The sequence below is a fragment of the Macaca thibetana genome, chromosome 20, assembly GCF_024542745.1.
Source record: "Macaca thibetana thibetana isolate TM-01 chromosome 20, ASM2454274v1, whole genome shotgun sequence".
In the NCBI taxonomy this organism is placed as follows: Eukaryota; Metazoa; Chordata; class Mammalia; order Primates; family Cercopithecidae; genus Macaca; species Macaca thibetana.
In genome coordinates, this window is record NC_065597.1 from 41,385,953 (window position 1) to 41,530,131 (window position 144,179).

Here is a 144,179-nt window from a genome sequence, read left to right on the forward strand (position 1 = left end):
TGATTGGTTCTTTTTCAGGTTTCTCCAGGCTGTGGACAGACAAAATCCTTCTCTGCAGAGGATGTTGCTCCAGGGTCCCAACTCTGGTCATGGTCCCCTTTTCCCTCCAAGCTTCTGTACCCCAGCAGTTTTCTCCAAAATCCATCAGACCCCCAAACACGAGAAGGGACCTCTGATGAAAGCATCTGAGCCATCCAGCCCCAAAAGGAGACAAGCAGGGTCACATCTGGGTTCCAGAAGCATCCAGAGAAGCAAACCACTGATTTCTGCACACCAGAAAAGATACCTGAGAGTGTATATTTATAGAAAGATACATAGAAATGGACAGATGGCGTCTATCTATAGATACAGAAAGCGCTGTTAGAGAATTGTGTAGGTACGTATATATCTGCCACATCCTCCCCCACAACCAACAGCACACAATTGCCCGGATCTTGGAAAACGACACTTGTTTAAGTGGTTGGTTCCCTCCCTAGCAGTTTCCAAAATGAGAAGGATGGTCTCAGGGATAGTCCTTAAATATGTGTATGTATCGCTGTAAAGGAGAGAGAAGGAGGAGAAGGAAGAGAAGTGGATTTTCATGTTGTGCATGGCAGAAGAGATGGGACTGCTTTGGGGAAAAGGGCTTGATCCCACTGGAAAAGCATGAAAGACAACTCCAGAAAAGACAGCTAAGGTTTCTAGGTTGGGACATAAAAACACAACAGCAAGACGTTCGCACTCTGCAGTCCACTGAAATCCCTTGTAGCACATTACAATCAGTTAAGGGCAAAATAAAATCAGAATAATACTAAGAGGTAGCAGCTGTTTATCTTCTCGGAGATTTCGAGGGTCTCTGGAAGCTGGGCCAGGTAAGGGTGCTCTCCTGGAAGAGGCTGGGGTGGGGCAGAGTTGGGGCTGAGGGCTCCCCGGCTCTGGGAAGGGTGTGGGCTGATCCGCACAGATGCTGCAGCTCCTGAGCCTCCAGGGAGCCTCTGCCCATTACAGGCCACTCCAAACCAGAGTCATTTCCTGGGCTAGTTATGCAGTCCCCACAACATATAAATAAAAGTTTAGTTCTGTGTTTCCATAGATCTTCTACATGAAGGCTAGCTAAATATTAGTGGAGTAACAATAATTATTAATAACAATAATCGTCATAATAACAATAATTAATAGAATAATAATGCCTTGGGGTGTCGGGGGTGGGGTCCTTCATACGGCAGGGTGGGGCCCTGGGGAGGGGCTCTATGTCTGGTAGAAGTGGTGGTAATGGTGGTGATGTTCGTGGTGGTGGTGGTGCTCATGTCTCTGGACCGGCTGCCCGGCCTGGCTCTCATATACCACCACGGCGGGCAGCTCCCGCAGGTGCTCCCGCCCCAGGATGGGGCCGCCCGAGGCCAGCGGTGCCTGTAGGCCCCGGCAGCCCTGCTGGCTCTCCTTGGCTCGGTGCTTGTGCTTCTTGTGCCCGAGGGGGGCTAGGGAGGGGAGGAGGGCCGGGCTGGCGGCCAGGTGGGCGGAGGGGGACACCGCAGGGAAGGCGGGTCCCAGAGAGGGCTTGTTTCTTGCCCCTCTGGCCACGTGGCCCACACCCACGCTCTTGCCCTGGGCCTTGGGGGACCTCACAAAGTGCTTGCTCCCGTCCTGGGTGCCCCGGAGCCGTTGCTGGAGCTCTGAGACCTTGGCGATTGGGGTGTCAAGGAAGTGGAAGGAGCCCGGGTCCACGCCTTGGGGCTTTCGGTGTGGGACGTGGATGGCTTCCGGCTCATGGGAGCGAGACCGAGTGGGATTGGAGGTGCGGGGGGGCAGTTCTGACTTCTGGGCCACGGAAGGGGAGCCTAGGAACCAATTCAACAGACATTTAATGAGCACCTACTGTGTGCTGGGGCTTGTGCTGTACCCCAGACATCACCCCCACCCCCAGTTCTCCAAGACCAGAGCTACCTCCCAATGCCCGACTGCCCCTCACTGCCTTGCAGGAAAATTCTCTGAAATGGAACTTTCCCATCTGCTAAGTGGGAAGAACTGGTTCTTCGGTAGGTCTTAAAAAATACTCTCCGAGAGGGAGCCGAGAAAGAGAGATGGCAGCAGACACCCCAAAAACCATCTAAGGTCACTGGGGCAAGAAAGAACTCTAAGTATATTGCTAAAAACATACAGAAGTAACTCCTAGAGGAATTAAACATATGAAGAGAAAGGGGAGAAGGGAGTTGTGGGAGTGAAATTGAGCAAGAGGTCAACATAGGTCAAGGCTGATAAAGACACAGCAGCACTGTACCTAGGGAAACCGAGGTTCTCGCTGGAAGAAACAGCCAGGAGGGGTCAAAGTGGTTGCCCAGGGAACAGGGCTTGAATGGGCTGGGTTGGGGCACGGAACTGTTGTTTGTCATTGGGTGCTAAGTCCTTAGATACTATTTGATTTTGTTCAATTTCGTGCATGTATTACTTTAATTTTGAAACCGTTTTTAATGTCACTTTCTCCAAGAGTCTTTGATCTGTCCCATAATAGCTGTCTTCCTGAAGCCTGGGGTAGCAGTGAACACCACCCGCATGGCCCGCATGGCCCATCCAGCCACGCCCTGCCCTCATCGCCCATCGCATGGTGCTCGAGTCCCTTACCAGGCCCAAACTGGGACGTGTAGTTTTCTATCCCGGCGAGATCTAAGTAGTGGTTTCTCCTCTCGATGTTCTCATCTACGCAATGGTGGTAGCAGCCAGACTGCTCCAGGCGGCTGTCACCCTGGAACCTACGGCAGGGGAGGAAAGTGAGTGGGGTGACACCGACCACCAGGTAGGGGCAAGTGCACAGGCTACTGGGAAGCCCCCAGAACGAACTCTGGACCGTTCATTCATTTTCTTCTTGGCCTTTGGAGAGCGTGGGGAGGAACAGCCCTCTCTACAAGCTGGCCTCCATTTGCTTCCCTGCGGATGGAGAGACAGACCACAGACCACAGCCCACGGCCAGACCTCCCCACAGCTTCTGGGAGGAGTGGACGGGAGTTTGCTCTGAACAGGTTCAAAGCAAAAGTGAGAGATTATTGGCCAACTTCTAAGAATGCCCCAGTGCCAGGCTTCAAGCCGTATAAATGTGCCCACTGCAGGTAGGTAGCCTAACCCCTGGTCTGGTTCCCCAGGGGGTACGGGCAGCAGAAGTCCATTAAACTGTTGGAGTTGTGCCTGGCAGACCCCATGACCAGCCCTACGGCCCAGGATGGGCCTCACCAGTGTATGAGTGTGTGTATGCACACACACTTGTGACTAACACAGTGTGTATGGAGGGGTGGGGAGAAATGTTGCCAGAGGCTTTCTTTTTCCCCTGCAGGGCTCGGGGCTCCCTGGTCCTCTCCTCCAAAGACCTCTTTGATCTGCTCCCATCCTGGCTTCCTTCCCACACAACACAGTACCACCTTCCTCCAGGATCTCTAGCCAGCCTGGGTCCCTCTGATTCTCAGCCCTGTCCCCACACCTAGCTGTGACCCTGCTTGAACTGTTTTTTCTTTCCCCTAAGCGAGTACTAATCCAGCTCCGGTCATTCCCTTACCATTTACACTAGAGGTTAACACAGCCTCACGCCTGCCGTGTTACTGTTGTTTACTCAATCCCTTTCTTTAAACAATCTCTCTTTCCTTTCCTCCCTTCTTCCCTTGCAGCTGAAGAAATAACAGGAGAAAATTAACTACAGCCTCATAATTCCTTATCCACCATTCTGAAATCCAAAAAGTCTGAAAACCAAGATTTTTCATAACCCACATGGCAGCCAGGCCCACCCTAAAGGGATGGGAAGGTGTTTACGGTCTCTATCTCACTTAGTGTGAACATCCAATCATCTCCCAGTAGAAACAGCAATGCGTCAGAGCCTGATGCACTGCTGAGAGCACCTTTCCAAAGCCCCAAAAATGCTGGACTCCAGTTCTGTCTGCCCAAGATGTGTTCCATAAAAGGATGTGGACTACATGTAGTTATTTGTTAAGATTTTCATTTGATTTATGAGTCTGTGCATCAAAAGCGTTGGCTCCCTGAAGAGAACACAGACCAGAGCAAAACTTCTTGCTCTGAATCCTTCAGATGCAGGTACACAGCTGGTGTTCAACATATGCTTATGTGCACCATGCCCACATACCTGAGCGGGGCTCGCTGCTTCTTCTCCCAGCTCCGCAGCTCCTCAGTGGGCTTGGTCTCTGCTCGGGGCCTTGTGCTCTGCAGGTCTGAGTCCGGCCCGAGAAGCACAGGAGACACCAGGTAAGCCACCTGCTCCCACCCTCCTCAGGGCTGCCTGGCGTGCAGCTGCTTTGCAAGGTCACTGTGGGAGGGTTCCCCGAGCTGGGGCTAAGTAAAGGGGTCTCAAGGCTACCTGCCCTGGACACGTCCCCATCTAGCCTCACCTCCTCCCCCAGACTCCCCGTCCAGCCTCACCTCCTTCTAGCTGGCCTCAAGGCTTGCAGACGCCGTGCTGCCCACAACACCAGCCTTTATACCAGCAGCATGGCTCTGCCTATGTGAGGCCTCTCACCCAGAATCCCTTCCCTCCCCTTCCCACCCTTCCTCCTACCCCTTCAAGGACCCATTTGAACCCCACCTGTCCACAAAGCAGCTGCCCCAGAAAGCCCACAGGTTCCCTTCCAGCCCTCCCAGGAAGGCTCTGGTCCTTCCCAAGAGATAGGAGGACGCTGTTTCCCAGGCTCAGCCCTGCAGCCCTCACCGGCCTGATTGACAAGGATGCTCCTCTTGCTCTGGCTGCCCTCAGGGGCCACAGTGAGCTTTACCCGCAGCATCTTGCTGGATGTCGGGGAGTGGTTGACAGAGGAGTCCACCACCTCATAGATGGTGTGCAGCAAGCTGGTGATGTCCTGAATGGGAGGGAAGCAGAGACCCATGTGGGGTTTCAGTCACAGGGCCTTGAAAATAGAAACCAGAGGGCCCGGTGGATGCTGCAGGCCTGAACCCCTCTGGCTGCCCCAAAGCAGAGCCTAAGGCAGAAACCTGGATGTCTGAGGTTCATTTGGAAAGAGATCCTAGGAAGCAGAAGTGAGGGAGCAGGGAGAGAGAAGAGGAAGATCCCATAAGAGAAAAGGAAAAGAACAGGTTACAGCCAGGGGCAACTGGGGCTCAGTCATACTGGGGCCCTGGAGGGAGAGTGTGGAGGCCACCTTGGAACAGCCTCATCGAGATAGAGGGAGGGTTTAGAAATGGACTCTCATTCCTCACTGCCTGAGAGCTCCCCAAGGATGTTACATTCCCTGTACTTTGGATTTTTGTTTGTTTGTTTGAGATGGGGTCTCACTCTGTCACCCAGGCTGGAGTGCAGGGGTGTGATCATGGCTCACTGCAGCCTAGAACTCCCAGTCTCAAGCGATCCTCCGACCTCAGTCTCCCTAAGTGCTGGGATTACAGGTATGAGCCATGAGCCACTGTGCCCCACCCTCCCTTGTGCTTTTGGGTTTCCCTGCAAGGGCCAAGCCAGCTCCCTGTACCTGAGAAAGTTCTTACAGTGGGCACCGTCCACCATGGTAGCAGGTGAACTTCAAGGTGGGCCCAGGGGAAATGGGGTGGGAGCATCAAGAGCATCTGCTTCGGGTTTGAAATGAAAACTGGAAAGGGAGACGTGTCCCTGCTATGGACTGAATTGTGGCTCCCCACTCATTTGCAAATCCACAGGTTGAAGCCCTAACCCCCAATGTGATTGTATTTGGAGTAAGGAGATAACTAAGGTTAAACGAGGTCATGAAGGCAGGACCATGATAGGAGATCAGGGCCCTTAGAAGAAGAGGAGAGCTGGGATATGGCTCACACCTGGAATCCCAGCACTTTGGGAGGCCAAAGTGGGAGGATCACTTCAGCCCAGAAGTTCAAGACCAGCCTGGGCAACATAACATTCTCTACCAAAAATTTAAAAAAAAAAAAATAGCCATGTGTGGTGGTGCACACCTGTAGTCCCAGCTACTTGGGAGGCTGAGGTGGGAGGATCACTTGAGCCTAGGAGTTTGAGGCTATAGTGAGCCGTGAGCACACCATTGCACTCCAGCCTGAGCGACAGTGCAAGATCCCATCTCTTTTTAGGAAAAAAGGAAGAGACACCAGAAGAGGTCTCTCCACCAAGTGAGGACACAGTGAGAAGATGGCCGTCTGCAAGCCAGGAAGTGAGTCCTCACCAGGAACTGAAGTAGGTGGCACCTTGGTCTTGGACTTTCAGCCTCCAGAACTGTGAGGAATAAATTTCTGCTAAGCCACCCAGTCTGTGGTATTTTGTTTTGGCAGCTTGAGCTGGCTGAGACCGTCCCTAAAAGACAAACTAATCTGTGAGAACTTGACCAAATCTCATCTCTCTGAGCCTCAGGTATCCCTCAACCAGAATGGGGTGTCCACACAATGTTCCCTGGGTGTCTCAAAACCCTTCTGATTGGGGCTGGAGGGCACAGATTCCCCTCACTAGGCCTTTTCTGTCTGGGTATCTGCTGCGGTCACTTGTCTGGTGTTGGGGTGGGGGGCAACGTCCTGCTTTAATTGGCATTGGAAACCTCTGGAGAAGACATTTTTTCTCTATGAAGCAGACGCATCCATGGCCAGTTACCTGCCCAGCAATCCTTCACCTCCTGCCTGTTAAGTCCTGCAGGCTGAAGCAGCTGAGGCAACCCCAGCGCAACCCCAAACAGGCAGGCATGTAGGTGGGCGGCCCAGAGTAGTGGGGACCAACAGAGGCGCTGACCCTATCTGACCCTATCCTGGGAAGCGTGGCGGCTCAGCTCAGTTGACTTGTCCTCTGACAATGCAGGTGGGAGGGGGTCACACAGAAAAGCCAGAAATCCAGGATCTTCTGTTAAATCTTCAGAATCACTGATCTTGACAACTGATTTTTACCAAAACCCTTTGGGGGACCAGACCAGAACATCTGGGGGCCAGACTGAAATTGTGGGGGCCACAAGTTTGAGACCCAGGCTCCAGGCACTCCCTAGCTGGCTTGCTCAGTGACCCCACCTCTTCCGACGAGGCCCACAGAGGGCTCTCCTTGTTCCTCCTGTCCTTCCCTCTGGCTTCTTCATAAGGACCTGTTTGCTCACTCTCTCTATCTTGGGCAGCCCATGAAGGAGGCTTCATTATACAGATGAGGTGGCTGAGGGACACTCACTTCATCCCCCAGACTTCTGATACCTTAGAGGACCTGGGGCCCTGGTGTCTAATCAGGGTGGAGGTGGTCCCAGCAGACCGAGGGTCTCAGAGCCTATGTGCTCTGGCAATTCTAGCTTGAAAATCAACCTCACTGACTACACAGGGCCAGACACGCAGGAATCGGTGTGCTATTTCCTGCATGAACGAACGCCTGAAGGAGGAGCAGGTCTTCTTTCTGACTGGAAAGCTGGCCCACACCCCAGCTCTGGGCTGCAGATGCGGTGAGGTGGGAGCCCATCCGCCCTGGCACTCAGAAGGCGTGGAAGGGAATCGTATTTACAGCCAAATTTGAGGAGTGGCGTCAGGGCTAAAAATAGACCAGGGAAACACCAGACTCAAACACCTCCCTCCACTCAAAACCACTCCCTGGCTCCTCGGTGGGAGGAAGACATGACCCAGTGAACACTTTCTCCAGGGCCAGGCTGGGCCACCTTCCTTGGAAACTCTCTCCCTTCCTCTCATTACCAAGGCAGTGAAGGGCAATGCAGGTTGAAGCTGTCATCAATCATCTTGCTACTGCCAAGGGGAGGGTCTGCCTCACAAGAAGGGAAATAAAGCTGAGGAACAGAGGAAATAGACTGAGGAAACAGAGCAGTGATGAAAACCTTGTCCTGAAGCCACCGAGCCTCTGGGTCAAGCCATCCATGAAGTCAGACCCTGGACCAAATTTCAGTTACATGACCCAATGTATTGTATTCCTTTTTTTTTTTTTTTTTTTTTTTTTAATACAGCAGTTGGAGCGTGTATTCTGTCACTTACATGTCAAAGAGTCCTGGGTGCTTAAAAGTCACAACTTCCTCCTCCAACCTGTTGGAACAGCTCCTAAACCACAGCCTGAGAAGGAGGTGACCTTGTTAACCCAGAACTCACATCTGGCAGCATAAAGGTGAACTTCTCCTGCACTATCCACAGAGCTCCTGCGAGATCTGGAGGAGCATCCCAGAGCTGCTGGCAAGTGGGAAGAGAGGACACTGAGAGGCAGTGCCTGGGCTGAGAGCAGGGGAGCTGCCCTCCCTCCCTGTCCTCTTCCCACTTGCCAGCAGCTCTGGGATGCTCCTCTAGATCTCGCAGGAGCTCCCAGCAACTCCCCAGCTATTACAGCTTTCCCTGAGGGGCAGGACCGATGCAGGGGTGAGAAGTGGCAGTGGCAGGGTACTGTGCCCAGGCCCTGTGCCTGCGGGCATGATGCACAGCAAGAGGCCAGGCAGGTGCACTCACCTCTCGGGTGACCTTGCCGTTGTTGTCAAAGTCGTACAGGGTGAAGGTCCACTCCTGCCGGCTGTCCTCCTCCACAGACACATCGCACTGGAGCTCCTGGATGCAGAGAGATGGGTGGGGCTGGTCCCCTATCTGTGGCAACACTGACTGGGTGGTGGAAGCCTGGGCCTAGAGGCCAGGCCAAGGGGCGGCCACCTGTCCTCTGCCCTCCCCAGACCTTGAGTGGACAGGGAGCACCTTGGCCAAGACAGAACTGGCCCAGGAGGGTAGCCAGAGCCCAGGCAGGGGAGGTTTGGCCTAGGGAGGGATGCCTGCAGGGGTGCCTGGTGGTCTGTGGGTCTTGAAAGACAAAGGAAACACAGGGGGTCTGAGAAGAGGCGCTGTGGTATCAGAAAAGCTGAATTTGGACCAAGGGCAACAAGCAACTAGAAGGCAAGGGAGCATCAACTTGGGAGCCCCAGCAGCATGCCGGGGTAGGACAGCATGAGCATGAGGAGCTCGGGTGTCAGTCAGCCCCAGGCCCCAACCCCTGCAGGGCCCTCCACAGCTGTGTGACCCTGGGCATGTCACTGCCCTCTGCTGTGCCTTAGTTTCTCTTTGTATACATTATGGAAAATGGTAGCCTCTCTTCCACGAAGTTGCTGGGAAGATTAAATGCCCCACCCACATGCCCTCAGCCCAGCTGTTTCCCTGCACCTGTGGTGGGGACAGTTCCCAACCTCCCGCCTCATGTACGCTCTTCTGTCTCAGGGCAGCCCTGAAGAGCCCGGGAAGGAATGCGCAGAGGCGATGGAGCAAGGGAGGGACAGGAGGCAGTGGAAATGCCGGGCCTCCTCACCCCTCCCTGGGACAAATCTGAGCGCATGCTACATGGCTCCTAGGAGGCTCTCCAGCAGGCAGAGCCCACAGATGAACCCAGACTTCGCTGGCTTCCCTCCTTCCTCGCACCTGTGCTCCAGGATTGCCTCCCCTACACACTGCCTGCTCCCAGTGCCGTGTGGCCAGGTCTGCTTAGGGGAACTGGAAACAGGAAGTGGAGGGTAAATGCTGGTGTCGTTTACACCTGTGCTTGGAGCACTGTCTGGCACATGGAAAAGCTCAATCAATAGTAGTAGCTATTACTTTTGCTGTAATGATTAACATATTGTTTCATTGAAATAGTTATTTCAATCAATAATCAATGAAACAATCATTTCATTATTATCATTTTCAGCAACCTGAAGTGTCTGACCCTAGGGAATATGAGCCGCGAAGCGGTGAGCTGGTCACCGGAGGGCTGTGTGCAGAGGCTGGCTGAGTGTCAGACGAACAGTTCTAGGAAGCATGCTGTTCAGCAGGAAAGGGCTCCACAAACAGCCTTTCAGATCCATAAGATTCTATGGAAACAAGACCATTTTGTTCCATGGCATGCCAAACTCCACCTCTCCTTCCGCCATCAAGAAGGTGGCATCCGGCTGGCCTGGCAGGAGGAAGGCTCAGCTCCCCAGCGAGGGGAAGGCAGCTGTCTGCGAACACTAGGGGAGTGAGCCCCAGCACAGCGTCCTGGCCCTGGCTACTGCGGCTCTAAGCCATTTCCCTCCAGCAATTCTCAGGTGCCCACGCTGAGTTCAAAGCCAACCTTGCTTCAGCCATGCCCGTTTGACACCTGCCAAGGGCCCTCATTGCTGCCCAAGGCACTGTTTCATGTGGCATGACACACGTGCCTACATACACACCCCTACACACACACACACACACACACACACGCTTACCCCTAAACATGTACCTATACACACGCACACCTACACAGGTACACCCCATACGTGCACACCCTACACACACATACCTATGTACACACACACACACACACACACACACAATACCATTTACCTGTTTCCAAGACAGCTTGGGTCTGAGCTTCAGAAACATGAGTTCAGTAACTCTGGCCACTTGCCCCACCTGTCACATGTGTGTCTCCTAGGCCTCTCCCACACCCCATCTGGGCTTCTCAGGTGAGTCCTGCCTGTGGGCCACAGCTCAGTCCCAAGCCTGCCCCTCCAGAAGCAAGCACACTGGGGCTTCCAGGGAGGCAGGATGCCTGGGCCCGGTCTTCCTTCTGCCACTGAGTTTAGCCCTGGGCTTTGCCAAGCTCCCCAAAAGACCCTACAAGGACCCAGGTGGGCTTAGGGTGGGGCTGGGCTCCAGGAAGAAGCTGGCAGCCCTAATTCCTTCTAGACACTACCTGTCCTCCTCAGGCGAGCCTTCAAGCCTCTTGGAGGCTGGAGTGCTGGTGTGCTGTGTGGGGAGAGCAAGCTGTGTGGTGTGGCCTGTGCAGGATGGTGGGGCATGGCAGGGAGACGACACTGGAAAGGGGATAAGATCGGTCACCAGGGACCCTGCACACAGGGCGTCTCCCCCATGTCCCACCATCCAGCACAGGCCACATGACGCGGCTCATTCTCCCCACACAGCACGCTGGCACTTCAACCTCCAGGCCCTTGCTCCTGCAGCTCCCTCTGCCTGAAAGACCCTTCTCACCCCAAAGGCTCCCCTGTGCACCCCTCTTCCAACTCCTACCCCTATGCTCAGAGCCTCACCCACCTCCCCAGTCTCCACCGCCAGCTGCTGTTCCCTCCGCCGGGCACCGCACAGAGCCTGGAAATGCCAAGTGTCTGTTACCCCACACCCCTCGGCCTGACCCCCACCCCGGGCTCCCAGATCTCATCTCATCACTGACTGTGCAGCCACTGGGTCTGGGGCACTCAACTGTCCCCTGGTCACATTGTGCACTCCTTGACAGCAGGAACCACACCCAGTCAAAGCTGGGTCCCCTGGCAATTAGACAGTGCCAGTCAGCACTGGTTAGAAAGAGGGACACCCTCTTAAGCACTTTAGACCTTTAGGCGCATGAACTCATGATGCTGACAACAGCCCAATGCAACAGACATCACCACTGTCCCCACCTTACAGGCGAGGCATGTGAGGCCACTGAGACTTTAGGGAACTTGCCCCAAAGTCACACAGCCACTAAGTGTATGGCCAGGATTTGAACCCAGGCCTGCTGACTCTAGAGCTATGCCCTGGTGGTCTCAGGAAGGCAAACAGAGGGAAGGAAGGAGGGAGCAAGGAGGGCAGAGCAGTGGGGAAGCTCCATGCAGCAGGCCTGGGCCTGGCTCTCAGCACTGGGCACTGTGCTGGGTGCAGAGGGGCATGCTACACTATCAGGCAGTGGGGAACAGACCGTGCAGCCACTGGGTCTGGGGCACTCAAGTGTCCCCTTCTCACCCCAAAGGCCCTTCTCTTCCCAAAGGCTCTCCTGTGCACCCCTCTCCCAACTCCTACCCCTACGCTCAGAGCCTCACCAACCTCCGCCCACAGCCTCTGCTCCCTCCTCCAGGCACCGCACAGAGCCACAGAGAGGCACATCCCTGGTGTTGCCCACATGGGGAAACTGAGGCCCAGAGAGCGTCAGGGACCTGCCTGTGCCTCCTGCTCGTCCATTCCACCTGAGAGCCCCCGCAGGCACCCCCAGAACAGCCTCAAGAGTTGGAAGGGAAGGTTTCATCAAGCAAACTGAGGTCCAGAGAGGTGACAGCAGCAGCAGGGCCAGAGTCCTGCCTCCCTCGTCTACTCTCATGCCTTCTCCCAGGCTGCTGGGCACACCTCGCATGGAGGGGCTGGGACCAGGCTGAGCGGGTGGGCAGTGGTGAGTCCCTGGGGTCTGCCCTGAGCCAGGACAGCCCCAGATGTGGCAGGAAGAACCTCCCACAGAGGGTGCTATTCATGCAGAGGAAGGGCCTTCCTGTCTGGAAGGGCCTCAGCTTCCCTCCTCCCAAAGCACAAAGTTGAGAAAACCCATCTCATCTCCCTAGGACCCAGCACCAAAAGGAAACTTACTTCAAACTTCAGCTGCTTCTTGGAGCCTGGGCAGGGTTCGCTCACTCTCTCCATCTTCTTCTCATCTCCGCTGCCCAGCCCGTCGGTCTTCTCAGGAGGCAGGGCCACTGTCAGGGAGGGAGGCGAGGGAGCATGAGGACCAGGGTCCAGACGCAGGGCACTGCACTCACTGCACCTTCGTCTTCCAGGCCTGGCCTGGACATTCTCGCCAGTGGGCTGGGCCCACTCCTGCCCTGCCCATTTGCTGGGGTCAACATCACACTACTCTGGCACCTGGTACTGCCTGGGGAGACCCCCCCGCCAAGCATGGTACACCCATTTGCACTGTCGGGGGCCCCCTCAGGCCCCTACCAGCCTGTGACTTCTGCCCTGTGGAGGCACACAGCCGCCCAGAGCAGCGTCAGGCCAGAGGGTAGATGGATGAGAGTGGAGGGGTGCTTCTGGGCCTGGCGAGGGAGCTTAGGAACCATGGCCATTTTCTGCAGTCTCACTGCCTTGCGCGTGACATTTTGGCCTCCTCAAAGGTGCTACCACCTGGGCACAGCCTACGGCACCTTGGTGGATGGCCAGAAGGAGTGCCAGAAACAGAGTTCAACTGGGTTGGCACTCGTCCACATATACGTATGCACAAGCACACATGCACACACATACACACGTATGCACATGCACACACGCACATATATGTACACTCATGCATCACACCTGCTCGCACACATATGCACACTCACACATGCACACACACTCGCACATACATAAAAGGCATCTTCAGGGAGCACACTCATCCTGAACCTTGCATTTGGCCTCTGCTCACCCCAGGTTCCCCCTTCTCTGCCAAAGGTCACGGCCCTGTGTGTGGCCTGCCAGGAGCTGTGGAAGGGTGAGTGTGAAATCCCAGGACCTACTGACACTATTTTCCTGAGGAAGCCAGCTCAGGGTAGCACCATCCTCCTTGACTTAGGACCCAGACTACAAAGTGCCATCAATTCTTGGAATGTCCCATAAGCCTCCTTTAGTCCCTTCTGCCATTTTGTCTCTGTCTGATAGCGGGGCTGGGGTTTGCCGGAGCCATCTTTTCCAGGCCACACTCACAGCTCCTCTCCTCTGATTCCCTCTGTTGCCCTGGGGTAGTAAATGCGTTGTCCTGTTTTAAAGGTGAAGAAACAGCCTGGCTGCTACTCCGGGAAGGGAGCCTGGTCCTTCTACCCTGACCCAGATGTGGCCGGGGGGTTATGTGAGGAGCTGAGACTCCCCAGTCAGAGAGGAAGGCAAAGCAGGACTTTCTTGGGAAGTCAGCAGCCTGGAGAAATGAGGCCGCTGGGCCAGGCAACTAGATGGGGGCTTTGTGTCTCTCTGATCCCACACTCCTACCACACTCACACACCCCAGCTATGCAAGCAAGGACCTAAGCACAGTCCCTGGGCCAGGCACAGTGGGGATGCCCCCAGTGGGCCTGGGCCCCTGCTCTCCTGCTCTGCTCGGTCCTGCGGGCTGGGAGCTCTCTCCTCTGCAGTTAACGAAGGCACTTCCCTTTGGCGCCACTGTACGTAAAGATGAGGCAGCAATGACTAAGCACTTGCTGTTTACTAACTCCATCCTCACGAAGCCCTGTGAGGCAGTTATTATGATTAGCTCCATTTTCCACATGGGAAAACTGAAGCTTGGAGAGGATAAGTGCCTTGCTAGTAAACGACAGAGCTGGGATTTGAACCCAGGCAGCCTGAATCATGCTCACAGTCAGTCCACTAGGCTGCCCCTCCATGCCTTTCATGGCTCAATTCAGGAGACTCGGTGCTTCTCTCAGCCTGCCTCTCTCTGTCTAATGGAGGCCGGCCAGCCAGGGCAGTGGTCATCTCTACCTGGGTTCTGTTCTCTGGCACTGTGTGACCCTGGGTGGGTCACATACCTTCTTTAGACGTCTCAATTCCCCAGTTGTAAAATGAGGAAGCTACCAACCCCTTCCCCAGAGGATTCTTGTGTGGATGCAACAAGCCCTGATCACAACGGGCTAAGACCTCCAGCACACTAGGACTGGCCATGAGTAGTAACAGTCAGGGGACCGATGACCCCACCCCACTGACTCCTGGGAACAGGACAGTTAGCAGCTAAGTTTTCTCAAAACGGAGGCTTCAGGAATGCAAATGGACACAAAAGCATTATATCAAATACACACAGCCTGTGCAGGCAGCTTTGGACAAGGCCCTTGACTTTTCTGGACCTCAGTCCCCTCGTCTGTAAAATGGGAACATGACGGCCTCACCTTCACAGGGCTATTGGGAAAGGGCAATGAGGAAAGGGCTTACAGAGCACAGTGGCCGGCACTCAGTAGGTGCTCGATAAATGCTGGCTTTGCCAAGGATGTAGACGGGCTGTGGTCCCAGCTGACAGCCCAGATCTCAACGATCCCGCTTGACCCCAAACTGCCCCACTGGAGAAACCAGAGTAATATCACCGCCTGCAGCATCCTCTACTCACCCCTCCCAGGCAGGGGGAAAGCAGAGAAAGAAAAAGAAGAAAGAAAAACAAAGCCCAGATCCATCTTCAAAGCTGCTGCCTCTCTCTGCAGAGGTCCTGGCTGGAGATGCAAGCTGGCCAGGCTTGTCGAAACCAAACTTCCAGTTCAAAGGGAAGTTATCAGAAAACCACCTTCAGGTTCAATGTTGCCTTTCATGTTCCACTTGATAAAATCCAAAGAAAAGGAACCTCTGTCCCTGCTCTCTCCTCCTCTGGAGCACTCTTCCCCCGCCATGCACGGACAGCCTGTCTTCCCTCAGGACCTCCCCTCTTCCTTTCTCCTCACCTGAAGGGGCTGGAAAACATCCCCCTCAACCCCTCATATGTCTTCCCCAAAGACTACGGTGGTCCAGATTGTCCTCTCTTCACCAGTGGCTCCCTCATCCCATCCCAGCTCAGAAAGCCACCCAGACATCCACAGGTCAGCTGAACCCGCCAGGGGCCCCTCCCAGCATGGGGCCTGTGATCCATCCTGCCCTGGGACTGTGGGGGTCAGGAACAAGGATAGTCAGCACTCTATCTCCACCAAAGGTCATTCACCCTCCTATTGTCCCCTGCACAGTAGCCAGAAGAGGTGGCAGAGAACTGGCCATGCAGACCCCAATGCCAGGGGCAAGGGCCGGGCCTCATCCACATATGAGCCCTCTGAAACTAAACTAAGTCAAGCCACCAAGGCCCCCAGTCAGCCCCGTGCAGAAGAAACCACCCTCCACCCATCAGTGAGCGCAGGCTCATGGGAAGCAGGAGAGGGGGACTGGTGCTCGCTGCAGGCCGCCCAGGTCATGCCAAGGAGGATTGCAATGATGTATTTCTGTTGAGATCAGCTTTGGCACCAGAGTCTGAGTCCATTCTCTGCCTCTCATTCTGGTTTAGCCCAGCCATTTTTCCCCTTGGGAAATTATCTTTTGGGGGCCTAATATCAGGGAGTACTGATCATGCTGATCACTCTTCAACTGAAAGTCTGAGGAACTGCAGGAGACACTGCTCATTTGGAAGAAAAAAGGAAAGCAGAGGACCAGATGGGAAAAAAGGCCTTTCACTTGCCTAAGAAGCACTTCTGGGTGACTTAGAGCAGGAAGTGGCAAATTGCATTTGCTGAGCCAAACCTGGCCCACCTCCTGTTTCTGTAAATAAAGTTTTATTGGGACACGGCCATGCTTATTTGCATTGTCCATGGCTTCTTTCACTCTATGACAGCAGAGTTGAACTGTTGCAACAGAGCCCACAAAGTCTGAAATACATACTATCTGGCCCTTCAGGAAAAAGTCTGTAGATCGATTGCTGCTTTAGATGTGTGCTACCCTCCACTTCCAAGCACAGGATATGTGCTTGAGGAGCAGGGCACAGACAATTTCACCTGTAATTTGCCTGCTTGATTGGAAACCCTTGTGCAGTACACAACCTGCCCAACCATACAGTGGCCATGGAAGAAAGAAAATGTCAACTCTGCTTTCTTAAAGCCTATTGTCAGCTCATATGAATCTGGGGGAGTGGTACTGGTTTGAAGAGCTCCTTCTCTTTGGAAGCTGCTCCCTGTCCCTCCTCACACCATAGCCACGAGGAGTCGGCTTGCTGTGTTTACCAAATGACGGTTCTCTCCCCATTAGCTCCCAGCCTGGCAGCTCTCCACCCTCAGCAACTGCCAGATTAAATGCATTACTTGACCATCTTCACCCGGCTCCCTTTGATGTTCCCTTCTCAAGCTTCAAAATACCTTTTGGAGGGAGATCAGACAGCATTAAACAGAATTACTAATTAATTAAGCAAAGTTAAATTTTAAACACTGTTTGTTGTGTTAGCCAAAAGCCTGAACAGAACAGACTTTTTTCCTCCGCTGAGATCAAAGACAGTCTCTTCCCTCTCCCCTCCCTCAGTTTAAAAAAAAGGGAGGGGTGGAGAGGAAGAGAGAGCGAAAGAAGAGAGTGAGGAAATACCTGAATGGTGACAACTTTGATTGTGGGTCTAGACACCACCCCCGCCTCCCCATGGGCCCAGTGGGAGGCTCCTTGGGGCTCGCATGCTGTGACAGCCACAGTCACTCGGGACTGTTTACCCCGGCAAATGGCAGTGACCCAGGGAGCAGGATGGCACGGCCCACCCAGCCCAAGCTGCTGACAGCTGGCGCCACCCAAACAGCATGAGAAGAAGGCCTGTGAAATAAAACAGACCCACCCTCCTCAACAGTCTGGCAGGGTGAGCTCCTTGGGGCTCTTCCCCTTGGTCCGGGGTCACTTGGGGTCACTACGAGACCGGCTCCAAGAAGCAGGCTGTGCACTGTACATCCCCAGGTGGTGCCACTCACATGACCGATACCCTAGATATGTGTATTGCTTATGACATCCTTTGGACAGATGGCAGAAAGGTGTCTTGAGGAGGGGCAGCTTTTTTCTGATTTGCACGAATGCATCCGGAGCTGGTGGGGTGCTGTCTCCCGCCGTTCAGTCTAGCACTTTATTCTGTACACTCCTATCTGGGACCTTCTGATTGCCTCACAGGAGCCTCCATATCTGCACAGCCAGAAAGCAAGTTTCTTGAGATCTGGGGCCCTCTAGGCCTCTGCTCCCGGGTTGCCCAATGCCTAGCGCTTCCCATCTGTGCACAGGGCAAAGATTCTGCCAGGCCTGCTGAACTACAGCACATTCTACAGGTAGGCATAAGGAAGCTTGGCTACATAACAAATATGCCATACCTTCTGCCTTGATGGAGACTGGGAAGTGCCATGGGGAGGTGGGGAGTTGAAATTTAGGTAAAAATCCAAACCCGGGATGATACCAGTAAATGCCAGCTTATCTTAAACACAATACAGAAAGGCCTGGTGCATATGAAACTTGGAAAGAAGAGACAAATTTGAAACACAGTTATGACTAAATCGGCCCCACTAAAGACCAGAAATTACTAACACTTCAAATGCATGGCAGACCCCTCTCTTAGCCTAGTTACCTGGCAAGTTCTTCTCGGTGAATACAATGTAAGATTTAACACAAGCCAGAACTTCCTTGCTAGAGTCTGGATGCTCGCCCTGACATATCCACAGTCCTTTCTCAATTGTCCACGTACAGATTATCTGCTGCAAATATTTCAGTCTCAGGGTTGCTTGCCAAGATGTTTGAGTCCGCAACCTTCTGACAGCAGCTGTTCGAGGGAATGCAGATGAATTTTAATATTAGCCTCTGCCAAATATAATTAGGCGGGTAAATCTGCTGCCAGTAAAAAGAGAAAGATATCATATGTGCATTCCAGGCCAAATGGTTTCTTGCAGTATCTGTATCAGGCTCTCCACAGGCAATGAGGGTCCTAGTGATCCCACCTCTGTTTGTAAACACAGCCACACACACTTTGTTGGGCCGCACGGAGAGGCTGGTGAAGTTAGTAGTACCACACATTATTCCATTAAGTCCTCTTAACACTGAGTGTGCTACTGTTGGCATTGTGCAAAAGAGGAAACTAAGCCTAAAAACCAAAACTGATTACGACGTTTCCCTGCTTAAACCCCTCCGCTGGCCCCCTTTCCCCTAAGGAGGGGTCCAAAGGCTTCCACAACCCGGCTGCTGCTGCCTCTCAGCCCTGTCTCTCTGTGCAACTGCGTTCCCTTTTCTGAGCCTGCCATGCTCTCATCCCTGCCAAGAACACTCTTTCCAGCTCTGCAATTCCCGCTCATCCTTCAAGTCTTCAGTTTAAGCCTCCCTTCTTCTGAGCAGCACGCTCTCACACCCTCAGGGCTAGGTTAGGCTTCCCTGCTCAGTGAGCCTTATTACACCATTATTATATCACTCATTTAATCATCTGAATCTTCCGTCAGCCCAATATATATACCCTGAGATATATATGTCTATAGGGCAGTGTCTATCACACTATAGGTGCTGCATCATCATCAGCATCATCAGCTTCATCAAAAGGAAACAACAGTAAGTAGCAGAACCAGGATTTGAACCCAGAAGTTGTGGAACAAAGAGAACTAAACCCCAGTTTCCCAACTCCTCAACCACTGGCCTCTCCACTCTGTCAGACCACAATAGCTGACACCTGTTCCTGCCTGTCCAACAATCCTCCTTCTTCTGATAATAGCGTCTGGCTTTCCTCCGCAGAGCCACTCATCCCCCACTCTCAGTCTATGTAGTTTATGGAGACTGATCCCACTCCAGGGTCGCACTGCACTCAGTACCCCCACCTGATCCAGCTTGTTTCATCCTGAAGGCCATGTGGCTGGTCCTAGGTCAGTATGAAAGGAGAGTTTATGGAGAAGCTAATGAAGCTAGACTTCTGGGCCCTCTCACCTATATGGGCCCTTTCCAAGTCAGAATGGGTCTTTGAAGGTGTCTATGTGGTCATATGTGTTTGTATTTGTAACATTTTCCAAATTAGGCATTTTATCCTCAATCTATTAAGATTGTCATCTAACCATTCTGACATCCTGTGCCTGTGTGAGGTGATACTGGGGGAAATACAGGCATTTCTGGACATGAGCTAAGGAGAGACTGAGGTGGTGAGATATTTATTTTGGTTTAGCCCCTGAAAGCTTCAGGTCCCACAAAACCTAGATTTACCCTGGTCAAGTGACCAGTAAAGTGGTCAGTAAAGTGAGTCTGACATGTACAAGGACCACTGTGACCTGGGAACTTTCTTCCACCTGAGAGGGCTGTGCTCATAGGATGGGAGTGCCCAGAGCTGGGCACTGCCACCCTCGCCACCTGTGGGGGAGAAGCTACCAGGGGACAGAGGGAGAAATTATGGAGAGGGACACAGAGGGGCAGCGAGAGAGACACGTGTGTGAGTGTGTGAATATACGTGCGTGTGTGAGTGTGTGTGTGTGCGTGCATGTGTCCACGACACGGTTTTAGCTCCAGAATCCAAACAGGCCTTTTTAGGCAAGATCTACCCTAGGATTTTTCAATTTCATGAGCCAAAAGTTTAAGTGAGTGTCCAAAAGAACCGAAAAAATCCTGACTTAACATATCCATCTTTCTGAGATCCTGCTTTTTAGGAAAAACCACCAGTACCAGCACCACAGCAGTGATTCACTCACCCAGGGCAGTGCCCTCTAGGGCAATGTCCAGCTTTCTCACCAGTGGGGGTCTGCCCCTTCCTGAGACCAGAAATGCCACCAGGGCCTTCTTCTCCACCATCCTGCCTCCCAGCTGCATTTTACTGCCACAAGATTTTGCTTATGGACCAGTTGTAACTGAGGGGAAACAAAAAAGGGGGAAAGGGGGGTGGGGGAGGAAATTCTTCTCAACAAATAATATTCTGGCCTTTTTTTCCTCATCAGAGCATAAGGCTGGTGGCCACTCAGCTTTGAGATCTGAACAGGATTGAGACGAAACATCTGTTCAGGGAGGGAGGGGGAAGCCCCGGGAGAGAGAGAGGGGGAAAGGGGAGAAAAAGCCTTCTGTGGGCTAAAAATATCATGTCCCTTCCACTCTCCCCTCTCCGTCCCCACCCAAGTTAAAACATGTGATGAAATTCAGCTTTTACAATCTAACCCCGAGCTACTTGAAACTATTAAAGCCTCTCCGGTATCTGACACAAGTCAGAATTTCCACTGTTCCAGCTGAGCTTTTATGAGGAGCAGACTTGAGAGAAACTGCCAAGGTAACAAAGTCCGCTTGTTCTCTGTCACCGCTGCAACTCAGCTTCTGGGGGGACTGCAGGGGAGTGGAGAGTCAGGGCCGCTGACACCCCCCGACAGGATGGGCTCTGAACTGAGGGAGAGGAGCCGGCAGGGCATAGGCACCTGCCCCTCCATCTGGGGGTCCCTGCTGCCCTCCCGTGAACTCCCCTTCCTCCCAGCCTTCCTAGGAAGCCACCGCCAGCCCTGTGTATTAGGGAGCCTTGCCCGAGAGTCCCAGGCAATGTCCGTGGCTACTTCCCGAGAAGTCTTAACTCGCTCTCTCTCTGTTTCTTGCCCACCTGCTCCCTGAACCCCAAGCTCCAATCAGCAGGTATCCCACGGCCTCCTCGGTACCTCTCCTTGGATGTTAAATGGGCATCTTGAACCCAACAGGTCCAAAAACAGAAGACTTGATGGTCACCTGCCAAAACCTCCACCTCAGAAGTGACACTGCCAAATCCTTAGTTCCTGAAGCCAAAAGTCTAAGATGCATCCCTGATCTCTATTGTTCCCTCAACTCCCTTCTCACCAGCTCCAACCCCTAGCCTCATGGACTTCTCCCCAGCCCCAAGCTCCCAAACTAGGCCAGCACCATCTCCTCTCGCCTGCAACCCTGCAATCACCTCCTGGTTTCATTGCCCCCTTCCTCCCTGCCCCTGGGCAGTCCCTCCCAGAAGCCAGAATTCGCTTCTTAAAACAGGTCAGAATCCAGCAGTCACCCACCCAACCCTCTCCAACCCAAGTGCGTGGTCCCACACTTGACGACCGCCCCACTCTCATTCCTGATGCCACAACGGCCTCCTTTCTGTTCTTCCCCAAACACCAAGTTCCCTCTACCCTGGGGTTCTGCTCACTCCTCCTAGCTGCTCTCCCCCTACATTCTTCCATGGCTGGCTCCTTCCTGACATCTGCATCTCAGGTGAAACATCACCTTCTCAGAAAAGCCTCCTCACTCTACCTCTCCCTGGGTTTTACCTCTTAGCAGAGAACCACTACCAGAAACTTCCATGCTCCTTCGCAGATTTACATATTCATCCCTGCCTCCCTCCTGTGAATGTTGTGACCAATGGGCCTGCCTACCTTGCTCACTGTGAACCCAGGGCCCAGCAGAGCCCCAAGCTGCAGCAAATGCCCAGCACATACCGAATGGCGAGGAGTGAGGGGCCAGATTCTGTTCTCAGTCTGCTGTGTGACCTTGGACAGGTCACTTCCCCTCTCTGGGCTTTAGTTTTCCAACTACCAATGAAAGAGACTATAGGCCTCCCAAGTCCCTTTGCCCAACATCTGACCCCTGGGAGCCTGGACGGACTAGCCTAGGCCCCAACACAGGTACATAGGACCTGCCTGAGAGGCCGGAGGAAGGGGTCACCTGCTTTCAGTGAGGCAGAGGGAGGAGTCGCCTGCTTTCAGTGACTACACGGTGTTGACTTTCCTTCTTCAGTGAGTGTTTATTTATTGAGCACATACAGCATGCCAGACCCTACTCCAGGCACCGGGAGCACGGGGAGGCCTTTGGAGATTCTAATAGGATTAAAGAAGCTTTGCAAAGAGGCCGTCTTTGATCTGGGCTAGGTAAATGATTATAAACATGGGCTGGTGCCTCTTCAAGAAAAATGAACCCAGGAAACAAGAATCATGGCAGCTCAAGTGTGTTGGGCACTTACTCTGTACCAGGGCCACCCTTGGGACCTACATCCATCACCTCACTGTCTTCACGATAACCCTGGCGAAGAAGTGCCACAAGGAACCCAGTGAGGAAACTGAGCCACAGGGAAGTGACCCGCCCAAGGTCACATAGTGAGTGTGGGTAAGCCAGGCTAGAATGGGGTCTGAGCTGCAAATTCATAAAAAGTCAGAATGAAGGGACGAGAGATGAGGAAGGCAAAGTTAGGGACCATTGCAGAGCTGAACAGGACCTGAGTTCCCAGAGTGTTGCTAAGCCCCCACCAGGTCTCGGTCCTAGCACTGCTCCCTGCTGGGCAGAACGAGCAACTCCAGGCACATCCACCCTTGGGTTGAGGAAGCAGAGACCACCCCAAGGGCTGCCACGTCTGCACGTCAGGCCAGTGGGGAGGGGGCGGCAGGAGAAAAGCAAGGCCTGCCCTGGAAGCTGGGAGGCCCGGGCCTGGTCCTGAGGAGGAGGGGCTGCCTGACTTCAGTGGTTGTAGCATCTCCTTTAGGAAGCAGGGACCCTGCAGGCTGGACCATGCCCTGCAGAGGGGGCTTCCTAGAGAAAGATGCCGGGAAGTGGAGAGATAGGAACCAGGCACTTGAGGACCCAGAGGGAGAATGAGCAAAGGCCCAGAGGTGAGACACAGAGATAGCCAAGAAGCTGGGCGGGGGCAGGGTTCACCAGGTGAGAGGCAGGGGGTTCCTGGAGAGAGGGAGATGGGAGAGGGGGACAAAGCAGTGGCTGTAGCACCCTCAGACACAGTGACTCCTGGAGGCCATGCAGGAGAACGTGACCTGGCACCCATTCTCCCGGTGGGGCCCAAGCCACAGGCTGCGACTACCTGGAGTGCTGCCCAGCTGTGGGGCAGGGAGGCCGGGTGTGTGCTGAAGGTGAGCATGGGGTCACCCCTCCCTGGTCCTCAGACCCTAGCTGGGTCAGCTGAGGAGGGGCCCTCTCCCCTCCTCCCCACGAAAGCCTCACCTCACCAGCCCTGCCACGCCCAGCCAGCTCTCAGAGCTTGGGACTTTTGATGTTTACTTTGTTCTTTCCCCAGTTCAAAAGGAGCTCTGCAGCCCTGGCCCTCGCACCAAGCCCAGCCTTAATCTCCCATCCCTCCCGCTCCCAGCTGGCCAGTTAAGGCGGTTAAGACGCTGGATTAGGGCCGGCTTTACATAACAACGCGGGAGCTAAAGCCATCCTCTCCTGGGATGGCTAAAAGACTTCTTTTTATCTTCACGCCTCAGATGGCCTTTTTTCTCTCTTAAACAGCTCTCCAGCCCGCCAAGAGGCAATGAACTTGGCCAACAGGAAGACAAAGAAGAGATTCAGGACTCGGCTTTTTCTCCCTTGGCCAGTAGCACAGAGGGACCCCCCAGTCCCAGGTCCGGAGCAGACAGTTGGTTTTCTGTGGCCAGAACTCAGTAGCACCTGCTCTCACCAGACCTAGCCATGTGGTGGCCTGCCACCCACACCATATTGCCCACCCTGGGGTGGGCGGCCTCGGACCACAGGACCAAGGGTGCCAGAGGACCACAGATGGCCACTGGGTCCAGGGTCCCTCATGGGGTCTTAAGGGCCACACGGACAGGTCCAAATGCCCACCTGACTCAAACCAGAGTAGCTCTGCTCCTGCTGCCTTATTTACGGTTTTCACTTTTAAATACTGACATTAGTTTTTAAATTCATAAGGAATACATAATTATCTTTTTTGATTTTTTAAAAAAATATAATTTTAGAATTATTGATAATAGAGACAGGGTCTCGCTATGTTGCCCAGGCTGGTCTTGAACTTGTGAGCTCAAGCAATTCTCCAGCCTCAGCCTCCCAAAGTGCTGAGATTATAAGCATAAGTCAGCATGCCCAAATATGTTCTTCTTTTATAAAAGTTTAACCATGAAACGCAGATAACACAGACTTAAGTCTCCTCCCATGTTTGGAAAGAGCTATGGTTATCATCTGTCTAGGCCTCTATCCACACAGTCATATGCATATGTGGTACCCTAAGAAACTCCTGAGGATGGTCTGGTGCCTTCTTTTATGTAAGAGATATCAGACTGTATGCACACACAAAGCTTTCTGTTCACAGGACTCCTCCCCCTTGATCTGGGGCCTGCTTACATTTGAACAAAGTTTGCTAGATACCTGGCTCTCCAGCCTGCCTCCAACTTCTAGGCAACGGAGTGAGTATCTTCAAACAGTGCTTCTCCGAGTGTAGTGTGCATGCAAGTCACCTGGGGAGCTTATTAAAATGCAGATCGGATTCAGCAGGCCTGGGCTGGAGTGAAGATTCTATATTTATAACAGCTCTCAGGCCAGATGTGGCCACGGTCCTCAGGTCTGGCCCAGGCTCCCCTCTCTTGCGGCCCTTCGGACACCCACAGGCCTGGATCCCCCTCTGCAGACCCTTGCACCATGGCCCCCCAGCTCTCCAGCCAGCTGTCTGCCTGGTCTCAGCAGAGATGTCCTTCCTTACTCTCGTAAGGCAGCCCTCCATTTGGTGATTTCTTCCCGTTTCTGAATTTAAAATTTCCCATTCAGCAAACACTCTGCTTCACACTGTCATCCGTTCCTGGCACCAATTCTGGGAGCCAAGCAGAGCAAAGGCCCTTGTTCCCATTCTATAGATATGGAAACTGAGGCTCAGAAAGGTGGGGTGGCCTGCCCAAAGTCAAACCAGCACACCAGCAGCCAGCAGATCCTCTACTTGAGTATCCTGATTCTCTCTACAACACGGCGCTTCACCATGAAAAAGGCAGCGGTTAAGTGCAGTGGCTCATGCCTGTAACTCCAGCACTTTGGGAGGCTGAGGTGAGAGGGTTGCTTGAGGCCAGAAGTTCAAGACCAGTCTGGGCAACATAGTGAGACCCCGTCTCTACAGAAAAATTTAAAAATTAGCTTGGCATGGTGGGGTGCGACTGTAGTCCTAGCTACTTGAGAGGCTGAGGTGAGAGGATCACTTGAGCCCAGGAGGTCAAGGCTGCAGTGAGCAATGATTACCTACTGCACTCCAGCCTGGGTGACAGAGCAAGACCCCGTCTCAAGAAAGGAAGGAGGACGACACAGGAGAGAGGTGAGAGGCTGGCTCTGTGTGTGTGTGTGTGCGCGCGCACTCATGCGCCAAGGGAGTGACACGATGGAGGAAACGGAATAGGCACTGTGTGTAATGCTTACTCCATGCCTAACACTGCCTGATCACACTTCACACACCACTCTGAGCAGCCACTCTTATTATCCCCAGAGGAGCAGCAGAGTTTCAACAACCTGTCCGAGGTCCCCCAGCTAATCTGGTGCAGGGTCAGGACGTGGACCTAGGTGACCAGGCCCCCACTTGGGCTTGGACCTATGAAGTGCCACATCTGAGTCTTACTCCTCTCCTCCATCTCACCCTCTAGTCCACCCCCACCCAGAGTCACAAGGTCCCTGTTGTGCCCTCCGTCTGCAGATTTTCTGGAACATGCAGGGCACACGGCCAGCTGGACACCGGCTTCCCCCACTCGCTGCTGCTGAGAAGAGAGCAATGGACTCCGAGTACCTTCCAGCCGGAAGTCGTCCTCCTCTTCCTCGCTGAGCGTGTCTCTCAACACGTCACCCACGAGCTCCTAGAAGACAAAGCAGAGGCATTGAGCAGGGGTTAGGGGGAGTCCAGTGCTGAGACATTAAAAGTGGCGCCTTGAAGACCCTGGGCTGATTCTTCTGATGGGAATTCAGGTCAACTGAGGCAGATCCTATCGCACCTGAAAAGTTAAGCACCAAGGTGGGTCCCTCCTGCCCTTAACATAAACGCACACGTATCAGCACAACATTCAGGCCCCTGCAGGCTATGGCTCCACCTGGTCTTCCATCATGCCTCCCATATTTCACCAACACACATGCTTTCCGGAAACCAGCCTGATTCCTTGCACTCACCCTGCCTGTTCCCCACCAGTGAGTTAAGGATATCTGGGATCTCATCCCAACTAACCTGACCAGGAGGTGTCAAGTTAGCGAGGGGAGTGTTGCTGGTCCACAAGCTGGGAAATTTCTAGGATATCAACAAAGGCCCCATCTGTCTGACCCACCCTAGCAGGATAACTCCAAATATGGAAGAAGCTAGACCATACCTTGTCAAACTGTCTTCTGTATTTATTGGTATTCTGCCAGAAGACTTCCATGATCAAAGAAGGTTCTTTTAAACAAAGTTAAACAAGATCCCTTACAGCAGGACTTATCAGGACTTTTCCTATGGTTCTAAACACTGTGAATCTCCAAGTGCTGGCATATTTTGCATTCTCCAAACTTACTCAGACCATGGAGCTTCGTTTTTCAAAAGCATCACAAGATTCGTGTCCCAAGAAACCCGCTTTAGGAAATACTCCTGTTATGGGAGGACAGACAAGGGTTTGGGGGGATGATAATGCTATGGTAGTGCTTCTCAAAACACAAAATGACAAGCAATAAAAAAGCCCAAACTCAGCAGCTGTCACCAACTTCTCTTTGTAAAAATAAAAGAGAGAGAGAAAAAAAGAAAACCCAACCCTTTCCTTGGGAGAAAAAAAAAATTCTGCACCTCAGATGATGCTTAAAAAAAAGCCAGTCCTCATCTTGATGAACAAAAGAAAAACACGGCTTTGTATTGCTGATCTCATCAACTGGACACAGCTGGAGGTAAGCCTCTTGCTTTTTTTTTGTTTTTTGTTTTAAAGACAAACAGCTAACATTTTGTGGCTATTCTCTTTCTTCTTTCAAATCTTTCTAGGGCATTACACACTCTTTCTTAAAAGCTGTTAAAATGTGGCCATTCAGACTCTGGTGTCCCATTTACTTCAAAACCAGGCTACTTTATTCCTCGAGTCAGGATGGCTTCCCTCTCCTCCTCCGCCAATTATTATAATCATCGAACATTTCCTGGGCTTGTAAACTGGCTGTTTGTGTTAACAGAGCCTGAGTTGACAGGGGAGCTGGGAGACGATGACAGGAAAGGGATGCACACAGGTGGCATCATTAGACGCCCCAGCAGCCAATTAAAGCCCATCCTTCATGCAGGAGAAAGACGGGTGCCGCCGCCCCCTGAAAGGCTGGTAGGCAGAGCTTCCTCGAGGGAACAGGCAACGGTCTTCAAGAGCATCTGTGCACCTCTTCACGCTGAGGTCTTCTGCAGAGGGGGGCTCTGCGCCTGCCACCCTGACTGCACCGCAGCCGGGTGACAGCATCAATGAGACGTCTGAGTACTCGTGTCTTTTTACTGGCACACTTGGAAGAGTTTAAAGACTCCAGACATCGCCACCAACAAGGCAACCGTGTGGGACCCTATAACGATGACCACGTGTGCTCAAGGCACCCCAGTCATCACCGATGACAGCTTCAGCACTCCCTTTTCAGAGGACCAAGCTCTCTGACACACCCAGAAAGCAGAGTTCTGGCAAGTTCCGGGATAGGCCTCTCACCACTCAACAGCACCTTGCTCCGAAGAACACTGGAAAGCTCCCTGGAGCCATGGTCCATGGACGCACTGTGCTGTGCCAATGCTCAACTTTGCAAAAATTCTCTCTCCCCGGCCGGGCGCAGTGGCTCCCGTCTGTAATCCCAGCACTTTGGGAGGCCGAGGCAGGTGGATCACGAGGTCAGGCAACCTGGCCAACATGGTGAAACCCCGTCTCTACTAAAAATACAAAAAATTAGGCGGGCGTGGTGGCAGGCGCCTGTAATCCAACTACTTGGGAGGCTGAGGCAGAAGAATCATCTGAACCTGGGAGGTAGAGGCTGCAGTAAGCTGAGATTGCGCCACTGCACTCCAGCCTGGGTGACAGTGTGAGACTCCGTCTCAAAAAAAAAAAAAAAAAAAAAAAAAAGGGCATCCCCTCCGCTGAGCCACACAGCCAGGGTCTGCGGTGTGCAGTGTGCATGCTCCTAGAGCTTTGAGTCTCTAGGCCAGAAGCCATGTGGGATGTGGAGCCAAACACAGGATCACATCCTGGCTGTACCGCCTGCCTCGCCTTTGACCTCAGTCTACATATTTGTAAAATGGGCACAGTCATCAACCACAATAATAACCAAACAGCTGACACTTACTGTGCATTTTCCATGTGTCAGGCACCATGCTAGACACTTTATATATACAGTCATTCCTCGGTACCTGCGGGCAACTGGTTCCAAAACTCCCTGAGGCTACCAAAATCTGTAGATGCTCAAGTCCCATATATAAATGGTGTAGTATTTGCATATAACCTACAAACATTCTCCCCTATACTTTAAATAACCTCTAGATTACTTACAATACCTAACAGAGTGTAAATGCTATGGAAATTGTTGTTATACTGTATTGCTTAGGGAATAAGGACAAGAAAAGTCTGTATGTGTTCAGTACGGATGCTTTTTTGTTTCCAAATATTTCCTATCTATGGTTGGCTGAATCCATAAATACAGACCCCATGGATATAGAGGGCCAACTGTGTAGACGTGTATTTATTAACCCCCTGAATCATCACAACAGCCCTGGTCTTTCCATCTCTCAAGAAATAGATGCTCATTAAAATGATTTGCAAACTGTGAAGTGAGAGGTATAATCGTTACCGTTATTATCTACAAAGAAAGTGGCCTCAACCCTGAAGGACCGTATGAGACCAGAAACAGTGCTGATGACAGTCACCCTTCATTTACCAAGTGCTCACAGTGTGCGAGGTACTGACCAATGGGATCCTCACAGGAGGCTCCGGAGAATGGCCTCCCCACAGCCCTGCATCTAAGTGGCTAAGAGGCTCCAAGAGGCTGCGATCCCCTCTGGATCACCTGCCAGCAAGGGGCGGAGTGGGGACTCAAGCCAGCTCTTTCAGGTGCCTCAGCCCGGGCTCCTACTCATGCAACCAGGGCTCCTGTGGGCATGGGAGCAGAGGTAGCCAGGAGTCCTGGCACCTACCAGGGACCAAGGATCACACCTAAAGGAGTACAAGAAAAATAGTCCAGCCAGCAGCTCCCGTGGGTGAGTGGTCAATGGCTCCCATCTGCCTAGCAAGACTCAAAGCTCCCCTGCTGCTCCCCACAACTTGAGGACTTAGCCCTGCCCTCAAGCTGAGCCCTGGCTGGCAGCCTCACATGTCAGGGCCAGGGCCAGGCCGTCGGCACCACCCTTCGGGAAGGCAGCTGTTGCCGGGAGACACACTCCGACCTTCGACGGCGCCACTGGGAGCCCCCGTGCAGAGGGCATGGAACTGGAGGTGGTCAGACCTTGGTTCAAATCCCAGCTCTGCCTCACATGTGCTGCGCCACCTGGCGGAAGGAACTTTATCTCTAGTGCACCTCAGTCTCCCCATTCGTAAACGGGGCAACAGCAATCAGGATATCTGAGGGGGGCAGTGTGAGAAGTGAGGAAGTCACTGCATGTGAAGCGCTTAGCAGGGCAGCTGAAAGTGGAAATGGGGTTCATGAGGTCAGTAGTTACTGTTTATTACTCTTGCTATTGTTATCATATGGTGGCCAGAACACTGCTGGGATGAGCCGAGAGACTCGCCAGACCCCAGGTGCCCTCACAGACACCTGGAAACGTGCCCCGTCCTGCCCAGCACACGGTTTTCAGGGGGCTGCATTTCCCCCTCGTGGCAATCCTTTCAGGTATTCCAAAGGACTGCCATGACTACCCTGCTTTACAGATGAGACAACTGAGGCACAGAAAGGTCAAGTGACTTGCCCAAGGTCACACAGCTAGTAAGTGCCAGTGCCCAAGCCCACACCCTTCACCACTGCACCTGGGAAACCCACATGTGGGGCTTGGCTGCAGCGGCCACCCTCCTCCACTTCTTTTGTCTACTTAGTTGTCACTCTGCCCGTGGTCCCAGGCCCCTCCCCTCTAGCCTCCAGGATAGTGGGCCTCAGCCTCTTCTGCAAGTTCTGATCAAAGACCTTCCTGGGTCTCCAGAGCCCCTGCTCCACCAGACCTGGGGCCAGGCTGCTCCTGCCCAGTGGCCTGGCTTGGTGGCCTCTCAGGCCCAGATGTGCCACCTTCCTAAGTCCCAGTGGTGCCCCATCAGCTGGCCCTAAAGCCCCTCCTCTGCCCACACTGGGCCCCAGGAAGAGAGGCCAGCTCCTCCGGGCACAGGGTGTGCGGCCAGCACCAGTCCAGAGCCCAGAATCCAGGCACGATACCTTATAAGGCCTCCGGGAATGGGAAAACCACATCAAAGCAGCCTTGGGGAGCGAGCTGGAGTTTGGTTGGGGTTTTTCCTCTGTCTTTGAGACTTCCTACTCCTGAATGTAAGATCTTCCCCCACCGCCTGCCCCAGCAGTGCTTTGTCAATCTTTCTATTCTCTAAGAGCTAACAGATGTTGGTGCCACGGGTTTCAAAGCAAACTCCCAGTGCCCACAGAACACGGCACAACTCACAGATTCCAAGAATGTACAGGGTTGGGACGTGCCGGGGAAAGAGGAGGGGGGCAGGGCCCAGGCCACCCTGTAACCCTTAGATCCAAGCAGCCTACCCTGGAGCTGCCCCAGGAAATTCCTGGCAAGCTCTCTCTTCCCAGTACGCTGAGGCCGCAGCCCGGCCAGGCGCTCTCCAGGCCTTGCTGAGAGCAAGCTCTTGCCTTCCTCTTGTCCCCTCTCAGGAGGCAGGACAGGGATGCTCCACTCCCCAGCATCCAGAGCAACCTGGTAGTCGGGGCGCCCAGGCTCCGGGCCCAGCCCCACCCTCGGCAGCCGAGTGGCAGCAGACACATCACTTAACTTCTCCAGCCTCCATTTTCCCCTTCTGTAAAATGGGGATTTTGATGTCAAAGAGCAGTCAATGAGAAAACGTAGACAACAGGCCTAGATGGTGTCTAATGCGAAGCTGGAAGCACTAACATCAGTTTCTCTCCTCTTCCCGACACAGGTTCAGGAATATTCTTACATTCTATCCTAATGCCTGGCGAGCCAGTGCCTCTATGTCCACCCTGAGACGATGCTCACTGTGTTTCCTGGAGGCACATTTAAATCCAGTGATGTTTAAGGCAATGCACTTCCTGTTAATCCGCAGTCAGGAACACCCTGGATGCCCCAAAGGCATGTGCACTGGATCTCCACAGAGAAACACCACGCGAGAGGGACTCCAAAAGAACAAGACAGATCTGCAGATCTCCCAGGCAGACAGCCAGACCACAGGACGGGCAAAGGAGCCACGACAGGAAGATACGCAGACTGTGCTGCTATCTGCACACAGAGGAGAGCACCAAACCCATGTACGCCATGAGATTGTCCCCATGTGGGTGAACGTGCGGAAGACGACAGCCACAGCGACCTCCAGGAAAGGGAGGGCAGACAGAGGTAGCGGGTGTGGGGGGTCATAAACCCCAGCCTTATCAGAAGTGTTCTCATGTTTAATGGATGAGTATATTACTTGGGTAATTAAAATCCAATTTAGTAAAACCGCAGATAATAACCCACTTTACAAAAGAGAAATCAAAAGCTGGGAGATTAAGTAACAGGTCCAAGGTTTTGTGGAAAGTAACAGAGTAGGATAGACCCCTAGAGGGGTCTCTAGAATAGGGAGGCCGGCCAAGATGATGCTCACAGTTCCCTGGAGCACAGACCTTCTTGGGTTCCAGCCCACACACCACCAATGGGCAGCTCTCTTTTCTAGGGCTATACCCAGGAAACAAGAGGAAAACTGGGGCTGTCCAGTTTCTGGGCCTCAAGTTCTATGTCTCTCACATGTACCTCTCCCCTGTGGACCTGTTATCTCTGCCCACACAGCCTCCCTCCCATCCCCAGGCCCCTAGGGCTTTCCCAGGCCTCCAGAGCCTACCCTGCCTATAAGCTCAGCAGGCTGAAAGTGCTAGGAAATTACCCAGCCCATCCCAACACTACACAACACTCAGGCCAGTGATACAAAAATAATCCTCATCAAAGGCGGGGAAATGGTAAGAGGGCACAGCAGGCAGGAGTCCGGGAGGGCTCCTGGAGGCCTGACCCCAGGGACAGAAGAGGCTGGGGGCATCCTCCTCCCCAGGAGAGGAAAACAGGCTTGCCCCTCCCTGCCTGGGTCATCAGAACACAGGCCTCAACATGCTGCTTCCAAGATAAATGGCATCTCTTTCCAAAGAAGCCAAAATATAGGGCAGAGTCCTCAGCCACTCCCCTGAAGACCCCTGAGCCCACCACAGCCATAGGTCACCTGGTGCTGGCTCCTGGCTCTGCCCACCAGACCTGTCCCCCGGCCGCAGCCAAGCCAATTGGAACCCTCCCCCGGGACCCCTCTCTTGGGAGCTGAAGGGAAACAACTCTTCTCCGGTGCCAAGGCTGCATCTCATCTCATCGGCAGCTTCTCAGAGGCAGCTCGCTCGAGGAGGCAGCTCACACAGACAGAGACGGAGGCCAGTGCTGGGACCAGTCTCAGGCCCAGCCTTCTCCAGAAGGAGGCTGCCTGAGGGCAGGTCTTTGGGTTTATTTTGCCCTTGAACAGCACCTGGTACCAGGCAGGCACTTGATAAAGTGTCTGTTCGGTGAACCCTGGGGCAGACCCACCCTCACCCCCTCTTCTCACCGATGGGACGGTCACACAAGCCACTAAACGGCCCTTGCTGCTTCCAGCAATTCAGGTCGGGTTTCTGTTACTTGCAACTAAAAGCTCTGACTCCTACAGCTCCCAGAAGCAATCCACAGCCTCCTCAAAGCTAAGTCCAGGATTCCCAGGCAAGCTTGGGAGCCAGCGGAGCAAGCTCCTGCCGCCCTGCTGTACCGCGGGTCCCTGCAGGAGCCTCATCCGCAGACTCCACTCAGAGCTGTGGAAGCTGAGGTGGGAGGGAAGACAGGCTCCCCGGCTGCACACACAGACCAGGCCTTTTGTGTTTGGCTTGCAAGGACCAGGTCTTCAAGACGCCAAAGACATTGAGCAGCAATTAAAATTCCTCAGATTTCTCCGGGACTATTTTTATCTGCCCAAGATGCAATCGACGTGCTCCTAACTGTAGATCCCCAGCCTTCAGCTCCCCACGTCCTGGGAACCCCAACCTGAGCCTACCTCCCGGGCTTGAGGGTTTGCACAGGGAAGGTGGACAGCCAGCAAGGAGTGGTACGGCGGGGCTGGCAGGAAAGACTTCAGACCCAGGGCCTGACTCTGAAACCACCATACTCCCTTCCTCCAGCCCTCAGGCCTGAGGCCCGACAGGGTGCACATAATCCCTAGAGACGGGTTGCCCAATCCTGAACCTCAGCCAGCCACAGTCACCAAAGGGCCAGCAAAGGCCACTTCCTGGGCTGTCACCCCAGTCAGTCACAGGCATCCACATGCCACTGTCGCACCTTCCTCCAGAGCCATGTCCCACCTGGGCTACCATGAGTACTTAAATGCTTCTATTTAAATTGGCTCTCTCTCTCTCTTTTTAATGTAGTCTTGCCATAAAGCAATAAGATCAATAAAATCACAGGTGCTGGGGGGCTTGGTTTGGTTTGGTTCTGAGATGGAGTTCTCACTCTGTTCCCCCCGGATGGAGTGCAGTTGCGTGACCACAGCTCACTGCAGCCTCCAACTCCTGGGCTCAAGTGAGTCTCCTGAGTATCTGTGACTCCCGCCGGCACAGGCCACCATGCCCAGCTAATTTTTTAAAACTTTTTGTAGAGATAGTCTTGCTATGTTGCCCAGGTTAGGTGATGGTGTTGTTTTTTCTTTTTTTTTAAGGACAATTCATATTGAACAAATTCAGAATCATTAAAATATAAGACATCCACCACTTACCACCTGAAGTTCCAACCCCTCAATAGGACATCGACCACTGAACCACGCTTTCAGAACAACACGATTTAAAGAACCCATCCCCTGGCCCCCACAGTGGTCAGGCTGGTTCCAACAAGTAGGAAGAGGGTGGGTGGGGGAGAGACACCAGGCAAGGTGGGCACCAGGAGAGGCCACCAACCTTCCCACCTGGCCACCCTCCTTCAAGACTCATGGCTTCAGGGTGTGATTTCTGAGCATGGAGAAAAAATGACTAATGGGGGGAAAAAAAAAAACCAAAACACCAAAACCAACAACAGAAAAGAGTAAATCTTGACATCACCCAGAATGCTCCCTGATCTCAAACTGCTGGCATTTCAAAGCCCTTAAGAGATGACCCAATGTAGGGATTGTCCACAGCCAGGCAGGGCACGGGGCGGGGAGACTTTGCTGTTCGTCTGACCACAATTTTCCGACTAGACCGTGTTCAAAGGCATTTCCACAGTGGAAACTGGGATCGGATGGGCATGTTGCGGCCTGGGGGTAACTGAGGTCGTGAATATAAAGGACTCAGTGATGATGATAACCAGCCTTAGTCAGTGTGTGACGTCTGCCAAGTGTTTCCATGAAGCACGTTCGGGGCATCACCGACCAAGTGCTCCCAGCAGCCCTAGAAGCTGGGCTTTGCAATGACCCCCACTTTGGCCATGAGGAAACTGAGGCTTAGAGAGGTTAAGTGACTCACCCGAGTTGTCAGTCAGGTCTGGGTTTGAGCCTTGGTTCTTCGGCTTTATATTGTGTGACTTTGTACAAATGATTCTACCTGACTATGCCCCAGTTTCCCCAGCCAAAAGTGGAAATGACAGCCCCCACCTGGCAGGGCAGTTGTGAGAGGAATGGAGAGTATGTGTACGGTGCTTCATGCATGGTCTGGCTCAAACAGCGTGTCCCAAGTCACAGCTGTCACCTTCTTCTCCCTCCAGGCCCTGGTCTTTCATTCTGTCCCCTCACATCCTCTCTTCTGCCCTGGTTTTTGTCAGGGATGCCACAGCGGATCAAAGCTCAGCCCAGCACTGCCTCATCACCCCAGAAGGCCTCAGGTGACCCCACTTCTGGCCGGCTGCAGAGAGCAGAGAGAGTGCACTCAGCGCTTGTCGGAGTCTCTGCACTCCCACCCACTGCTGACCACACACATACACACACAGCCTTCCCACCCACCATTGACCTCTCTAAACCACTGCCCACCACAACACTGCCCCCACAACACTGCCCACCACACCACTGATCCTGTCCCGCCACTGCCCACCACACCACTGCACACCGCACCACTGATACCACCATGCCACTGCACACTGCACCACTGATCCTGCCACACCGCTGCCCACCACACCACTGGCCCCACCATGCCACCACCTGGCACACTGCTGACTAGCCCGGCCACTGGCCCGCCACGCTGCACAGCTGAGTGCTGATAAGAGGAGAGGTCTGAGGGCCTGTGGCGTGCCTCTGATCACCAAGCAGCTGGGGCGGCATCTGCCAGCAGTTCCTGGCCCTGGGACAGGCCCCCGGTCTGCTGCCAGGGTCCAGCGCGTGTGACCTGCTGACAGGGTGGCCCTGAGCCAGGCTGCTTATGACAGGCAGCACTGTCACCTGGCCCCAAGGAAGGGTGCCCCACGGCCATAGGCCACCTCACTGTAGGGAAAGGATGTGTGCTCCTGCCCAGGGAAGGGGCTTGGGGACCCAAGAAGCCTGGAATTTCTTGCTCAGCCTCAGGAATGAAGGGCTTGAGCTTCTTGCTTTTCTGAACCTAAACAAAATAGATGAAGTAAAAGCCTCTTGATTCCTATAACCCGAGGCCTCATTTTATGGACAGGACAAGAGTGCCCATGAGCACAGATACGCGTGCGCGCGCACACACACACACACACACACACACACACACACAGAGAGTCCACCCATGCAGCCCTGCAGTGCCCTGGAGAAACCATCTTGCAGAAGCCATGCTCCTACCCACTCTGATCCCATCTGCCCTAGGCCTCCCATTCTCATCTCCTGGCCCCTTCCGTCCCCACATCCCCAAAATAGCTCTAAGAAACTTGTCACCATCCCTCTCACAGGTCGGACTGCCCGCTCGGAGCCTCCCAGCCCTAAGCTGTCTTGTCCCCTTCACCAGGAGCGCCCTCCTCCCTCTACTGCCGGTGAAGTCTTTTGCCACTGTGGATTTCGACTTCCCACCATCCTCAACTACCACATGAGGACATAATCAAGAGGGTCACACTGGCAGCATCCAGAGGACTCAGTTCATTCTGAAACTCAGCAGTCCACATGCTGCCAGGGCTGTCAGTGATCGAAAGTCTCAGTGGCCACATCTATAAAATGAGGGCACCAGTCCCACCCGCCTGCCACGGAGCAGTGCACGATGATCACATCAAAGGTGAGTGTGGAAAAGCCGAGAAGGTGAGAGGGGCCACTTGGGAATGAGGGCCCAGGGTCCACAGTGCTGTCAGATAGGAAGCTGCTGAGGAACCACCGAGTCCCCTCCTGCGGTGTTAAAAAACAAAAAGGTGCGTTTTCCAGAACGTTTCTGGAAGGCCACACTCCACTTCAGAATGGGAACTGGGGCGCTGTCTCCTTCAGCTGTCCGGCTTTCTGGGTGATTTGAATTTTATATTTATATTCTCTCTTTTTAAACCAAGAATATTCAACCCTTTTATACTAAAAAAATAATAATAACAACTTTTTTCAAAGAGGTTTTTCCATTAAAACAAATGATGTGGCTCTACCTCCTGTTTGATGTCACCAAGTTGCTCAACAGGCACCTCAAACTTCATGTGTCCAAACCGGATGCCTGGTGGCCCCCAAACCTGTCCTCCCCAGTGCCTTCCCTGTGCACACACAGGGCAGCTCCCTGCTTCCTTGGCTCTTACCAGACACCCTGGAGGCATCCACACATCCTGTTGGCTCTCCCTCAAAACACGCCCTGAAACCAATCATTGCCACCTCCTCCACTTCTGCCACGAGTTCCAGGCCACAGTCCTCTTGAATAATGACAATCATTTTCTATTCTCTGCCCTCGCTGCCACCCCAACCCCTACCTAATTGCCCAAAGTTCCACCAAAGCCCATTAAAGCCCCACCCAATTTGTCTGCCCTATCACCTCCCTCACCCCTTCTGTTCCTCCCCGTTCACTCGCTCGCCCGCAGCCACACAGGCGTCCTTGCTGTTCCTCCAACAGGTTCAGCTCATTCCCCACTCAGGGTCTTCGCACGTGCTGTTCCCTCTACCCAGAAGGCTCTTCCTCTGGAAAGCCCCTCCCTCCTGCCTCTCCTTCAGGTTTGGGCTCATTATCACCTTGTCACCTAGGTGAGGTCTTCCCAGATCTCTTTATTTAAAACTGCAGCCCCCCTCTCCCACACTCCCTTCCTTATTATCTCTGGGGCACTCCCACCATCTGACACACCATGTGTCAACTCCTGACGGCAGAGACACTCGACCAGCGTGTTAACCACCAAACGCAGCTCTAAATTTACTGACTCAGAAAAACATGCCCCGCATTTTCTTGAAAGGAAAAAGCAGTTGCCAAAGAGCAGAGAAAATGTGATTACATTTCCTCACATTATCTGCACGTGTTTCCATGTGCTATAGGAGGAGGCACACGTCTGCAGAGACGGGCACCAAAATGCTCCCAGAAATGGTGTCCAGTGCTGGATTCTGGGTCACCCAATGGTCTTCCATGAATATACGATTACTTCTACAATCAGAAATTACAGCAAAGCATTTTGAGGGAAAAAAATGCTAAAACATATAAAAATGGGCACCCAAGTTGGTTCTAGAAAGACTCACACTCAGAAATCTGCTGAAAGGGTCTTGGCCCTAGCAGTGGCAAGACCTACAGCTTTCTGGTGAAATGGGTGGCCTCCTGATTCCAGCTGGGAGGGAAGGTGGAGACTCCGGACTTTGGGCCACCCAGACCCCACTGCTCCCTTCCACAGCCACACAGTGCACACAGGTCACAAAGAGGCCACAGCCAGACCCCTGCCTGCTTCTCACTGCTGTACGTGCATAGGAAGCCAGGGGCTGTGTCATGCAGACAGCACTTTGATTCCAGAAATGGCACGAGACCAGCTGAGCATGCAAGCCAGGCTGTCAATGGGGGCCCAGGGGGAGCAGGGTGGCACTCTCCTGCGCATCCCAACCAGCACACACCAAATTTTGCTGTTGCCATTCTCAGGCAACCAAAGATCTCAAAGCAAAAAGTATGGGGATCTAGAAGGCTGCTGCCTGCCCCTGCAGGTCCAGTCAACAGCCCACATCACCCTGTGTCACCACAGGGTGGTCGCCTGGGGAGTCAGTGAGGTCTGGGAGAGGCCCTATGGTCAGCATGGAAGGTCTGAGGCCACTCTTGGGCCTGGGGTAAGAAGGTCTTCATGGCAGTGACTTCACCCATCACACCTGTACCTCACCCAACAACCCAGGAGGTCCACGTGTGAGCTACTGCTGTTTTTACAGACGGGGGTACTGAGAGTCAGAGGGGAGGCAAGAAAGTGGTAAGGCTGGGAGAAACGGAGCACTCCCGAGAGGAAGGCCAGAGCTCTCAGGACATGCCCCTGGGTGTTCCTGGATCTGGAAGAGACGCCTCTGCCGTCTGAGCCCCACATTTCCACCAGGACCACCAGCATCAGGCTAGGCCAGAGCCTTTGTTCAGAGGTTCTTACCTGCAAGAAGGACCCAGCCCCTCTGAGAATATCCCCCTAGAAAAATGCCATGCAAAGAAAATTGCACATTGAATTTCAGGGGGTTCATGAACCTCCCCACTACAAGTCCTTTTGTGAATTTTACTTTAGGAACCTCTGAGAGTTCAGATGGGTAAACTGAGGGCTCAAAAAGGGACAGGATTTGCCCAGCATCACAAAGCCAAAGAGAAGCAGAGCCAGGATCCAAATCCAGAGGACCCACAGCTGGGAGCAAAGAACCAGCAAGCGATGAGTTCCCTCGGGGAGCAGAGGCACAGGACAAGAGCCCCCACACGCCCTGACTGCCAAGGGCCGGAGCACCCAGCCCAACAAGCCCACCCTCAGATGGTTTCTCCACAAGCACCGTCTCGGGCAACCAAACATTTCAAAGGAAAATGTAGTGGGTCCAGGCATAAGGGCCCAGGATGTTTGGGGAATGCTGCGTGGACTTCTCAAGCCTTTCTAGACCACCTGCAGCAGGACTCCCACGAGGTGCCCACAGATGGGGGCCTCCTCACTTCTCCAGACCCTTTGATTGCAGTCCACCTCCCCAGGGCACCATGTGCACACGCAGATCCCCCCGGGTCTGTGTGCCCCCTCCCTTCCCTGTGTGCCCCCTCCCAGCAGCTCACACCTGCGGGCCCTCTTCAGAGGCCTGCCCTAGGGCTATGTCTGCAGATTCAGAGAACTGCCGTGTCCCCACCCCAGGTGGCCCTGAGCCTGGTGCAGGAGAATGAAAGCCCATACCTCCTGTCAGGACAAACTCAGAGGCATAATTTATACCCCAGAGCTCCCCCAGAGGGTCAGACTGAAGCCAAGGCTTTAATGGCACCTGTGCTTGGCATCTTCTTCTTGTCTGTCCTGCTTCCTCCACTGCCTCACTGGCCTGCCCTGCCCTGGGAGAGTGTCCTGAGTGAATCACTTGCATGTGACCCTCACCTCAGGCTCTGTTTCTGCAGTCCCCGACCTCACAGGGCTCTCCCCTGAACTACGCAGGTAGTTGGAGGAATCCTGACCCACTTGGTGAATTCACAGGGAGTAGGCAGGCCAATGAATTGCAAGCTGGTTGGTCTCAGACAAAGCAGGTGGAACCTCAGTCCAGCCCAGAAAGGCAATGGTCACACTGTGGCCAATTCAGCTGCGTGAGGGGCCAGGGACCCTGATGCCAGGGCTCAGGCCTGAGAGGCAGAAAAATGGAAATGGACAATTTTTCCCACCCCAGCCCACCCCACCCCACCCCACCCCCACTTCAGGAACCCCCCTCCCCATCTTTCAGAGCCTAATTCAAGTGCAAGAAGCTTGTTCTAAGCACCTCGTGCCCCAGGAACCTCTGTCATTCAGCCAGCGCGTTTCAGGCCGGCTTCACGGACTGTAAGTTCGGGAGGAAGCCGAGGCTCTGGGAAGTTCTTTGTCCCTCATCTGGCTCCTGCAGTGGGCATCTGCAGTTTGGAAGCCCCTGGCCCCAGCCTCCCTTCCTCCTTCTTCTGGGAACACTTTGATTTTCCTTGGTGGCTTTCTAGACCTCACAAATAAAAACAAAGGACGTTCAGTTAAGTTTGAGTATCAGACAACACATCATTGTCCAGTATAAGTATGTCCCATGCAGTATTTGGGATAGACTTAAAACACAAAAAAATTAAGTGCTATTTATCTGAAATTCAAATTTAACCATGTGGCCTATATTTTATCTGGAAACCCTGCCCCTCCACTCCTCTCACCCACATGGTGTGGGCAGGCTGATTTCTCCCCGTAGCCACCAGGAAGGGCACGTGATCCTGTGGGCACGTGATCCAGGCCTGCCCAATAAGAGCTTCGCACCATGCCAACCATGGGGACTGGTCAGGGCCGGGCACACAACCCAAGCTAGGCCAAGGAGAAGCAACCCCAGGACATCTTCTCTCTCTCTCTGTTGACATTGGTGAGATGTGAGCTGAGAGCCTGACCCTGCTGAAAGCACTTTACCACCTCAAAGAGAAATTCTAGCTATGAAAAAAGCTGATACCGAGGAAAACAGAGACACGAGGGGATGCAAAAGAAAAGGGATCCTGACAATATCATTTGAACCCCTGGATCAAACGGTGCCTGAAGCTAGTACCTCCCCTACATTTTTCAATGATATGAACCACAAAATCTCCCCTTTTGGCTTAAGCCAGTGTGAGCTTATTCTCCTCGTAAGCCAGTGAATGAGTCCTGCTCACTCGCTCCTCCTCACCCTTGCCACCTGGGCATGAGGCTGGGCAGAGTCTATGCTCAGAGAACATGGTTTTACTTTTACTAAGGAAGGTGGCGTGGGGCGATGGGAAAGCCTGAGCTCTCCAGTCAAGCAGGCACGGTTCCCGGCCCCACTCGGTCCCATCCTTGTTCCAAGTCCTTGCACAACGAACTCTCCGTGAGCCTTGGTTTCCCTATTTGTGAGATAAACATAGATACTGATACCTGGACTGCCCACATAATGCCAGTGCCCTAACCAGGACACTTTAGAGAGACAAAAGGAGTGCTGTTCATACCCAAGTCGGGAGAGACTGGAACTGCCCTGGGTAAAGGGACCAGGGATGCCATCCCTAAAACCAATCCTGCCTGTCTCCACACCCCTCTGCACTAGCCCTCCCCCACAACCACACCTTCAATTCTGCCCCTCTCCCCGCTCCCCATCACCACCCTCTGTGCAGGATGCTCCCCTACTCGCTGCTTCTTGCTGCCTCCTAATTCATTCTTCCAGCCTCGGAGAAGCCATGCTTGGAGCCCAGGTTCTGTGAGGCCCCACTCTGTATCCTCCTTGCTGCCTTCGGCGCTCTGCGAGACAACTGCTTGTGGCTGCACATTTATCCCTCATTACTGAAGGCCCTTACAGAGCTGGCATGGTGCCTGGAAAACGACATAAAATAGCAGACAAAAAAGGACACCGCTAACCCTCTCTTCCTCCTCTCTGTGGGCTCTGTATTTTCTCTGTGCGTGGATAAAACCGTCCTGGCTGCAATGCCAGGCAGGGACAAGTGAAACTATGAATCATGGAGTGGGGAGGGCATGGGGCAGGGCTAGGATCCACCCCCAGTGGGCTCAGGACATGCTGGCGATGTTCTCAGAGCCAGTGACTCGGGACGGTGGCCTCAGAAGGCCCCGCCCAGCCCAGCAGCCCCCAGGCAGTGGCAGCGGCAATGCGCTGGCCTTGGGACAGCTTTCATTGATCCGAGGCCAACGTGGACTGGACCTGAGCCGGCTGCTATTCCAGCATCCAGCCCTGGCCCCTGCTCAAAACATAGGCCCGGCGTCTTCTTGTGGCCTTAGCCAGCTCTGTCCTCAGCGGCAGCCAAGTCACTGCCCAGAATGCAAATGGGGCAGGTGCAATGGGCCTCTCCAATCTGAGACCAAACCTATCACATCCCACACACAACCCAAGTTGTTCCACACACAAGCAGACAGGGTCCCCTTGGGTTGCTCGGCCCCGGCCCACACAGCTCCCCTGCCTATCCCTGGGCAGCCACTCCACCTGATTTCTTGGTTCAGTCAGGCATATAGCCTGAGGTCAGTTACCTGGAGAACGCATTGCCACACCAGTTTCCTGGCTTGTACCCCAGCCTAGGTGGCGCACACTCGTTTTATTTTCACAGGACCCCTCCCCAGCTCCACAGCCTTCACTGGCTCCCTGCTTCAATCAACTTGGAACCCTCTGAAGTCTTACCCTAGCTTCTCAGTCCAGCTCACTGGGAAACAAATGGTTATGGCAGGGAAAAATGCTAGCCTGGGAGCTGGGCGTTCTGCCTCAGTTTCCCCATTTGTACTAAAAGAGGAACCATGGCAAGAGGGTATCTCCAAAGGCTTTATTGCTGCAATAGACCATGACTCTGCAGGCTCAGGAGAGAGCCCATTCAGCTAGGCCCCAGGCTCTGTTCCTTCTCTGCTGTCTTCAGGCCACCCAGAAGGGCCACCGCCCACTTGCAAAGCCAACGATCAGCCCTCAGGACTGTCTGTCTCAGGAGGCAAAAGTATTTCATGGAGAAGGAAAGAAAAGTGTGCATGTGAATGCTTCCCTCAACTCTGCATCAACCCAGCACCCAACCCTCCCAGCAACAGACACCCTGCACCCAGGGGAACCACAGTGGCTACAGATGGAGAGAGAAGTGCAGCTCACAGGCTGAGGAACAAACGGCAAATATCTACTTGCATAGAACACCAGGAAGGACCCCAGCAGCCTTAGTCTAACAGTCAGCACCTCAAAAAAGAATTATCAGGTTAATCTAAAAAGAGGCTTCATTCTGGCCGGGTGCAGTGGCTCACACCTGTAATCCCAGCACTTTGGGAGGCTGAGGCAGGCAGATCACTTGAGGTCAGGAGTTCGAGACCAGCCTGGCCAACAAGGTAAAACTCCGTCTCCACTAAAAAAAAAGAAAAAAAAGAAAAATAGCTGGGCATGGTGGCAGGTGCCTGTAATCCCAGTTACCAGCTACTCAGGAAGCTGAGGCAGGAGAATCACTTGAACCTTGGAGGCGGAGGTTCAGTGAGCCAAGATTGTGCCACTGCACTCTAGCCTGAGCAACAAAGTGAGACTCCATCTCAAAAAAAAAAAAAAAAAAAAAAAAAAAAAAAAAAAAAAAAAAAAAGGCTTCATCCTAATGGCCATGAAGTCATAATGGCAGTAAAGGAGCAAACGGCATTGCCAGGTGGTGTGGGGCCCAGACGATGCCCCACATGGCCTGGGGCTTGGGTCCTGGCTCTGTCACCTACAGGTTGTGTGATGCTGGGCAAACTCATAAACTTCTTTGTGCCTCAGTTTCCTCCTCTGTATGATGGGTAAATAATAATATCTGCCTTGTGGAGTTACTGGGAGCATTAAATTAGGTCACATTTGTAAAGCACTTGGAAAAAATGCCTGGTTCCTTAGAAGCACCATGTAAATGCTTGTTAAATAAATAAAAGTGAAGGTGAATATAAAGTACATAAAGACACACTTGTAATGTAAAAGAAGGATGAGCATCCCAAGAAAAAGAAGGATGACTGTTTCTAAACATATTTAGCATTCGTTGGTTTTAACATATAGGAAGGTGTGAACATATGTGGGGATTTTTTTCTTCCTCTATCAGGCATAGGCCAGATTTACATGAGGAACTGATGTGTTCTAACATTATCTGAACAAACACAAAAGTATCAGTATGGGGAGATGAGGTTGAGCCCAAGAGTTCTGGAAAAGGTTGGGCCTCCTCCAAAAACGGGAAAGCTGGATTGGCAGGAGAGGTCACCTATAATATCAAGGTCAAAAGAGTATTCAGGGCCAGGCGCAGTGGCTCATGCCTGTAATCCCAGCACTTTGGGAGGCCAAGGCAGGAGGATCACTTGACCCCAGGAGTTCAAGACCAGCCTGGGAAACATAGCAAGACCCGTCTCTACGAAAAATTTAAAAATTAGCCTGGCATGGTGGCGTGCACCTGTAGTCCCAGCTACTTAGGAGGCTGAGGTGGGAGAATTGCTTGAGCTCAGGAGTGGGAGGCTGCAGTCTGCTGGGATGGTGCCATTGCACTCCAGCCTGGGCAACAGAGCAAGACCATGTCTCAAAAAGAGAAAAGAAAAGAAAGAGAGAGAAGAGAGAAGAGAGAGGAGCGGAGAGGAGAGAGAAAAGAGAGAAAAGAAAAGAAAAAGGAAAAGGAAAAGGAAAAAGAAAAAGAAAAGAAATGAAAAAAGAAAAGAAAAGAAAAAAAGCATTCAGCAAAGGCCTCCAACATGATCCATTTGCCCACTGCCTTTATAGGGGAGCGTGAACTACCCAGACTTAGGCCACCACCTCCAGAGGGATGAACCCTTGGGGCGGCTCCACTAATTATAGGTTGGAACTAGCAAGGCACAGCCCTGTCTTAATGGTGCCCCCGACCAGGCTGACTAGAGTGGGCTGCAAGTGCCGGCTGCCCAGAGCTTCCACCGTGCAGCACCTCGGGGCATGCTGGGCTATAGAAAAGCAAAACCAAACAAAACCCATGAGGAAGGCGTGGGCTTAAAAAGGTCTTTTTCACCACCAGTGAAGTTTAACGCTTAAAAAGGAAGTCAAGAAAGTCGACTGGTGCTTGAGTCTGAGGGACTGGTGTGAGGAAACTCATTTCCGTATTCTCTCTACTTTCATGTCTGTCTGAAATGTTCTATGAGAAACAGTCTTAAAAAGGGGAACTTAGTCTAAAGAACAGGGGCTTGAGTTTAAACCATCTTGGGAGAAGCAGCCAGGCCCAAGGCTAACCAAGAGTCACCCGGGCAACAAGGAGGATCTGAGCGCTGGGGTCAGAGAAGACATTAGGTTTCCTTTAGGCACAGTGAGGTCACAGCAAAATAGGGAGACCAAATGGTGTGCCACACTGACCATGTGCCAGTCGCCCTCCCAAGCGCCCCATGTTTATAACTCATTTAATCGTCACAACCACCATGAGGTAGACATTGCTACTTCCCCATTCTACAAACAAGGAAATTGAGGCAGACAGTAGTTAACAAATTTGAGGCCGGGCACAGTGGCTCACGCCTGTAATCCCAGCACTTTGGGAGGCTGAGGCAGGTGGATCCCTTGAGGTCAGGAGTTTGAGACCAGCCTGGCCAACATGGTGAAACCCCATCTCTACCAAAAATACAAAAATTAGCCAGGCATGATGGCGGGCGCTGGTAATCCCAGCTAATCAGGAAGCTGAGGTGGGAGAACTCTCTTGAACCCAGGACGTGGAGGTTGCAGTGAGCTGAGATCACACCACTGCACTCCAGCCTGGGCAACAGAGCAAGACTTTGTCAAAAAAAGAAAAAGAAAAAAAAAGAGGAGAGGAGAGGAGAGGAAAGGAGAGGAAAGGAAAGAAAAAGAAAGGACAGGAAAGGAAAGGAACTTGACCAAGTAGCTAACAAGGGGCAGCCCTGGGATTTGAATCCAGCCTACCTGGGTGCATGAGGCTGAGCTCTAGCCACCCTGCTGAGCTGCTGCTTCATTTCAGCCAAGAACAGATCTCAGCCCAGGGCGGGTCAGACGCAGAAACAAAGGCAAAACAATGGATTAAAGCTATAGCATCAACAGCATAGCTTTGGCATGGGCTTACTGCAAGGGCAGACAAGCTGATAACTACCGTTACCTGCTGTTAAGGTATGTGATCTGTCATTCTAAACTTGTAGTCTCAGTCCCGGTTATTTAAGTTAACCTGAAATCAGCATTTAAATCTTTAAGAAATACTGGTTCCTCTATTAGATATGTAAGTTGAATGAACTGAGCAATAAACAAAATACTGAAGGGTGTACATTTTCCTTTCCATGTATGAACGTGGCCCGGACATTAAGGAATCCCATCAGTACCAGGGCACAAGCCATTCCTGTTTCATTTGCTGTCCACCTGAATCAGCCACACCTGCCCTGAGGATATTTGCACTAGGGCAGTGGTCCCCAACCTTTTTGGCACCAGGGACCAGTTTTATGGAAGACAATTTTTCCACAGATGGGGGCAGAGGGAGACGGGTAGGCAGATGGTTTCGGGATGAAACTGTTCCACCTCAGATCATGAGGCATTTTGTAGGTTTCCATAAGGAGCACACAACCTGGATCCCTGTATGCACAGTTCATGATAGGGTTTGCACTCCTGTGAGAATCTAATACCACTGCTGATTTTGACAGAAGGTGGAGCTCAGACGCTCACCTCCTGCAGTGCCACCCAGTTCCTAACGGGCCACAGACCTGTACCCGCCCTTGGCCCAGGGTTTGGGGATCCCTGCTCTAGGGCACTCTTTGGGATTCCATTTACTGATTCAACTCTGGACTTAGGTTCATGATACATCCCAGCTGTAGGAGCAGAGGGAAGTCCAGAGGTAAAGCATCTCTCCTTAGTGACCCACACTTTCTTTCAGATCCATCAAGATATAGGCAAGCTGCATATTTTTCCATGTCAGACATGGAAGCCAGAGAACAAAAGTTACCTGGAAAGCCTAGATAATGCTTTCCCCCGCTAAGTAATACAATGTTGGGCTACGTTAATAGAAGTATTACATCTATATTTTGGGAAGTGATGAGCTGATGATTCTACTACTTTCTACCAGGTTAGGTGCCACCTGGAAACAAAGTTTCATATATAAAGAAAGACACAGCTACACCAGCCTTGCTATTCAAAGTGTGGACTGAGGGCTAGCAGTCTTGATATAGTCGGGGAAGTGGTCAGAAATGCAGAGTCTCTGGTCCCATCTACCCTATGAAATCAGAATCTGCATTTTTGCATCATCCCCACACAATTCATATACACATTCATGTTTGAGAGACCGTGGTATAGGGACAACCAGAAAGATGACTGCATGATTACAGCTGCTAATATTGATATACCCAGCATGTACCAAGCCCTATTTTAATACATGTGAGTACCTTACATGCACACAGCTTTGGAGTTGTGGAGCTGATGGCATAATGGTGAAGGGGTAGGACCTCAAGGAACAGTGAGAACCCAAGGTGACCTGAGAGATGGGATGGAAGAAGCCAGCTTCCTGCCTTCACACAGGGAGAGAATGACTCCCTCACCAGAGAAAGAAGGACAATTCTCCATATTTCTTGAAGGCAAAGCAGGACTAATGACAGGGAGGGCCCAAATTCTCTATCATTCCAGGAGCTAGAGTTGTCCAACAAAAGAGAATCAAGGGAGTGAGCTTCCTGTCACAGGAGGTATCCAAGCAGAGGCTGGGAGGCCTTCTGTACAGGATGCACAGAAAAGGATTCCCATTTCACAAAGGAGTCAGTCTTGATGGGTTGAACTTTTCTCTCTAATTGCAAGGCCAGGAAGGCGTCTTCTATATCTACTGGGAACCGGAAAATGGGTGTGCTCCCCTTCCCCACCAAAAGCTGCCTGTGGGTTGCCATGGCCCATGACATCCTAGGAAACCTCTGTGGCCTCAAAAGTTGGAACAGAAGATGGGGCCTATTATTAACCCTCCAGCCCCAGCACCTCCCTCAACCTAGATCCCAGACACATGGCTCACAGTGGTCCTCAGGTAATAAGCAGAACTAACTGAGCCCTGGCTGGAGATGGGAGGGGAGGCAGGGACACAGCCACCCACCCCCACTCAAACAAGGAGACGCCTCTGTGACTCAGCGATCCACACTTTCTCAAACAGGGAAACTCTTTGGAGAAGTCCCCCATCCACTCGCCAGTGGGCCACCACCTTGACTAACCAGACCCCACTTGCTGGTATCTTCAAGTGACTGCAAGTTTTGCTCTGTTCACAGAAGAAGAAGGTGAAAATGAAAAAAACCTTGATGAGAATTTGCCCTCTAAAATGTCAAAGGCCAGGGAAACGGACCTGGCATGGAGGCAGCTGGGCTGAGGGTCAGAGTCTGACCACCGGGATCAAACTCTCAGCTCTACCCTGGGTGGGAGGGTGAATCTAAGACCTCCCTGAGCCTTAGATTCGTGTCTGGAATATGAAGGTGAGAATAATCCCTGCCTCGTGAAACCTCAGAGCAATGCCTAGCATGCTGTAAGCACCACATCCAATAAACACCAAGAGTGGGCAGGAACAGAACCCTTGTGAAGAGGGAGCTTTACTGAGTATATTCGTTAAACAGGGCACAGACTCGATGAAATGACAAACATAAAGCAATCAGCACATCTGTGACACCCAGGGGTCACTCGTTTAATGCTAGCTGTTATCACGGTCCTTCCCACTGCTATCAGTTATTACTATTACCAAATTCCCAACGGAGAGAAGACCACAGTGTCACAGACCACAGTGTCCAGCCCAGGAGGAGGAGGTACACAGACGAGGAATGCAAGACTCTGAGGGCTGGGGCAGGAATGACTTGGGGCGTGGGGAAGGCCCTGCCTGGGTAAATGCTTGGCGGCTGGATCTTGGAGGCAGCAAGGCCTCTGGAGAGCCAGCTCCACAGCCTCAGAAGTCAGGCCAGCTTTCAGTTCCCGGCATCCGGGCCCCATGTCCCCCATCGGGCCTGCTGCCCAGGCGCTCAGATTCTTCCAAGGCCCAGGATGCACGTCCAAAGCAGCCTCTCAGACTCAGGCCCCAAATTCCTTGGCCGGCAGGGTTCACGTCTCCATGCAGCTGACAGAGCCCAGCTGCTGGGTGCCTTCTCTTCTGCTCCCACCAAGGCCCTGCCAGCCCCCGAGCCCAGGAATTGGGAAATGCCAGCATCCCAGCTCCTGCCCCAGCCATGTAATTGGTACAAGCACCCATGAGGGACTTTAGCTATCCCCCTTGATTCCTCTGCACCTGGACAGTGGCAGGTACTACGTGGTCAAAATCGGAATCTAATGCCAGGTTTCGCCATCCACCTCCTTTGTGACCTTCTCCAGAGACTGGAAGGAAATCCCATGAAAGAACAAGTTTTACAGAAAAAATTAATAAAAAAGAATCTTCTCTGTTCTCCAAAGCAACATATCCCAAATCTGGCAGCACTCGGACTCCTGAGGACAGCAAGGGAGAAAGGCATGCCTGGGCTTGGCAGCAGGTGCCTTCAGTCAGGGTTCCGTGCAGCCAGGCCCACATCTCAGACCTCAGTCTGGGCGCCTGCGCCTCATTACAATCTACAGACAACAGCCCAGGGCCCTCAGATACACAGGTGCTATAGGATAAGTGTGGGGGTGCCAAGAAGCTGCTGTCCACACTCAGAGAGGGCTCAGCAGGGGACAGCCTAAATGAAAGAGACCCTTATTTATCCATGGAGGTCAAGGGAAAGAAACCAAACAGCCCAGTAGCTCCCAATTCTCCATGTGCCTATGGCCTTGGGTTGCTTATAAGCTGGCTGCTATTTTAATCATTGCTAAGGGCTACTCTATTTTAATCATTTACCAAGGGCTACTCTGTGCTAGACACCATGCCACATGCTTTACATTTATCCCCTTTTCAAAGCCTTGCAACATCCCTTCTATTCCCATACCCATTTTACAGATGAGAAAACTGAGGCACAGGTTAAATAATGCCCCAAAGTTACACATTTGGAAAGTGGCAAAGGTAGGACCCTGCCCAACTACAGGACCTGTGGGCTGGGAAAAGACCCTTCAACCAAACTGGAGTAAACTGATTACATTAAAGCACTAATTTGTTCATGCCTCCCTGATTTCATACCCTTTTGGGGGAGCCCTGCCACACTGAGACTGGGCTTAGCCATGTGACTTGCTCTAGCAGATAGGATGGTAGTGAACGTGATACAGAAACTTGGTAAGGCACTGGGGAGTCCACTTCCTCTCTCAGACCCTGTCCCTGCAATGAGAAACGCCTGGCCTTGCCTGCTGGAGGGATAGGACATGCACAAGAAGGAGAGACCACTTGTCCCAGCCAATTCTGATCTAGACCAGGAAGCTGTGGCCAACTGTCTTAAAGCATGAGCAAGCCCAGCCCAGATCAACCCAGCCCAGGTCCATACAGCTCCCACCTACCCGCAGACGTGGGTGGAATAACTAAGTCTTAGAGTGGTTTGCAACATGGCAACAGCTAACTGATATGCCAGCTGCATTGCCTGTTCTCTTTTGACACAGGAAAATAACTGCCTGAGAATTAACAGAGTGAGTGAGAAAGACATTTAAATCAAAGGGTTTGCTTTAAATGCAGGATTGTCAAAAAGTTACTGTGTTTAGATCAGGATTCGAATTCTAGAACTGTTGACAATACACATGAAGGGATCAAGCCACATCAGGAGTCACAACTCTATTTGCTCCATCACACCTGTGTGGTGTCCCTTAAATGGAACCCTTTATTGATCTGTTCTCCTCTTCTATATACTTAAAAGGCAATGTTCTACCATGTGCCAGGAGACACGGCATTTCTTCCACACCAGCCTGACATGAAGCTATACCTCTGTGTCGGCTATCCATCGTTGTGTAAAAAAACCGCTCCTAAACTTAGTGACTTAAAACCTTCATTTTACTATCACTCCTGATGCTTTGGGCAGACTGGCCTCAGCTGGGCAGTGGTGCTGGTAGCTCGAGTCTTGTGTGTTTGCAGGGGGAGGAAGGCTGGGGCTGCTGTCATCAGGAATTTGTCTGATGTGGAATACCCCAAATGGCTCATGTCTGACACCTTGGCAGGGGTGGCTGGAAGGCTGGGCTCAGCTGGGACACTAACTGGGACATTGGGAAAACTGGGCCTCTCTCTTGCCCTGTTCTGTCTCAGAGCCTCACTCTCCACGTGACCTCTCCAAGTGATTTCTCCAGCAAGGTAGCTGGACTTCTCATAGGGCAGCGTGGGGCTCTCGAAAGCATGAAAGCAAAAGCTGCCAGGCTTTCTTAGGCGTCCCTCCCACTGCCTTCTATGGGTTAAAGCAGTTACAGGGGCCACCTAGATTCCAAATGGGGAGTAAACTCTTCCTCTCAGTGGGAAGGCAACAAATTGCATCCACTTTAAGCCACCTAACCTCTCACCTCCTACACAGCCCCCTCGCCTAACCCCCAAGTCGGTAGCAGTACACATCTTGAAATGGAGCAATAATGCATTTTTTTTTTCTGAGATGGAGTCTCGGTCTGTCGCCAGGCTGGAGTGCAGTGGCACAATCTCGGCTCACTTCAACCTCTGCCTCCAGGGTTCAAGAGATTCTCCTGCCTCAGCCTCCCAAATAGCTGGGATTACAGGCACCCACCACCATGCCCAGCTAAGTTTCATATTTTTAGTAGAGTTGGGGTTTCATCATGTTGGCCAGGCTGGTCTCAAACACCTGACCTCATGATCCATCCACTTCAGCCTCCCAAAGTGCTAGGATTACAGGCGTGAGCCACTGTGCCCAGCCACAATAATGCATTTTTACCCCAATGCACACCGGGCAGCAGGCCTGGGATAGGTCTGCAGCATATGCGTTGAGTAAACAAATAGTGTATTCCCAGCAGAACCACAGACAATTCGTGGATGAACACCAAGACAAAGGCAGCAGCCTTGGAACCCCAGAATCTCTGCTGTGTCATGAGACTGCCCCAAGGTTCCATTCCAGAATGAATGAATGGGATGACCACCGAATGGCAATGTTCCTCTCCCTGCACATACACAGGGATGTCGGGAAGGATGAGGCAACCACGTTCTTTGCAAAGACCTCAGTGTGAAAATGGGCACCTGCAAGATCCAGACTCCCCTGGGAGGGTCCACTTTAGGGTATGTGGGAGGGGGCAGCTCTCTCCCAGGGCAGATGTGAATCTCATTTTGGGTGGGGCTCTAGGCACAGGCCTGAGGGACTGCTGTAGGGAGGACAGCCCTGCGAGAGCCCTTAATCATTTAACTAAAACCACGCTCAAGGCATAATTAGCAGACAGCTCCAGATTCATGATCTGAGGCCCACTGGCTCTAATGGACTAATTAGGTGAGACATCCTTGGGCGGGCAACACACTCTGGCCTTCTCAGAAACATCCCAGAGAGCTCAGCAGATCAAGGCTGGCATGTGGTCCACGAGCTGCCTTACGATGGCTGGGCAAAGAGACAAATGCATTACTGGGCAAGAACAACACACAGCTTGCAGAGATCAACAAGGCAATCCCTTCCACGCCAGCAGCCCCAAACAACCAATCCTTGCAACATTCAGATCCTGTACACAAAATCCTTTGCTCTCAGCAATCAGCAACATGCTCTCTGCCTCCTGAACCACCCTGCCCTTTGCGAATCAAGGCTAACAGCAATAAAGGGCATGCATGCCTACACACACAATTCTGCCCTCCCCTGATCCCACTCCTCTGTAAGCTCACAGCCACTGAGAGCTGCTGCAAGACAGCACATCATCATCCTGGATCAGAAAAATTAATCACCAGCTCTGTGGAAGCCCCAAAAGTACCCAGGGCCTCCAACCCACCACAGATAGCAGACACTTGCTGTTTAGCCAGTTCTCTCCATCCAAGGTGCTTCTGAGTAAGTGGCAGGGGTCCCACACAGCAATAGGAGCTGGCAGAAGGCAAAGCCTTAGCAAAAGTAAAGTCTGCATCTTTGGGAAGCCCTCAATGCCTCTGACATAATAGCAGGTAGAGACAGGAATGCAATAGACATGCTGAGTGAATGCAAGAGAAAGCAACTGAGAAAATAAGAGAACTCAAATCCTGCAGCACTGTTTGCCAAAGGGCTCCCTGGTCAGAGAAGCCTGGGAAACTAGTCCCTAAACTGAAGGAATCCTGAATAATACGAAAACTCCATATTCCAGATTCACAATGCACATTAGGACAATGAAGGCTCTGAGAAGTCCTGCAGTTAAGGAACTTATTTAATGGGTAGTTGTAGCAATTGTTTCACAACGTTAATTTTGCAAATAATCTTTTTTTCCCCAGAATCTCCAGTGGGATAATATATTTAGGAAATATTGTCCCGGGCAAGCAATACATCAGTACAGGGCAGATACCTCAAGCCCCAATCCCATAGGAGCTAAGGAGCTAAGTTATTTAAATAAGTTAAACGGGGGCAGGTTTAATATTTGCATAAGAGGCATATGGAAACACTCTTCATCTCCATGAAGAAATATGCTCTTATTTTTCTGAAAACAAAAAACCATTTTGGTTTATCTTTTCTCTTCCATCTTTGATAGCAATTGTTTCCTACGAGAGAAATAGAAACATTTATTTAAAAGAAATATAGTTCTATAAGAAAACCAATGTGCAAAGGCAATGATGAAAAAAATAGAGAGAAAAATGAGAAACAGGATTGGTGGGCACTGCAGGGGCTCTGGGGTACACAGGCCCTGTCCAAGAGCACAGCTACATTCAGCTCCACTTGAATGTTACCAGGCTAAGAGGTTGATGCCAATGATACTAGCTTTTCCAATTTTTAAAAAGAAGTCAGAAATCTAGAGTTCTAAGTGATATTCCTCATTTTTAAATGTTGGCTCAAATTGTTTCAAAATTGAAAGGGTCAAACAAAACATTCCTGGGAGCTAGATTCAGCTCACCAGTTTGCAATTTCTGCCAAAAAGGATGGAGTAATGCTCATTCAACTGGTGCTGCCACCTGTTTCCCAAGCTTCTCTGGCCAGGTACCCTTTGGCAAGGGTTTGAGTGCTCTTATTCTCTCGGGTGCTTTCTCTTGCACTCACTGAGCATGAGTCCTGCATTCCCTGCATGTACCTGCTATTATACCAGTTGCATTGAGGGCCTCCCAAAGATGCAGACTTTGCCTTTGCTAAGGCACTGCTCTAAGCACTGGGCCCTCACCTCTCCTTGGGCAGGCCCTGCCATGTGTGGGAAGAGGCCAAAATGGCCAGTCCATCAAGGGGATCCATCATGGTGTCATGACAACACTCCCTAAGGTCCTTTTCAGAAATAGAATTCACTCTCAAATCAAAATTCAAAGCAGAAAGCCCACCTGGAGAGGCCAACGAAGGAAGACACAGTCCACAAGACTGAGAGAGTGCATGTGTAGCAGGTTGGAGTGCAAGTTTAGTGGGTTAGAGTGCATGTGTAGCGACTAGCCCATGGGACCAAGACAGTGTGTGTGTAGCTGGTAACCCGTGGGGCTGAGAGAGTGCATGTGTGCAGCAGGTTAGGGTGCGTGTGTAGCAGGTACCCATGAGACCAAGAGAGTGTGTGTGTAGCAGGTAGGCTGCGGGACTAAGACAGTGCATGTGTGGTGGGTTACAGTGCGTGTATAGCGGGCAGCCCGCGGGACTAAGACAGTGCATGTGTGGCGGGTTAGTGTGTGTGTATAGTGGGCAGCCCGTGGGACTGAGAGAGTACCTGAGTAGCAGGAACACAGGCACAATGATATCCTTATTAGAGCCTCATAACAGCCCATGTGATATGTGGCTGAGGCTGTATTTAAATGTTTCTTTCTTTTTAAAGATGAGGCTCACGGATGTCAAGTGACTTCTCCAGGTGATCATAGTGACATTTGCATTCCCAGAGACAAAAGTAGTCCCTGATGAGATGAGGCAGTGACCAAGACACAGCCAGTGGTCCTGCAGCCAGGCCAGCCAGCTACCAAGCTGCCCAGGAGAACCACAGGCTGCAGAAGGCCTCCTGATCACCTGCAGAATCATGGGAGATGGAATGCTGCTCTCACACATTTCTCAGAAGCTGACTGACAGACACCGCAATACGAGAAACGTACACAGTGTGGGTATCTGATCAGAATCTGGATGTGAGTCTCTCAGCAGAGCACTGGTAGATCCCCAGGGAAACATCACTCCACACAGTAAAAGAGGCAGAATCTTCTGGAACATGGAGCTGGACATGTCCAGCTGAAGAAGCAGAAGCCAGCAGAAAAGGAGGCTCAGGTACCAAGGGCACCTGCAAAGGGAACAACAACTCAAGCTGGTACTATGGCAGAGATGGCTACCTGCCCCCAAAGATTCCTGCTCCCTCTTCCACAGTGTAGAGTTGTTAGTGGAAGGTGGCTGCCCAGATGGGACTACATTTCCCAGCACCTCTTTCATCAGGGTGGGGCCATGTGATTAGTTCTCATCAATGGAACATTAGCAGAAGTGGTACAGAATGATTCACAGCCAGGGATCTTAAGCAGTGGGAAGAGTTTTTCCATTCCCTTATTCCCCTGTCACCAGGTGGAAGCAGAAAACTCAGAGGCTCTCACAGATGAAGAAGCCACAACATGGAAGGAGCCTGGACCACTAAGTCACTCATTTTCCAACCAAGATACCTGTTTTGGACTGGTCCATGAGTGATAAATAAAATTCTAAACTTTAATGTCAAGGTGTCTTTACTACAACAACCAGAGTTGCCCCACCTAAAACAAGTGGAAAGAAAGAAGAATACATGGGTCAAGAAAGTAAGTCCTCACTGGGGTAAGAAGCTCAAGGCAAAAGCAATACAGGAAAAATCTATCTGCTAAATAAGACCAGTCACCACCTCCTACATACAACCCACCTGAATGCCTCTACATAAAGGTCAACTTTAAGACCCCTGGGTGCTTAGCTATGCCTACCTTGATTAAGAATGGCTTACAAAGACAAATACCGCGTGATCTCATTTATATGCGGAATCTAAAATGGGCAAACCCAAAGAAGCAGAGTGGAATGGTGGTTGCCAGAGGCTAGGGAAAGGAGGAAATGGAAAGGGGTGATGGCCAAGGGGTACAAAGTTTCAGTTATGTAAGATAAATAGGTTCTGGAGATATACTGCACAGCATCGTGCCTATAGCTAACAGTACTCCATTATATATTTAAAATTTTCTAAGAGGGCAGATCTTAAGTGTTCTTTCTCTCTCTCTTTCACACAAATAATAATAATAAAGAGAGCAGGAGGAAACTTGGGCAGATTACAGACATGTATTGGGCAGATTACAGACATTACAGGCCTTGATGATAGGAATGGTTTCATGAGTATATGCTTACCCCCAAACCCATCAGGTTGTATTCAAGTTGTATACATTAAGTATAGCTTTGTACAAGTCAATCATATCTCAATAAAGTGATTTTTTAAAATAAAGAATGACTTATGAAAACTCCTTTAGGGAAAAAAGAAGGTTATTTACCAAATATACTCTACCTACCCACCCAACAACCCTCTGCTGGGAAGGTATGCCTACTATCTCCATCAACAGGTGAGGGCCACAAGGTCAGGAGGTGCAGTGACTTGGCCAAGGTCATGAAACTGGTAGAGGCAGAGCTTGGTTTTAACTTAAGACCCTACTCCTTCCACCAACCCAACCTGCTCTGAATGGTGCAAAATATTTGTATCATTTTCCGCAAATCACTTTCTGCCTTGTATGGGCCAGTCAGGTTTGGTGGCCTCCCCAACACACTGGGCACCTCCTGAAGGCAGGGACTCAGGCCATCCATCAGTGCAGCCTCACAGAGCCCAGCGGGGGCCTCTCATCACTGACTGCAGTGAGTGCACATGCTGCTTGACCTCATGCCCTCACCTGTTGATAGGGATGGTAGGAATACCTTCCCAGTGGGTCACTGGGTGGGTGGACAGAGTATACTTGGTAAATAACTTTCTTTTTTTCCAAAAATGAGTTTTTATAAGTCATTCTTTATAAAAAAAAAAAAAAAAAAAAAAAAAAAAAAAAAAAAAGCACTTTATTGAGATATGATTGACTTGTAAAAAGTATACTTATGTAATGTATACAACTCAATGAATTTGGGGATAAGGGTATACCCATGAAACCACCACCGCCGTAAAGCCCACAGACGTACCCACAATCTCCCCAAGTTTCCTGCAGCAGCTCTCAGGCCAAATTCTGGTGCATCTTCAGGATACTCAAGAGGCTTACACCCCAAATCCTGTCCTCTAACCCAGTTCTCTCCCCCATCAAGGATAATCAGAAACATAACAGAAGGCACTGCTTCCATTTCTGAACAATCACCATTTGATCACAGCAATCTGGTTATGGATGGATAATCTTATCAGTCATTCGTTACCAATATTTAAACCAGGAATTACCATCACTGGGGTTTGCATCTTCTTTGCTATCTGGAGGAGGTGAGGAGGAGTGACTGAATGTCTTCATGTAATTGGACATGGGGGTGAGTATAGCTGCTCCTCCCAGCTCTGCTCTGAGGCTTGTGTAGGCAATACCCACATCTGCCTGACACCAAGCCTCCATCTGTCCAGTGCCTGTTCAGGGCCCTCAGGAGAGTGAGGGCATATTAGCATATAGTCTCAACAAAAGGCAGGAATAAGCCAATAAGCTAGCAATCAATTCTGGGAACTCAGAATCTTCTGGAATATTCTTGAGCCCAGATAGGAGGCTTCGTGGGCTCTGCAGCCCAGATGCTCCCCTACGGCAGGGTTTCTCCACCTTGGCACTGCTTACATTTGGGGCCAAGGTCATTCTTTGTTGCAGTGGGGCATCCTGTGCACTGCAGGATGGTTGGCAGTATCCCTGTGCAGCACCCCCCACCCAGCCATGACAACGAGGGATGTACCCAGATATCCTGTGTCCTGTGCACTGCAGGATGGTTGGCAGTATCCCTGACCTCCACCCACTAGAGGCCAGCAGCACCCCCCCACCCAGCCATGACAACGAGGGATGTACCCAGACATCGCCAAATGTCCTGTGCTCCCATGGAGAACCCCTGCTCCAAAGGATGCAACAAATGGTGGCCACACCAGAATTTAGGCCTGGTGTTTTTCCATCTTCCATTTTCTCCTCTCTGGATTTTTATGTGATACGTCTCCATTTTTAAAGTGTGGCAACTAATTAAATATTTTTCTGCTGCGAGAGCCAAAAAGCATGTGTACAAGTCACTGGCCAGAGCCTCCAAAAGCCCTCTGCTAAGTCCAGATGGAAAACGAAAAAGCATATAACCCACTTCTCAGTGTTTGAGCTCCTGAGCTCAAGAGCAAGTCCGTCCCCACGGCCCTGGGAAGGAGCCCTGGAAAGGGAGGCCCACGTTATTTCTTGGGGGGAATATTGCCACAAGATCACCTGTCAAAGGGGCTTTTCAAATCCCTTCTCCCAGGAACATAGGCTGACAACCCCATTTGTTCTTTTTCCCCCAAAATACAATTCCCGTCCTGCTGATATTCTGAAAGCCAGGCCCTAAGCCGGCTCCGGCCTATGAAGCAAACACTTGTGAACCACCCGCCTATAAAACCAGCCAGCCTCTGGGCGCTGGTGAATCTTTTAGTGCCAACATCACCCCAGAAGACTGGCCTCCCTATCTCTCAGCCCCTAGTTAAAGAACTTGATCTGAGCAAGTTTCCTTTCCTTCCAGCGAAAATCTGGGTTACTAGGGGGAGGGCAGTGGAGAATCTAATAAATCTTAGAATATACTTCTTGGCTAAAGGAAAAAAAAAAAAAAAAAAAAAAAAAAAACACCTACTTACTGGTGTCATGAAACAACTTTCCAGCTCTCTCAGAAGACAGCCGGGTTCAGAAGTTACTATTATATTCAAGCTGTATTAAATCAAGCTGTGAGAAGCACCAGGGTTATGCTTTTAAAGAATGCCCTGAGCCAATTCTGATGTTTAAAGGGAAAAGGAAAAAGTTTCCAAGGCTTCCATAAATTCCAAGGAGAGGAAGTTTCAAACTTGGGTGTTCACAGACCATGGCCCCCACTGGAAACAGCTTGGTTTCATGTATTTGGTTTTACTGTTCAAACTTTAGGGTCTTTTAACTTTTTATTTTTACAGGGCTCAGAAGAAAAGGGAGAGGGAGCCATTTGCTCACCAAGTGCCAAAGAAAACCCAAGCGCCTCCCTCAGAGGGCCTCTGCCTGGGACGACAACGAGGCAAGGATGTGGGGAGGGGACCCCCTGGCTCCTGGCATGCCCCAGGCACAGCTCCTCCTGCCGGCTGGAGGCCAGGCCTGCGAGGCCGGCTGCTAATGAACTCCGACAAGATCAATCCAAGGCGAGACCACACTGCACTACCGCTCGGCCGTGCCTGGGCCTCGGCCACCAGCAGCAGGAGGAGCAAAATGGAAAGTTTCCAAAAACAAGATGAGGCCCAGCCAAGTCCCAAGGAATCCTAAATTTAGTCCCTGGGGGAAGATGGCTGTGTCGACTCAGCCAGGACACCAGTGAGGCCCGGTATCCCTTGAAAATGTCAACCAAACTAAACAGGCCCTCCCAGGACACCTCAGCCCCCAGTTCTGACTCACACCCACATTTCCAATCCCTAGCCCCCAATGTCCAAGGCCTGTGTACCTAGGAGGTTGGGCAAGACAAGGGAGGTATACCCATTTGATAGGAGATGAAAATTGAGTCCCCAAAGAGGTAGTGGTGAGGTAGAATGAATATAGGCAGTCCTGCATTTGGATCCAGCATCAAATTCTATCACCCAATACCTATGTGTCTAGGAAGAAGGCATTCTGCCACTTGGAGTCTCAGTCTTACCATCTGTAAAATGGGAGTGATACTGTCTATTTCAAAAAGTACTGAAAAGACACAAAGTTTTAAAATTTCTATGTATATATAGACACACATGTATTATATATACATACATATATGTCATATATGTGTATGTTAAAGAGAGACTGCTGGGCTGCACCCCAGACATATATAGTCAACAGCTGTTGTTTGTGCCAGCTCAGCACCCTCACCCCCACCCCCACTCCCCTCTCAGCCCCTGTGGCTGAGGCCAGCCCAACCCGTTTCCGTGAAAGTTCTCAGACACCTAACTGAATCAGAATCACCAGGAGCTAAACCCAGGTTATTCAATTTTCCCCAAGCTATTCTAATACACAAGAGACAGTTTTAGGAACAGCTGCCAGATAAATTCAGAAGATCCAAGTGGCTAAGCTCAGAGAGGGTGTGACCCTCCTCCTGGCCCCCAGGAAGCGGTACATCTGCAAAGGGTCTCAGATTCTAAAGGGCTGTCAGGGTGGGACCCTCTCCCAGCTCTGAGCCAAGATGCAGAATCCAGCAGGGGAGGTCCTGAGGGGCAGAGACCAGCAGAACTCTGATCTGACCCCAGAAAGCACTTGCTGGCTCTTTCCCCCGCAGCATCCGGCTTCACACTGCAGGGCAGGTTAAGGGGATGAATAAGAGCCCAGAAGCTCCAAAGGGCCTCACTTTAACCTGATGGGGGAGGAGGAACAGAGAATGTCCACCCGCCCACAGGGCAACTTCAGCATCAGGAGGTCTCCATAGCAACCCTCCAGCTGGAGTCACCGAGCCACCTGGAGACCAGACAGAGTGCAGGGGGGCACCACAGGGATTGAGATCGGGTGGTGCTGAAGGTAGAGGTGCAGGTTCCAGCAAAGAAAGAAATAACAAAGACCTTTCCATGGCGGGGAAAAGACTTCCAGAAAGGACTTTCTTCTTGGAGGGAATGATAATTAGTCATAAGAGGGGCCTTACCGAGCACCTCCAGGCCACACAGGTTCACCAATTCACACACCAACTCCAGGAGGAAGGCTCAGCTACTAGTTTCGCTTTACAGATGAGGAGACTGAGACCTCAGAAACATTAGGAAAGTTGCCTAAGTTTGCACAACTGCTAGCTAGCAGGCCCAGGACTTAAACTCATCTGATTCCAGAGCCCACGCTCCCACCCTCTTCTGCACGGGGCAGGTCAGCACCCCTTCCGACCTCACGATCCTGTGGGCTCCAGAGACTGACTTTGGTCAGCACCCTTTCTAACCTCCACATCTCCTGGGCTTGGCAGAAACTGGCTTTTGGTCTGTCTCTGTCTGACTCAGGGACAAGTTCAAGCCCAGATGTTGTTGCTGCACCTAAGCTGGGTAAGACAACAAACCATGGGGGTGGTGAGCACTCATTTTTAGAGATGGGCGGACTGGTGCAGAGAGGATTTCTCTGATTCCCAGACTCCCACAGCAGATCCCCTGAACCCCTCCCCACCAATTTGCCACCTCCCCTGAGTTAGAGCACAAAGGACAGGGCAGAGCAGACAACTTCATCACCCCCAGTCATCGAGCCAGCCCCACGTAACACACGGGCTTCATTCCCAAAAAAAATCCAAGATGGAAGCAACTACTCCTACCCTCTAATTTACAGACAGGATAGCTGAAGCTCAGAGATTAAAAGAACTTGTCCAAAGCACACAGCAAAGCAATTTCATTCAAGGATTAACAGATGCCTATATGTGTCAGGCCCTGTGCAAGGCTGTGGAGCCCCAGGGGTTAACGACAATATCCTGCCCCTGCCACCAGAGGGGTGACAATACCCTGCCCCATGCCACCACAGGTTAATAACAATATCCACAACTCCTTGCTGTTCCTGTGGGAGGTGAGCAGTAACTCAACTGCCACATGAATAAGTCACAAATGACCAATGGTGGTCAGCATTCCAAGGAGGCGGAAGGAACACGGTGTTAGAAGGAGCCACAGTGAAAGCTGTTCTGAGGCACATGTGAGAGCTCCATCCTGGAGGGTGAGCTGGGAAGAACAAGGGAGAGTACTGAGAAGCATCTCCAGCTGCAGGAACAGAGCGTGCAAAGGCCCCGAGGTGGGCGTGCGATGGGTATGTTCCAGAAGGGAGCAGGGCAGCTGGGATGGAGTGAGGGGAAGGGCGGCCAGGGATGAAAAGCAGGAAAGGGGCAGGTTGTGCCCAGCCTTATGGACTATGGGAAGGGATTTAGATGTTCCTCTAAGGACTTTGGGAAGCCGCAGTAGAGATTCAAGTAGGAGAGGGAGGAGTGGATCTCATTGGGTTCTGCAAAGTCAGCCCGGCTGAAGCAGGGAGGAGAAATTCAGAGGCTGTTGGAGTCCTCCAGGCGCAACAGGATGATGGCTTAGAAGAGGATGGGGACCATGGTGAGCAGTGGGCAAATCTGAGATTCACAGAGTCATAGATTGACGAAAGGTGTCCATCTGGCAGCTCTGCAGGGAAGGAAGGGGAGGAGTTAGGAATGACCCCCCAGAATGCCTCTCTGAGCAACAGATGAACAGAGAGCCCTTCACTGGGACTGGGAGGCTGGCAGCGCAGATGCGTCTCAAGAGTAGGTGGGGAAGGCTGCTTCCGACGGGCTGCTTGGGTGTGTGAGCAGCAGTGAGTGGAGGGTACCCAGGTCTTCAGAGCACTTGAAACTCTCAAGGCCCCTACCAACTCCCAAAGCCTCCATGTGCACAAACCCTGGTTCCACCAGGCTGTGTGGTCGGCTGCTCGTCCTCATCCTGGCTGCATTGCCGACCTGCCCCTCTCTGAATCACATCTCCCCACAGGAGGCAGAGCCCTGGCCTCTGTGTCTCTCAAACGGCGATCTCCAAAGATAGAATTTGGGTTTGTTACTGGAGGGCTGCCACCTGCAGCCCTTAGGCCAGCGCCCATGTCACTGACAATTTCCAAAGCCTTGAAAGGAACCTTAATCCAATTGTCTGTGTCGAGCAGGCCACAGGCAGCCCCTCCTTCCCCTCCACTTTCAGCTCTCCCTTCGAAGGCAGCCCCAGGGAGGAGATGTCCAGCACAGCCTGGCCCTGACAGCAGGACAGTCACACACCCAGGAGGGTGTGCCATGAGCCCACTGAAGACTACCACCAGCCAGCCCTCAGTGTGGAAGCCTCCCTGTGCCTGGCGCAGGGCTGCTATGGCTGGGGTGGGGGCTGCATCACTCGAATGCCTGCCAGCCACATTCCACCCTCAGCACAAAGTGCTGCACAGATGGTACAGCACTCCCGGCAACACATTTCCCAGATGGAAAAACCAAGGCTAATAGACAGGGTCACTCCATAGATCCTGAGAGCGGAAGTCCTACCCCGTTCTGCCTCCAAAGGCCAGCCGAGCTTGTCACGTTGCACATGAATAATAACTGTCCTATGTATCACCTGCTTTCTGTGGCTAGATACGGAGCTAAGTGTTTCACAGGCATTCTCATCTGATCTACACAGCAGCTCCGTGGGCTAAGCACCATTTTCACTCCCATTTTACAGATGAAGAAACAGAGGCACAGAGAGGTTAAGGCACTCGCTCAAAGGTCACACAGCTAGTAAGTGGCAGGGCCAGCATCTGAATCGGGCCTATCTCTGGGGTCAGTACAGTGTTTCTCAATTCCCATTATCTTCCCTCTCCATATAGAGCCTGTGTAGACCACAACATTTTAATACCACAGATATTCTGTGGATCTGTTTATATACCGGATGTATATCTGTGTTTTATACTTAAAAAGACTAAGACTCCTTTGCCCCCCAAGAACCAATTTCTGCCTCCATGGGGTCAACATCATTCCCATGGAGTCAAAGCCAGTGTTGTGTGACAGGAACAGAATACAAGTCACACATGTAATTTTAAATGTTCTAAGAGTCACGTTAAAAAACAAAGAAACAGCCGGGCGCGGTGGCTCAAGCCTGTAATCCCAGCACTTTGGGAGGCCGAGATGGGCGGATCACGAGGTCAGGAGATCGAGACCATCCTGGCTATCCCGGTGAAACCCCGTCTCTACTAAAAAAAAAATACAAAAAACTAGCCGGGCGAGGTGGTGGGCGCCTGTAGTCCCAGCTACTAGGGAAGCTGAGGCAGGAGAATGGCGTAAACCCGGGAGGCGGAGCTTGCAGTGAGCTGAGATCCGGCCACTGCACTCCAGCCTGGGCGACAGAGCGAGACTCCGTCTCAAAAACAAAAAAAAAAAAACAAAAAACAAAGAAACAGGTAACATTAATTTTAACAATGTTATTTAAGCCAATATGATCAAAATATCGACATTTCAAAATACTATCGTTATATGTGATTTGCTTAATTATTAATAAAAAAAAGTTGACATGCTTTTCCTTTTCTACATTAAGATTTTGAAATCCCCTGGGCACTCCCAATCCAGACCCGCCCTATTTCAAACGCTCAGTGGCTGCGTCAGGATAGAGGCTGCCATGGTAGGCAGTGCCCGCCCAGCTCCAACCACTTTGCTAAAGCAACGTTCCACGTCTTCCCTAAAACTCCTGAAAATCCGTCTCTGCAGGACTTCCTCCATCCAAGGAACCCCACCACTCCTAACCAGAGGGTTCCACTTAGTTCTCAGGACCTCCTACAGACAAGACACCATGCTAAAAAGCTCACAAGATACAACCACCACAAGGAGTAAGAACTGGCCCCTGCCCTCAAGCAGCCTACAATCTAAGCGGGAGGAGAGGAGTGAGATAATTACCAACCCTACTGCACCCCAGGCTCTGGGGCTTCTCACCCATTCTCTTTTAATCTTCATACTCGTCCTGGGATATTGGTTCTGTTATTACCATCTCATTTTATTGGTAAGGAAATTGAGGCTTGACAGACCATGGATCTTGCCCAGGGTCTACCTATTTGACTTGGCCAACCCAGGGCAGAACAAAGGAGATGTTAGCAAAGCCACGTGGAAGCTTTTAAGAACAAGGAGGGCAGCTTCAGGGAGGGCTTCAGGGAGGGTGTGAGTGAACTTGGAGGCAGCATGAAAGGGAAGAAGGAAGCAGAGAGCCAAGGATAAAGCAGAGGCGTGTGTATTTGCAGGGAATACAGAAGCAATAGGTGCATTTCTGATGAACGAAACTGCACAAGCAGAATCTTGGAAGCAGGAAAAGAGGCCGGAATTCTGGGCCCTAAAATGCTGTAGCATGAAGCTGGTGCACAGGGCATGGTATGAGGAGAGTCCAAGTTCAATCACCCAGTCATGGGAAAGCATCCACTGCCCAACCCATAGGCCATAATGTCAGCGGAATCTGACTTTCCAAAATATTTATCAGAAGGCGCTGGGCACCAGACTCCATTCTGTAAACCTGCATGCTGTTCCAAAGCTGAGACGACAGATCTCCCAGAGAACCAGTTAAACTCTCCCTCACATTCTAAATAATGAAAGGAAGGACGGGAAGAGAAGGAGACAAATCAACCTCCTCCAACCGCCCAACTTAAGGGATTAAGGTCCGAAGCAAGACAGGAGCAAGGGGGCCATCTCCTTATCAGGCACACGGCTGCTCTAGACACAGGCAAAACTTGTAACACGCATCCTTCTTCCACATTGGGGGAGAGAAGCACCCAGTCCTAATACACAAAGGTCAGACCCATCCTCCAGGGGCAGAATTTCCAGCCAATCTGTTTCCCTCGGATTTCCAAGACAGAACCGTCCCTCCCATGTACAGAGGTGCTGACCGGAGGTCAAAGAATGAGGCCCATAAATCTCCGACCTGCCAAGGGGGCCCAGATTTCAAACCTCCCAGTGCACCGGCCCACTGCACTCAAAGACACAAGCAAAGGAAGCTGTGGGATGAGTAGATTCAGGAATGTGGATGAAGGAAGACCCCTCTCTCTCACTGCCAACGATCACCATAGACATTATGGACTGAATAAATGAGGAAACGCTTGACACAGATGCTCTCACTTAATCCTCCTGAAAGTCCATGAGGCAGGTCCTGCTGTTATCCCCAGTTTACAACGAGAAATGACAGAATCACATGGCCGGGAAATGGCAGCACCAGCTCTAACCTGGACTTCCTGTGTCTCCAGCTGGGGCCCCCCATAGGCTGGCCTACCACTCTCAGTTTCTGCCCCTCTCTGATACGCAGCCCTGGTTTCAAACCCAGTGCTAACCACCTCTCTTCCCTGTTCAAAACCCTTAGGCTTATGTGTGCTTGCAAAATAAGCCCAAAATCCCCAGGGAGGGTTAAGAAAAGGTAGGCGGGTGCTCAGGGGCCCCCCAGACCTCCGCAAGCCAACTCATGTCACCCACTCCCAACTCCAAAAATGCAGCCCACCCTCTCAAGGGGCCCATCCAAGAAGCGGGCTTTCTGGCACCCTATTTTCCTCCCACAGAACGTGAGAATAAAGGGCTCTTTGCTTGTCTCCTGAAATAACTGGCTCTCGCCATAAAGCAATCTTCTGCCCAGTAAAAATATTTCTGTAAAACTTGGTAACTCTATCTGCGGTTCCTTTTCTGAAAGTCAAAAATCTTGGGGAGTGAAATATGGCAGAGGCCGGCTTTATGACAAGCTCATGAAGTCATGTCTACCCGAAGCAGGCCCTCCTTAACACTGTGATTAATTTGCTGTTAACCACAGGGACTTTGTGTCTTAATATACTCAAAGCGAAGCACCAGTTCATATTTCTACCAGAACAATACCCACCACCCCAGACCTGGTGTCCAGCCAGGCAGGTAGCAGAGCCATGGCTGGGATCTGGGGCCGGAAAGGACTCAGTGGAGATCGGGGACTCTGCCAAAGGGCCATAACACACAAGGGAGCTGTTACCTGTGGCCTGTCCTTGGCCAAGGAGGAGGTACAGCTTATAAGTGAGGGGTGTCCCAAGATCAGAGTGTAAAAGGCACTCACAGCTAAATCAAACTAACTCCAAGACACCCAGAGAAGCCCCTGAAACCTCCCTAGGGCTTGGTTTTCCCATCTGTAAATGGGAACAATCATCTCAGGGGAACTCCTGAGCAAACGAATGTGATGTCCCCTCTCAACATCTTCATCCGGCAAACGGCAACCACGCCCCTTCCAGGTGCTATTTTCGGCCCCAAAGAAATGGAGAAGGGTTTACTGGGAATCTTCCAGAACACAGCAGCAGATCCAGAGGCCTTAAAGGGCTACTGAGTATGTCTGCTGGGTGCTCACTGCAAGCTAACACTTCAATGGCCATATGCATTACTTCATCATTTAATCTTTGAAACAACTCCAAACGGTGGGCATTCTGTTCCTCTTTTTATAGGTGAGAAAACTAAGGCCCAACATCAACATAGTTCAGTATAAACCCAAGTCTGAAGCCTGGTCCTAAGCTCCATGCACCCCTCGAATTGGGAGATCACAAAGGGAAAAAGGAGTGAAGTAATGCGATGAAGTCTTAAAAAAAAAAAAAAAAAGCCAAAGCCATAAAAACTAAAATGGGAGTTCCTAACCTGGGGCCATGGGTGCCCTGAAATTGGAGTGACCGATGTAAGAGTATTTGTCTAAGGAGAGAGACACATGAGATTCAGTGGATTCCCAAAAGGGAAGTTACTCACTCCTTGAGGGTTAAAAATCATCAACCTGTGATCATCATAGAGAGGTGAGAAGCTTGAAAGGAAGGCTGTAACCCAGGTGGGCTGCATGGAGGAGGTGGCAAACCTACCTAGGCTCTTCCAAGATATGATAGAAATAGGTGGATCAATGGTCAGCTACCTGGCTGCCCTGTCCTTACCCAGCCTTGCCAGCTGCTGACCAAAGCCTTGTTCAGTGATTCTGATTGCAGGGACCAGGCCATCCACAGCTGTTGGCTCCACCCACATAGTGTGCTTTCTACAGCCCTCTCCTCTCAAGTCAGTTTCTCATCAGGGAGATTCAAGGGATGCGGGTAAGGGGGTGATCCCAGCCTCCACTCCAGGACAAGCATGTGACTGAGGACTGTCAGAGGCACAGGGATGGGTTCTGGGATGCGACCCAAGTCAAAACAATGGGAGCTCTGCCTGGACTTTTGCTGGAACTTTCTTCTCTAACAGCTGAAGCTGGAAGCCTGGACTGCTGGGAGCCAAGTTGCCATTACCTGGGAAGGGTGTGCCTAAGGATGAAGCCAATCTAAAAGAAAGCAGAGATGAAGACACAGATTGTTGTCCTGGGACACAGCTTGGGCTCAAGGATCCAGCTGTAACTCCACTCCCTGGTTACACAAGCCAAGAACTTGATTGTATGAAACAGTTGACATGGGCTTGAAACCCAGAGTCCCAACGGATCCACAGAGAAAGGTCGCATCTACTTAACCACAAGCTCCCCCTGAAGCTGCTTTCCTCCTTGATTTTGTAGACACCAACCAGAGGGAAAAACTCCAGCTTTGCCAGAAACATAGCAGAGCCATACCCGGGGATCATATCAGGATGTGCAGTGTGCGTCGGGGGCACAGGGGGAGGGGTGGAAGCAGAAATGCACACTGTTGCTCTAAAGCCGACCACAGGCAGAAGCCCACAAACGATCTGAATGCCCAGCAGTAAGGAATCAATGCAATAAATGATGGTCTATCCTTATAACAGAAGGCTTGATAGCCATGAAGAACAATAAGATTATACATTCTGATATGAAATGATTTCCAAGATAAGTTTAAAAAGTTACATATTAAGAAAGCAAGGTGCAGAGCCAGATGTATACATGAATCTTAAGTTAAAAGGAAATATTTAAGGTCTGTATCACTTTCCATTGTAGTTGTTGTTGTTGTTGAGAGACATGGTCTCACTCTGTCACTCAGGCCGAAATGCAGTGGTACGATCATGGCTCGCTGCAGCCTCAAACTCCTGGGCCCAAGCCATCTCCTAAGTAGGTGGAACTACAGGCACACATCACCATGCCTGCTAGTTTTTGTTGTTGTTGTTGTCGTTGTTGTTGTTAAGACATGGGGTCTCACTATGTTGCCCAGGCTGGTCTCAAACTCCTGGGTTCAAGCAATCCTCCCACTCTGGCCTCCCAAAGTGCTATGATTACAAGCATGAGCCACTGCACCTGGCTTCTATATCACTTTTTTTTTTTTTTTTTTTGAGACAGAGTCTCACTCTGTTGCCCAGGCTGGAGTACAGTGGTGCAATCTCAGCTCACTGCAAACTCCATCTCCCGGTTTCACACTATTCTTCTGCCTCGGCCTCCCCAGTAGCTGGGACTACAGGCCCCCGCCACCACACCTGGGTAATTTTTTGTATTTTTAGTAGAGATGGGGTTTCACCGTATTAGCCAGGATGGTCTCGATCTCCTGACCATGTGATCTGCCTGCCCTGGCCTCCCAAAGTGCTGGAATTACAGGGGTGAGCCACCAGGCCTGGCCTCTATATCACTTTTGTATGGTTCCCACCTTAAATGAATTTTTCAATTAATCTACTAAAACCAATGCTTCCTGGTCTTGTTGGCCAAGACAGCTTCTGCTGTCAGTGCAGGGATAAGCATGCACAAACAGGGCATGGCTAGAAGTATCTTGAGGAGCCCACTACAGCAGATGTCTCCAAAGGGGGAAGCTGGGAGGTGGAGGTGGGAGGAGGCTTCCTGTGTACTGCATACCTTTAGTACTATTTTGGATTTTCTTTTTTTTTTTTTTAACCATGCGTACGACTTAATTTAAGGAAAGGAAAAAGGTGAGGACCCTTTCTGAAGGGGCAGAGGCTCTCTTCAAAGGCACAAAACATCCTGGCTCCATAAAAGAGGTGGGGACTTAGATGGAACAGAACAGAATCCCTGCCCCCTCGGCAGCTGTGTGCCCTCCGCCCAAGCTGCATGGTCCCTCTGAGCCTCATCCACCTGGAAAATGTTCTTGAGGATCTGCCATGTGCCAACCAGGGCAAAAGGCCCAGGGATACAAGACTGAGCCATAAAGAACCTGCCCTGTGGACTTTGCAGTCTGGCCTCAGTTTCCCCATAGTAATAACTTTGATCCTGGCCACATTTCTGTGAATATTAAATGCCTGTCAAAGCCCTGTGAGGAAGGTTTTGCAAGCCATAAAGCCCTGGGTCAATCCTGGCTGGAAAACAGCCACCCACTCAGTGCTGCTGCCTCCAACCCAGCAAGGAGTTTACCTTCCAATGCCCCAGACCAGAGCCAAGAGGACGAGTCCTCACTCAAGAACCCCAGTAGCAGCTGCTGAGCAGAACCTCCAGGGTTAAGAAGGCTAGAAAGGCCCCGAATTGTGACATCACGAGAAGGTGCTCCAATCCAACCATCTAGAAGGAAGATCATGATCATTCCTCACCATGGCCATGGCTGTGGCCAGCCAGGGCCACCCCCACCAAGCCTGAACAAAGCCATGTTACAAGGAGCAGGCCGTGGACAGGCCCCAAAGAGGGTTAACCAGTGCTTCCTGTGGGGGAGCGGTTTCTTTCCACGACCACCTGCTGTGAATCACTCCTTTGACACCTCCCTGCCCACTGAGGATGGAGTTTAGACTGACACACAGGATCTTCTCCATGGGTCCAGGGCTGTGCCCGCTGAGGACTGAGCTTAGCCTGACACAGAGGATCTTCTCCATGCGTCCAGGGCTGTGCTGTCCAATGCGGTAGCCACTAGCCTCGAGGGGCTATTTAAGTTCACATTTAAATTCATTCAAATAAAATATATCTTAAAAGGCAGTCTCTGAGTCCCAGTGGTCACCTTCTAAGCCACAGGTTCCCAGAAGGGACAATGCAGACACAGAACATTTCCATCATCAGAAAGTTCTACTGGTCAGCACAGTCTAGAGGTCCTTTCCACAGCCCCTTCTTCTTCCCATTCTACAGGGGGGGACCTAGCAGTCTTTTCAAAAGAGGCAAGTGTCAATGACTGCCAGGGAAGCTCTAAATCCATTTGCAAGTTTAAGCAGCTACAGTTTCGGGGATGTGGGAAGAGGAGAGAGAACCACGGAGCGAGAGCTTGTCAGGAGTGAGGGCCTGTGCTGGTGTCTCTGTAGGGTCGCTCATTAGGTCCCGCTACTCTACAAATGGGGAATGCCCTCCTCCTCATCCCTCTCCAACTCCTGCACCCTCCTGTCACCTTTCCTTCAGGGTCCAGTCGGCCCAGCTGTTGCCCAGTACAGAAAGGTTCTGACTCAGGCTTGGGAAACCCCAAGGACTCCACACTTTGAACAGCACCCAAGAGGTTCGGATGTAGGTGGTCCTCGGCCACACCGAGTCCTCCCCAACCCCACACCCTCTGGCTGCTGTCTTCTCTCTCCACTCCTTCTGGCAAACCTTCTCCATAGAGTTGCCTACACACGTTGTTTCCTCATCTGTCATTCACTTTTAAAATGTATCACCTTTTTGAAAAATACAAAAAGTAGCACATGCTCACTTTTTTAAGTCAAACAACCTAAAAATGTAGAAAATGAAAAGCGAAATTCTCTACTCCTCAGGGAAACAGTCCTTGACAGTGTACTCTTCCAGCTCTTTCTCTATGCCCCTGCAGATACATAGTGACACAGGCCTGCATAGACTTTCGCACATTGTAAGAAACAGGACCACAGCCTATGAATGTTTTGCACTTGCTTTGCTCATTCAGCAGTGTTTCAGGGTCTCTTTCCTGTCAGCAAGAGAGGACCTTACTCGCTGGGCTTTCACCAGTTGCAGAGAGCTCAATGAGAAGTCCACACCACTGTTACCTTGTACCCTAGGGATGGATGTTTGAATTGTCACAAACTTTTCATTCTTCCAAATGCAGCCATGAATATTCTTGTAAGTATGTGCTTCTGCTCCCCTGCACGTTTCTCAGTCCCTTCGTGAGCCACCCAAGTCTCACCTCTGCTGTCACTTCACCAAGACAGTTCCTGCCAGACCCAACTGTGACCACCAGGATTCTAAACTCAAGGAACACATCTCAGTCCTTTTCTATAACTCCACTCCCTCTTCAAGAGACCACCTACTCTCTGGTAGACTGTGTGGATGGCCCCCAGTGAATCCCACTTCCCAGTATTTATGCCCCTGTGTAGTTCTTTCCCCTAAATCTGAGCTGGACCTGTGACTTGCTTTAATGAAGAGAATGTGTTTTTGCTAATTCCAGGCCTAAACCTTAAAAAGTCCTGGCAGTTTTTGTTTCCATACTCTTGGGAAAGACAGCCACCATGTAAATCGGATTACCCTGAGACTGCCATACTGTGAGGAAGCCCAAGCTACCCACGAGGTGAGGCCAACTAGAAGAGAACTGAAGCCCCAGACATGTCACCCAACTGGAGCTGCTGCAGTCAGACCCTTGCTGTCAGAGCCACCCTAACTGTGCCACATGGAGCCACAGGCAATTTAACCCTCCCAGGCTCTGCCCAAAGTGCATACTCTCAAGCAAGTCATACAGTGATCAAGTCACTAATTTTTTGACTTTTTTTTTTTTACAGCAGTAGAAACAAAACCTTCTCCTTTCCTTTAATGCATTTGAGAGGAGGAAGCAGAAGGCAGGAGAGGTCATAACAGATACCTCATAGCTAAGCTGGACACACCCCCAGGCTCAGGGTTCCCAGCACAGCATTGTGTCCAACCCCTGACAACTCAGCCATGTCTGTCTTTCTCCTGGGATGAAGCTGCTGCTGTTGGCTTCTCAGGGGAGAAGCCATGGGCCCCCCCCATGGGACTGCTCATCCCCTTCATTCCCTAAGCAAAGGGAGTGAACCAGCAGCAAGAACCCACAGCATCCTTGGGAGCACTGACCCAGGCCCAAAAGTCAACAAACCAAACAGCTCAGAAAGCACAGAGAGGTCAGGAAAGTTGCCCTAGGTCACACTGCTAGTGAGAAGTACAGCCAGGGCTCAAAACCAGGCAATCAGGCTCAGGGCCTGCACCAGTGACCCACACTAGTGTTTTTCTAACACTCTGATTATGACCTATAGTAAGAATTATATTTTACAATGTGCCTCTGCTGTAGATAGATAGATACAGATATATGTATATGGGTTTGGGTATAGGTGTGTGTGAAGTGTGTGTATACATTTTTTTTAACTAGAACAAAAAATTACATAAAACAATATTTACTCTTACTATATATAATGTTTTCTCATATTTTTACTCTTTTCTATTTCATTTTGGTCACTAAATTGATGTCATGAACAATGAATGGGGCTGAGACATACAGTTGGAAAAAAAAAAAACTCACCTAAACTGATTTAAGATGGCTCTAAAATCACACTGATCTGAATTTGAATCTTGCTGAAGCAAGATTCCACTTCCAAGCCAAGGGGACTTGGGCAAGGTGGTTGACTTCTTTAAAGCCTCAGTTTCCCTATGGGTAAGATGGGCAAAATAATAACAGCTGCCTCATAACGGTGCTCTGAGAAGCCAGCACTATGAACAGTGCTTGGCTCAGAGCCTGGCACACAGCAGACATGCAGCAAGCAGCAGCTACACTGTTACCACCTCCTCCTCGGGCTGCTGCTCCCAGGCTCAGCACGGGGCTATGCACACAGTGGGCAGCTCATGGGCACATTGAGCCTGCAGCCACTGAGAAAGCAGGCATGTACCCAGGACCAGCTGAGGCAGTGGGTACCTTTGGACTTTCCAGGGCAGGGAGCAAGCAGAGAAAGTCCCCAGTGCCCGCTGAAAAGGCAACTTTGTTCCTGGATTATAGTAGTTCTCTTCAATCATCTTTTTGCCTTTGAAGGGGGAAAGAAGGGTAAAACAACAAAGTCAGGGTCAAAAACTGTCCTGGAACAAGGCTCCCTCTGGAAACCAGGCATGGAATGAGCATGGCACCACACACCAGCACCCCCAAATCCACTCAGTGGAGCCACCGCAAGCCAAGGCCTCTGAGTGAGGGGCCCACCAGCCCACACAGCCTTCTGAAGTTAGGAAAACATCCTCCGGCCTGAGTCCATTAGCAAGGCTGTGGCCTGAGGGAAGACAGCCCCATCCTGCTAACAGGGTCCTTTTATGCTCTACCTCCCCCCTCCCCAGGGCCCCAGCTCTATGCTCAAGGCCAGCAGGCTTGGGCAGCCCAGCAAGCCAGCCAATCCGCTCCAGGGTGACACTATTTCTTGTGACTGAGAGGTTCTCTTCCCTACCTCTTCCAATCTGACCAGAAAGCTGGAGTCCAGACACCAGTAACACTTCATGGAAGACTTGCAGCGAGGAGACAAGGCCTCGTGACAGGATGCAACATACAGTGGTACCACCCAGCCCAGCAGGCACTGCCCACTCCCCACGGCTGCACCACATAGTTCTGCCGTTACACTTCAGAGACTGGAATGTGGTTCCAAGTCAGACACCGAGAAGGCAGCTAAAGATTTTCTCTGTGTACCAACCCTGCATGCCTCCTGGCCTTTGCACATTCCATGCCCTCTGCCTGTAATACTTTTAATAAACCTTTCATCACCTAGCTATTTCCTATTTATTCTTTGGGTCTTAACAACTTACGCATCACTCCCTAATCCGAAGTAGAATCCTCCCTTATTCTCCTTCCCCATCCTTTTCCTTCACCACACTTAGCACACTGGTACCACACTTAGCACACATCCGGGTGATCACTAGCAAACAACACTGGCAAGCTGCGAGAGAAGGGGTGACATCTTCTTTATTCTTTAACTTGCTGAAATGAACCCATTTCTTAAAACAACTCCATGAGGTAGGAACCATTACTCTACCCATTCTACAGATGTGAAAACTGAGAATCAGAGATGAGCCATCACTTGGCCCCACCGTGCTGGGGAGAGGTGCAGCTGGGACTCGGACCCAGGAAGTCTGATTCTATAAGTTCTAAGCACACCTCTGGCACCTTCTATGGGCACATGCTGGTCTTCAGCATAAAGTCTCCCAGCCCACATCTTTTGTTTGTTTGTTTGTTTGAAACAGAGTATCACTCTTGTCACCCAGGCTGGAGTGCAATGGCATGATCTTGGCTCACTGCAACCTCCATCTCCTGGGTTCAAGCAATTCTCCTGCCTCGGCCTCCCAGGTAGCTGGGATTACAAGTGACTGCACCATGCCCAGCTTTTTTTTTTTTTTTTTTTTTTTTTTTTTTTTGTATTTTCAGTAGAGGCAGGGTTTCATCATGTTGGCCAGGCTGGTCTCGACCTCAGATGATCCGCCCATCTCGGCCTCCCATCCCAGCCCACATCTTTACTTACCCTTCCTGTGCCTCCCACATTGCTCTCCCACCAGACTGATATATACTGTGCACAGCTTCCTGGCACTGAGGCTTTGCTTGGCCTGCACTCTCTGCCTTGGATGCAGCCTGAGTCCACCTCTCCCTGGCTGGGTTAGTGACTCTAACTTGCTGGGCCGGACTCCTCATCTATGTGATAGCAGAATAATACCTAAGGCAGTTGTGAGGATTCTACAAGAGAATGCATTATGTATTAGGCACAATGTTTAGTGCATATGATACTCACTCGTGTGTCCTTTTATCACTAACATACTACTTCTCTACCACCACCACTATCAGAATCTTAAAGGTCTAAATCAGCAAACACAAGCCAGAGTACTACAGGCCAAATCCAGTCGTCTGAGTCACCCAAAAAAAAGTGTTTTCTAAAAATTTTAATTGGTTAACAATAATTTTTTAAATTGGAAAAGTTTCACATAAAAATCCAGACAGCTGGATTTTCTTAATGATCAGCCCACGTGGCAACACCAGGGTCATATTCCCACATGGCAGTGATTGGCTGGAGTTGAGTGGCACTGCCCCCTTGAGGCAGGGTGTGTGTTCCCCAAGGGTCACCCCGGTTCCCACCCCTCTCAGATGTCTCCCACTGAGCCTGTGGCATTCATTCATATGACCTCTCTGGCCCCTGTAGGTCCTTAAGTTTCTAACCCCTGATCACAGTCTTACCACTCTTCAAATCCCTACTCACATGCCCACCTCCTTCAAAAAAACTCTCCCCAACCTCCACAGCCCTGTGCTTCCCTTATGGTTTTATACTTTAACAGTTAACTTGCACTGAGTACTTCATGCAAAGATTCAAAGTGAAATATTAGCCTATCAAATGCGGTCACATTTAAAAGAATAATCTATCATGACAAAGAATTTTGCAGGGCCAAGAAGGTTGCACTAGGAAATCCAGCAATGTAAATCAAGCATACAAATCACACACCATGTTAGCAAAGAATGATCCATTCCATCTGCATCCCAACAGCATGTGACAAAATTCAATAATTATTCCTGATTTTACAAAGCTCAGAAAGCCAGGAGTTGAAGGAAGCTTTCTTAAACAAAAAGTATCATACTTGGTAGTTGTTAAATAGAGTATGAGAGATTCTAACCAATGCAATAAGAGAAGAAAAATTGATGAAAGGCAATAGGGACAGCTTAGTTCCACTCTCACAGAGGCAAAAACTATGTCCTAGTCCTCACAATTTCCACAACACCCTAAGCACAGCACGTGGGATAGAGAAAGCATTAAAGTATTTGTGGAATGAATAACACCCCGGATGAGTTCTGACCCCTGGTACATGTTCTCAAAACATCCAGTACTTTTTGGAGGCACATATCACAACTTAAATTGCACAACTTGTTTATGAAAATATTTCTGTTTTCCTATGAGATGCTAACTTCCATGAAATCAAGGCCTTCACTCTAGGTACCAAGCATTTCTAGGTGTCCCTGGCCTAAAGCAGGTACTCAATGCCTGCTGCAAGAGACACAGGGGCCTACTGGAGGGTGTGGGGTGGGAGGAGGCTGAAGATCTAAAACTACCTATTGGGTACTGTGCTTATTACCTGGGGGATGAAACAACCTGCACACGAACCTCCTGTGACACACAATTTACCCATATAACAAACCTGTACATGTACCCTGAACCTAAAATAAAAGTTAAAAAATATATATAGGGCTGGGCACAGTGGCTCACACCTGCAATCCCAGCACTTTGGGAGGCCAAGGCAGGAGGATCATTTGAGGCCAGGAGTTCAAGACCAGCCTGGGCAACATGGTGAGTCCCTATCTCTAAATTAAAAAAAAAAAAAAAAACCCTACTGCAGATGCATGAATGAATGCACTCAATAGACAGTGCTAAATTACCATGATTTTATTCTACTTCTCAGCTGGAGAATCTGAAGCCCAGGCAGGGAGTCTTTGGCTGAGGCCACACCAATGTGAAGCCCTCTCAATACCCTGGTGTCCTCTGAAAGGCATCAACCACACACAAGGCCACACACACATGCCACAGCCCATGTGACTTAACAAGTAAGGAAAGCGAAGCCCAGACCCATGCCTCAGAGCCCTCTAAACAAACACATCCAGGACCCACCCCGGCGGGCCACGCCGCCACCACTCTGAGGCTGGGGATGACTTCAGTGCAGAGACCTGAGGCTTTCCTCCCAGAGCCCCACGACTGGTGCCTACACGGCTAAACAGCTCCCTTCTGCCTTCCCAGGAAGCTATCAAAGAATTACTTATGTCTCTGGAAGTGCTTGTTTAGAGAAGGTTCTCCACCCCACCTGGGCTTGGCAGGAGCGCAGCATCACCAGGCTGCCCTTCGGGGCTGCTCAGGCTTGCCTCCAGCCCCTGGAGGAGCTCGGTCATCCTTCACGCGCAGAGTCGAAGCCATGAAGCAGCGGGAAGCTTCCCAGGATAAACGGAGCAGGGTGACATCAAAGTCCTCCTTCCAGATTAAACAACTGAGGCCTTCAACTCTCGCTGGCGTTCCTTCCAGGATATTCTGGGCTCCTGCCTCAGTTCTCCCTCCGACGGAATGGCAGATATTTTGTTTGTGAGAGACTGAATTTTTTTCCTTCCTCAGGGAGAGGAGGAGGAGGAGGAGGAGGGGGAAGGGAGGTGGGGAGGGAGAAGAGAAAGAATGTCTGTGAGAGACAAGAGCGGCAAAAAGAACACGTGTGAGTGGGCAAGAGAGAGGGAAGGCAGGGAGGCAGCCGGAAGTGCCTGGTTTGGAATCCAACAAGTGATGTGAAAAATCCAAAAGCATCTAAATCCAAGCATGTTGTGATTCACAGCCATGGGGCGAGGCTGCAGGACCCCCGAGCTAGGAGGATTCCAGAGCACCTGGCTCACCAGTGCCAGGGGGGCTGCACATCCTGTGTCAGACAGCCTTGCTCAGCCCACATGGGGGACCCTCTTTCCATAGGCACAGGCACGCTACAGCTCTGGGGCACGATGAGCTCTCTCTGGGATTCGCTGGTCACTCCCTCTTGTTCCCTGGTCCCTGAAGTGCCTCCTTCTTGAGGAGCAATCCCACCCCACAGGTCCCCTGTAGCCCTGACAGCTGGGCTTGCAGTCCTGCGGCTAGCCTCCTCCCCAACACGACAGCAGGGCCACCCACCCAAATAGGCCGAGTTGTGCCCCCAAGGACCTGTCCGTGACACAGGGGCAGCACACTGACTGCCCACCCTGCTCCACCAGACATACCTGTCCAGAGGGACAGACAGGTAACTCAGATGTGCCAAGAGCCACCAACGTGCGAGGCTTTCCACAGACAGTGCCAGGAACGACTTCCAGTTCCCACAGGCTGCAGAGCCACTTGGAGGCCACATTCCCTTCTTGATTACCCACTTGATTCCACACAGAAGCCTCCTGGCAACCCCCTACCCCATCTTACAAGGGCAGCTTGAGCCTGGGGCCTTGGTCAGCTCTTCCCCCAATCTCCAACTCCTTCCTCCTCTTTCCTCAGCCTCAGTGGCCCGTCCTACCCCCTCCCTCCCAGAGTGCCTCTGTGTAGTCCTAGGAATGGGCCTGGGTGCTCACTGTTGCTTTGCCCCCTTCATCAGACTGGAAGCCGCAGGAGGGCAGGAACCACGTCTCTCTTATTCTCCACTGTATTCCCAGAGCCTGGCCCAGTTAGGGACTTATTAACTCATAATTAATAACAAGGCCAAGTGTAGTGGCTCACATGTGTAATCCTAGCACTTTGGGAGGTTGATGTGGGAGGATGGTTTGAGGTCAGGAGTTCAATCCAGCCTGGGCAACAAAGCGAGACCCAATTGCTACGAAAAAATAAAAATAAATTAGCCAGACACAGTGGCGTGCACCTGTAGTCCCAGCTACTCGGGAGGCTGAGGCAGGAGGATCACTGTGAGGCTGCAGTGAGCTATGATGACGCCACTGCACCCCAGCCTGGGTGGTAGAGTGAAACTGTCTCTAAAAAAAAAAAAAAACAAAGAATTATTGATAACAATTTATATTAATTCATTAAGCTGAGTGCCTGAAAGAAAAGGCCTGGTTCTACCCTTCCACTCCAGACAGGAGGACCTGGGAAAAGATGGAATTTGGAAGCAGGAATTAAAGGGAAGAAGCTGACCAGGGAAGAGGAGCTGGGGAAAAAGGAGGCAGGGAGGGTGTCTTCATTTATTTCTTCTTTTTTTGCTGCTGACAGTTCAGCCTTGATGTTTCATGCCCTCATGGAGCTGGTTTGATCCCAGAGTGTACCTGAGCTTCCTGGTACAAACAGCAACACTGTCCATCGATCCATCCATCCCTACCTTCCAACATCCCCACTGGGCGAGCAGAGGAAATGTCCCCTGAGTTCTAGGACCTTGCAGGACCCATAGCAGGTGCCTCCTGGATTTGATTTCCCCCAGGTTTCCTGCAAAAATGTGAATGAAGAGGGTGCTCCTGGGCTCTAGAGAACAGAAGGCATGCATAGTCTGGGTCAGGGGTGCCTCCTTCCCCAAGAAGAAAAGTCTCAAAGTGAGGACAAGACACTCCTCGAAGCTTCTACCAGAGACCACATCACAAAGACCCATTAAAGCACTAAGAAGATGACACCCATGGCTGCCACCCACCCATCCTGTGGGACCTATGGAAAACCAGAAGGTCCCTTCAGTCCCCGGCACTCTGCCCAGCCCAAGCTCTCCCAGCCTCTGCTTCCCACCCCCCAGGAGGAAAGACAGTGCCCAGGCTGGGCCAGGCAGCTGGCCCTGGTGCCCGTGAGTAGAGGGGACCCTCCCTGGAGAACTCGAAAATGCCAGTGAGCAAAGCCCAAACACCTCCACCCTGAGTCCTTCTCCAGCCTTAAAGCAAATCATCTTTTAATCCTGAAACACCAAATATTTAATTTATGCTCTACCTCAAATGTCAAGCCCACCTCCCAGCACATAGCTTTGAAACCACGTAAAGAAGCCTAACACTTTCCATATGGTAAAGACATGGGGCCTTTTAATTGTGCCAACTGGTATCATTCAAGGGTAATTCCCTTGGAATCCGGCGCTCGGGCAACAGCTGGGCCAGCCTCCAATCTCATCACCCAACCCCACATGTCCCCGTGGGACATGTAAGCCTGCACCCTCCTCATCTTCTCCAAATATCCAAATGTACTAGGTGCCCCCAGCCAAATTACCAAACTGCCTGGCAGCCGCCTTTGATCCAGAGGCGGGCTTGCCTGCACCATGGCTCTCAGCCTATTTATTCGGGCAGCTCTGCTGTACAAGAACAAAAGGGCCAATCGGGGCCGTGGGGAGGAGATTGTTTTAAATCTGGTTGTACATATTTACAATCGGCCTGTGAGTGTATACAGAGGCACACAGGCCTTCACCAAGTGTCTCCCACCTGATACCTGAGTCCCCTGCACTATTTAATCAATCTATTAAGCTTTTTCACTTGTCCATTCTATTTTCCACACCCAGTGTTTCCAATTGGTTTTCTTCTCTAACTGCCTGTTGCTGCTTCATGTTTCCAGCATCCTCCGTTGTCTGAGTTTATGATGCTTATTTTGCTTTCTAATTCTGTTTAACACAGTGTTCTCTGGCGTGTGTGCTGGTCAGTTTATTGCTTCTCTTCCACAGTACTCGTGTGCCTCCCATTTCTCATTCCTTTTCTCCTATGAGCCCATACTCCCTTGGACTTGCTCATGTCCCCATGGAAAGGGCAAAAGCCCAGCCCTTGGCCTGCATCCCTCCAAGTGAGCCTGCCATGAGAGTGGGGGAGGCAGAGAGCCTCTGGTGCTCTTATCCCAGCCCTATCACTCCCTGTTTGTAGGCCCCCATCTCCAACCCTACAAATGTCTTCAGTGAATCTCCCAGTAGGTTAACTTTCTTCCCAGGTTCAACGGTTATAATCCCATCATAACCCGCCAGGGACGAAAATATTATACCCATTTTGCAGATGAGCTAATTAAGGTATACAAGGGTAAAATGGTTTGCACAGGTGACAAATAACTAGGACAGAGCCTGACCTCATTTATTTCTGTATTTAAGAGGGCAGGCTTAGTTTAATGCCAGCATGGTCACCCTTTCACATCTCAGGACCCTGTGTGCAACTTGGACTCATCTGGGACATTTCCCAAGTTCATCAGATCCCGTCAGGAAGGAAGAGGGCAAACAGGGGCCATCCTGCTTCTGCCTGCCCCACGACTGGCTCATCTCGAAGCACCCCCTCTCTGGGAGTTTTGTATGCAGCACCCTCCAGGCGGATGCCCTGGCACAGGGCTTCTCTACACATGGCTTCTCCTAGAAACTGCTCCAGAAAGGGAGAAACACACAGTCCACACCAGCGGGCTGTCAACACTACAGGGTTATGGGGAGGATTAAGATAATGTAAGCAAAGTGCTTGACACATATAGGCACTTAATAAATACTAGTTATTATTGCAATAACAGTAATATCAGTTGGATGAGCCACTGTGTCTCCAGCCACTTAGTTGACAGGCCACATAAACGACTGGAGGCAGAGACTAGCCCCAAAACAGGCTTGGGGTTGGTGGGAGGACCTCTGCCAGCCCTTGGAAACCAGCAGACTTTGCAGCCCACGCCCTCCTACATCCTGATAATATCATGGAAGAACCTACCAGCTACCCCTTCGGCACCAGAGGGAATCGAGGAAATGAACTAGCCTGAGGGTTGCCCATTGCTGTCCTGTTCAATAGCTCAGTGCTTCCCAAACTGGGCATTCCATTCCCACATTCACAATTTTGACCACTTGTACTTAATATTTTTCTCTGAATCGACTTCACATTAGACTCTTTTTTTAACTTAGCTTCATCCTAAGCAATAATATCTGCAAAATCATGGGTTTGATGTCCTAGCTATTTTTTTTTTCTGGTTAAAAAAAAAAAAAAAAGATAACTATTAAGATTTAAAATGTTCATCCAGGTACCACCTGAAATCACCTGGAGGACGCCTGGAGTGCTGTTCCACACCCTGGACTCCCCCTGAAGGTCTGACTCCTTATCACTACCTCTGCAGACACACTGGCTGGGCCATCTGGGGCCAAGGTTGGTGAAAACCCAGGCGTCTGGGTCCCCAGCAGCAAGAACAACTCCCAAGGAGACAGAGGCCAGCCCCCTGCTTAACATCTTTGATGGCCGGGGCCCACCCTCCAACCACCTGACACATGTCACGCCAACGGCTCTGAGCCTCACATCTTCAAAAGTACTTTGAACAAACATTAATGACCTCTCAGCATTTCTCTGAGAGAGGGGGCGAGGGAGGGAGGGGGACAGGCACCATCCCATGCTGTCCTCAGCTAGGGGAAGAAACCAGGCAACAGAATTCCGTGACTTCACCAAAGCCACAGACTTAAGCTGGGGCCCCCTCCCCATCCTCCCTCACTTCCCCCAATGGTAACTTTTACTGGCCTGCATTCCTCTCGCTGGGAACACTACTATTTAATTAAAAACGACAGACTTTTGTTTTCCTCTCCCTCTTTCCTCCTCCCTCCCATCCTCCCAGACTGGATGCCAAGGAGACCCACCAAAAACATGCGGGTAACATTTGTTATGGCTTTGAAGATAAAAGTCAATTGAAGTAAGCCCTCGTTGTATTTCAAGTTTTCCCTCTAGCACGGAGCAAGCTGCCTGGCAGTTCAGAAAAAAAAGAAAAAGGAGGGACTGCAAATAAATGTCATTCTGCAGGAATACTTTGTAAAAATAAACAGGCTGAAAAAACCCAAAACTTGATTAATGGAAATCCACTCAGTGGGCCTCTGTCTGGAGCTGCAAATGCATTTGTTCATATGGCTAAATTAGACCATTTTCGTTGGTCTTTAAATAAATAAGTAGATCAAAAACTAGAAAGGGCAGGAGAAGAAGGGAAGGTTTGTAGTTCTGTTTTTAAAGGGCCTCAACTGCAGTGCCCCCCACCCACCAAGATTTGACCTTTACTAGGGGACAGCAGCTCCAAGTCCAACCAAGCCAACAGAAGACAGAGAAGCCCCCAGTTAAGCAGTGGTGGTGGAGGAGGACAGGGGAGCTTCTCCCAGGCCCAGAGGTTATTTCATCCACACACAGGAACTGACTTTATCCACAGGTCCACCTCCCGACACCAGCACTGCAAGCGGGCTGCCAGGTCCCACCACCCAAATACACACACATCTGAAGTCTCCACTGGCCTCTCCCCAGCCCATGGATAAGACCAAAGAACTAACCAGACCTGAGACTCAGTCTATTCCCCCTCTAAGTTTAAAAAAAAAAAAATTAAATGTCACATCAAAAAGTTGATTCATCCTTTGATCCTAGGCTTGCGCGAGTTCCACGCAGACCGCCTGAAAGCCCCGTGCAGAGTTCCGGAGCTCACAGGACATCTGTGAACGCCAAGTCCCAGGCCAGGAGCTGGGGCTGGACTCACTCATTCCCATCACACTTAGTGCTCCTCCACGAATTCCAGCCTCAGGGACCCATGGGGTGAAGGCTCAGGGCTGTGCCCAGGCTACAGTAGAATGAGGCCCTCTCTCTCATGTGCCAAGTAAGGGGTCTGCCAGGTCTCAGTCCCCCTAGATCTGCCACCCAGAGGGCCGCCTGCTCTGCTGGGGTTTCTGTACAGGTGGCACTGACGAATGCCACAGACAATCAGAACATATTCAGATCCTGGGGCTAGCACAGCTCTACCCTCCACCCAGACACCCCAATACCGCCCTCTCCCTAGCCCCTACTCCACCTCCACCTTTGAATGCTGGTGGCAGAAACAAGGTAGAAGTCAGAGCAGGTCCCCAAATCCCTCCGGTACAGACATGCTTCCCCATCAACTGGACCTTCACCACCTCCCCACCTAGGACCTTTCCCCCAGGCAGCCCTCTGCCTCCAGCTGGGCACTTCAAGGTTCTCCAAGGCATCCGGGAAGAGGGTCGCGTTGGTGGGGCAGGGGGCAGCTGAGAAGAGATTTTTAGACCCAGAAGCTGTGCAGGAAAGTGCTCAGAGTTGGGGTGCATGGGTTTGGGGACCCATCTCTGAGGCTGAAAGGAGGCCAGGAGGTGGGGCAGGGTGGGGAATCATACCCGGGTGCCTCGGCCTATGGTGCCCGCCAACCGCAGCTGTCGGGGTCCCGAGACACCGCCCGGGCAGCGCTGTCTCCCGATCCACTCCTCGATGCCCTTCCGAGCCCAGGCAGCGCTCACGGCGAAGCTGTCACCTGGGGCGGGGACGACATGAAGCCCCTGAGTCTGGCTCCGGGGACCAAAACTTACCCCCGCGGAGGGAAGGAGGCGCGGTGGGAGGCGAAGGGCCACGGCACGGGAGCCAGGAGGGGGTTCGCGGGCTGAGGCAGGAGCCAAGAGAGGGACGCGGGTAAGTAAATGGGGATTCAGCGAAGCCCCAGGAGCGAGGAGACAGAAGAGGGCAAGAGGGGTGAGCAGTACCCCTGGAGGACGGGTTTGGGGATCAGACCAGGGAGCGCTGGTGGCCAGGACTGCAGAGGAGAGGGCTGGGGGTCAGGAGAGGGGCCGCAGTAGGTGCAGGAGCCAGGATACGGGAGAAGGCTCCGGGGGGCAGGAAGAGGGGGCAGGGTCTTGCGGAGAGGCGCTCGGGGGTCTGAGGAGAGGGCGCCCTGGGAGCCGAGGGCAGGGACGCGGGAGGGGGAGGGGTTAAGGGTCAGCGGTGGGAGCGCAGGACCGCGGGGAGCGGGTAGAAGGGACAGAGGAGGGGCCGCGAAGGCTGCTCCGGGAGCGGGCTTGGGGAGCCGGTGGCCGGAACTGGGGCTTGGGGGTGGCCCTGGTCATAAGACCTGGTGGGCTGGGCCGTTCTGCCGCGGCCGCGGTGTCCCCCGCGTCCATCCCCGAGGTCTGCGCCCCGCGCGCCCCTACCTTCCGGGCTCTCCCTGCGCTTGCACACGGCGGCTGCAGGCACATCGCGAGGCGGCGGCGGCGGCGGCGGGAGAAGGAAAGAAAGGAAGGGAGAGAGTTAGCGACCGCGGCGGCGAGGGCGGCGGGGCCCGGGGCGAGCGCGCGGGCGGGGGCACTGACCCGGCTTGGAGTGAAGTTTCCCCATGCTGGGGCTGCGGCGGCTGGGAGCGTCCCTAAGCCATGCGCCCGGCCCGCTGGCCTGGCGCCTCGCCTGGCTCTCCGCCTCCTCTCCTCAGCCTCCGAGCCGAGCGGAGCCCGAGGCGGAGCCGGGACGCGCTCCTGCCGCCGTCGCCGCGGCCCGACTGACGCCCCGGAGCGCGGAGCCCCCAGCCCGCCGCCGCGGCCCGCGCCTCCCCGCGCGCCCATTGGCCGGTGCGGCGCATCAAAGGCGAGGCGGGCTGCGACGGGGGCGGGGGAGGGGGCGGGGACGGGGCGGGGACGGGGCGGGGACGGGGGCGGGGCACGGACCGGAGGGGCGGACACAGACCGCGCTCCCAGCCGCGGTCTGGGGACCCCGCGGGGCAGCTTTTCCAGGAGGCGTATTGGGACAGAACACCCCGGCCCTCGCCAACTGTACTGTCACTTCCCTCCGCTCCAGGTTCCTTCTAAACCGGCAGGGCGAGCCTCGGCGGCTCCAATTTACAGATGGGGAAACTGAGGTCGGGAGCGGAGACCTGAGCTGCTCAGGTGCAAGCTTCGACAGCGCTGCCTTTTCCCAGTCTTCCCACGACCTACCTTCTACAGAAAGTGTTCATTACCCGCCCCGTGCCCCGCCCCCCACCAGCGCACTCCTCTAGTTTCTTATTTGGGAAGTCCAGGAGGAGACCCCAGCGCACCCCGGGTCAGTGTGGGCCCAGCCCTCTCTTGGCGGCGACAAACGTCCAAAGCGCCCCGTTATCAGCCAATCTCTCGCATCTCCTCGTCCAGGGGCCCGTGGGTGCCCGCCCGGGTCGGGGCGCGCTGCCAAACTGCGCGGCCCGGAAGGGGGTAACCGCTGGGTCTTTGATCTTCCTTGGTTTCCGCTCCCCGCTGCAGTTCGCCAGACCCATGGGTTTGTTTGTTTTGTCTGGGGAGGTCTCTGCGGGGAGGTTGCGCGGCGGGGGTGGGGGGGCGGTGGACATCAAGGGGTTGAACCCCACCTTTGTGGCTCTCAGAACGCCTGCCCCCTTCTGGGGACACTGTAGGTCCGTGTTACGCTCGTCCTGGTACCAGGCAGCCCAGGCGTGGGAAAAGAAAAGCCGGAGCTCAGAGTGAAACCAGCCCCGACCTTTGACGTGAATTCCCTGTGCTCAGTTTTGTGATCTGTAAAATGGAGGCTCCATTCTGCCCTTTTTGCCGACTCTCCAGAGCAGCACTGCCCAACAGAAATATAATGTGGGCCACATTTGTAATTTTATATTTTCTCGTCGCCGCATCTTTTAGAAGTGAAAAGAAATAGATGAAATATTAATAATATATTTCGCTTAACTCAATACAGTCAGCCCTCCCTATAGGTTCCACATCTGCGGCGTCAACCAGCTGTGGACTGAAAATATACAAACAGAATAATACAGCAAAAATAAAGAATAAAAAACTTTTTAATACAGTATAACAACTATTTGCATAACATTTACATTGTATTAGGAATTACAAGGAATCTAGAGATGATTTATAGTATACAGAAGGGTATGTGTAGGTTATATGCAAATACTACAAGACATTTTATATAAGGGACTTGAATTCTGGGGATTTGGGTATCTTCTGGGATCCTGGAGCCAGTCCTCAAAGATACCAAGGGAACACTGTATATCTAAAATAGTATAATTTCAAGATATAATGAGATATTTTACATTCTTTGTATTGCACTGTCTTTAAAATTCAGTGTGTATTTTACACTTAAAACACATCTCAAAGACTAGCCATATTGCAAGTGATCATTTGCACTTGGCATTGTGGCTACTGCATTGGGAAGCATCGCTCCAGAAGATCTACATGTCTCAAAAGGACATTAGGAATTCACAGCCCCCCAGAGTCATAAACCTCTTCATCCAAGTGTCTTACTTTCATCTTCCAAGCTTCCTTTTATACACACCCTTTTTGGTAGAAATGAAGGCTAATGTTATAAGCAGGTACATTATAATCCTGTTGGCTGGGTGGTTTCATTTGAGGAGTGCTGAAACCACAAAAATATATTACTGTTGTCATTTTTATGTTACAGTTCTTCATTCAGTACTTCTGATGTGTCAGTCCTCGTCCTCCATCATGCATAGTCCTCGCAACCACTCTCCGATGCAGACTCATACTTGTTCTAGAAAGGAGGAAACCTATTCAACCCAGAGAGGTGAACTCACTTGCCCAAGGTCACACAGTTCATCCATGACCCAATTAGGAACTGAACTCCAATCTGTTTATTTCATTGCCCAGGCTCATTTTCACTACATCAGGTTGTTCCAACACAGTGCAAAACTAATGTTCCACCACTAGAAAGAGAGTCTCCCATCTGGAAACAAATATGAAGGGCCAGCTATGTGACAACCATTGTTTTAGGCACTTAAGATACATCAGTGAACAAAACAGACAACTGCCACTCTCATGGAACTCCCACTCACCTAGGGGGAAGATAGGCAAGAAACAATAAATGTAATGAATGAGTAAACAGTATGGTAAGTTACACCAGAGGTAACAGGCCATTTTTCTTTCTTTCCGTCCCATAAGGAGCTGGCAGCAAACAATTTTGCCCTCTGGGGGACATTTGGTAATGCCTGGAGGCATCTAGTGAGTAGAGGCCAGGGTTGCTGCTATACATCCCACAATGCATAAGGCAGCCCCACCCCCACCCCACCAGAACAAGTGACCCAGCATCAAATGTGGGTAATGCTGAAGTAAGAACCCCTGGTCTGTAGGAGCATGAACAAGTGAGGCAGAACTGCAGGGGTCGGGAGTAGGAGGGAGGCAGGGGTTTGAGCATCTGAGTCAGAGTAGACACCCTCTTTCAGACCCCAAAAAGGCAATGGAATTCATCTGAGGTTTCTGTTTGCCTTTCTCACCCCTCCCCACTGGTACCAGGGTGCCTCTAAATCAAAGCAAAACTTGGAGCATCCTTTCTCACAGTGCTTAGAAAGTTGGTTACTTTCTTAAACCAGTCCTGGCTTTCTTCTTTCATGAGAAAAAAGTATCCCCTCTTCCCCTTGGGAATTTCTTTTTACAGTTCAAAAAGAGATAAAAGCAGGAACTAAAACTGCAGTTAGCAGTTTGAGTCTTGCAGGGAGTAAATCCCAAATGTCCAGCCCAGACACAAAGCCCCCCTCCACCTTCACCCTGGCGCCTCCCAGCCCAGCAGGCGCCTGGGGCTTCACCACTATTGGAATCATGACACCCCTACTGGGTCTGGGGTGAGAACCCAAGAGATGGGCCTTGTGGCAAAATGTTAGCCTGTCCAGGGCTCTGAGAAGGGGGTCTCCAGGGGCCACCAGCATGCTGTCCACCTGGGGTGGCCATTCGGCCTCCGAGGGCTTCCCACCCCACAACTAACTGTCTTTTTATGTGTTTTAATAATTTATCTGGCCCATTTCTGGGGCTGTATACTTACAGTGACACATCTTTTTCTTTGAAGATTTCCCATCCTTTGGGGGAGGAGAATGGGAAAGGAAGGCAAGGAAGAGATAAGAGAGAGAGATTATAACAGAAATGGGTTTCATGGGGCTTGAGATTTAACAAGGCTGGTTTAGGTGAAATCTGTCAGACACAGGGCTGGGAGATTTAAAAAAAAAAAAAAAACAAAAAACAAAAAACAAAAAACCTACATCACCCAGGTTGGCTGCCCCAATGCTTGTCCCCCAAGTTAAGCCATCTGATCTGGCCCCCTTCATAAGCCACTTCCTAAAGGAAGCCCTCCTTGACCTTCCAACCTGACGGGCTCTTCTCTGCTCTGATTAGCCAAGGTTTCCCTGCCCCCTCCCATCTCCAATTATTTTTTATGGATGAGGCTAAGTTTCACTCCTGGAGCCAGGGCTCCTTGAGGCCAGGGTTCTTGCCTGACTTGCATCTCTGAATGCAATGCTGAACACAGCACTGCCTATAGCAGGTGCCATCACGCCTGCTGTGGAAGGAGAGAAATTCACTCTGCCCAGCCTTAGCCAGGAGCATGTTGTGCTCAGTAAGGAGGGAGTACTGCCAAGAATATGATCTGGGATATATGAAGGAGAAAATCAGTTCCCAAGTCTCCACTGGTTCCTCCTGGATCCCTGAGTTGCTTTATTTTATCGTTCCCTGGTGAGTTTTGGCATTGCTAAGGGGCCTGGAAGCCTAGTTTGGGTGAGGAGGGGAAAGTTAGACTACTCTGCATGAGAAAATATCAGGCATTTTGGAGGGAAGGGAAGAGAAAGGTCTCAAAAGAAACAGCATGAGAAGAGAGTGATAATGGGGCCTAAGAAGGCACAGCCAGCAAGGTGGGGAGTGGCCAATTCACTTTTGGGACAGTGAGCTCTAACATGCGATTGGCAGTGTTCTCTTCTTCCTTTGTTACTCCAAGCCCTCAGCAAAATCCTAGCCACTTCCCTGGGTTAGTGGCACAGGACAAAATGAAGGAATCAGAAAGATGACCCCCACAGGTCATCTTGGGGGCCAAGGGCAATCTTCAGAGTGGAGATATCCTGCAGGAGAAAAGATGGGAGCCAGAGGCAGCCAGGAGGCATTAGGCCTTGGATATGAGATGGAGGAGGCTGGGCTTCCCCAGGAACTAGGGCTGGGGTCTCCAAGCCACTCTGTTTGGGTACTAAAGGCAGAGGGAACAGCACATGCAAAGGCCCTGAAGTGGGGACTGCTATGGACATTTTGGAAACAGCAAAGAGGCCCCTGGTTCTGGAGCAGAGCGAGCATGGTTTGGGAGCAGAGGGGAGAAGATGAGGTTGGAGGTGACTGGGCCAAAAGACAGCTGCTTGAGTACAGTCTGGATGTTGGTTGAATTGAATTGAATTTTTGTGCCACCAACTCCTCCTGGGTTCAGGGTGTTTGAGCAAGTTTAGAGCACAGGTTTCGCAGGTGAGCCTGGAGGACAGAGAATGCCAGCCCAGCCTCACCATCTCCTTGGCAGGCGCCCTGTTCTCCTCCCAGCCCTGCCTCTCTGCTCTTCTTGACGCTGGTCAGAGAAGCTATATTAGTCTGTTCTCAGGCTGCTACAAGAACATACCGGCACTGGGCAATTTTTAAAGGAAAGAGGTTTAATTGACTCACAGTTCTGCACGGCTGGGGAGGCCTCAGGAAACTTACAATCATGACAGAAGGGGAAGCAAGCACATCTTTCTTCACATAGCAGCAGGAGAGAGAGGTGCCAAGCAAAGGGGGGAAAACCCCTTATAAAACCATCAGATCCTATGAGAACTCACCATCACAAGAACAGCATGGTGTTAACTGCCCTCATGATTCAATTACCTCCACCTGAGCCTGCCTTTGACACGTGGGGATCATCACAACTCAAGGTGAGATTTGGGTGGGAACACAGAGCCAAACCATATCAGAAGCCTTTCTAGTCACAGCACCAGTCTTTGACTATTCCCAGACTTTGTTAACAAAAGAGCAAAAGAAGCCCCTATCTTTTTAAGCCTTTGTTTTTCAGTTACATGCAGCCAACCTGACCACCACACAGCCTCTCCATCTGTAAAATAGAAGGAAGGGTCCGGAAGATTGGCATTTCCCATAATGGGTTCCCCCGACCACTGGTTTATGAGATGCTATTATTATGTGAAAGAAAGGACTCCATGAGAAACTTTGGGCAGCCCTGGCTTAGGCAAAGGGAGACAAGTTCTTTTCCTGCAGGACTTGTCAGAGCTTTCATTGAGTAGCCAAGCTTTGTGATTCTCTAAGAGGAGAGCATCGTCGTAAGCAGGGTTTCTTAAACTTACCAGACCAGGAAACCATTTCTGGAAAACAAGTTCATGGAACATGCTTTGAAAAATGCTGGACCAGATGACTTTTAAGGTTTCTTCCCATCTGAGATTCCAACTACTGACTCCAGGAGCCTAGACTGGGAGGGCGATAGGAAGGAAAGCTCAGTGAGGGGAGAGCCAGTGTGAAAAGTTTCCCTGAAGGAGACCATCTGCAAGTGTTGATGGTGTGCATTTCATGTGTTTTTGGACATATTTGTCCACTTACACCCCTCTGTAAGTGTTCAGCAATTGAACACATACTATGCAAGTGCTTCCCACTGGTACACAGTTCTTAAGGTCATAGCTCAAGGAGTGAAGGAAAAATGGTCACTACAGCAAAGCTCATAGTTGATTTTCCTGTATCACGCGCCTTCCCTTTCAGCTTAGCTTCCTCCTCCTCCTCCTTCTTCCATGGCACAGAACACAGCTTTAAGGTGGCCCCTGCCACCATGTTGGTAACACCTGACTCCTTCACCCCTTAGCCACAGATGTTTGGATGCCTGACCCATTGGCCAAACCCATCAGGATCTCTTTGCAGAATCTGAATCAAGAGGCCCAGGGCCTGCAGTCCACTTCCTGGTGGTCTCTACAGCTGGAGAGCTCCATAGTCCCAGGGGTTGGAGCAGCTTCTTGGGGTCGCTGTGGGCTGAAAAATAAGCAGGAAGAAGCGGAGTAAGAACCATTAGGGGAAAGCAATGATAGTAAACCCCAGGGAGAAAGAGACACAGACTGGTCCCTGACTAACTGTATGTTCTGACCTTGGATCCCTCCCTGTAAGACTCTTAATCCCTCTTTCTTGAGATAGGGTCAAAGAGCCTAGAGGAGGGCTCCCTGGAATTTAATGTGCATATGAATTCACTGGGATCTTGTTGAAATGCAGTGTGAGTGGAGCCTAAGAGTCATTTCTCACCAGGTCCCAGGTGAGGCTGATGGTGCTGGTGTATAGACCACACACCACACACACTTGGAGGCTCTAGAAAGTTAAGCCTTCTGAGAAGCAACCAAGGTTACATAGCTTGCCCTTGCCTCGTGTAAGCAGCCATGCTGGGGAGGAGATGGAGAGGCCAAAGTCAGGGAGGAGGCAACCAAGAAATAAAGGTGTTTCTCTTTTATTTATCATGTCATTCAATGAAGATTTGTCGGGGGCCTAATTTACATCAGGCTCTTGTGTCCACGAAACAGACAAAAATGTCTGTCCTCATGAAGCTTATATTCTCACGGGGGAAGAGAGACAATAAATACGTAAGTCAATGAAATATGTGGTGTGTCTATGGGAGAAAAAATTCAAGTGATAAAGAGAAAGAAAAAATACCAGGGCAGGAGCTAATGATTTTAGATCGACAGGTCAGAGAGGATAGCCTTTGTACAAAGACTTGAAAATGAGGAAGAAGCAAGAGAGAACAGCATGTGAAAAGGGCCTGAGGTAAGGATGTGCCAGGAATGTTTTGGAAACAGCAAAGAGCAGAGAGACCACAGTTTGGGAGCAGCAGGGAGAAGATGAGGTTGGAGATGACAGGCACAGATCATGAGACCTTTGTAGGTCTCAGCAAAAACTTCAGCTTTCCTGGAGAAAGACAGGAGTTACTAGAAGAGAGTTGTGACTGGGTGTGATGGCTCATGCCTGTAATCCCAGCACTTTGGGAAGCTGAGGTGGGATGATCCCTTGCAGCCAGGAGATTGAGGCCAGCCTGGGTAACATGACAAAACCCCATCTCTACAAAAAATAATTTTAAAAAGTAGTCAGGTAAGGTGATGCATGTCTGTATTCCAAGCTACTGGGGAGGCTGAGGTGGGAGGATTGCTTGAGCCCAGGAGGCAGGTGTTGCAGTGAGCTGAGATTGCACCACTGCACTCCAGCCTGGGCAACAGAGTGAGACCCTGTCTCAAAAAAAGAGAGAGTAGTAACCAGAGCAACTGGGCTGCTCTGTTGAGAATAAGTGTGGGTCACAGGGCTATGGTCTGGTGCCAGGACTGAGATGATGGCGACTTAGACTAGGTGATGGCAGTGGAGGAGGTAGAAGAAGTTGGAGGCTGAATGTATTTTGAAATGAGAAGCAACAGCATTAGCAAATGTATGGGACGTGGAGCGGGAGAGAAACAGAGAAACTAAGAAAGCTGCCAAGATGTGGGGCCTGAGCAACTCCCAGGATGGAGCTGCCATGAACTGCGATGAGGAAGCCTGCGGGTGGAGCTGGTCTGCCAGGCAAGGAAGAAGGGGAGCTCCATTTGGCACGTTATTTTGAGAGGACCGTTGAGTGTCCTGGCAGTGGGATCGAGTGGCCAGTTGGATCTATGAGCCTAGAATACAGAAGCAAGTTGCAGGCTGCAGATATGCGCCCAGGCCTCATAAGCATGCAGATGGAATTGAAAGTCCAACACTGGATGTGATGCCCTGGGGAATGACTGTGGACCGAGAACAGAAGAGGCCCAAGGAGAGAGCCCCAGGGCCTTGCAAATATGAGAGGTTGGCAAGTGTCGCAGGCCGCAGACACCCGTGAACTCCTGTGCATCCCAGCACCACGGTGGCCTCTTGGCTTCCGTTCCCCTGCTAGAGAACCCCCTCTTCCATACCTGCTCGCCACCCCTCTCCCTGCATCCCATGGCAGGCAGGATTCCTGGCTCCACATCTGAACTCTCAAAGCACTTCTTTGTTCAAACCAACCCTAGAGATAAATGAGACAATGTGTGTAAAACGCTTAGAGCATCCAGCCGAGGGGACCTCAGCAGATGCTAGCTCTCTCTGATGCCCTGGTTAGAACAGCGTCGCCCTCTCTGCCTCCGCTGAGGTCCTGACCCCGAGTTAATCCTCTCTGCTCCTGCCTCGCATCACACTGTGGCTGGCACACAGTAGGGGCTTTTGAAATGCTTTGCTGTAGGCCTGAAGGGCTGAACACACAGGCCCATCTGGCCAGAGGTGACACTGCCCCCACGGCTTCCCCTGGCCTTCCCCAGGCCCCCTTCCCACATCATTTTGTTTCTTCTGACACTGTGCCCAAGACAAGGTCACTGTCACGTTTTCGTTCCAAGAAGCCCTTTTCAGTATCACATACACCCCTGGCGAGGGCAGGCAGGCAGACGGAGGCTGCTGCCGGTGGAGGGGGTGGGCAGCCACTGTTGCCCCCTTCCTCTGAAACCACAAGGGATCGGTGTTTTCTTCTCCTCTGCAGAACTGAGAATTATCCATTTGCATCTTCCAACAGCGAGCCAGGGTACATCCTCCACCTGGCGCCTCTTTTAACATCATTTCTGTGGACTTCTCCGGGTGACAAGTATCTTTGTGCTGAGCACCCCCTCCAGCCCCTCCCGCTCTCCCTGGATTCTAACTCTCTCGCAGGCTTCCGCCTGCACAAAGGGACCATTGAGAGGCAGGCTGTAGGATGCCGCCTTTGATCTGAGGTTCTAATAACGTGTGTATGTTTGTGTCCCAAAACACGGCAGCAGCCTCGCTGGCTCACGGAGGCAGGGGGAGGAGGAGAAAGAAAGTGGGCAGATCGTTACACTGGAGGCTTGGTCGTGAGCATTGGTTGGCACGTTTGGAGGGCACCCCCACAGATTCTCTCTGATGAGATATACCCGTTCCACAGGTAAAGACCCTGGCATGGTCATGATTTGCCAAACCAAGACCTGCGAGGTCGGTGGGATGGCCCGGGCACTCCATAGAGCCAGGGCTTGCAGGTTCACCATGGGAAGGGCAGGAGTCATAAGGGAGGGGGACTTGGACCAGGTGGATCTGGTGGCAAACTGAGCAGCATATACCCAACACAAAGGAACAGTGGCTGCTGCACACCAGCTGCCAGCTGCAGGCCCAGGGCTGCTAGATCTTTTGATTTTTCAAGAATAGCTGGAAATCCAGGTTTCTAGGTGAAATCTCCAAATTGTAAAATATCGGCAACTAATTTTAAAAACGTGAAGCCATGGTGCAGGCCAAATGAAACGCGTGCCTCTGCAGGAATCCAGCCTGTGCCTGCCAGCTTCGCCCTCTGCCTGGGTGGACTCATCCCGGAGAAAATGTGCCCTGGAGGCAGGGAAGTGTCGGGAAGGCAAATAACTCAGACCAGGCTGTCTCCAAGAGGGGAAAAGAGGGGTGGGGATGCCGGACTGGGGCCTGCTGCCCTAGTGTTCCCCAAATCCCCTCGCTGCCTCCAGCATGATTTCTCTGGTCCCTCAGCAAATGGGTGCCTAGTCCCTCCCAAATGCAAGGACAGCACTGGGCATGGGGGATGCAGGAATGAGTTAGATGGGGCCTCTGCCTGCCCTCAAGCCCACTCAGGGAAACAGAAGTATGAGAAACTGAACTCTTCCAAGGCCCCACTAGCACCAGGCACTGTGTAAAAGGCCTTATGCTGTGTGTTCTCTCCTGCTATCCTGACAGCCCCCAAGGCAGAAGAGACGATGATACCATCTCCACTTTACAGATGAGGAAATGGGATCAAGGAGAATAGAAAAAACTCCTCAACCAAGTAGCAAAGTCTAGATTCAAACCCCACTACTTGTCAGCCAAGCCCTCATATGTGGACACCACTCCACACCGTCTCAGGGGCTGCAAGATGGGTCCCTCAGGTTTAGGCCATGGAACTCCGTGAATTATGTAGTGCATAACCTGTACAACTGTACACGCTGACGCTGTGGTAGAACAGAAAAATTGCAACTTATTAAGTGTTCATCAAAGTACGTATAAAGCCCTGAGGCTGAGCCAAGGAGTGTCAAGGCTAGGGCTTTTCTAAGATCCCTTTTCCAACACAAATTTTGCTTCTGGTGAAGAAACACCTTCCTTTTTTGCCCAGACCTGTTGCCTTCCTTGAGTATCTAAGAGAAGTAAAGACCAAGCAGAACATGTTCATTACTTGGCTCTACCATTTGCCCTCAGTTTTCTTATCTGTGAATGGAGACGGTAGGACCATCCTTGCAAAGTTACTGCCAGGAAACGAATTGAACATGCCTGAAATAACTGGGGAGGAATCTCAGGTGAAATTTGATGGCTCTGACTTTGTCACTTGTCAGCTGGGTGACCTTGACCACCTACTCATGCTCACTTCTTTCTCCTGTAAATGGCATACAGTGCACGGCTCAGAATGGGCTCTTAGCAGGGGTTAGCTGTCATCCATGTGGCCTCATGCTCCTTCTTTATCATTCTCTCTATGGCCTCCCACCAGTGGAAACATGCTCAGAAGGGGCCATGCCCTTCTCCTGCATACAACCTTCCATGGCTCCCACTTTCTTCAGGCATCCGGCCAACACCTTGAAGACCTCACTGGGCAGCACAGCACTGGCCTTTCCAGTGGTATTTGCAACACAGGAGCAAAGTGACAGAGCTCCCTGCAATGTGAAGTGAGGTGGGGCCACACTACCTGCTGCCCTCTGTCCTCAGATGCTGTTCCCTTGAGTGGGGTGAGGAGATGGGGTGGGGCCAAGGATCCTCCATCCGTTGCCTTGGGTCTCTCCAGGGGGAACCCTGGGGGAAGGAAAGCCTGGTCACAACACCTTATCCGGGGTTGGCAGACCAGGATCAGGCCCTAAGAGAATGGAGCAGACCTCAAAAAAGAAAAGAGGAGGGGAAGGAAGGGCTGAAAATGGGGCCTGGGAGCTCCTTCCTTCTGTGCTCCCTGCTCCTCCCCTAATGCCTTAACCTTGTTCTTTGTAAAAGGTTGCTACGGGTCCTCTTGAACTACACAGCCCAAATGATAGGGGGGCAGAGTGAACTTTTGAAAAGCTCCTGAGCCTCATTAAAAACCTGGAAAATGGAAACTAAACAGAATAAGATATTTTGAAAAAGTTTTATTTAATTAATTATTTATTGAGACAGGGCCTCACTCTGTCACACAGGCTGGAGTGCAGTGGCACGATCATAGCTCACTACAACCTCAACCTCCCAGGCTCAAGCAACCGTCCTGCCTTAGCCTCCGGAGTCACTGGGACTACAGGCATGCACCACCATACTTAGCTAATTTTTTTGTAAGTTTGTAGAGATGGGGTCTTGCTATGTTGCCCCAGCTGGTCTTTAACTCCTGGCTCAGATGATCCTCTCACCTCAGCCTCCCAAAGCACTGGGATTATGGGCATGAGCCACCACGTCCAGCCTAAAAGGGTTTTAAACGATGGAAAGCTGTAGTTACCATCAAAACCAGTACTTCATTCAATTCAGTGCTTGAGTGCGCATGTAACATTCTGGAGATTTCTTTTCTTTTTGTTTTTTTTGTTTTGTTTTGGTTGGTTTTTTGAGACGGAGTCTGGCTCTGTCACCCAGGCTGGAGTGCAGTAGCACAATCTCAGCTCACTGCAACCTCTGCCTCCTAGGTTCAAGCGATTCTCTTGTCTTAGCCTCCCAAATAGCTGGGATTACAGGTACCCGCCACCACACCCAGCTAATTTTTGTATTTTAGCAGAGATGGGGTTTTGCCATGTTGGCCAGGTTGGTCTCGAACTCTTGACCTCGGGTGATCCACCCACCTTGGCCTCCCAAAGTGCTGGGATTATAGGCATAAGCCATCACACCCGGCCCATTCTGGATATTTCTAGCTTCAGATGAAAATAATTTAGATTTCAAACATTTTTCATTGCCAATATAAATGCCAGGTTTTCTGTTCTTAAAAAATCCTGAGATGTGCTAGAATAATGAAAGCCAGTGCTGGGACGTCCAGGCTCCTCCTCATCTCGCACCCCAGGTCTCTCTGAGCGCCACCATCTGGCCAGTTTCTCAGGTGCCCACGCAGCCTCCTGAGCCTGGGTCCTCTCTGTGCGGTTGCCCTCTCTGCTCTCCCAACTCCTGACTCCTGCCCACCTGTCAGTCCCAGCATAGATGCTACTTCTTCCTCCACAAGCCAGCTGGAGCCCTAGGGAGGTCTCACCTTCACCCTGGGTGGCTTAGCAGGAGCAGCAAGTTCCTTATTCCCCATACCCTTTACTCAGTATCCAGAAAAAATTCTGGAGCCAGCTGTTAAAATAATACTAGGAAAGGCTGCTTAGGAAAGAAGGGGCTGAGGCTGGGGTCTGCAGGAGGGCAGGAGTGGGTAGGGCTCCCACTTTTATGCAGCCACCCCATGAAGATCAATACCCATCCAACCTCTGGCCAGAGGGCCAACTCCATGTGACCTGTGGAACACGTATGGCAACAGACCACGCATCTCCGTGTGGTCCTCCAAGGTGACCCCCTGAGGGGCTGTCAGGCTGCCATGCACCAGGTGCAGGACAGGCACCAAGCGGGGTTCCCTGGGCAATGTTGAGATGAAATCAACCTCCAGGAGATTAGGTGCAGTCGGGGAGTGCCACCAGGCACGAAAATAACCACAGGTCGTGGTAAACCATTAGATAATATATGGAAGCACCTGGCACAGAACCTGGCAAGCTGTAGGCATATAATAAAGCAGCTCTCATTATTATTATTACAATAGCATCAAAAAGTAATGCCTTCTTCAGGACTTTTTGATTGTAAGGTACACTGTCAGAACCCAGCTGAAACTAGTCCAAGAAGAAGGCAAACTTATGAGCTCACATAACCCAGGTGTTGGGAGAAGAGATCAAGAGCAGCTTCAGTCTTAGAACCTAACAACCTTGCTTTGAGAATGAAAAGATAATTCTTCCCCAGCTCAGGTGAGAAAAGTCCTAGGGAAGGAATCTGATTGGTGGAACTTGGGTCATATGTCTATTCCTGGACCAGTCACTGTGGGAGTTTGATTAGTCCACAGTCTTTTGCCCAATCCTGTGGCCAGATGGAGTTGATTGGTGACCACACCTCAACCACAGTATGGATGGGAAGAATCAAGTTGCCCAAAGGAAGGAGGGAAGTGGGACATTATATTATTTGAGGAAGGCAGATTGTCCTCACAACAGAACTCAGGGTCTGTCCAATGCACATAACTCAGGGTCTGCCTGAGAGGTCTTAGTTTAACATTATGGATAGAGATAGCGAGTCTCACATTTTATAGAATAGCTTGCCCAAGGTCACATGATTTATAAGTGGCAGCCCTGGGAGCAGTAGGACTATCTGCCTCTATAAGTTTCCTTACATCTAATCTCCACGAACCTGGCATTCAGAAGGAAAAGAATGACCATGGGCAGGCATTAATGTTTCCCACGACTGAGTCAGCCTCCTGCCTGAGCCAGTCCCGCCATGTCCAGAACCAAGCCTGGTCTTTAGAGATGACTTTAAATGAACGGACTTGGCCTCTTGGTCAAAGCACAGGAATGAGAAACTGAACAATCCGAGGAGCAAGTTAACAACCATCCTTGGCCAGGAAACACAGGTGACCTCGAGACCAGAAGCCCCAGATCTGAAGGAAAGCCAGCTTAGCCAGGGAGCTGGAGGAAAAAAAAATACTTTAGTGAAAAAAGAAATAAAAATATATATCATACACTGCCTCAGGATTGCCCTTTAGGGCTTGACCTTAGTGATGTTCGGTAAGGTGATTTTTGGATTCTCTCCTACTGAGCGGAACTATAGGACATCCTTCACCAGACAGCCCTGGGCCAAGGATGGAGGGAAATCATGAAGTGGTGCTGCCATCTGACTCCCATCTGAATCAGCTGACACCACTTGGGGGAGGCAGGGGAATAGTTCAGTCTCTGACAACATCTGCAAGAACTTAATGCTTCAGGGTAATCAGAGGCCAGTCTCTGTCCATCTCCCTGACCTGTGCATACCACATCTCATCCTGGTTTCTGCAGCTCTTATCTCCCAGAAGCATCCAGTATTTTTCTTTTTCCACCTCGTCTGCTATCAAAACTTACCTGTCATGAGCCCACTTCCATTAGTGCTCTATGAGAAGCCTGGCTCATCTGACTAGGATGCGATGCTAGCAGGGTTGTGAGTGTCCTGGGCAAAGGTGCCAATCATCTTTCCCTTCCAGAGAACACATGCAACACCTAGCAGAGAGACTGCCCCATGTCAGAACCCCATGGTTGGCTCTGGGGGTTGAAGTGATCATCCTGACAGATGCTCAGGGCAACACCTTCTTGGCATCCCCAGTTCTTCCTTCTATGACCAATGAGGTGCCAAGTCCTGTCCACTCTCCCTAAACCTCTCTTGAGTCTGCGTCCCCTCCCTCAGCACTGCCACTGTCCAGATGTGATTGATTAAATGTGGATACACATTATTCATCACTCTCCCCATGAAGTCCTTGCCTCTGGGCTGGCCCTGTGGCCACTGAACTAGCAGAATGTGGTAGAGCAATGCCATGCTCGTGCTGGCCATGGCCTTTAAGAGGACAAGCAGCTCTTGTTTTCTCCCTCTTGGAATGCTCACTTCTGGAACATTCCCTCTCAGGACCCAGCTTCTGTGCTGGAAGTTCAAGCCACATGGAGAGGTCATGTATGTGTGTCAGTCAACAGCCTCACTTGAGCTTCCAGCAGATGGCCAGCCACAGCTGCTAGCCATAGGTGTGCACCATCCAGGATGTCTGGCCCAAATGGGTCCCCATTGACTGCAGTCCCATGGAGCAGAACTACCCTACCGAGCCCAGTTAACCCCCAGAGTCACAAGCGCTCATAAAACAGGTATTGTTTTGGCCAGGCGCGGTGGCTCACGCCTGTAATCCCAGCACTTTGGGAGGCTGAGGTGGGCGGATCATGAGGTCAGGAGTTCGAGACCAGCCTGGTCAACATAGTGAAACCCTATCCCAACAAAAATTACAAAAACTAGCCAGGTGTGGTGGCACGTGCCTGTACTCCCAGTTACTCAGGAGGCTAAGGCAAGAGAATTGCTTGAACCCGGGAGGCGGAGGTTGCAGTGAGCTGAAATCACGCCATTGCACTCCAGCCTGGGCAACAGAGTGAAACTCCATCTCAAAAAAAGAAACAAAAAAAAAAACAAACAAAAAAATACAGGTGTGTTTTGAGTCACGAGTCTTGTGCTTGTTTCTTACACAGCAATAGGTGCCCGAAACACAGGGTTCAAGTCCTCATCATCCCTTCTGGGTCATTTGCAAGTCTGCTAACTAGCAGATATGCCAGCCTCCACCGCCACCTATTTCCCAAGGTTATTTTCCAAGCCAAGAACTGCTCATGTCATTCTGCTCAAAAGCCTTCAGTGGCTTCTCATCGTCCATAGTGGTACTTAGTACTTACCCAGTGACAGTGCACATCGGAATCACCAGGGCATCTTCTTCAAAATACAGATATTCCAACTGGAAATGGTGGCTTATGCCTGTAATTCAAGCCCTTTGAGAGGCCAAGGCAGGTCACTTGAGTCCAGGAGTTCGAGACCAGCCTGGGCAACATTGCAAGACTACAGCTATACACAAAATAAAAATAAAAATTAGCTGGGCATGGTGGCGCGTGCCTGTAGTCTCATGTATTCAGGAGGCTAAAGCAGGAGGATCACTTGAGCCCAGGAGTTTGAGGCTGCAGTAAGCTATGATCACGCCACTGTACTCCAGCCTAGGTGACAGGCAAGACCCTGTCATTAAAAAATAAAAAATAAAAAATTCCACTCAGAGGGTTGGAATCAGGATATCAGGTTGTGAAAAAAACACCCCTTGTGTGATAGATTAAATTATAAATCCACAATTCTTCCTTGTGTCCCTGTATCATGATTTACTGTGAGCAGACGGGACTACCCCCACACCACTGATGTTGGACTCGACTGTGTGATGCGTTCTGCTCAGCTGAATGTGGGTAGAAGTGATGCTGTGCCGGTTCCAAGCCAAGGTCTGAAGAGGCATTGAATATTTCCACTCCTATCTCTTGCACTCCAGCTCTTTACCATGAGTGTGCTCCAGATGGACACTACCCTTTCAGTCTGAGTCCCCAGATGACAGATATACGGAACAGGCTTGAACCCAACGTGTACCCTGGCCCAAGTTCAGTCAATACTAATCAAGTTCATCAGAGTCACCCCAGCTGATTTGCAGAGCTGTAGTGAGAAAAATAAATTTTTGTTGTTGTATGCCCTGGTTGGGTGGGAAGTCACTTGTTACGTAGCATTATTGCGGTAATAGTTAACCAAAGTATCAGATGATCCTAAAGCATGTCCCCAATTAAGAACCACTAGACCAAAGGCTAAAGTCACAAACGATTCATCTGGCAATCGAGACCTTCCTTGGTCTTGTTCCCATCTGGCCTCATCTCCCAGCTTCCTTTTCTGAACCAATCAAGTTTCTGGGTACTGAAACAGAATCCAACGCTCATGAACCCTAACAGAAAAGGGACTCCAAGGTGGCTGTAAAATAAAACTGAGAAAAAATGAATGGAAAGCAGGGAAAGTCAGGCAGGTGTGGCCAGGGCCGGAAGAGGCCACAGGCATAGTCGAGGCAGAGAAAGAGACCACCACTGGTTACCTGTGCACCAGGCGCTGGATCCTCAAGCTGCTGTTTGCAAGGAGGGTATCTCCAGCTCTCCCTGCTCCTTTGGAGAGGGAAGCATCCTGTTGGCCAGCCATGCCTTAGCCATCACAGAGAAAGAGAACATGTGTTAGACACCTAAAGAGGACAGGGGTCCCACACTGGGCAGCCAAGATCCCCACAAGCATCCCCAGTAAGCTTCACATTCCCTACAAATAGGAACAGAGTTGATACATGTAGAGCTCTTGAACTTTTCCTGGCATGTAATAAATGCCATGTGTGTTTTAAAAATAAATATTAAATATGTAACTTTTAGACCATTGGCTAAATAAGACGATTTGATTGTTCTTTTCAAGGACAACTTAAAAGCCACCCCTTCTCTGAGACCTTTCCTGATGAGGTGGAAAGTGATGTTTCTTTTCTCAATGCCCCCAACACACTTGATCTGCCTGTCCTTCTTGATGCAGCACAGGAGCTAGAGTTATCTGTGGTCTTGTGAGACGTGAGGTTTTCCCCAGTGCTGAGGTCAATGCCTGAGGTCTTACAGGTAATCAGGAAGTACAGGGAGAATACCTGAGCAGGGGAGCCTCTTGCCAACTGTGAAATCTGAGCCTGCCTCTAAACCCTCACAATGTGGGCAGTGGGAACAACCACTCATTTCTTTGCACTGCTGGGAGCCTGGGCCAGTGTGTGCAGCCTGACCCAGCACAGGGCCTGCTGGCAAAATGCCATGGTGAAAAAGGCTTCCAGGTGAGAATCCCTGATTGCTCAGCCCCAGATTTTAAACAAATACTCTCGGCTTTTGAGCTGAGCATCCTGCCTTTCCAAGTTTGCTGAGCCTACAATTTGCAAATTGGCAGCTCCAAGGAAAAAGTCCTGGAGTCAGAGTGAGTGACCTCTGACCCAGATGGGACAGGCTGCTGAGTCTCACCTTCATGCTTTCTCTAACCCTGGCCCCTTTGTTAAAACCCCCTTCAAGTCTATTGTGCAAATGAGCGCCACTGAGGACAGGTAGCATGCTTCATCCATACCTCCTCTGCTCCTTTTCCTGATCCCCAGTGTGCTTTGACTCCCAACAGCCAACACTAGCACCTCATTGTCAGAATGCTTTCTACAGCTTGCCAGACACCCCAACCAATGATTGGCAACATGGGGGTATCAATACCCCAGCTCCCTTGTTCCCTGCTCATGCAACTCTGAGTTGTGACTTATGTCTCCAAAGCTCACATGTGGAATTGAGCCAAAATTACCCTCTGTGGGACTTTGCTTGATATTGGATCCTTGCCTGATCTGCTTCCCTTTCTGCCCCGCTTTCTCAACCCCTACACATTTCCTTCTCTAAGAGTCTGCTTCTGGGAATCCAGCCCAAGATGGTAGAGAGAGAGGAAAATTAAAATGATAAAAATGGCAACCACTCTACTTTTAAATCCTTTCATGCATTAGTTATCTTAATGATCTCAAATACCCTACAAGAAATTCTTATCCCCATCTTAAAGATGAAGAAATCAAGTCTCAGAGAAGTTGAGTAACTTGCCCAAGTTATATAGTTAGGAAGTATTGAGCCAAGAAGTTCTATTACATGTACTGCTCCCATTAGAAAGATGCCATCAATAAGAGCTATACATATTTCTGTAAGTTAAAACTTGAGAAAAAAAATACAAATCTAGTAAGCAAATGTGGATAATGACAGTATGCATTTATGAGGGGAAAATGGTGATTGTTTTTATCTGTCATAGCTCTCCATGTTTACCCCATTTTCTTCTGGTATCAGATGGGGTAGGCATGCAATCAGAATTCCTTTGCCCACACTTGACCTCTGCATACAGACTCAGGGTTGGAAGGTAGCAGACTCTTCTGCTGCTGATATCCTCTGAGATATAAGTTCCAGATCTGTTTCTTCAGCCCTTTCTTCAGTCCTTTCATTGAAACCACCCCAGGATTATTCCAATAAATGCCCAAAAGTCTCAGTTTAGTCAGAGCCCATGGCTGCTGCTTGTCAACAAGACATCTCAAGTGATGTAGAAATGGGTATCAGGAGTGGGGTGTTAAAAGTGACCCATCCTAAAAATATGGAATTGGAGACTATATGAGCCAATAAATCCTCCTTAATTTTGTAAGCAGGTTTCAGTGGGATTTTTGCACCTGCATCCAAAAGACTCTTGGGTGGTGTATGAATAAAAAGGGATCGAAATGCTCCTTCCCTGAATAACCTTACTTACACTACATCCCTATGCCTGTTCTTCTTTTCAACTGTGTGATACATGTTTGCTTCATTCCTTTCCTATTTAACATATATTCATGCTTTTCAAGGTAACACAGGATAAGGAATCAGATGGTCAGCTCAGGGAGGTAGCCATCTGATATATCAGAAAGGAATGGGCCTGGTGCATCATCAAAGACATATTATGTGCCATGGCAAGAGAGCTATGGACCTGGGGAGTGGGAAAGCTTGGTCCTAGTCCCAACCCCAGTTCTGAATTGCTGTGTGTCATTGGTCAAGAGTCTTCTGTCTCTGGGGCTCTGCCTCTCCTTTTATAGAAAACAAGAGGATCTCTAAAGTGCCTTCTAGATCCACCATGTTCAGATGTTTGGAGAAAACGCAAAGACACATGGCGTACATACCGTGCACAGACTGATTAGGTGAGAAGAGGTAGCAGCACCAGGGTGCTGAGTCTAGGTGGGCCTCTCTGGGATTTCACCTGAGCATCTCTTTGAAGCTATGAGCTCACAGGTGCCACATTTCTGCTATTCCTACATTTTTCTCTTCTGATCCTACCCCACTCACATTGTGGCAGAAACTGTCACCCATCCCCCAGTATCCATTCTCCCTTTATTCTTTTTAGTCATAGAATGGCCACATTGCTAGAAATTACACTACTTTCCAGCCTCCCAAGCAGTTACATGTGGCCATATGTGAATGGCATGTGAGCAGAAGTGATGTGTGCTAGCCCTTCCCATCTTCTCCCTGCCTTCTTGCAGACTGAAACATAGACACAGCACAGAGATCCAGCTTCCAACACGGAAAAAGAGGGCAGAGCACAAGAAGGAAGTCACTTGAATTCCTGATCCGCTTCATGGCGTCAAATTGTCTTCCATTCCCTTCCTAGCTTGGAGTTTTCCATGAGAGCAATAATCTTCCATCTTGTTGAAGTTGCTATATTTGGGGGACTGTTCTTACAGCAGCTTACTCTGTGCCCAAACCAATACCTCCTACCCCATCTCAAGCTCAATTTTCAGACACCTTGCCAGGCAGGGCCAACGAGCTAATCTCCACCAAGAAGAGAGGGAAGTCAAGACCAACCTGGGAAATGTGGCAAAACTTCATCTCTACAAAAAAAAAAGATACAAAAATACAAAAATAAACTGGGCATGGTGGTGTGTGCCTGTAGTCCCAGCTATTCAGGAGGCTGAGGTGGGAGGATGGCTTGAGCCTGGGAGGCAGAGGTTTCAGTGAGCTGAAGTGGTGCCAGTGCACTCCAGCCTAGGTGATAGAGTCAGATGTTGTCAAAAGAAAGAAAAAGAAAAAAAGGAAAAAAAGGAGAAGGAAGAGGAAATAGGAGTAGGAGAAAGAGGGGAAAGACAGACTTTATTGGACAGCCACTCTGTTCCAGGCATTTATCGCCATTATCTTGAAAGCTTGAATTTTATCATTGGTGACAAATATGGTCCATTATTTTCCTTGAAGTGACAGGCACACTTTATCCATTTTCAAGAAAACATGTACCAATACTTGAATCTGAATAACCATAATTCTTCTGTTAGTCTTCTTTTTTCAAGTAAAAATGATGTTCAGCTAGGTCAGCTAACAACTCAATTGCACAAGTACTTTTCCTTAAGACAACTATTGTATTTCAGTATGCAGGAGAAATGCTTCATGCACACCTTTGCTTGGTTGTACAGAATATTAAAATGTCTTGTACTCAGGGTCGAAAAATGAAGAAGTTAATAACTTTTTCTGCTTCAAGGACATTCTTAAGTGACATTGTGTCTTTTTCTCTTTTTTGTTTTACTGCAAGAACGTCCCAGCCTGAGGCGTGCTACCAGACTAGCAGGTTACTGGCTGTAGCTCTTGCACCACCAGTGCAAATGTCAGCATGGTAAAAAGGGCAGATAACATCTTAGTACTATTATGAAAACAGTTTTGACTTTCTAAACCCCCTGAAAGTGTCTTGGGGACCTCCAGGCATTCTCAGACCTCACTTTGATAAGCACTCATTTTCTTTCACTAGCCTGCCTTTATTCACAAGCATACAAACGTGCACACGTGCACACACAAACACACACACAGAGTTTGTATCATTTGATTTTCAAAAGGGCATTTGAATATCAAAAAAAAGGAAGGACGTCATCTCAGAATAAAGGATAATCCATTAGACTGGATGCATTTAGTTTCATGAACAACTCACAGCATTGTCCTTATTGTTCTGGTTTTTGCCAAGGCCAGGGGGCAGACGTTGGCATGGAAGACTGGTGTTTGGAAACCGCCTCCATCCTGGTCCACCCCTTCTTGTGCACATGAGAGAAATTATGCTCTGAAGGGCCAAGCACTCGCTGGGGTACACAGCTGAAAATGGTTCCACTGAGCTGGGCCCCAGGTTTGCCTCCAGACAGCTGGAGCTGACCAGCTGTCAGCAGGGCTCTGGGGAAGAATTAAAACCCACACCCACTCTCCCAGGAGAGCTGGGAGCAGAACAGCCTGCTGGAAATCCTCAGTGAGGTCTGCATGGATACAGGTTGAGTCTGAAGTGGATGGAGACCTCAGTGCCCTAACGAGAATCCTAAAGAATGGGTTTTATCTATTAACTAGCTGACACTGCTGGGCTCTTGCCCAGCTCCCTTTCCCCATCCATTCCAGATTCCATCGCCTCGGGTCATTTGGTAGGAGCCACGCATGCTCACATGCAGATGTGTGCACATTGCACACACACCTGCCACACACCCACAAGTCCCCTTCCCATCCCCACTCCTCCCAGTCACTCTACTCACATCCTCTCCATCCATGATGACCCCAGCCCTCTCACCACCCCACCAGTTCCACCACCCCTGGGGACCCACACGAAGACCAGGGCCTGAGGACCGGAGCAGCCTCCCCAGGCAAGTCTCTTCCTGCCTTTGGAACTCAGTTGCCCAGCTATAATCTTGCAAGGAAGATCAGAGAGGATGCACTGTCTCTAAAGTCCCTGCCATTTCCAACATCTTATGGGTCTACGATGAAAGAAGAGTGTTTTGAAAGTCACCCTGGCAGCTTGGGTGGGATGGGGAGAGAGTGGCCCTGGGGAGGCAGGAGGTGAGGGGGTATCAGCTGTGAGGTGCAGACAGCTGGAACCACCCATGACCAAAGCCCTGGGATTGGATGCGAAGGTCAGAGGGAAAATTTGTAAATGCTGAGTCTGAGGGATGTGGTGAAAGTGAGCATAACATCTAAGGGCTGTAGGGGTTGCAGTCTGAGGGGTGCTAAAGACTCATAAGCAAGGACGGTGAACATGAATCAAGGTCTGATTTACCCTAGAAAATCCCCACAGGGACTCACAGAGTGACCTACCATTGTTCTGTGAACACAATGCCATGTCAGCAACATAGAGCCGAATCTTCATCTCTTCTTGAGGGAGTTGGCTTCTGTGGGAAGCTGGGGTCGCAAATTTTGTGTGTCAACTTGACTGGCCCATGGAGTGCTTAGACATTTGACTAAACACTATTCCGGGTGTGTTTGTAAGGGTGTTTCTGGAGGAGATTAAGATTGAATCAGTAGACTGAGTCAAGTAACTCACCCTCCCCAGTGTGGATGGTCCTCATCCAATCCATTGAAGACATGAACAGAAAAAAGGCTAAGAGAGAATTCCTCCTGCCTGACTGCATGAGCTGGGACATGTGTCTTCTCTGATCTCAGACTTGGACTGAAGCGTCCGTTCTTCCTGTGTCTCTAGCCTGCAGGATTCAGACTAAAACTTATACCATTGACTATCCTGGTTCTCAGGTCTTCAGACTTGGACTAGAACTACACCTTCAGCTCTCCTGGGTCTCCAGCCTGCCGACTGCAGATATAAGGACTTAGTCTCTGTAATTGCATGAGGCAATTCCTTATAATAATAAATCCCCAATAGGATATGTACATATCCTATTGGGGAACCCTGACTAATACAGAGGCCATGTGACATTACGCATGAGAACCATACTCAGGCAGGAGCCATTCTCGCAGGAGAATGGGGACTGAGGCTCCTCTCTGTCATCACATTCCCTCTGGAGCACTTACTTGTTTCTGCCCATCCCATTTAAATTGTTATCTCTCTTAAGCCCATGCCATTAAACAATTGGAACTTCAAAAATAATAATAAGTAAATTGTTCTCTCTCTCCTCCTCTCTCTATCATTCCCATCTCTGTCTCATCTCTTTGTCAGTGGGATAAGACAGACTGGGAAGCAGATGCTGAGATGGAGTTAGGAGTGCAGTTTCTTGGGGGTAATGCCTGAGAAAGATACAAGAGGGAGGACGCAGGATCAGGCAGGAGGAGCCTCTGACTGCAATCCAAAGTTGACGAAGACTAGGCCAACTTCAAAAGGGGCTCCAAATCAACAACTACCCATCTGAGGAGCCCCACGCTGGCAAGAAAGAATATCACTTTTGGCCGTAGCACTCGCGTTGTTCTCAGTCACTGGCTAGGAGCTCCTGAGATGTCCATGGCCTCAGCTTGAAAGTCGAGGCAGATCCTGAAGATGCTGAAGTTGAAGGCTGTCTGCCAACTGCACTTCTTGTAGCTGAATGGCAACGTTTTTCCTCAAGGGAGATTTAAGGGGTGCACCTTCATGGCTGCCATATTGTGTGTGCACACACACGCGTGTGTCTTCTTTGCTTCTTTTTTTCTGCTTTGGTCAGACATGTATAGTTGAGTTGAATACATATAACATGATTCATCTATAATACTTCTAATATCAATGCTCATAGGTGGCATCCACTGTGAGCTTACAGGGTGTCAGACTGCTAAGTTATTTATATACATTGTCACATTGACTCATGACATTGACCCTGCACAGGGTCACTATCCCCCTTTTATAGATGAGAAAACTGAGGCCCACAGAGGCCACATGAATTGCCCAAATTCTCACAGTATGTTGAGGCTGAAACCAGGATTTCAACTCAGGTCTATCTGATCTGGAGCCTGAGCTCTGAAAAACAACACTAAGAAAAGAAATCTCTCATTCCCCCATGCAGTACCTCCTATACCCCAGGATAGGAGGCAGCCCTAGCACTGCGTTGTTGTCGGTCATTGGCTAGGAGCTCCTGAGAGCACACAGGTGCCCCCCAGACCTAGAGAGCCCTGGCCAATGGACGCCAGCTGACGTTTCTTGACAAAGGAGGCTCAACCACCCCAGAAAGCTGGAAAGGACAAGGGTCCCCATCAATGTGCCTTGGGTCTACTCAGATGTGAACACAGCCACGCATGTGGTGCTTCAGTGAGGCAGAGGTATGACTTCATTAACCTAATTCAAAAGCAAGATGGATTTTAAAAGTCTGTGGCCAGAAAAAACACATGTGTGTCTCTAAAGGTGCCTCCAGGGAGACCTCCTGATTTGATTGTCCTTGCTCAGACAAGAACTGGTTCAACCTCCCAGGTTTGGTGACCTCCTGTTTCAAAAGCTAAATCAGAGTCACAGATCCAGAACTGCCCTTCCTTGGATCATCTCCCTCTTCCAGTCACTAGGAGGATGGAAGATGGTTGCTTCCTTGGGATTCTCTCTATTATCTTTTTTTTCTTTTTTTTTTTTTTTTTGAAACAAGGTCTCGCTCTGTTGCCCAGGCTAGAGTGCAGTGGCATGATCATAGCTCACTGCAGCCTCAAATTCTTGGGCTCAAGTGATCCTCCTGCCTCAGCTTCCTGAACAGCTTGGACCACAGGTGAGTGTCACTATGCCCAGCTAATTTTTAACCTTTTTGTAGAGACAGGGTTTTGCCATGTTGCCCAGGCTGATCTCAAATTCCTGGGCTCAAGCGATCCTCCTGCCTCAACCTCCCAAAGTGCTGGGATTACAGGCGTGAGCCATCATATCTGGTCCCTTATTGTCTTTAAAATGTTGCTTCTCACATCACTGGTTAGATAAGAATGAGGCTAATGTCCCAACTATATCTACTCACTGGTAATTTAGAAGCAAGGGATGTTAGGTTATACCAAATTAACTGGAGCTAATAATTAGAAACAAAAAATTACAAATAAAAGAATTCCATGTCAAAGAAGGCCTGCCCTCAATTCTATGTATGGTAGATAAATCCAGACAGTGTGTGTGTGCTCAGGCAGTTTCCCTGGAAGCATGACCCTCTCGCAGGGAGGGTGAGAGAGTAGGGACAGCTCCGGCTACCTCTAGAACACAGAGGACCCCTCTGCAGGTGGCTCCTGGGGAGAGGGGTTCTGGATGATTAGGGCACCAAGAAAGGGGAAGACCCTACACCCCAGTAAGTCCTGGAGGGACTTCTTGTTTGTCCCTCAGCAGGACAATAATTAATTGACTTATTATTTGTCCACTTGGAAGGGACAAATACGGTCTGGAACAGAATAAATGTTGTCTCCCCAGGCTTTCTCCAGTGAATGGAATCACCAATTTAAAGGAAAGAAAAACATATCAGACTGAGTAGCCAGAAATGAAGTATTACTATTATAATGATGACAAGGTAGCTTAGGGTTAACGTCACCGGCTTCGGGAGCCCAACTGCTTGAGCTCGAATATTCACAGCTCTGCTTGCTCAGCGTCCTGGGTCAAGTTCCTTCCAGCCCACTCTGTCTCCGCTTCCTCATCTGTAACACGGAGATAATAATGACTGTCACCACTTCATCAGGATGTATAAGGGGTTAGTGTACACATGCACTATGCATTTCAGCACTAAATACACACTCAGCGTTGCAGTCTGATGTGGTGACATGAGAGCTTCAGGGGGTCCAGAAGGCTCCATATTCCTAGCTCAGTCATCTTTTTTGGGGGATATCATTCAGCCCCTCAGAGCCTCAGTTTCCTTATTTGAGAGCCAAATGACTGCCTCGCAGCATTATCATGAAGATACATGGAATGATGAAAGGAATCATTCCCTAGGCTATAGAAGGCATCCCTGGTGATTGTGCAGTGCACAATCTGAGCAACCATATGTGTCAGTCCTGATGATGAACATAAAGCAGTTGGCATGTTGGAGATACCACTTCTGTGCCTCCTTTTTTGTAAGTTTGCATATCAAACCATTGACTTTAACTCAAAGTCTTCCCTGCAAGTTTCCTCCACACTGAGTACAGTGGATGTAAAAGCTGAAGAAGAACTGCTCCATTCTCAATCCACAAGGGTTCCTGCCCTCAAAGAAAAAGAGTTTCTAGCAGAAAATAGCCCAAGCCCTGCTGTAATGCAAGACTAAACTCCATGCGGTAGGCTCCAAGAGGGAAGCAACCTCACAGCAAGATGAGAATAAAAGCCAGGAACAGCAGGAACACCTTTCCCCAAAGGACAGTCACTGGGGACCACCTTGATTTAAATGTGTCAAGTGAAGGAGGGTGGAAGTGGCTATGTCTGCAAAGGTGAGGAGGTTCATGCTTCAGAAAAGAGGGTCTGGCCAGGCACAGTGGCTCATGCCTGTAATCCCAACACCTCCAGAAGCAAAGTGGGTGGATCGCTTGAGCCCAGGAATGCAAGACCAGCCTAGGCAAAATAGCAGGACCCCATCTCTACCAAAAAAACTAAAAATCAGTTGGGCATGATGGCGCATGCCTGGTCCCAGCTACTTGAGAGGCTGACATGGGAGGATCGCTTGAGCCTGGGAAGTTGAGGTGACAGTGAGCAGTGATCGCACCACTACATGCAAGTCTGGGTAAGAGAGAGAGAGACCCTGTCTAATTAAAAAAAAGAAGGAAGGAAGGAAGGGAAAGAAAAGAAAGAAGAAGAAAGAAAGAAAAGAAAAAAAGAAAGAAGAGAAAGAGAGAAAGAAAGAAAAAGAGACAGTGAAAGAGAGAAAGAAAAGAAAAAAGAAAGAAAGAAAAATAAAGAAAGAAAGAGAAAGAAAGAAAGAAGGAAAGAAAGAAAGAAGCAAAGAAAGAAAGAAAAAGAAAGAAAGAAAGAAGCAAAGAAAGAAAGAAAGAAAGAAAGAAAGAAAGAAAGAAAGAAAGAAAGAAAGAAAGAAAGAAAGAAAGAAAGAAAGAAAGAAAGAAAGAAAGAAGGAAGGAAGGAAGGAAGGAAGGAAGGAAGGAAGGAAGGAAGGAAGGGAGGGAAAGAAAGAAAAAGAAAAAAAAGAAAACAGGGTCATGCTGTCTCTCCTAGCTGCCTTCCTGAGTGTGCCCAGTAGTGCCCACTCAATCCCAGAGCAGGGGTGAGGATGAAGGCTTGGAGAGGCTCTGGGGACTGGCCCCTAGTCCCCATTCCTGTACCAGTCAGTTAATCCACTTCAAATGGAGCAACTCAGAGAGAATCCCGAGTGACACCATTTTTCTATTACCCTTCATTACAGCCACTTAGATCTTTTATTTTATTGCAAACATTCTTTAGCCCAGACACGGGCTGATCTCCTAATTGGAGCTGCTGCGTCCACCCCCACCCAGATCAAAGCCGTCCTGTTTGTTTGTGGAGGATAGAGGATGAACCGTCTTGCTGGCCTTTGAACATGAAGGCCCCTTTGTCTTCCAGCTGAAGTCATCCCTGGCACCAGGCAGGGAGGAGGCTTCCGGTGGAGGGGACAGTGGAGGTCAGGAATTCTGTAGCCTGGTCAGAGGCTTGGACCAGAGCTTGAGTGGGGAACAGCTTTCAAAGCAAGACCCCAAACTTCCCTGCCTCCTTTTGAAGAGTTGTCTCAAATGGTGGCCCCAGGGAATGTCTTATTTGCCCCCCATGATGATTTTTAATTTAAATGCCAATTTGAATATTCAAACACTTTAAAAGATTGAAAAAAATATCAGATACTTGAATATTTCTTAAAGAAATAAAATACTTTCTAATTTCTTTTCAAAAATCGGAATGTAGCCAAGCACGATGGCTCACACCTGTAATCCCAGCACTATGGGAGGCTGGAGCGGGTGACACTTAAAGTCAAGAGTTTGAGACCCACTTGGCCAACATGGTGAAATCCTATCTCTACTAAAAATATATATATATAAATTAGCTGGGGATAGTGGTGCATGCCTGTAATCCCAGCTACTCGGGAGGCTGAGGCAGGAGAATTGCTTGAACCTAGGCGATGGAGGTTGCAGTGAGTCAAGATTATGCCACTGCACTCCAGCCTGGGCGACAGACAGAGACTCTGTCTCAAAAAAAAAAGAAAATCAGAATGTCTGGCAATACTGGACCTCTATGACAGAAAGAGCCAACCAGTTTTCAACCCTATGCAGGCTTTTTTTTCTTTCTTAACTGTTGCAATGAACCATTGTTTCCCTTGAAGTGTCTTCTTTTATATCCCTGGGCCCACCAGAACTTCACCCCTGCCACTGGAGATGATTGGGAGTGGGGAATGACTGTGCCCATATTATAGATGGGAAAATTGAGGCCCTGTGGCATTCAAATAGCTGCTGGCGGGTCACACGGAGGTTAATAATAGACTCAAGATGCAAGAAGTACAAGACAAAAGGAATGAACACTTATTCGTTCTCTCTTATTTTGAAATTATGGTCAGTATCGCTATTGTGGGAAAGAAAAGCCCAGCAAGCTGCCATCCCATAACCTAGCTTGATGCTAACACTAGAGTCTATTATGTGTGGGGAGCTGAGTGGACATTATCTACGCTACACAACAATCCTATGTGGCAGTTTATATTTTCTAGATTTTAGAATCGAGAAAACTAAGGTTTTGGGGGCTCAAGGACTTGCCCAAGGTTACACAGTACGGCCAAAGTTGAGACCCAGGTCTGCCTGACTCAAAACGTCAGCAAGTGGTTCCATTCTGGGTCCATCACGAGCTGGATGATCTTAGACAAATTACTTTTCAGAGCCTCAGGTTGCCCTACACAGCAGGGAGGTGTCTGCTCAGAGAACACACCTTCCACTAGGGGCTTGACCTCCGTCCCCCTCCCCTACAGCCTTATTTATAGTTCCCTACTCCACCCTCCCTGGAAACAGCCACCCGGACCAAGGGCAGACACTTTACCCAAGCTGAGCCAATCAGATCCTTCCTCCTTGCAAGTTGGAATTGGGGCCTAGTCCTGTAAAGCTGTGCTGGGACTATCCAAACTGGACCACAGGCAAGTGAGGTATGTCTGAAAGGAAAGAAAGATGCAGCTGATGTGCAGACAGAAACAGACTCCAAGGCCTGGTGATCCCAACTCTCTATGTCCAGACCCTCCCAAAGTCCATTTCACCTCTATCCCTTGCCATTTGACATCACCCTGTATCTTGCCTATGATGCATTCTTTTCTGTGCAGGTTGACTTGAGAGATTATGCTGTTGCAGCTGTATAATACTCCATGTAAGCAGAGTAAGATCTGGCTCTGTGCTTTCAAAAAAGTTATTTAACCTCAGTTTCTCCTATTTATAAAGTGGGGATAGTAAGTTACTGCCTTATGGGGCTTTCAGGCAATTCAGCTAAATAATGTAATTGGAGATTCTTGCACTCAGTTTCTAACACAGTAGATCCTCAGCACCTGGCTAATGTTTTTAACACTATTATTAATGTTGTTGTTGTTGTTTACAAATTTTGATGATGGGGAGAGCTAGCAGTAATTTTAAACAACTCTTGATTATTCCACTTTGCAGATAATTCACAAACCAATTTTATCCTTCACTGACTTCTTTCCATCATCAGTTTCTCCATGCTCACAAAAAAGAATTATTTTGTTGTTGGCTAAACTGCAGTTTGAAGATAGAAATGCTTAAAACTAAAATCATGTATAGTAGGCATGAATTTTACTCCATCATCTTAGGTATGTGTGTTTTCTTAAAGTCATTGTTGTATTTTTCTACATCAAACTAAGTTTGGAGAGTGATGTCAGCATGAAGGGAGACTAGGATTTCAGCACACATTCTCTTCCGGAAACATCCATTTGAACAACCATCCATGCACAAAAATATCTTCACAAAAGCTAAGAAATCCAGGTTGAAACATTACACTACCTGGATGGAGCACAAAACGTAAGAAAAAACACTGAGAAAGGTAGAAAGGACAACTTCACCCCTCCCCTAAATCTGGGCAGCACAGCACAGACCTGACTTCACTATAGACCCCAATACCTGGTCTGCCCCAGTGAACCATGACACCAGGCCGGCCCCTGTGACCCCCTCCCATGGCCGCAGGCTCCAGGCAGGCCCTAGCACCAGGCTCCAGGCCCACCCCAGTGCTAGGTTGTCCCTTGCAGACCCAGCCTCCAAGTCTACCATCACACTAGGCCAGTCCTATGGACACAGTCCAGGCCAGGCCCTGTAGCTTCAGACTCCAGGCCTGCCCCAGCACCAAGCTAGCCCTATTGGCCCAGGCACCAGGCAAGCCCTTGTGGACCCAGCCTCCAGGCCTGCCCCTATGTACTCACACCTACAGACCCAGGATCCAGCCCACCCCTCTGAACCCAAGTGCTACAGTCCATCCCAGGGGACCTTGGTGCCAGGCCAGCCCCTGCAGATACAGAACCCAGCCCATCCCAGCAGCCAGCTGGTGCCAGTGGACTCCAGCTCAAGGTCTGCCCCAGTGCCAGGTTGGCTCCTGTGGACCTTGGCGCCAGGCCTGCCCCACAGACCCAGGCACCAGCCCCACCTGCCAGCCCAGGAACGAGGGACCACGGACCATACCTGGTCCTCAAACTCTAGCAGCAAACCTGCCCATGGACCTTACCAGATAGGCTTCCCAGAGTTTCTGAATGGCTGACTGGTGAAGGACTTTTCTTGCCAGAGCCAGTCCACGAAGACTAGAAGAGGGGCCTACTTCTTCAAATCTGCAGATGCCAATGCAAGGCTACAAGGAACATAAATAATTAGGAAAGTAAGATACCACTAAAGGAATCTAAAAAAAGCACCAGTAACTAACCCTAAAGAAATGGAGATCTATGAACTGCCTGGCAAAGAGTTCAAAATAATTTTCTTTAAGAGCTACAAAAGAACTCAGACAGACCATTAAATGATATAAGGAAAATAATATGCAAACAAAGTTAGAAGCTAAACAAAGAGATATAAACCATAATAAAGAACCAAAAAGAAATTATGGAACTGAAGAACACATGACTGAACTGAAAGATTTCATAAAAGACTTAAACAGCCTTAACCACACAGAAGAAAAAAAATCAGCAAGCTCAAAGACAAGTCATTTGAAATTAGTCAGAGGAATAGAAAGAAAAGAGACTGGAAAGCAGTAAAGAAAGTGTACAGGACTAATGGGAGATCAAGCAAACTAATATTCACATTACAGGACCCCTGAAAGAGCAGAGAAAGAGAAAAGAATAGAAAGCTTATTTAAAGATATACTTACAGAAAATTTTCCAAATCTGAAGAAAGAAATGAATATTCAGAGTCATAAAACTCACAGAACTACAAACAGATTAAATATTAAGAGATCTTCACCCAGACATGGTAAATTTAAATCCTCAAAAGTCAAAGACAAAGAGAGTTTTGAAAGAAGCAAGAGAAAAGTGACTCATCACATACAAAGGAACATTGATAAGATGATGAGTAGATTTTTCAACAGAAACCTTACAGGCCATGAGAGAGTTTGATAATATATTCAAAGTGCTGAAAGAAAAAATAAACTAGCAACCAAAAATACTATACCCAGCAGAGCTGTTCTCTAAAAATAAGGAGAGAAAAAGACTCCTAGACAAGCAAAAGCTATGGGTGTTCATCAACCAGACCTGGCTTACAAGAAGTACTAATGGGAGTTCTTCAAGTTGAAATTAAAGGACACTAACTAACAACAAGAAAATATGTGGAAAATATAAAACTCACTATATAAATAAGAACATAATCAAATTCAGAATACTCTAAATATTTAACAGTAATGTGTAAATCACTTTTAATTCTAGTATAAAAATAAAATGACAAAGTATTAAAAATAACTACCACTACAATAATTTGTTAATGCATACACAATATACAAAAGACATAAATTGTGACATTAACAACATAAAATGTGGGGAGAGAAGAAGTTAAAGTACAGGGTTTTTGAATGTTGTAGAAGTTAAATTGTTAACAGCTTAAATTAGGATGTTATAACATAAGATGTTTTATGTAAGTTTCATGATAACCAAAAAGAAAAACGCATAGTAGATACACAAAAAAGAAAGAGAAAGGAATCAAGCACACCACTATAAAAATCCCTAAATCACAAAAAAAGACAGAAAGAGAAAAAAGAAAGAAAGAAACTACAAAACAGAAAATAATTAACAAAATGGCAATAATAAGCCTTTACCTATCAATAATTACTTTAGATGTTAATGGATTAAGTTGTCCAATCAAAAAACATAGAATGGTTTAATGGATTTTAAAAATAATATTCAGCTATATACTGCCTACAAGAGACTCACTTTAAGTGAGTTGGCTATGACTTCACACATAGGCTGAAAGTGAAAGGATGAAAAAAGATATTCCAAACAAATGGTAACCACAAGAGAGTAGGGGTGGCTACTCTTATTTCACACAAAATGGACTTTAGATCAAAAACTGTCATGAGAGACAAAGAAGGTCATTATAGAATGATAATGAGGTCAATGCATCCAAAGTATATAACAATTATGACTATATATGCACTCAACACTGGAGCACCTAAATAAAGCAAATATTAACAGAAATGAAGGGAGAAATAGACAGCAATGCAATAATAGTAGGGGTCTTCAATACCCCACTTCCAACAATGGATAGATTATCTGACAGAAAATCAATAAGGAAAAGCAGGATTGAACAATACTATAGACCAAGTGGACCTAACTAACATATACAGAACATTGCATTCAACAGTCACAAAACATACATTCTTTTCTAGCACACACGGAACATTATCCAGGATAGATCATATGTTAGACCACAAAACAAGTCTTAACAACCCTAACAAAATCAAAATTATGTCCAATATATTCTCTAACCATGATGCTATGAAACTAGAAGTCAATAACAAGAGGAAAATTGAAAAATTCACAAGTATGTGGAAATTAAACAACACACTTTTGAACAACCAATGGATAAAAAGAGAAACCAAAATGGAAATAAAATATATCTTGAGGCCAGGCATATGGCTCACACCTGTAATCCCAGCACATTGGGAGGCTGAGGCAAGAGGCTCACTTGAGTCCAGGAGCTTGAGACCAGCCTGGGCTACATAGTGAGTCCCTGTCTCTAAAAAAATTTAAAAAATTAGTTGGACGTGGTGATGTGTGCCTGTCCTCCAAGCTACTGAGGTGGGAGGATCCCTTGAGCCAGGAGTTTGAGACTGCAGTGAGCTGAGATTGTGCCCTTGCACTCCAGCCTGGGTGACAGAGTGAGACCCTGTCAAAAAAAAAAAAAAAAAAAACAAGAGAGAGAGAGACAAATGAAAACAGAAACATCGCATTCCAAAACTTAAGAGATGCAGCAAAAGCAGTTAGCAGAAAAAATGAAATAATAAAAATCAGAGCAAAAAATAATGAAATTCTAAATAAATAGTAAAAAAGACTGATGAAACGAATGCTTAGTTTTTTGAAAAAAAAATTGACAAATCTTTAGCTAGAATAAGAAAATAGAGATAATTTAAAATAAATAAAATTATAAACAAAAAAGGAGACATTATGATTGATACCACAGATATGCAAAGGATTATAAGAGACTGCTATAAAAAGTATACACCAACAAATTAGCAACCTGGAAGAAATGGATAAATTCCTATACACATACAAACTTCCAAGACTGAATTATGAAGAAATAGAAAACCTGTATAGATCAGTAATGACTAATGACATTGAATCAATAATCAAAAACTTCCCAACCAAAAAAAAAGCCTAGGACTTGATGGCTTTACTGGTGAATTTCACTAAATATTTTTTAAAGATTTAATGCTAATCCTTCTGAAACTCTTCCAAAATACTGAAGGGAAGGAACACTTCCAAACTAATTTTGCAAGGCCAGCATCACCCTGACACCAAAGTCAGATAAGGTCAATACAGAAAAGAAAATTATAGGTCATTAACCCTAATGAAGATAAAAATTTTTCAACAAAATACTAGCAAACAGAATTCAACAGCACATGAATTATACACCAAGAGCACAGGATTATACACCATAATCCAGTGAGATGTATCCCTAGGATGTAAGAATAGTTTAACATGCAAATCAATAAATGTGATATACCATATTAGCAAAATGAATAAGAATCACATGATCATCTCAATAGATGGCATAAAAAACAATTTACAAAATTCAGCATCCTTTTATGATTAAAAATGCTCAACAAATACATATAGAAGGAATGTACCTCAACATAATTAAGACCATGTATGACAAGCCCACAAGTAACATAGTACTCAATGATGAAAAGTTGAAAGCTTTTCCTCTAATATCAGAAACAAGACAAGGATGCCCACTATTACTGTTTCTATTTAATATAGTACTGGAAGTTCTATCCAGAACAATTAGGCAATAAAAAGAAATAAAAGCCATCTCAATCAGAAAGGAAGAAGTCACTGTTTGAAGATGACAACATCTTTTTCTCTCTCTTTTTTTTTTTTTTTTTGAGACAAGGTCTGGCTCTGTCACCCAAGCCAGAGTGCCATGGCATGATCTGCCTCCCAGGTTCAAGCCATCCTCCCACCTCAGCCTCACAAGTAGCTGTGACTACAGAGGTACATCACCACACCTGGCTAATTTTTTTGTAGAGATGGCGTTTTGCCACGTTGCCCAGGCTGGTGAACTCCTGAGCTCAAATGATCTGACTACCTGCCTCAGCTTCCCAAGGTGCTGGTATTACAGGTGTGAGCCATCACACCCAGCAAACAACATCTTAAATATAGAAAACCCTAAAGACTCCACCACAAAACTGTTAGAACTAATAAAAGAATTCAGTGAAGTTGCAGGATACAAAATCAGCAAACAAAAATCAGTGGATTCCAAGCATGATGGTGTTCACTTGCAGTCCCAGCTACTTGAGAGGCTGAGGCAATGGGATGACTTGAACCTAGGAGTTTGAGGCCAGCCTAGGCAACACAGCAAGACCTCGTCTCTTAAAAAAATTTTAATCAGTGAGATTTCTCTACAATAACAATAAAATATCTGAAAAATAAATTAAGAATACAATCCCATGTACAACAGCATCAAAAAAATTCAGGCATGAATTTAACCAAGGAAGTGAAAGATCTGTACATTGAGAACTGTAACACACTGATGAACAAAATAGAAGAAGACACAAATAAATGGAAAGGTATCTCAGGTTCCTGGATTTGAAGAATTAATATTGTTAAAAAATCCATACTGCCTGTCTTAGTCTGCTTTGTGCATGTAATAACAGGACACCAGAGACTGGGTTATTTATAAAGAAAAGAAATTTATTTCTCACAGCTCTGGAGTCTAGGAAATTCAAGATTGAGGGGCTGTCATCTGGTGAGGGCCTTCTTGCTGTGTCATCCATGGTGTAAAGTCAAAGAGGGGATGAAAGAGAACAAAAGATCTAGTTCACAGCCTCAAATATTTTTACAATAGGTATTAATTCACTCAGGAGGGTGGAGACCTCATGACCTAAACACCTCCCATCAGGCCCCATCTCCTGACACTGTCACATTGGGGATTAAGTTTACAACACATGTTTCTGGGGGAACACATTCAAACCATAGCCCTACCCAAATTAAACTGTAGATTCAATGCAATCCCTATCAAAATTCCCAATGCTATTTTTTACAGTAATAGAAAAAACAATTCTAAAATTCATATGGAACCACAATAGATCCTAAACAGACAAAGCAATCTTGAGCAAGAAGAACAAAGCTCGACGCATCACACTACTTGATTTCAAAATATAGGACAAAGCTATAGTAATCAAACAGCCTGATACTGGCATAAAAACAGACATGTAGACCAGTAGAATAGAGAGCCCCAGAATAGGTCCACACATTTACAGTCAAATGATCTTTGACTAAGGTGCCAAGAACACAAAAGGGAGAAGGACAATCTCTTCAATAAATGATGTTGGGAAAATTAGATATTCAAAGGCAGAACAATGAATTTGGACCTTTATCTCATATCATATATAGAAATCAACTCAAGATGGAGTAAAGACTTAAACACAAAGCCTGAAACAATAGAAATACTAGAAGAAAACACAGTGAAAAAGCTTCTTGACATTGATCTAGGCAATGATTTTTTGGATATGGCCTCAAAAGCACAGGCAACAAAAGCAAAAATAGAAAAATGGCATTATATCAAACTACAAAGCTTCTGCATAGCAAAGGAAACAACCTATGGAATAGGAGTTAAGAGACAATCTATGGGATGGGAGAAAATATTTGCAAACAATATGTCTGATAATGGATTAATTTCAAAAATATATAAGGAGCTCAAGCAACTCAACAGCAAGGAAACAACCCAATTTTTAAAAAGACAAATGACCTAAGTAGACATTTCTCAAAAGAAGACACACAAGTGACCAACAGGTATATGAAAAACAATGCTCAGTATCACTAATGAGGGAAATGTAAATCAAAACCACAATGAGATCACCTCACACCTATTAGAATTGCCATAATCAAAAAGACAAAAGGTAAGTATTTGAAAGAATGTAGAGAAAAGTGAACCCTCATACACTGTTGTTGGGAATGTAAACTGGTACAGCCATTATAGAAAACATTATGGATGTTCCCCAAAATGTTAAAACTAGAACAACTATATGATCCAGCAATCCACTTCCAGGTATGTATCTGGAAGATGTGAAATCAGTGTCTCAAATAGACTCTCAAGTTCACTGCAGCAATATTCATGATAGCCAACATATGGAACCAACCTAAGATTACATCAATGGATGAATAGATAAAGATTGTGTGTGTGTGTGTTGCACACATACAATGGAATACTATCCAGTCTCAGAGTAAAAGGAAATCTAGTCACTTGTGACAACATAGGTGAACCTGGAAGACATAATGTTAAGTGAAAAAGCCAACCACAGAAAGACAAATACTGCATGATCTCACATATATGTGGAATCTTAAAAAGCTGAACTCATAGAAGATTGAATAGAATAGTGGTTGTCAGTGCTAGGACTGTGGGAATTGGTCAAAGGGATCAAAATTTCAGCTATGAAGAATGAATAAGTTGTGAATATCTAAGGGACAGTATGGTGACTATAGTTAAAATCATATTGTGTACTTTAAATTTACAAGAGAGTAGATCTTAAATATTCCCAACACACACACACACACACACAACTATGTAAGGTGATGGTCATGTTAATTAGCTTGATGCTGGTAATTATTTCATAATGTACATATATTTCAAAAATATCACATTGTACACTGCAAATATACACAATTTTAACTTGCCAAGTATACCTCAATAAAGCTTGGAAAATATTTTTAATAAATAGTCAATAATAAGACTAAAGAAATATGACTTCAACCACCCTCCCAGCAGCCTGACTGGTCACTGTTGATGGGTTCCCACCCCACAGCAGAGCTGGACAACACTACAGGGTCTCCCAGAGGCTGCAGCTATGATGCCTCCAGTCACACCTGAGCATAGGATATTTGCCAAGACCTAGAACCTCAGTCCAGCCACTCTAGGTGTAGCTGTTTCCTTTGGAGGGACCACCACTTCCCTCTTCCCAGGTACTGTCCTACTACTTTAAGGATTATAGAATTCACACTCTCAGTAACTTTAATTTTCCTCTCATCACCTTCTCTCCCGAAGTCAACCTCCTCCACTCAGAGTCTCTCTCCTCCTCCCTCTCCCTGCCAGGATAATCTAATACAGTAATCCTCAAAGTGTGGTCCTGGACCAGCAGCTCCTACATCACCTGGAAACGTGTTTCAAATGTACATTTTTACCCGCCTCTTAAGATCTACTGAACCAGATACTCTGGGAGTGGGACTCAGTAATCTGTGTTTCAGCAAACCTTCCAAGGGATTCTGGTGTATGCTCAAGTTTGAGAACCACTGGTCCAGTAAAATCCTTGCAGTGAAATTATACTTTTAAAACCAAAAACCAAGAAGGGAGCTTGTCTTAAGACAACATCAGGTTCTGGTCTCTGCGACATAGCATCTTCCTACCTGGTGAGCAAACAGCAAACACCAGAGCCCTGGGCTAGGGAAGAACAAAGAGGACCAGCACGCTTGGCAGTGAGGGTTGCACACTGAGCAACTCTAAGGGATGCTACCCACCACATAAATTACAAGCAAATGGCACAGTATGGTGGACAAGTGGGAACATCAAGGAACCAAGGGGCAGAAAGAGGGATCTTGTGGTTATTTGAATAAGTGGGCTTGGGAGATTCAGTCCCTGTTAAGGGGCAATTGGGAAGATGGGAAGAAAAGCAGTGCAAAACATGAACTCAGCCCCAGGGGGCGCTCTATATGCAGACAACACACATCACGGGTCAAACAAAGAATGGGTTATTCGGGGGGTATCAAACGCAAATGCCCACAGGAGCCAGGATGGTATGTAAAGAGACTGGAGAACACAGCCCTGCAAAGGTGCAAGCACCACCAGCCATTGCCATTGTGGCCACATGGGATGCTGAGCTCAGTCTTGTCAGATCTTCCTTTTTAAAAACAAATAAAACCAGAAATCCATGTCTACATGAAGTCTCCCGGAGTCCCTTTAAATATTTTAAACAGATTCTGATTCTTTTTTACCACTCCACTTATTTGGCTGTGACCGATTCTTATTTTAAAAAACACTTTGTAATGTATCCAGAATATATAAATTACTCTCAAAACTCAATTAAAAACAAAATAAGCAAAAGAGCTGGATGCTTCAAACGAGACACACAGATGGACAAGAGCCCATGAATAGATGCTCGACATTAATCTTTAGGAAAATGCAAATGAAAACCACAATAAGTTAATGCTGTGCACTTGTTAGGATGGCTACATTTTTTTAAAAAACTCACAATACCAAGTGTTGGTGAATGAATATGCTGGGCAATTGGAACTCTCTTACCTTGGTGGCCAGAATGCAAAATGGTACCATTACATTGGAAACCATTTGACAGTTTCATATAAAGTTAAATGTACTCTTACTATGTGACCCAGCAATTCCACTCCTAGGTATTTACCCAAGAGAAATAAAAATTTATGTTCACACAAAAATCTGTCTATTAATGTTTATAATGGCTTTATCTATAAACACCAATCCCTCACCTGGGGAATGGATAAATGAATTGTGGTATGTCCATGACAGAATACTAATCAGCAAGAAAAAAGGAATAAACCACCAAGACATGCAATAAAATAAAATGCCTAATCTCAAATGCATTCTGCTAAGTCAAGGCACTCTGACCCAAAAGTCTCCATAGTGTAGGATTCCATTTCTAGGACATTCTAGAAAAGACAAAACTATAGGGACAGAAAACAGATGGTAGCTAACAGGAATTGGAGATGGGGGCAGGGATTGCCAAAAGGGAGACGGCAGGGGTTACATTTTGGGGAGTGATGGAAATGATCCAGTGTATTGATTATGGTGGCAATCTGTCAAAATTCATACAACTGTACACCAAAAAGGGAGCATTTTACAGTATGTAAATTATGCAAAAAAAACCTTAATTAAAAAATTAAAAGTAAAATAAAAATCACTATGTGGGCCACACAGCACAGCACTACAAGTAGAATCCAACTGGTGGCCTGGTTGGCAATGGACATCATCAAGGATAGAGGGAAAGATGGGAAGACCCCACCCCTGCCCCTGCCCTTGAGGAGCTGAGCAGCAGAGAGACAAGATTTTCAACTGTGTTCCTCTAGTCATGGCCCTTTTCTCTGTTTTCTCAAGGTTACACATAGTATGTCACTTGAGCAAGCAGAGACTTCCTTACCTAAAATGTTTTGGAAAATAAAAGTGTCCTGTGAACAAAGATGGACTTTAATCTAAAGACCCCCGTAAGAGCCCTCCGCTGTCTCTACCCACCGTGTGATCCTGAGTGAGGCTTCGTAGGAGCTCACAGGTGAGGGCAGCCCCAGAGCTCACAGAGACCTTGCCTTCTTGAGGGTGGGACAAGAAGAGTTTATGTTTTCTCTGACCTTGCAGACCTGGCAGGGAGGTAGGAAACACCCAAAGGTAACCTCCAGACCCAGACTCTGTAGGGAAACAGACCTGTCCATTTTGAGGGCAGAGCTGTTTGGGAATAGCAGTAAAATCTCTCAGCAATGGCACCTTCACCCTGCTGGGCTCCAGGCTTCCCCATGCTTAGAATGCTGGAGTTTGTAGCAAGGAATGCCCAGTCTCTTGGTCCCCTTCCTCCTGGGACCCTTAGAGCTGTAGCAGGCAAATGCCTGATCATCCCCCATGCCAGAAGATACCCAGGCCCTGCCTCTGAGGCCACCAATCAAAGTGAAAGACAGGAGAGAGTCCTAGCTCTAGGCCTGGAGGATTCAGGCTAGATAAGTGCAGAACATCCAAAGGAAAGAGATTCTGGCAACTTGGGCCTCAGTTTCCACATCTGTATAATGAGGATAAAGAACACAAACATTGAATGGTATGGTGGCTCATGCCTGCAATCCCAACAGTTAGGAAGCTGAGGAGAGAGGACTGCTTTAGGCCAGGAGTTCGAGACTAGCCTGGGCAACATAGCGAGACTCCATTTCTACAAAAAATTTCAAAATTAGCTGTGCATAGTGGTATGCACCTGTAATCCCAGCTACTCAGGAGACTGAAGCAAAAGGATCCCTTGAGCCCAGGAGGTGGAGGCTGGAATAAACTACGAGAGTACCATTGCACTCCAGCCTGGGCAGCAGAGTGAAACCTGACTCTAAAACAAAACAAAGCAAAGCAAAAACGTAAACATCACAGTGCTTTTGTGAGGCTTAAATGACTATCCTGTGCTGGGCACCTGGTTGGGGTGCAGAGATGGCAGTTTCCTTGTTGAGTCTCCCCCCACGTTCAAAGCCATTAACCCGGGTGACTAGTCATCTGTCTCCCCAAGAAGCTATGCTTCTCTCCTTAGCAGGTCAGCAGTGCCCAGACCTGGAAGAAAGACCTTTTCCCCAACCATGTCCTCTGAAAGGGAGACTGGGATGACTCAAAGTGAGTGTGGAGCCAGGCTGGTCCTCCACTGGGAAGACAAAGGACCAAGGACAGGGGAAGAGCCAGTGGACCCAAGAAGCCGAATGGAGGAGCAGGGAAAAGAATAGAGGTGGCTGTGGGAGCCTTGGAAGCCAAGCCAAGAGCATGGAGTCTGGTGAGGCAGAGTGTGCAGGACTCTGGTTGAGGAGTCAGTTAGAAACAGTGTGCTCGTACGTCCCCTAGCCCACATGAGCCCTGGCCCCCACACCAGCCCCTTGCAGGACCGTGCTTAATCTCCATTTCTCAAATAGAGAAGTTGAAGCCCCATGGCTCACACACACCCCTAATGAGTGGACCTGGGACTCAAACACAGGTCTCCACAGTCACCCACATTAAGCTTCCATTAACTCATTAAGCTCTGCCATTAACTCATTAAGGAAGCTTGGGAAAGTCCTTGCTCCTGTCTGGGCCTCAGTTTCCCCACCTTGTTGATGACTGGAAGGCCTTGCATGTCCCAAAACCCCCGATTCCAGAACTGCATGGTGTCCCAGCCCCAGCTTCTCTTCCACTCTGGGACTGGCTGCTCTTACGAGGAACCCCCAGCCAAACTTTGGCCGTGACCCCCAGGCCACTTTGCCCTGGACAAACAGTGGCCAGATCCCACCCCTGGGACTTACCCTGGATCAAGCATTCAGCTTTTGGAAGAGTGGCCCCCATTCTTCTTCATCCTGTCTCCAGCTACCCAAGGCCAGTTCCTGCTCCCTGTCCCTGCAGACAATGCCCTAGGCCCAGGCTGGAACCCTGCTCCCAGCTCAACCCTCCCCTACACCCAACATATGTGCTATGTGCACACTCACTCCCTTCAGCCCTGCGGCTTAAGGCATCTGCTGTCCTTCTGGAATCTGTGACCTCCAGGACAGCAGCAGGCAGGTCTTCAGCCCTAGAGGTCCAGGGCCCCTGAATGCCTTCTGTACTCCCCAGGGTCTGCCCAGGTTGCTTGGGAAACCATTTCAGGTCATTTGAGACGATGAGGAGGTTTAGCTCTGGTTTGAGCTAAACAACACTAAGAAACAAACCCCTGTCTGTCAAAGCCCATCAAGTTGAGTTCTGGAGGCCTGGGAGTCGGCTGACATCTCTCAAGGGGTTTGCTCTTCTGTGCTGCTTTTTTACTCAGTTCCACAAATATTTATCAAGGAAGCTGCTACTGCGCTGACATCAGTGTCCTGGGAGGTTCGGGGGATGGGCAGGCCATTGGAAAGAGAGAGGGAATACGGAGAGGAGCGGTACTTGATCCCTGTCCCCAGGGACTTTGCTCTCTCAAGCAAAGGTGTTCGACGCCTGCTCTATGAATGCCCCTCCACAGGGCAGACAGCTGTGCCCTTCATTTCTAAATGGTTCTAAGGATGGAAAGGAAAGACCCAAAACGCTATCAGTCATTTTCTTACAGGAGAAAGACATTCTCGTCCTTTTCTTCATCTTCCAATTTTGCACCAGGAGTCATTACTACTTTTGAAATTGGAGAGTAAAGATTTATGGGCCTATACTTTTTAAAATATGGGAATGATTTATTGGAGGTGGTTATAAAAATTATTCTGCTCATCGTAACTATTCAGACAATACCCAAGAAATGAATAAAAATGGAAAACCACCCATAATCACTGATTGAGCAGGAAATATCTTGTCCTTCTTTTTCCGACTCGCAGTGATGTGAGGCTGAAAGAGGCTTTGGGAGCCAGGGTGGCTGGGCCTGGATGCAAACTTCCACCCGCTTTGGTGGTACTGGGTCCACCTGCAGGCTCTGGCCTGGGCCAGAAGCTACCCTAAGCCTGTGCTCCCTGGAACCACATTCCAGGGAAGATTGGGAGCTCCCATCAAGAGAGGAGCTTAGGAAATGCTGGTCCATGCACATCTCAGTGTGCTAAGGAGGTAGATGCTCCCAGATATTGACCACCATGGAAAGTCAAAGTCAGATTTGGTGAATTCGTCTGATAGTGCCAATTTTTTAAATGGGCTTTAGGCCAAGAAAGGACATTTATAAAGGAAATTAGCAACTATTCCTTATCACTGGGATTTCAGAAAAGAATGGACATTCGAACACCAAAAATAGGAAAAACTGACTCTGCAAATAAAAAGCTTTATGAAAAACTCAGTGAGCGGCCCTTGCGTGCTGTGGGGAATTCAAGCTCTCAATGAAGGGCTGCAGCTCTAAGCCAGGCTAGAAGGCACTGGTTTCTCCTCTCCTTGGGCCTTGGTTTCCTCATTTGTCTAGCATTCTTCTTGCGTAAAGATTCCGACTTCTGGCTGGGTGTGGTGGTTCACGGCTATAATCTCAGAACTTTGGGAGACCGAGGAAGGTGGATCATTTGAGGTTAGGAGTTCAAGACCAGCCTGACCAACATGGTGAAACCCTGTCTCTACTAAAAATACAAAAAAAGTTAGCCAGGCATGTTGGCACATGCTTGTAATCTCAGTTACTCGGGAGGCTGAGGCAGGAGAATTACATGAACCCAGGAGATGAAGGTTGCAGTGAGCCGAGATAAAGCCTCTGCGCTCCAGCCTAGGCGACAGAGGGAAACTCTATCTCAAAACAAACAAACAAGCAAACAAAGAAACTGATTCCGACTCCCCCTTCACCCCCTTCGACATTCCTCTTTTCTTTCCCCCCCAGTAACAAACAGCTTTGTCCCAATGATGGTCACCTCCCCCCTTTTTTTTTTTTTTTTGAGACTGAGGAGTCTCGCTCTGTCGCCAGGCTGGAATGCAGTGGCGCGATCTCGGCTCACTGCAACCTCCGCCTCCCAGGTTCAAGCAATTCTCCTGCCTTAGCCTCCAGAGTAGCTGGGACTATAGGCCCACGCTGCTACACCCGGCTAATTTTTTGTATTGTAGTACAGATCGGGTTTCACCGTGTTGCTCAGACTGGTATCGAACTCCTAAGCTCAGGCAATCTGCCTGCCTCGGCCTCTCAAAGTGCTAGGATTATAGGCATGAGCCATCATGCCCGGTTGGTCACCTTCCAACATCCACACCCAGCAGGTGGTTTGAAAGTACCAACACCTAGATAGACAGGCAGTGTGACAACCTGGGAGAGGTGGCCAGGTGATGAGGCTGGAAGGTACCGGGAGAAGGGACAGAGTCAACACCACTAAGGCAGGCATGTCTAGAAAGGCAGGCAGAAAGGAGACAGGGAGAAGGTGATCTAGGGAAAGGCTGCTCCTGACGGGAAGAAGGTCTCCCTGGTATCCTGGAAAGGGCATGAGATGGTTCAAGGGGTGCCGAGGGCATGGAGAGGTGGAGGCAGTTCTGGAGGCTCTTTCTGAGCATCAACACTGTATCCTGTCAGTCAGTGGGGTGAGTTCACAGGAGGGAACCCCAGATGGAGGGATGGAGGAAGGCAGGAGAGCCTGTAGCCTGGTCTTGTCCCCCACGGCACCCGCCCCTCCGTGGGGCCCTGAAGGATGTGCTCTGAAAGCCCCCAGTAGAGACCTGCTCTCCCAGGGCTGGGGACTCATTCAGAGCATACAATGGAAGCCAAGAAGGTTCTGGCACCTACTGTTCCCTCTGGCACCCTTCTTTCCCTCGGCAACCTCAGGCCTCTCCCTGGGGAATCCATCAGCCACACAAACTGAGGGGGAGCAGTCGGGGACAGAAGGCAGGGCTCAGGCAGGGTTGAACCGTCTCATTCAATCACCCCTCGCTCGACAGAGGAGAAAACCGGGGCCAAGGAGGGAAGCCATTCCATGTCAACAAATTCACGGCTGTGCTGAAACAATAGTTCTATCAAAATAATAATAATAAGCGATTGTGGGATTCCAGTCTTCTGTCTCTCACTCCAGGATTTAAATTGGAGGACTGCACATCGGAACTGATGGATTGTCAGACCCTGTGGCCTCACATGGGAAAGTGTCTGGGGACAGGAACATTCTACCTGCCTCAAGGGTCACCCCACCTGGGCACTTTTGTACGTGCGTGAAGCCCGCTTGGGTACACACTGTCTGGGTGTCTCCAGATGTGGACATTTTTAAGCAGTTAGATTTTCTATTCCTTCCAGCCCCTCAACCCTACCCCCACTCCTCCCAGCAAATGGATAACAGGAAACAGCCAAAGCTTCTTAACTTTTCTTTAATCTTCCCCTCTCTGGCAAACTGAAAAATCAAACGATAATTGTCTGGGTGATCTCATTATTGTCAACAAAATCCAAGCCTTGAAGTCCGAATGCACTGAAACGCTGACACATTAAACACAAAAAGAAACTGCGCTTGCATGTTGTTCAATAAATAAATAAGGCTGGCGGGAGCTCGGTGCAGGCCTGGCACACCGAGGGGCTTGGTGGTTGGAAATGCTCGGACTGTGAGATGACCACGGGGACCCGGGAAGCATGGCATCTAGGAAAGACTAGGACCAGGAGGTCAAGGTCCCATCCTTCCTGTTTGTATCAGTCGGGCCCAGCAGGAAACAGATGGACACATGGTGCCTTCCCAAGGGTAATTGAGGAGAGTTTAATGATGGGGGTATTTACGGGGGCAGGGAACCAGAAGGGGAGGTGGGGCATCCAGGGAAGTAGCACCACGGGAAGCCCTTATAGCCACTAGACCTGAAAGACAAGGGGACCAAGCAGTGATCAGAGCCCAGAGAGCGTGATGGGTGAGAGGGCCACTTGATAAGAGCTGTGGCTTTTCAGGGGAGAAAGACTGCACCCACCAAAGTGTGGTCTGGCAGGGAGAGGACTAGAGAATGGATGGCTCCACTGCTCTTTCCTACCTCCTTCCTGTCTCCCAGCGGTGCCTCCCATTGGCCAAACCCAAGCGAAAGCCAGAGGACAAGGAAGATGAAAGTTAAACAAGCAGCGTCCCTGTATGCAGACAGATAGCACTGGCCCAGTGCTGGGGAGTTGCTGGCCCTTCTCCTCCAGGTCAGCCTGGTGTGTCTCTGCAAGTCTGGAGCAGCAGGGAGGGAGTAGGGGTAGTGATACCTCCACTGCAGTTTGGTCTTCAAAAGTGTCCTATTTTCTGAAAGATGCAGGTTAAGGGACTGAGCTGCCTGGGGTATGGAGCAGGGTCTGAAGGGGCAAAGAGAGAACAGCCAGCATCCCACACATCGTACGACACCCCCTGCAGCATGCCACATGTGTACCATCCCCAGCTTGTGCACATCCAGGGATGCAAAGCTCACCCCTACTTCTACCTGCAAGCAGCCTATCCAAGTGTGAAGATCCCACATCTCAGTTCCTGGCAAAATCAAGTTCTGGGATTGGGTAACAGGACATATCCACGCTAGGGAGCAGGTGCTATTTGAATATCAGGAGGGTGAGACTGGGAGCTACTGGGCAGGACTGCTGCATTGCTTGGCAGGGGTGGGGTAGTAAACACAAAGCAAAACATATCTCCCATTTGTTCACCTTCTCTTGATCTTGATTTTTCTGCCATCTTATCAGAATCCTAATAGATACCATGAACATATATTACCTATCACCTTTATGGAAAATGGGACTCTTTTAGAGACCAAAGTGCAGTGGGGGTGTCACTACTCCTACTCACTTCCTGCTGCTCCAGGCTTACAAAGACAAACCAGGATAGCCTGGAGGAGAGGGGGCAGCAACTCCCCAACACTGGGCCAGCACTGCCTGCTGACTTTGCGCCCATAGACCTCCCTTTCTCTGTCAGTCCCACAGGCAGCAGTGGAGGGGACTGGTGTTGGGGGAAACAGGGCATCAGGAGACCCATGTCCTCATCTGCTTCTGCCATTCTGGCTGTGTAGCTCTGGACAAAACCCGCCCTGCCCTGGGTCTCAACTTCCCAACTTAGAAGGAAAAGGGACTTTGCTCCTGATCTTGGCCAGCCCAAGATCCCAACATGGAAGAAGAGACCCTTCTCTCCACTTGCAGAATCCTTTCCTTCCTCCTCAACTCTCTCCTCTCCAAAAGGTGCAAATGAGGCCAGGCACAGTGGCTCACACCTGTAATCCCAGTACTTTGTGAGGCTAAGGTGGGAGGATCATTTGAGGACAGGAGTTTGAAACTAGCCTGGGTAACATAGCGAGACCCCACTCCCACTACAAAAAATGTTTAAGAATTAGGACCGGGCACAGTGGCTAACACCTGTAATCCCAGCACTTTGGGAGGCCAAGGTGGGAGGGTTACCTGAGCTCAGGAGTTCGAGACCGCCCTGGGCAACAGGGTGAAATCTTGTCTCCACTAAAATACAAAAAATTAGCTGGGCATGGTGGTGCATGCCTGTAGTCCCAGGTCCTGGGGAGGATGAGGCACGAGAACTGTTTGAGCCCGGGAGGCAGAAGTTGCAGTGAGCCAAGATTGCACCACTGCACTCCAGCTTCGGCCATAAAGTGAGACTCTGTCTCAAAAAAAAAAATTAAGTCAGGCTTGGTGGTGTGCACCAGGAGTCCCAGTTACTAGGGAGGCTGAAGTGGGAGAATCACTTGAGCCTGGGAGATTGAGGTTGCAATAAGCCATGCATCCATGCATGACTGTACCACTGCGCTCCAGCCTGGGCAACAGAGCAAGACCCAGTCTCAAAAAAACAAAACCAAAACAAACAAATAAATAAATGTTGCAAATAGTTGCTTCCCCCCTGAAAAGTTAAATCCTGCTTTTTATCTGTGAGTACCCGGGAGTTTTGTAGGGCCTCCCGAATATTGTTACATTTGGTGCTTTGCAAACAACTCCCTCTGCTTTGCCTGTTCAGCTACAGCATGAGCAGAAAGGACGAGAGAGGACCTGGGCATCCCTGACCCCCTGCTCAAGCCAGAGACTGACTGTCCCAATCCCTCTGCCCCGCCTTTCCACCCTCCCTCCCTGGGTTGTCACTGCATGACTTTGACAGGGTAGTTTTCCTCTCTGAGCCTCAGTTTTCTCATTGGTTAAATTGGGGTGCTAATAATAACCACCTCAGTGATGACACATGAAGCATTTAGCATGACATCTGGCACACAGTAAACATTCAATGGACAGGAGAGGTTGTCATTGTCTTTTCTGTCCACAAGGAACTGCAGAGGTACCTGCCTCATGTTCTACCTTCCTTGGAGGCTTGGGGCAGTTGGATATCCTCTGAAAAGCCAGCCAGTTCTGACACTTGCCTGTCAAGTCACTGAGTACGCCTCCATCACTGTATTCCCTGTCTTGTCTTCCCTAGGGTTCCAGAAGGAAAATGCTGCTGAGAGGACTGTGGAAATGAGGCTGAAAAAGCCTTCTGTACAATGCAAAGGATGGCATGCTTCTAAAGAATTAAGGAAAATATGTTGATCTTTTCATCTATACATGCTTGTCACCTTAAATAGGTTCTAAACTCTTTGAGAGTGGAAAATAAAGGCAGGAAACTAATGTTTATTGGACACCGTGGTTGACGTTACAATGCCCCACAACATCAGGCTCAGTTTTCCTTCCTGGACATACAGAAAACTACATATCCCAGTACCCTTCCTGTGAGGTGGAACCACATGGCTAGTCTTGGCCAGTTAACTGAGAGCAGAAATGTTCTGGCCAATTATTTAGTTAATTTCTTCCTCTACCACAGTGAACATGGAGGCTTTGAGGTGAAGTGATGGAGCTAGAATTTGATCTTCTGGATTATGTATTATGTGTGGAAGAAGTCTGCCCTGGAGGGTGGCCTTGGACCTACAGCAAGCTTCACGGGAGTGAAAAATAAACTTCTGTAGTGATTAGCCACTGAGCTTGCAGAGATGCTTGTTACTGCAGCATGGCCTTGCTTGGACTGACTGGTACAAGCACTACCATATGCAAGTATTTTTATACATATTATTTCATTTGATCCTCACATCTCTAGAGGCAGGTGTTATTATCCTCTCAATAAGAGGTAGACCCAGAGGTAGAGCCAGGTTTCTTTGCCTCCTGAGCCCTGGGTCTTAGCAATTAGGTAGGTTCCACTCCCCAAAAAGGGGAAATTTGGGAGGCAGGCATGCAAATGGTTAGCTCAATGCAGAAATGCCCCTTGTCACTGTGGGGTCTTTGTTGAGGAAATTGTAATCCTTCAAGTGTGGCCTTCCAGAGTCTGGGAAAAAAATGTTCCCAGCTAAAAGTAGCTACATCAGAGGGTCCCAGCCAAAGTCCAACTCTAGGTTGGCAGAATTCTTGGATGGCTTGGAATTCCTGCTGGCCAGGGTTCCACTGGCATGGAAGTGTTTACACTCACGTCAAATTAGTTCTCCCACGCCTTCCAGAGCCTTAGCCCATATTTGGGATGAAAAGGGGAAAATGATTCCCTGTGGGCGATTCAAAAGCATCAGAAAAATTCCTCAGGGGCTGAGGCCTCTCCGTGTGGCTCGGGGCTCTGCGCAGGGTACCACATACCTGGACCCTGTGCCAGCAGGGCAGCCAAGCCAGGAGCACATGAACCCCCTCATACACTAATTCAGAAGGAAGGCATTTCTGCAGTGACCCTTGGGAGACCCAGAACAGATCCACAGCCAAATGAAGTACAAGAAACGGGAAAGAAGAAAAGATCTAACTTGCGTTTCTGTCTGTTGAAAGTAGACTTTTCTTCCTCCCTTCTAGAAGATGCTATGTGATCGGAGTGCCTTCAGCTGTGAGAAGCAGAAAACCCAAGTAAAAACGTCTTTGCAGAAAGGAAAGCTCCCAGAAGACTGTGTAGTGTGTACTCTTTTTTGTGAGACTCAAAAGCAGGCGAAACAAAGCAATACGTTGTCTGGATGTACATTCATATGTGATAAAACCATACAAATGCATACAAGGGAGTCAGAAACACAGAATTCAGGATGGCGCTTATCTGAGGGGCAAATGTAGGGAGGTGGTCATAGGGCCAGTTCGAGAGGCGCACATATGGAGGAGTAACCACTATTGGCAATATTCTAGTTCTTGAGTTGAGTGATGGGCTCATGGGTGTTCGTTATTTTAATAAATATACCAGTGGCATGTCATGAATCAAGGCTCATGATTAATCCAATTCTGTCTACCTAAGGTCTATTTTTAAAGGGGAATTCAATAACAACCAACACTGGTACACCCCTTCCTGCATGCCAGGCACTGTTATAAGCCCTTTATATATATAAACATGTTTACACCTCCTAGCAGCCTGATGAGATGGGTCTTATTTTATGTCCACTTTCCAGATGAAGAAACCAAGGCAAGAGAGGTTAAGCATCTTGCCCAAGGTCACACAGCAGGCAATCAGGCTGCAGAGGCCTCCTTCATAGGTGTCACACAATAGGAATGTTAGTCATATCATGTAACTGCAAGCCCAGAGACAGAGCTGTTGTGGGGTGGGTTTGTTCTGCGGTTCAGTGACATCATCAAAGATGCTGTCCTCACCATGTCCACCAGGCCCCCCCACCCCTAGTCATACTGCACTTGCAGTCTTTGCAAACTATCCCACACAGCCCAGCAACATTAGGCGTTTCCTCTCGTGTGCTGTTTCATTGGTGAGGAATTCCTTTCCCAGATCTTAGCTTGGAGACTTCCCCCTTGGAGCCATTGACCAAGCTGAATCTCATGTCCAGACCCAAACCAATCATTGACCACCATAATGGGCTTTGAGCCTTCACAGTTCACCCCCCTGAGATTGCAGGGATGAGTGGGAACAGTCAGGGGTGTTTGCCTCTAATTAGGGTTCCCATGCATGGGCTATGAGAAGAAAAGATGGTTGACTCCGCTGGACTGGGGGCTCCCTAAGCAGAAACCATGTCTAAGTCATCCTGCCCTCCCTGCCCCCCATGCCTAGTTAAGGCCCATCAAATAGTAGGCACTCATTCTACTGGACACGCCAGTCCTGGGGCTTGCCAGTCTCCTGATGAAAAAAGAAGAGACCATCTGTCCCTGGAGCCCAGGTGGCTGATATCTCTCCAGAGGTGATTGGTTGAGAGTCTGTCACCTGACCTGAGAGAAGTTATGTCACAGGCTAGCCCAGATCCTATGGTATATCTTGATACAAAAATCTTCCCAACCAGGATGGATGGTTTTGTGGGTGTCTTAACCCAGATTCCGTGTTGGTTGGCTTTGCATTGCTAGAAAGGAATATCTAAGACTGAGTTATGTATAAAGAAAGTAGGCCGGGTGAGGTGGCTCACATCTGTAATCCCAGCACTTTGGGAGACTGAGGCGGGTGAATCACTTGAGGTCATGAGTTCAAGACCAGCCTGGCAAACATGATGAAACCCCATCTCTACTTAAAAAAAAAAAGACAAAAAATACAAAAAAGGAAAAGAAAATAGGTTTATTTGGTTCACAGTTCTGCAGGCTGTACAAGCATGGCACCCACATCTGTTTCTGGTGAGGGCCTCAGGAAGCTTACAATCATGGCAGAAGGGGGAGGGGAAGCAGGCATGTCATATGGTGAGAGAGGAAGAGGTTCCGAGTGCTTTTTAACAAGCAGCTCTCACGGGAACTGGCAGAGTGAGAACTCATTCATTACCACCAGGTCAGCACCAAGACACTCATGAGGGATCCACCCCTATGACCCACACACCTCCCAGACCCGCCTCCAGCATTAGAGGTCACATTTCTGGGGTGTTTGTTTGTTTGTTTGTTTTGAGACAGAGTCTTGCTCTGTCGCCCAGGCTGGAGTGCAATGGCGCGATCTCGGCTCACTGCGACCTCCGCCTCTGGGGCTCGAGCGATTCTCCTGCCTCAGCTTCCCGAGTAGGTGGGATTACAGGCATGTACCACCACACCTGGCTAAATTTTATATTTTTAGTAGAGACGGGATTTCCCCCATGTTGCCCAGGTTGGTGTCAAACTCCTGACCTAAGGTGATCCGCCCGCCTTGGCTTCCCAAAGTGCTGGGATTACAGGCGTGAGCCACCACGCCCAGCCAGAGGTCACATTTCAACATGAGATTTGGAGGGGACAAACATCCGAACCCTAGAAAGCAGAGCCTGAGTCAAAGTTCACCTGCTGATGCTTTCCTGATAGACACAATCCCAGGGAAGCAAGAATGAGGGGAAAGGATTGGGGCAGAGAAGGAGGCACAGGGGGTTTTCCTTCAGAACCGAAGGACCGAAGGCTGGCAGAGAGCCCCCAGCTGCTGGACCCCTTTGGAATTGCTTTCATGAAGCAAGTCACCTCGCCCCAGATCACACCTCCTTCCTGGGGCAGCCGCATCTAATAACTGGGAAGCACAAGGTCATAAAGGTGCAACCCCTCGTCTCTACCCAGGATAGCTACAAAGGGCTTTCCCAGCTTCAGGCCTCCTCATCGAGACTATGGCACAGCTCACTCTCCCTCTGCCCAGGGCTGCCTTCGTCCTACCCTTCCACAGGGCGGTAACCCTCCTGTACCCTCAGCTCCTCTTCTGGACAAGGAAACATGAGGGGAAAGTCTGTGAGGGAGAAGGAGCAGAAGCTGAGAGGCCATGAAGGGGAGAGGGCTGTAAGGAGCCAGAGAGAGTGGGCAGAAGTTAGGAGAAAGTTGAAGTGAGGTAGAGACAAACCCAACGGCACACCACTGAGGGGACAGTGAAACGGCCCTGTGGGGACAGCTGGCTGGCATTCCAAGTGATGTCATCCAAAAGACCACCAGGATTGTTACTGGAAAGGGCTCCAGATCCAAACCCCAAGAGGAGAACATTCTTGAATCTTGCACAAGAAAGAATTCAGGGCAAATCCATAGAGTCAAGTGAAAGCAAGTTCATTAAGAAAGTAAAAAAAAGGAATAAAGAATGGCTACTTCACAGACAGAGCAGCCCCAAGAGCTGCTGGTGGCTCATTTTTATGGTTATTTCTTGAGTATATGCTAAACAAAGGCTGGATTATTCATGCCTCTCCTTTTTAGACCATATAGGATAACTTCCTGATGTTGCCATGGCATTTGTAAACTGTCATGGCGCTGGTAGGAGTGTAGCAGTGAGGACGACCAGTGGTCACTCTTGTCACCATCTTGGTTTTGGTGGGTTTTAGCTGGCTTCTCTATTGCAACCTGTTTTATCAGCAAAGTCTTTATGACCTGGATCTTGTGCTGACCTCCTGTCTCATCTTGTGACTGAGAATGACTTAACCTCCTGGGAATGCAGCCCAGTAGATCTCAGCCTTATTTTACCAAGCCCCTATTCAAGACGGAGTTGGGCTGATTCAAACGCCTCTGACAGGATGGCTTAAAAGTAGAAAGAGAGGCCGGGCGCGGTGGCTCAAGCCTGTAATCCCAGCACTTTGGGAGGCCGAGACGGGCGGATCACGAGGTCAGGAGATCGAGACCATCCTGGCGAACACGGTGAAACCCCGTCTCTACTAAAAAAATACAAAAAACTAGCCGGGCGAGGTGGCGGGCGCCTGTAGTCCCAGCTACACAGGAGGCTGAGGCAGGAGAATGGCGTAAACCCAGGAGGCGGAGCTTGCAGTGAGCTGAGATCCGGCCACTGCGCTCCAGCCCCGGCGACAGAGCGAGACTCCGTCTCAAAAAAAAAAAAAAAAAAGTAGAGAGTTTTATTGGTGATATTGGCTTGCATGCTGGGAAGAGAGAGACTCTATCGTGGACTGAAGGTGCTCTCTCTTCCAAGAGAGGAAGGAAGGATGGGTTGGGTTTATGCTTCCCAGGGCTGGGGTCATACATATTCAGCAGATTTGGGGGGAAAGATATGCATATTTATGAGAGGAGCCAAGCTTGTGTATCATGGATAAACATGTATGTGACAATACAACCCATGTTCACTGTGGGGAAGGGTTTTAGCATTAAAATGAGGTGGAAGTGGCTCTTTACATCAAAGGGGAAGCTGTAGGACACAAGGTCAGTTTCCGCACAGCCTCTGTAGGCTGTGGAAACTGGCCTACGGTCTATAGTAGTTTATCAGACGAGATTGGGCATGTTCAGGGTGGGATGGCCATAGACTATAATCGCTTATCAGAAGAGAATGTTTGGAAGGCTGATCCTCTCCAAATCAGAGCCAAAAGCTCCTCTTGTTGGGGCATTTCCCTGTAGGAATTTAGAAATTTGCCAGGCAGTAGGGCCCTGAACCCTCGACCTGTAGGTAACTTTGTTTCCTTAACTTTGGGTCTGTGTTAGTTGATAAAGGAGTGTCTATTTTGGTCACTCAGGTCACAATGACCATCCCTATTCTCAGAGTCTCAGATGGTCTGCTGAGGTCACTTGAGGGGCTCCATTCCTTGGATTGAGAACAGCTTTGTGCAAGGAAAGGGGATCTGCCCAGGCTCCATCCTTGGCTTCTGGATTCTAGTGGGAGCCAAACCCCTGATCTCGGCAGGACAGTTGGGGAAAGACTCTTGCTCTGGAGAGTGTGCTGTGAAGCTGCTCAGTCAAGGTGAAGATATTCCCACTCCCTCTTTTTTGGCAATACAAGAGGAGGCTCTGGAGCAATGAGGGCAAGGTAGGACTACTGGAAGCTCATGGATGAAGCCAACACAGTGCCAGATAGAAAAAAGAGACCACTCAGATGGAGAGAAATCAGACCTACCACATCACTTCAGGCTTAGGCCTTTCCATCTGTATTCCTTCTTCTATCAAAAATTACCCTTCTTGTGAACCTATAGATTATATTGAAAAGAAATAAAATAACCAAAAGAAAAAATAATTTAAAAAATTGCCCTTCCAACAGCCATCAGAGAGATTAAAATCATGTCCTTTGCAGCAACGGGAATGGAACTGAAGGCCATGGAACTAACTCAGAAACAAAAATTCAAAGAAGCACGTTGTTGGCTGGGCACGGTGGCTCATGCTTGTAATCCCAGCACTTTGGGAGGCTGAGACGGGTGGATCATGAGGTCAGGAGTTCAAGACCAGCCTGGCCAAGATGGTGAAACCCCGTCTCTACTAAAAACACAAAAATTAACCAGGCACGGTGGTAGGCACCTGTAGTCCCAGCTACTCGGGAGGCTGAGGCAGGAGAATCGCTTGAACCTGGGAGGCACAGGTTGCAGTGAGCTGAGATCGCACCACTGCACTCCAGCCTGGGCGAGAGAGTGAGACTCTGTCTAAACAAACAAACAAAAAAGCACGTTGTCACTTATTAGTGGGAGCGAAACAATGCATACACATGGCTGGACAGGTGTGGTGTCTCACGCCTGTAATCCCAGCACTTTGAGAGGCAAAGGCAGGCAGATCACCTGAGGTCAGGAGTTCAAGGCCACCCTGGCCAACATGGTTAAACCCTGTCTTTACTAAAAATACAAAAAGTAGCTGGGCATGGTGGTGCGCACCTGTAGTCCTAGCTACTCAGGAAGCTGAGGCAGGAGGATGGCTTGAACTGGGGAGGTGGAGGTTGCAGTGAGCCAAGATCATGCCACTGCACTCCAGCCTGGGTGACAGAACAAGATCCTGTCTCCAAAAAAAAAAAAGAGGGCATACATAGAGATAGAAATAATAGACACTGGGGACTCCAAAAGCCTGGAGGACAAGATGGAGGCAAAGGTTGAATAATTACCTATCCGGTACAATGTTCACTATTTGGGTGATGGGTACATTAGAAGCCCAATCCCCACCAGCACGCGATATACCTATGTAACAAATATGCGCATGTACCCCCAAATCTAAAATAAAATTATTTTTAAAGTTTATTTAACCTACAAAAAAAAAAATTGACCCTGTCAGCCAGGTATAATGACACACACCTGTAATCCCAGCTACTTGGGAGGCTGAGGCAGAAGGATCATTTGAGCCCGAGAGTTCAAGGCCAGCTTGGGCAACACAGCAAGACCCCATCTCAAAAGAAAATTTGTTTTAATTACCCATCCATAGTACTATTTCAATCTTTCAGGGCCTTGCTGGGAAATTAAAACCAATCTAGAAAGAAAGAAGCCAATTTTTTAAAATTGGGCAAAGGTCTTGAATAGACATTTCTCCAAAGAAGATATACAAATGACCAAGAAGCAAATGAAAAGATGTCAACATCACTAATCATTAGTGGAAGACAAGTCAAAACCACAATGAGAAATCACTTCACACCTGTTACGATGGCTACTATAAAACAAACTAAAAAAAATCCGCCAAAACAGAAAATAACAAGTGTTGGTGAGAAAGCAGAGAAAGCAGAAGCCTTGTGCATTGCTACTGGGAATATAAAACAGCGCAGCTGCTATGGAAGATGGTATGGTCATTCCTCAACAAATTAAACATGGAATTACTATGTGATCCAGCAATTCCACTTCTGGGTATATATCCAGAAGTGAAAGCAGGAACTCAAACAGATATCTGTACTCCCGTGTTCACACAGTAGCCAAAATTTGGGAGCAACCCAAGTGGCCACCAATGGATGATGGATAAACCCAATGTCACCTATACATACAATGGAATATAATTCAGCTTTAAGAAGGAAGGAAATACTGACACAGGCTACAACATAAGCCTTAAAGACATGATTCTGAATGAAATAAGCCAGTCACAAAAAGACAAATACTGTGTGATTCCACTTATATGAGGTAACTAACATAGGCAAATTCAGAGACAGAAAGTAGGTTGTATTGTAAATGTTTAAAACTTCATATTTTTCTGATGCCTTGACATCCTCACAAACAGGCTGTGAGCACCCACCATGTGACCAGGTGAAGCAGTATGATCAGACTGGTCCCTGCCACAGTTCCCCTACTGACCTCGCCAACTGCGACCTAGTGACATTCAAACGCACCAACAAGGTCAGGCACAGTGGCTCTCACCCATAATCCCAGCACTTTGGAAAGCCAAAACAGGAGGATTGCTTGAGGCCAGGAGTTGGAGACCCACCTGGGCAACATGGCAAGACCCCCATTTCTACAAAAAATACAAAATAGGCTGGGCGCGGTGGCTCACGCCTGTAATCCCAGCACTTTGGGAGGCAGAGGCAGGAGGATCACTTGAGGTCAGGAGTTCAAGACCAGCATGGCAAACATGGTGAAATCCCATCTCTACCAAAGATATAAAAAATTAGTGGGGCATGGTGGTAGGTGTCTGTAATCCCAGCTACTTGGGAGGCTGAGGCAGAAGAACCACTTAAACCCAGGAGGCGAAGGTTGCAGTGAACAGAGATCGCGCCACTGCACTGCAGCCTAGGAGATAGAGTGGGACTCCGTCTCAAAAAAACAAATAAATAAGACAAATAAAGAATAAATAAAAACCTACAAATGCACCAGTGACATCTCCCCATGACTTCTGCTTGTGTGTGCCACACCTCTCCCGTGCTTGCTCTCTCTGTGTTTCTTGCTCCCCACCTGCTTGGTTGAAGTGGCTCCCTTGTCATTCCTCCAATGCCGACCCCTGAGTGGCATACCTGTTCCTCCTTCTCTAAGACCTGTGAGTATAAACCCCCTAATTTCATATGCCTCCATACCTCTCTGGGTGTAATCTTTATGGTCATGTTGGAGTGATCCTTAAAGACCCACAAAGGGGACTTAGTCCCCAGTTTACAGCACAATAGCCATTACCAGTTGCTGGGGAGAGCAGAATTGGGAAATTGTTCTTTAATGGGTACAGTTTTGGTTGGGTGGGGAAGATGAAAAAGTTCTGGAGATAGATGGTGGTAACAGTTGCCCAACAATGTGAATATATTTATGCCACAGGTCTGCATACCAAAAACTGATTAAAATGATAAATTTTATGATATGTGTAGTTTACCAAAATTAAAAATCTAAAACTGGACTATGTGATGGGTCAAGTGTAACAGTTTAGGAGACCACTGGGACCTTCATCCAATGTATAGATGAGGCTCTGGGAAGGAAGAGGCTTGTTCTGTTTACACAGTGATGATGGTAGATGCAGAAGGAGAACTTAACATCTCCTAACACTCAGGCCTTCAGCACTGGCCTTTCAACTCAAGCGTTCCATCCTCTATGGCCTGCTATTCCAGCAGGACCACTGACCACAGCCCCTGAAGGAGCACAGGCCTAGAGGACACACAGCTCTGGAGGCTGGGGAAGGCCACAGAGACAGAGCCCAAGCTGTATCAGAAGTATCAGAAGATTCCTTAAAGTAAACCTTGGGAATTCCTTTTTCTTTAAGATTCCTTAAAGAAAAACCTTGGGAATTCTCATTTTGTAATCCTGGCCATCAATCCCTCATAGCAATTTGGCGACCCTTCATTGAAGAGTTTCATGGATTTTATGCCCTTCTTAATAAACCTATTCCGGGTTTCAGTTTATCCACCCAGACAAAACCTCCAGGATTGCCTACTCTCAGTGCCAATGTCCAAGCACCCCTTTGATATCTAGACAAGATGGCAAAAGCCTGGTACATGAACCACCATCCTCCCTCCAGTGCCCATGGCAGGCATTACCAATCAAGAGTCTATTTCCCACTGAGCAAGATAAAGACCTTAGAATCATTAACAGCACAGCCTCCAGCTGTCCAATCATTCAGCACTGGCACTCGAGGTGAGATTTATTTGCCAGCTGTCATCTACACTAATCTAACACAGCCCGGGATCATAGGGAAATCTCTCTTGGCCTCAATTTTTTCACCTCTAAATATGAAATGATTTTTATGTTCCTGCCAGCTCTGTGATCCAGTGAATTCCTAATAGAACCAGACAATTCTACATTGTGGATAATGGAAGGAAATTCTGTTGGTTTCAAGAGACATTCTATGTAGTTTTTAATATAATTTTTGGCAGCAAATCTGCCCTTCCTATTCTATTTACATTAGGGTGGGTCAGAGCATGGTGGGATCCAAGGACATTGGAAGTCTGGCTGAATATATTGGGTTCCGCATCCCCTACGAAGCCAAACACTGCGATCTGAGGGTGTTCCTGGCCTCCAAGGTCACCAGTGCCCTCTGGAAGCCATTTCCTGCTTTCAGGAAGGTCCTGAGCCAAGATAATTCTAACCTTTTCTTTGAGGTGGAACATGACTGTCCCGCCCACCATCTCCCAGCAGGAGAGAGCCAGGATTGACATTTTTCCCCCTCACACTGTCCCTACTTGTCCTGTCCCATGTCCTGGGAGGGCAGATGTGTTCCTCTCACAGAGCCTAGGCAGTTTTTCTCATCCGCCTGCCAGCAAGCCGGGTGCTCTCCCCACCCAGCCAGGAACAAGGGGATGCCTCAGAGGGAGGGGAGAAGACAGGGCTGCCTGCTTGCCACCAGGCACTGTGAAAGAGAGAACTTTAAATCTTGGCCTCCACCAGGGAACTGCCTTAATTAGGGTGGCGCCAAGCATGATGCTGTAATTAACTGTGTGTCTGTGTTTCCATCCCAAATGCCCATTTCCAGAGCTTTGTGATCCAGTCTTCTAAAGAGAAGCTCCAGCTAGAAACTTGGCACCAGCAACCCCAGAGGGGAGGGATGGCCAGATTTCCCCCACTATTCCCTCTTCCTGCCCCACTCTGGGTGAGTCTCTGGAGGTGGAAGCCATGGGTCCCTCCTAAAAGTGTGTCTATGTGTGCTCAGAGCTACTGGCTCTGCCTGGTCCCCAAAGCCAGGGAAACCCCAAAACATGACATCAGTATGGACAGTCCCAAGCATTCCCTGGGCAAGGGGCACACCTGTTAGTTTGACTTGAATAACATTCATTTTACATTATTCTAGTAACTTTGATCTTCTTTGGGGAACCAGCCCTATCCATCTGTAGCCCTTGGGAAGGACCCATGACCTAGGCTGGCCAATCGGAGTGTTCATCCCCTGGCCAGCCACAGTGATTGGTCCAGTGTGAGTCTGGGCCAAGGTGACTCTGTTGCAGAACCTTGAGATGGAACTGTTACGGAATGGTATTTGCTTTTCTTGGGAATTGCCAGGCTGGGAGGATGTCAGTCTGGAGATGTAGGGGCCATGTTTGCCGCCTCATATAGGGAGGGTCTCTCAATGAGACCAAATTGAAGAAGGCACAGAAAAAAGATGGAGGATGCCAGAGACAGACCTAATGGCATCCTTTAAGACGTTTACTCCAGCCATACCTGAAGCAAAATGCTCCCAGAGACTTCTAATTATGTCAGAGGCAATAAATTTCTCATTTTTATTTATGTCAATTTGTTTTATGTGGGTTTTTTTTGTTTGTTTTAGAGACAGAATC

The 144,179-nt window shown here is 49.5% G+C and overlaps 1 protein-coding gene across 1 annotated transcript; it reads right to left on the reverse strand.

The window, feature by feature from the left end:
- Window positions 1–278: 278 nt before the first annotated feature.
- On the reverse strand, window positions 279–84,317 carry NKD1 (NKD inhibitor of WNT signaling pathway 1). Its single transcript, XM_050774801.1, has 10 exons — window positions 84,134–84,317; window positions 83,975–84,007; window positions 83,171–83,304; window positions 25,561–25,627; window positions 12,238–12,344; window positions 8,362–8,457; window positions 4,679–4,826; window positions 4,100–4,184; window positions 2,599–2,726; window positions 279–1,817 (listed from the first exon to the last, which is right to left on the reverse strand). The coding sequence occupies exons 1-10, from the start codon at window positions 84,156–84,158 to the stop codon at window positions 1,228–1,230; spliced, it is 1,413 nt and encodes a 470-aa protein (XP_050630758.1). The 5' UTR covers window positions 84,159–84,317; the 3' UTR covers window positions 279–1,227.
- Window positions 84,318–144,179: the final 59,862 nt, after the last annotated feature.

Excerpts from the sequence above, each read along its gene's own strand:
- NKD1 (XM_050774801.1), bottom strand. The coding sequence starts at position 84,158 with ATGGGGAAACTTCACTCCAAGCCGG. Across the intron at positions 25,628-83,170 it reads CCATAGGCCGAGGCACCCGG|GAGCTCGTGGGTGACGTGTT; the intron begins GTATGATTCCCC and ends TTTGTCTTCTAG. Across the intron at positions 12,345-25,560 it reads GGACGACTTCCGGCTGGAAG|TGGCCCTGCCTCCTGAGAAG; the intron begins GTACTCGGAGTC and ends CCTCCCTGACAG.